Source organism: Salarias fasciatus, chromosome 6 (genome assembly GCF_902148845.1).
Source record: "Salarias fasciatus chromosome 6, fSalaFa1.1, whole genome shotgun sequence".
NCBI classification, from domain to species: Eukaryota; Metazoa; Chordata; class Actinopteri; order Blenniiformes; family Blenniidae; genus Salarias; species Salarias fasciatus.
Window position 1 is genome coordinate 12518469 of NC_043750.1, and position 132627 is coordinate 12651095.

General features: G+C 43.8%; 7 protein-coding genes and 1 long non-coding RNA gene across 18 annotated transcripts in view; 2 read left to right on the forward strand and 6 right to left on the reverse strand.

Annotated features, from left to right (window-relative positions):
- Positions 1-899: 899 nt before the first annotated feature.
- On the reverse strand, positions 900-9299 carry znf207b (zinc finger protein 207, b). Of its 2 annotated transcripts, XR_003931659.1 has the most exons (11): positions 9259-9299; positions 8317-8443; positions 8083-8221; positions 7600-7773; positions 6648-6723; positions 6310-6371; positions 5901-6040; positions 4610-4855; positions 4060-4216; positions 1945-3936; positions 900-1860 (listed from the first exon to the last, which is right to left on the reverse strand). XR_003931659.1 is itself a non-coding variant. In XM_030094045.1 (10 exons), exons 1-10 carry the CDS (start codon positions 9297-9299, stop codon positions 3785-3787), a joined length of 1314 nt encoding a protein of 437 aa, XP_029949905.1. In that variant the 3' UTR covers positions 900-3784. The 2 variants fall into 2 exon arrangements, 1 of the variants encoding a protein (XP_029949905.1); XM_030094045.1 differs by having other exon boundaries at positions 900-3936.
- A 1518-nt stretch (positions 9300-10817) lies between these two features.
- Positions 10818-28108, forward strand: LOC115389651 (uncharacterized). The gene is made up of 3 exons (XR_003931610.1): positions 10818-10897; positions 18097-18099; positions 28098-28108. It is a non-coding gene; the product is annotated as an uncharacterized LOC115389651 (long non-coding RNA).
- rhbdl3 (rhomboid, veinlet-like 3 (Drosophila)) lies at positions 13568-71416 on the reverse strand. Of its 3 annotated transcripts, XM_030093157.1 has the most exons (9): positions 71223-71363; positions 70812-70835; positions 40234-40392; positions 31359-31583; positions 25214-25362; positions 21142-21254; positions 15446-15546; positions 14610-14670; positions 13568-13983 (listed from the first exon to the last, which is right to left on the reverse strand). In XM_030093157.1, the coding sequence occupies exons 1-9, from the start codon at positions 71361-71363 to the stop codon at positions 13712-13714; spliced, it is 1245 nt and encodes a 414-aa protein (XP_029949017.1). In that variant the 3' UTR covers positions 13568-13711. The 3 variants fall into 3 exon arrangements, with proteins under 3 accessions (XP_029949017.1, XP_029949018.1, XP_029949019.1); XM_030093158.1 differs by lacking the exon at positions 70812-70835 and having other exon boundaries at positions 13712-13983; positions 71223-71416; XM_030093159.1 differs by lacking the exons at positions 70812-70835; positions 71223-71363 and adding an exon at positions 43718-43969 and having other exon boundaries at positions 13712-13983.
- Positions 71417-77463: 6047 nt separating this feature from the next.
- rhot1b (ras homolog family member T1) lies at positions 77464-88507 on the reverse strand. 2 transcript variants are annotated; one of them, XM_030093155.1, is made up of 20 exons: positions 88178-88507; positions 86769-86827; positions 86535-86616; positions 86363-86406; positions 86223-86276; positions 86040-86092; positions 85794-85902; positions 84640-84741; positions 84378-84476; positions 84121-84229; positions 83898-84018; positions 83586-83670; positions 83067-83212; positions 82854-82954; positions 82412-82542; positions 81624-81707; positions 80893-81015; positions 80617-80819; positions 79273-79395; positions 77466-78545 (listed from the first exon to the last, which is right to left on the reverse strand). In XM_030093155.1, exons 1-20 carry the CDS (start codon positions 88212-88214, stop codon positions 78428-78430), a joined length of 1983 nt encoding a protein of 660 aa, XP_029949015.1. In that variant the 5' UTR covers positions 88215-88507; the 3' UTR covers positions 77466-78427. The 2 variants fall into 2 exon arrangements, with proteins under 2 accessions (XP_029949016.1, XP_029949015.1); XM_030093156.1 differs by lacking the exon at positions 79273-79395 and having other exon boundaries at positions 77464-78545.
- A 2057-nt stretch (positions 88508-90564) lies between these two features.
- Positions 90565-94927, reverse strand: LOC115389648 (arf-GAP with dual PH domain-containing protein 2-like). The gene is made up of 11 exons (XM_030093160.1): positions 94737-94927; positions 93997-94127; positions 93742-93833; positions 93398-93483; positions 93188-93300; positions 92954-93100; positions 92767-92850; positions 92535-92597; positions 92349-92426; positions 91973-92201; positions 90565-90830 (listed from the first exon to the last, which is right to left on the reverse strand). Exons 1-11 carry the CDS (start codon positions 94822-94824, stop codon positions 90802-90804), a joined length of 1140 nt encoding a protein of 379 aa, XP_029949020.1. The 5' UTR covers positions 94825-94927; the 3' UTR covers positions 90565-90801.
- A 1015-nt stretch (positions 94928-95942) lies between these two features.
- tefm (transcription elongation factor, mitochondrial) lies at positions 95943-98633 on the forward strand. The gene is made up of 5 exons (XM_030093161.1): positions 95943-96102; positions 96702-97189; positions 97522-97671; positions 97831-98009; positions 98093-98633. The coding sequence occupies exons 1-5, from the start codon at positions 96060-96062 to the stop codon at positions 98361-98363; spliced, it is 1131 nt and encodes a 376-aa protein (XP_029949021.1). The 5' UTR covers positions 95943-96059; the 3' UTR covers positions 98364-98633.
- Positions 98634-98683: 50 nt separating this feature from the next.
- atad5b (ATPase family AAA domain containing 5b) lies at positions 98684-119885 on the reverse strand. Of its 2 annotated transcripts, none has more exons than XM_030093154.1 (14): positions 119463-119885; positions 118473-118787; positions 118286-118382; positions 118128-118207; positions 117894-118042; positions 101317-101476; positions 100954-101222; positions 100772-100865; positions 100638-100702; positions 100323-100485; positions 100138-100235; positions 99322-100055; positions 98938-99084; positions 98684-98847 (listed from the first exon to the last, which is right to left on the reverse strand). In XM_030093154.1, exons 1-14 carry the CDS (start codon positions 119785-119787, stop codon positions 98772-98774), a joined length of 2772 nt encoding a protein of 923 aa, XP_029949014.1. In that variant the 5' UTR covers positions 119788-119885; the 3' UTR covers positions 98684-98771. The 2 variants fall into 2 exon arrangements, with proteins under 2 accessions (XP_029949014.1, XP_029949013.1); XM_030093153.1 differs by having other exon boundaries at positions 118473-118790.
- A 2193-nt stretch (positions 119886-122078) lies between these two features.
- The window catches only part of suz12b (SUZ12 polycomb repressive complex 2 subunit b), a 22198-nt gene continuing 11649 nt past the window's right edge, over positions 122079-132627 (reverse strand). For 4 of the 6 annotated variants that reach the window (XM_030092976.1, XM_030092979.1, XM_030092977.1 and 1 more), the window contains 16 exons: positions 130985-131129; positions 129570-129616; positions 129420-129484; positions 129267-129335; positions 129092-129141; positions 128494-128579; positions 128152-128383; positions 127935-128040; positions 127747-127852; positions 127455-127632; positions 126833-126921; positions 126409-126552; positions 125075-125232; positions 124247-124445; positions 123338-123417; positions 122079-122952 (listed from right to left, as the gene is read on the reverse strand). In XM_030092976.1, the coding sequence (XP_029948836.1) occupies positions 122640-122952; positions 123338-123417; positions 124247-124445; positions 125075-125232; positions 126409-126552; positions 126833-126921; positions 127455-127632; positions 127747-127852; positions 127935-128040; positions 128152-128383; positions 128494-128579; positions 129092-129141; positions 129267-129335; positions 129420-129484; positions 129570-129616; positions 130985-131114 (2052 nt within the window). In that variant the 5' untranslated portion in view covers positions 131115-131129 and the 3' untranslated portion in view covers positions 122079-122639. Of the gene's footprint in view, positions 122953-123337; positions 123418-124246; positions 124446-125074; positions 125233-126408; positions 126553-126832; positions 126922-127454; positions 127633-127746; positions 127853-127934; positions 128041-128151; positions 128384-128493; positions 128580-129091; positions 129142-129266; positions 129336-129419; positions 129485-129569; positions 129617-130984; positions 131130-131360; positions 131376-132627 lie in introns of those variants that run through there. The other 2 variants (XM_030092975.1, XM_030092974.1) reach the window with 2 other exon arrangements.

Sequence of the window (132627 nt, forward strand, 5' to 3'; positions counted from 1 at the left end):
ATACAAATATGTATGAATATGAAATTTGTATAAATATGAAATGACTGCAGTCAGCACATACAATGTAAAGTATGCTGTCAAGCCCACTCCAGTATCCTTATTTTCTGTAAAATATGTATATTGTGACTTAGAACATGATTTTTCACTTAATTTAACTTTGCAATTACTGAGAAGTAAATTGTTCTATGACCCGTCTATAGTCTTAACACGATACAATAAATTTATGTTCATTCTATTCCTTTTTAACATATTTTAGAGGATGTTCAAATTGCTATTCGTAATACAACCACTAGATGGCGCCTAGTCAAAAGACCAGAGACAGAACAGACGTCGCTTTTATCCCAAATTTAATAAAAAGGAAACAAAAAACAAAGTGACACTGAAATAAAACAAGCAAATTTGATTTTTCAAAATCATTTTATTTTTCAAAGCAGTATTCCGAACAGTTTCTTACAGTGCAGCAAGTAAATAAAACAGACTTAATTCAAAGTAGTGGGATTAAAAAGTGTCAGGAAATTTAAACTGGACACATTAAAACAATCAGCTGTGAGGGTACATGTGAACATTTCAGAGTAAGAGCTGGATCACCCACGTAGGAGGGAAAAAAAGGTTCTCATGTGTTTTTCTTAAATTATTTCCTCACTGCAGTGCAAGAGAGGAAAAGTCCCAGACCTCCCTGAACTTTGAACTTGATATGAAAAGTGCCTTTCTGGTATCAGATGTCCAAACAAACAACTGATCGGTCCAATTATCAACATCAGGAGAATCCACTTCAGTTTTACTGCAAACAGAATCCTGAAACTGGGGCAAATAAAGCCAAACTGCTGTAAACATCCCACGGTAAAAACCAGTGAGTGAACATCAAGCCCTTCATGGCCCCTTCGGAACTTCACTGGATATTTTTAAACTCCTGCTTTGGAATTTTTTGAGATAGGAAGGTGGTCAGTTTTTGGGCTTTTTTTTTTTTTTGTTAGAGCCTTGTGGCTCTATGCACTGCATAGATAAGAAACTCAGACTCTTCCTCCTCACCACCATAGCAACTATTTCCCCCCTCTCATTTCACAGCCACTGTTAACAAAAAAAGAATTAAAAAAACAAAAAAAAAAACCTGTCAATTCCTCTGTAACCCTGTCACTCGCAAAAGGTGCCAACAAACAAGCTCACCACCTGGCCATGTTTTGAAAAATGTTTTTGAAAGCCATTTCTTTAAGACTTCAAATACTTAAACATATGAATGTTTTTTTTTGGTATCAAGTCTATATAAATAGATCTTTCAGGACTGCAGATAGGAGGGGAGATTTTTTTCCTATTTTGGGGAATTACAGAGGAAAGATCAGAATCTTCATTACATTTACATCAGTAAAGCTGCATTAAAAGAGTAAAAAACAGTGAATTTCTATTTAATACATGAGGACAGAGTGGGATCCCCCCCCCCAAACAATTTTTTTCTTGCACATTTCATATTATAGTTCCATGACTTTTTTTTTTTTTTAAGAGCCTGATGGAATAAAGGGAGATTATAAAGATTGTGATTCCTAAGAATCTTAAGCGAGCGTGACTCAATTCAGAACAACAGAACTGATTTCGAACTTAAAATAAAATCCCTCTTGCATGTTTGGAGTGAAACTCCGGCCTAGACTATCAGTCTACAGGGGTCACAGATCGGTGAGGTTGGTTTCCGCTCTCTTAAGACACCACAGTGAGAACTCGGGGTGAGCCGACCCTTTAACATCAAGAGCGTCTGAAACGAGCCGGAAGCTCGCCGCCGACTACTTACCACCAGAGCCCGTCTCACAGCAGAGCGGACAAGAGCAAAGTGAGTCAAAGCGTACATGAGAATGGCCAAATCTCTGTGACCTTCTGGTGAAGGAATAAAGAAATATCACTGAATGCACAGTCACTCCGGTGTCTGGAACACTTCTGGAATAAACAGCAGGTACTTACTGGCTTTAACTGACCTGTCCTGGCAGCTGACTGGGTCTAAAGGCTGAAAAGCTGATATGGATGCGCTACAGACAACAGAAACAAATACAGAGCAGTAAGTGATATGGCCAGAAGGAGAATCACTGAGCCACACTCAACACCTGCCAGGACTTTTCACTTTGAGGTTTGGCGTGTGTGAGATTTAGATATGTTCTCACGCAGTTCCAGCATGAATAGTCAGGTTGGTCTTTCAGAGATTATATAAAAAAAAAAAAAATCTCCAACAAAGACAAACAGCAGATGAGACCGACTGATGGAAATGAAACAAACATTTAGAATAGAAACAATGGAACAAACACAAAACCTCCCAGCAATACAAAGCCAGCTCTGCAGTAAAGACCAATCAGCCAGAGCGGCTTCTACTGACAACATGGCAGGAATGAAGGTAAAATACAAAACCGTTTCAATGCTGGAGCAGCTTTTCTTTGGTTTATATAATACATGCTTTAGCAAGACCATGTGTCCAAAGCAATGATGGAAACTGACTGAAGGTTAACACTGAGCAGCAGACCGAGTCAAGACCAAACCAGAGAAGTCTGTGTGATCATGAGAAAAAATACAAGCTTGTACAGCAAATCATTTTAACTGTGGTTTGTAGCCGTGCTCTAAAATCAAGTAATCATGGAGCTCTACAGGATCTGACTTTAATCCAGAGCTGCAGTATTGTTGGGTTCGTTTTGTCTTCTCTTGTAGGAACATGACTTTAAACATGACAGAGACCAACGTTAGAGCGACCATGCATGTCAGTGAACTGCTCTGCTCAAGAAACAAGGTTAATGACCAATCAGGAGTGACTTCAGTTCTCCTTCACACCGATAAGGTACCATTAAGTGTCACTTCATTTGCAGTCATTTCCATCATATCGGGGAACATGCAGCGTTTGGAACCAGAAGTTGGCCAACATCTTAGTTTTGAGGGACACTCTTAGCTGATGGAAGGCTTTTTCTTTAAAGTCCAGTTTTCTTATCGAGACAATGGAAGGTGGACTCTACACACAAAAACAGATGATGGCAAACTTGGTGTTGAATACCTGTCGTCTAACAGAGCCCTAAGATGCATTAAAAAAAAAAAAAAAATACAACACCAGTACCAACCTTCATGACTCACCTCCATGTACGTCAGGACAAACCAGCATTGGATTTCAAGATGGATTTTATTACAACATATTGATAAAACATTACAAAGGATGGATACAAGTAGACTTCTGACCAGGAGATATTAAAAAAAAAAAAACAAACCTGAAAAAAGGATAAAGCTAGAGACTGATGAGTCATGGATTTATAACACTACAGGATGGGAGTCAAATTCATCGCTGAGACCCTCACCAACCAACGTTGGGGACGAAATGTCCAACAGCACCTAAACATGCTGTGAGGGCCTCAATCGGGCTACCCGAAGAAATTAACAAAATAAAGATTTCAGCAAATGCTTACAAGAGAAACTTGCCTTTTTAAGGGGTTGGTACGATCATGTAACTCCAGCAGCTTCAAAAGAAATATGAATCATTTTAACACACATCACCTCTATGAACCTGAGTGAAACCTATGGGGGGGAAAAAAAAATATATATTCTCACATGTGGTCAAATTACAACATAACTGTTTGCAACCTCTGTGGTGAATGACTGCTTCCAATGAAGAAGTTACATTAAATGTCCATGTGTTCAAACAGATAAGGAGCGTCTTCACCACCACTGGTATGACTGCGCTTTGCTTGCAGCTAAGTTTTGAAAAAGCACAAGGGTGAGAGAAAGGTGTTAACCTCAAACCTAATGTGGTGGCTGCTGCTGCTGCTTTGCTGCTTCAGTAGCGTCCAGCTGGAGACATGACGGGCGGCCTCATACCCAGGGGGGGGCCTCCCTGGTAGGGGGGCACCATGGGAGGACCCTGCGCGTATGGAGGCATCCCTGCGGGCATGTAGCCGGGCAGGGCCTGAGGGGGGCCCCCGTACTGCCCTGCAGGAGGAACACACGCTTTTACACAGCAATTCAGGAAAACTCTGCAGAGGTGAACTCCAGGTTTTTGATATTAGAGGTGCACTGAGCCTCTGGTTCTCTTCAGCGGACTCTCGGACGTACCATGCATGGGATGCCTCATGCCAGGCTGCTGTGGAGGCATGCCTTGCTGTGGGGGCATGATGCCGCCCACGGCTGCCACCGGGGGAGCAGCCGCCAGGGCCTGACCCGGCCTGGGTATGAGGCGCTGGTAGCGCGGCAGCTGGGCCTTCATCTCTTCCTGTTGGCAGGGACAACACACAAAAAAAACAACCATTCAGACTGAGGAAACACGGTTCGGCCCCTTTCAGGTATCACAACAGCACCCCCAGGAATATTGAGGAATCGGGTACCGACGTTTTCGTGGCCTGATTTCAGACTGAGGATATTCAAGTTCAGAATAATCCTTCAACATAACCACAAAAAAGAAACTACGTTTACTTTCAATCCAAAAACATTTACTATGAATTTGTCAAATATCTTAAGAGTTCAGTAACAAGATGTAAAATATTCATGCAGAGTCACAGCAGGGAACATTTTACCAGGCCGTCATCTATCACTAAACGTACGATTACGTAGATACCAGTCATTACTTACTGTGAAAAGGTCAAAACGGAAAGCTCAAGCAACTTACCAGTGAGATATCCTCATCAGGGTGGATCAACTTACTAGTTGCACTCGTGGTGGTGAGGGTGGCAGGCTTACTGGTCACTGTGGCCGGGGGTTTGGCCACAGTGCTGCTAGAGGGATTAGAAGAGGTGGAAGAGGAAGAGGAGACAGAGGGCTGGGTGTAGGCAGGGAAAGTTGCTTTGGGAGGGTCAGAAGAGGCGACAGTGTTGTGGGAATTTGAAGCTGCAGCTCCGGGAACACTGTGCTGGGCCTGTGTGAAGACAAAACACAGGTTATCCACCAGTACAAACAGCTTTATCACGTCGCTTTTAATCATGCAACAACTTGCACAAACTGGTCATGGAACGAAACGGCAACTACTCAATTCCTGTGAGAAATCTTCAAATTCGGCATTTTACAAAACTGCATATGAATAAAAGACAATTTTCACTTCCACCTTCCTATATATCAGGAACGGAGAGCTCTTCATTTGGGAGGAAATGTTTCCACCTTCTGAGCCGACTCTTAGTGATGCTGCAGGTTTACTGCGAACGCTGCTCATTGTGTTGTACTAAGACTCGTCAGTCTAATCGCTGAGAGGCTCAAAACAAGCAGTGCATCCTGCCGCCGCGTACAAAGGCATCCCCAAAGCACAATGAGTCGCCGTCCGACAAGTCATGCGCCAAAGTTCATAAGGAGCAAAGACTCCATATGAAATCCATGTAGTTCTCTCTTCGAGCCTCAGTCAGTGTTCACTAAACCAGCGCATGCACAGTCAAAAAGCTCACAGACAAAACAATCTGATGGTGTCCTTCAACCTTATGCTTAGCGTTGTTTTCTTCCCCCCCCCAATGCACGAGCGTGGCTTTACGAGGCAAATGCTGTTAGTGCACAGCCGACTTTACAACTCCACAATTTACAGGCAGAGTTAACGGATTTGCGACATGCAGCTGCCACATTCCAGCTCTGAGCCCTGTCTGTGAGCGTACTTGAGGCATGTTAGGAAAGGGAGGCTGGGAGGAGGAGGCAGACTGGTGGTCTGCAGGTGGAGAGGAAACAGCTGCGGTGCTGCTGGGAACACCAGAGCCCATCTGCAGCGTGGTGGAAAGGAGATCACAGCATTGGCATGTAAAACATGCACAGAAACTATGCTCGTTTCATCATGGTTTACAAAAAAAAAAAAAAAACTTTTCCAGGGATTAGATATGAGTCAAAAATCTAAAGATATGGAAATAAATTCATATATAATAACCAAATACTGTGGTTATTTAAAATCTCTCATCTGAATCACAGGTCTTGAGGAGCATGAGGCACACCTGTGCTGCGCTGGGGAAGAGAGGTTTGGCGACGGCGGGCTGGGCTGCTGGTATCACCGGTCGACTGGGAATTGGTCCTGCTGCAGGAACCGGGGCCATGTGGGGCATCCCGGGCCTCGGAGCCATGTGAGGTGGAATTCCTGAAGGAGAAACCAAACCCAGATGATTAGTGCAGCATTGAAAAAAAAAAAAAAGACTACAAAACAGCCACTTTCTCTTCGTCATCAATAAACACTTTTCAACTACATCAAATATCAAAGACAGACGACGCTACTCAGGCTACAGTCATTCACACAATTCAGGATCTTCTCAAATTTATCAAAATCAAAACTACTTCACAGAATAAAAACCGACTACAAACCAACTCTATCGACTCTGAGACTCCTCCTGAATTATAACCACAACATACCTGGAGGAATGCCGGGCATGCCTGGCATCATGGGAGGCATCATCCCACCCATTGGCATCATACTGCGAGAAAAACAAGAAACGAAAGAAAAGATTTTATACAACTAGGAAATTACAACTGCCCCACTCCAGAAACAAACTCACTTATATTTTTATTATTATCTCATGTTAACCACTCCTCTTTTGGAGCATGAGATTAATTCATTAATGATCAATCAAATGATTCGGGAAGGTTTCTGAAAAAAAAATAAAATCTGTTGATCAATCTCAAATGTAGGAAGACACAAATCTTCCAACACTTGTGAAGTGAAAACAAAAACACTTGATCAATGCACTTACCCTGGTGGCATTCCATGCATTGCAGGAGGCATGCCGTGCATCATGGGAGGGACGCCAGGCATCATGGGAGGCATTCCTGCAACGTGAAATTAAAAAGACATGCTGTGTTAACCGAACCAACCAGTGACTCAGGAAGTTACACACCTGGACAAGATGGACAAAAATAAAAACAAGATAATTAATCACACCCGCACACACCCAGCACACAGGCCATCCCACAGACAGCTTCCTGAAAACACTTCTCCGTGTATGAAGCTGCTTCCACGTCACACAAACTCAAAATGCACAAAAAAAAAAAAAAAACAACCCTGAACTATCAAGACGCCACAAAAAAGTTTAACAATATCTACTGTCCTGCAAATGAAATAAAATCAATGAAACAATTAGAAACCACCAAATTTAATAGTGCTAATGCCAACGCTGAGCATTGGGTCTGCATAAAAATAAACTGTTACCCAATCGTGACATCAGGAAATCTTAAGATTCCCTTCGCCCTATGGTTTGGTCCGTTTCTGGGTTTTTAACACAAACACTGACCTGGTGTATGTTTGTCTGGACTTTCAGATCCTGGCTGATTTATCAGGTGATGAGCAAACACAATGCCAAACTGACAACTACTGCAGCGGAGCCTGGTTCGATTGAGGAGTTTGAAAACTTCCACATCTCCATCACAAACCAGATATTTTCAGTAAGCAAATGCAACTCTCTCTATAAACCCTCTGCCCTATAAAACAAACCACATGTAACTTCTGTCTTCTGTTACGGTGGGAAAAAAAACCTTTGAAGTTATCTGTGATTTTTCACGTCTTTTTCTTGCACGTTAAACTGTCCAGATTGAAAAATTCCATCTTGCATCATCAGTCACTGAACCGTAATAGTACAGTTGTGTGAAAATATTTTCAAAGCTTTGATCAGCAAACGAGGAACTCCAGCTGTTTACATGTGTCTTTACCTTGATATGCTCCAGGAGCCATGGCGTGAGCAGCAGCCACAGCAGGCATTCCAGGTTGGGCCATTGGAGCAGCTTGTGGCTGAACTGCAGAGACCTGCGGAACCGACGGCCCTGCTTCATCATCGTCATCCTCATCGGAGTCATCTTGGTTGTTTCCCCTCTTCTTTTGGCTTTCTGGAAACAGAATCAGAACAGCAGTCCTTTAACATAACACACTCCCTATAGGTTGTATAAAAAAACAGTAGTGAGCTACTGTAGGAAAAAGCCTACGAAAATGTTTTAGGAACATGATTGAACAGGATGAAGAGGAAAGTTCGCACTGCATTTTTAGCATCACTCAACACACAGTAACTAATAACTTCAAGTCATCTTCAAAATTCAAATACTACAAATTACAGTCCAAAAATCCAAAATGTACAAGACTAGACCCTCAAGGATGAATTAGACTTTTGGAACTTTTAAAGACAAAACATTAGAAGTAACCTTGTGATTTCTGTTCTAATGTTCTTCTTCTTTCCTGCATATCTTTCTCTGGGATTCCCTCCATGCCGTAGATTTCCAGCTCGATGTCTGTTCTTCCAGGAATTGCATTTGGTACACTGTCAATTGTCTCTTTATGCACCTGAAACACATTAAACACACAATGTAATGACAGGCAAAGTGTTTTCATCATGCCGCTGCTACCTTAAAATACACAACTGGGATAAGTGTCATTACCTGCATACAGTGGATAGCCAGGCCAGGTCCAGTGTACAACTTCTTGTGGCAGATATGGCATTTAAAATGCTTTGCCTTCTGATGCTGAATGAGGATCTTCTCATCGTCAAAGTCTCTGTTGCAGTACCTTGAGGAGGCAGTTAAGGACAACAAAAGTCCTAGCGTTCTGGTTCAGAATTTTTTAGTGAGTATTGCATCTCTCACAGAAAACTTAAAAGTATATTAACCTTCAGAGACTAAAATATCCAGGTGTAGCTTTCCAACCTACTCGGGATGATGTAACCAAAGCAAGAGAGACTTTACATAATCCCGTAAATCTAGAGTGGACTTTGACAGTGAGTCAACATCACTCAGGAATTAGGCTAAGGTCTGAACTCTCTGAACATGTTTGAAACACTGTGATCATAATATACCAGGGCTGGGAGATTCTTAACTTCAATTCCTTAATTTTAAACTTTTTAAGAACCAATTAAAAACCTTTTCAGGGCGGTTAAAAGGCTGGCTGATAAACTGTGGTACTCACGGTGGACAGGACAACACAAAAATGCAGATTCAAATTATGAACATCTTGATTTCCAGAAATAACCATGAAGCTCAGTTTGATCGGTGACAAATACAACCCAAGAGGATGCTACGGGATTAGCTAACATCGGACATATCACTTAGCCATGGTTTAGCGGCGCCGCAGCTTCCAACGCGGTAAATGAACCGAGTACATACATGAAAAACCAACAATGAAAGTCCTAACTAGTATCTAAATGTAGACGGGTTACGTATCGGATGTCTTAAACTCATCACCCAAGGCCGCTTGAAAGCCTGTCGCGACCAAAACGTTCAGCTCGCTTTCGTTTAGAGGATGCTAAATGCTAGCTCGGGCCTCGCTTTATAAAGTTAGCATGTTGACTCCGTTTCGTCGTCCCGGCAAAAGAAAATAAAGGATACCAGCACCATGGCTTCATCTGCTTCTTCTTTTTTCGCCCCATTGCAAAGAAATACTGAAGGAATGGTTTTTACCTCACGAAATAACGAGTCTTATTATCTGCTTGTCAACAGCATGCTGTTTGTTCCGCAACAAGGCCGAAAATGGCGCCTCCAAGGCGGAAGTGCTTTTGTACGCTTTCCCCGCCCCTTTTTTTAGTTGTACATTTTTTCAATTAACTTTATTTATAACAGCAACATAACAATTCTTCTTCTTCTTCTTCTTCCTCCTCCTCTTTTTTCTTCTTCTTCTTCTTCTTCTTCCCATTGTCGTCGTTATTAATAATAATAATAATAATAATAATAATAATAATAATAATAATAATAATAATAATAATAATAATAGACAGCTCACAGACTGTTACAATGATCAAACCTGCTGAAAATAAATGCATAAACTACTTTGTCTGAATCTTGCTCAGTCAGAGTTATTTCTTTCTTCAGTATTCTTTTATGGCAATATTATTCAAAAAGTAGTATGCTGACTTCATTATTGTCTCAATAGGGTTATTAAGTTCAGATTCAGTGCACCCAGATTTCTAGCTTGATTTGTTTTCTTGATTGAAAATGACTGTGTTGTACCAGGTGCTACATAATTAAAGCTGAGTTGAATTTAATTAACAAGGGGTCAAGATGGACACTGACCTTTATCTTTTCCTCTTTGGGGTCAAAAACAATTACTTCTGTTTTTTTTTAATGATTTCTGACATTTCCATTCATTAATTTCATTTATGCTCTCACCTATGCTCTTATACAGAATACGAGCAATCAGAGAAGCTCTGATATTTAAAAAGGTGTCCTTACCAGGTTAAATCCATTGAAGTATACCTTAGAGATGATCACTAATGAAGCTGTCAGAGGCAACCTTAGTAGTCATAGCTTTATATACTTAGAAAACTATACTTCTCTGGTTCCACTTCAGTGCTATAAAAGGTAAAAAGGGTGCAGAGACCTGCTGAGATTAATGAGATTAATCACTATAAACCAATCTTAGCAAACAATAGGAACAAAGCAAATAAAAAAAATAAATAAATAAATAAAAAAAACACCTTCTCACGCTTCTCCTCTCTAGGGGGAGTTGGAGCTTACAGGCCAGTCCCGGCAGGGGGAGAGATCCAATCCTGTTCAGGCTGCCTCTCCTTGGCAGCTATGTTGAATTTGGCGCTATATAAATAAAGCTGAACTGAATTGAATTAGATGTTTGTTAAATTGTACATTGTCCAATATTTGTTTAGATCAGGGGTGGGCAACTCATTTTCTCTAAAGGCCACATGAAAAAATAGAATTTGGCTCAATTAAAATGATGTCCTGATATTTACACAGTTTTTATTATGATGAGGTGCTGCTGCTCTGCAAAACCTTTGATCAGTCTTTTCTAGTCTTTGTCTGCAAATTATGAGAACTTTGCTCTAAATTTTGGGTTAATTAAGTCAATGAAAACAATATTTCTTCATTAATCAACTCTTTCACATCACTGTGAAACACTGATTCTGAGCAGCAGCTGCTTGGTCTGTTAGCCAACTAATAACGCAATAATGGTCAATAATGGAAAAATATGACCATTTTAGATGTAATAAAATCAATAATAACAGTAATTTTATTTGTTTCCTGATTTCCCAGTGACATCCGAGAGCCTCATTACATGTTTTTTTTTTTTTTTTTTTTTTTTTTTTTTTGTGAGGCGATTCTAAAAACATGCTTGGACCTCTGTACTTTCAAGACTTGCAGTTTGTAATTTTGTCCACTTGATGGAGACGCTGTTGCAGAAATGGGACAGTGCTTCTTGTCTGGAGAAGAACTGGTTGAGGAAGAAGATAAAATTCTTCCCTGAAGAGAGGGAGGTAGATATAGTACATGCTGCTGGAAGGTTATGCTTCTCAGGGTTTAAGCATGAGACGTTCAGTCATCATAAATGAAGACTGCCCACTGTTCTTGTGCTATGAAAATACCAGCAATCACCAAATTATCCCTGTGATCAACCTGTTCCATGACAGTACTGTGCTCTTTGACACAAACACATACATCCGGGTGATATCTTTCATTACTTTTCAGAACAGAATTAAAAAAAAATCATTGAACTGTTCAACAAGAAATCATGTATTATGTTGGGAAATGTTTCTGAAAACTAAAGACAAGTCACACAGCTTCCCTTGGTTGCATGATACTTCTTCAAAGCCACTATTCTCCGTATGGCTGTACTGGCGAGACAAAGAAGATATTCAGTGACAGCTTTAAGGGCCCCTCTGAATGAATTACAGCTGAGTCTTGTACGCTCACTCGTTTCATTGATCACTCTGACATCTGCCTTTTTTCCCCACAAAGACTCTGACCCATTCTGTCCAGTCTGAGGCCCTGAACTTTACAGAAACCCTGGGTTCAAGGCTGCGTGGTTTGTGCAGTTTTCTCCTTCGCACAGTGGAGGAGCTCTCCAATTCTCCTCTCTGGATTTTGAACACTGTGCATGTGTGCGTGTGTGTGTGTGTGTGTGTGTGTGTGTGTGTGTGTGTGATCATGTAGTAATGGGTGACTCAATGCTCGGCCTCAGAGAATGTTTTTGGAGCTTTTGTTGAAATGCTTGAGAACAGGACCACACAGCAGCACGGGTTTCCCCTGTTATGAAGCTGCAGGACAAATTCAGGATTTGAAGTGTGAAGACGACCTCTGGAGAAAAAAAAAAGTGTTGATTATTTAGAAGGCACAAATGCAGGCATTTCTGTATAAAATTGTTTAATGTACCCCGGTATGTACATATCAAATCTACAAAATATGCACAATGTTAAAATATTATCATCCATTTACTCTTACTCAGATTTGCGTCGTAGCCCTTTATATATACAATCCCAGGCCATCAATAATCAGTATTTAAATAGGATACACACAGGATATAGCTAACATATCACAATGCAGACTTACCAAACATTTTACACAAAATACCAAAATCACAATGTTAAAAAAAAAAAGCAACGGTAAATGCATGTTAAAATATTAATCTGTTTAATTACATAATAATTTCTGTGCGAAGCAGTTACCAGTGTAACATGAGGTTAAGATACAGTACAGGTTAAGACTGACAGCTCTGGGCTGGGGTCGCTTCCTGCACCCTTTCAATCAATTAGGAAATGAAGTTGTGAAAGGAACTAATGAGAGAGCATTGATTTACTTCTCTGACCAATAACCTCCTGAACTGAGAGTGAAACGACCCCGGCCCGGCTGTGGCCGAGGTCGGGCAGGTTCGCTCCTCTGCGTTTGGATTTATTCAGAGCGGCCCGGTAGTCTGCATCCGTGAATGTTTTCATCTGTCTAATGCAACATCTGTAATAAATAAACTTTTAAAAACCACTTTGCACTTCTTTTAATCTTTCAAAAGTCCTCACGAAACACAACGGGGAGAAAAAAGACAAGAATGCAACACCTTCTGGTGTCCGAGGAGAAAACTTCTGTCCCAGTTCACTGTTTTCTATCACACAAACTTAAAAATCACTTGGCTCACATGAAAGCAGTCGTTGTGGGGGACGCGTTTCCCCCCTGGTGCTTGTAGCAATGTTTTGGCATCATTTTTGAAAGCTTAAAGGCTGAATGGCACTTCTGCTTCATTTTTTTTTTCCTGCATACACAACTCTAGATTGTTTTTTTTCACACCTCTTGCATACACCCACACGCAAAAGACACAATTCTGAGGTTCAAATAGGTCTTAACACGAATTAATTCTTTTCTCAGGACATGACAAAAGCCGAAGGCAGCACCGAACAGCGGTCCACACTTTCTTTTAAAAAGTAATATCACAATAACTTCTCAAGCGGGGGCTGCTTTCTCTGTTTCACAAAACACAAGACAGGATTGACTAGCTCGCTGTCAGTTTTTTTCTCAGAACCTGTAATACTCATGATCTCCTGGTAATGATGACAAAACACCACCGAACGAAGCCACGATTCACACGTCACCGCCTTCTTCCTGCTCTGATCTGAAAATGTTCTGTATCGAAGGGTTTCACTGGAGAAGAGGCAACTGTGCAGTAATACTTTCATTAGGCTGATGTCTCCATAAAGTAGGCACCATTGGATTGAGAGGGAGGAGGGGAAAGCCGCGTGTAGAAGGCTGCTGCTGCTGCTGCTGCTTGGAGCATTCATCTGTAGACAAAAGCAACAGTTCCACAAACACCCAGCGAGGGCGGACACAGAGAGCAGTTACAAGTTAGCTGGTACGGTGAGCACAAACAACGGTAAGGCCGATCCAAAACACACAGCAGGTCAGTCGGACACACGGACAGAGCCGCAGCTTTTCCAGGATCCTGGGTGTAGGAGGAAGGTAGCTGTCACTTGACTCCCATCGCACACAGATGACTGACGTGACTCCTCCAGCCAAGCGCTCAGGCGTCTCCCGTTGGAAAAGGAAAGGATGAACTTGATCCTCGAACGCCTCAAGGCGGCGGCGGGAGTCGCACGTCGAGTAGACTGTAGGCGAAGACATTCCAGAAGACGGCGCAGAGCACAAATAAAGTGTAGACGCAGAAAAAGATCCAGAACAGCGACTGCTCCTGAAGCCGCTGCTCGTAGTTCTGTAGGACCACCACGCCCAGCGTCAGGCCGACCACCACCCCCCCCAGGTGAGCCACAAAGCTGGGGTTGGGGCAGGGAGGAGCGGCCGGGGGGTAGAACCGCAGCCACACCGCTCGACCGAACTCCACGCTCACTGAGGGCAGAGAGAAAGGCGAAGACAGACATGGACATACTCAGACGGAGGCAAGAGAAACCTGCTGCGTCGTGTACAGTCCAGGTTCACAGTGAACAGGACGCGTTAAACGCAGGGAAATCATTTCCCAGGCGGGATTGATAAAAGCATGCTTTCTTTATCTGTTATGTTAACACAGCAGCTGCTCTCAGTCCACAGCTCCAGCTGAAGATGTGTTGCGATGAAATAGTTTTCACAAACTTTTGAGCAAGAAACTACTTTTTTTCATCAATTAAAATGATGAGCCAAGAAGCAAATTAATTTAGGTTTTGTTTGAGCACGGAGAAGAATGTATCAGCAGCAATTAAAACTACAGTAAACCACTCAAAAGTTTTGCCTTTTTTTTTGTCAGGATGTCACTTTTAGACATTTTCTTGTAGTGGAATGAAATTCTCATCAACATAATGAGCGTTCACATTAATATGCTGAAACTGAAGTGACAGAAAACTGAATATACTGTAGGCAACTTTAATTTTTTTTATTCATCAGGAACATTTACCATGTGATGCTTTTCTGGAAGTGAATCGGAACAAAAGTAAAACTCTTCAGTATAATAACGTCAGGAATGGTACGATGGAGGGACTTACTGCACACCAGAGCCATGGCCATCCGGAATAACTTGAACTGACATTTCATTCCCGACCAATTCTGCAAGAAGAAGCAGAGACAGTGTGGAGCAATCATCGCAAAACACATTTGTGAGACACAGAAATCTGTGCTACAAGGTCAAGTCCTCCTTCACACACCGACATCAAACTTTGGCCTTTGCCTCAATGCACATCAATTCAGAGAGCCTGGGCGGTACTCTGACCCCCAGTCTGTGCTCTCTGTGTTAGATAATAACATTTCAGCAAAGAGGAAGGCGACTCTTCCATCTTGACCTCGGGGACGCTGTGGAATAATGGGCTGAGCGCTCAGAGAGAAACACACTGAACGCTACAGCGTTTCACCTCACGCGACATCTGCCAAACGTGCATTTGATGACCCGCGGAGGAAGGAGGGGCCGGCGAGGCGGTTAGACAAACCAGATTAGGCGTCAGGGCCCAGATGTCAAAGGACTGCGGAGTACAATGACACATGAAGGGATGTTTTTCTCGCTCACACACACACACACACACACACACACACACACACACACACACACACACACACACACACACACTCCACTGATCTTGGAAGGAAAAGGCAGAAACTGCTGTTGAGGAATGTTTGGCATCTGTAGATAGAGAGGCACCTGCCGGGGCCCAGAACAGGCTGCTTTGATGATGCAGCAACGGCCTTCAGTGACAGGAAATCTGAGAGATGTGATAACCATCAACACACACACACACACACACACACACACACACACACACACACACACACACACACACACACACACACACACACACACACACACACACACACACATGCAGAAACTTACCATCACTACATTCGCCAGATGCGCTGAGACCAGGGCGTACACTCCCCCGGACGAGCCGACCACCGGAGCCGTCATGTCGGTGACAGACACCGCCAGAGACCCTGTGGAAACGGTCAAGAGCCACATGTCAGCTACTCGCTTTGGTGCAATCAGAAGCAAACGAGGACATCCGTTTGTTATCCGATACCCCGACAGCAGGGAAGTTCATTTCAGCAACAGTCTGCAGGACTTTACTGCATCAATGCAAGGACAGCAAACATGAAAACTATAGATAGGTTTTTATGTTCCAACTGGTCAATGTGATAAATAAAGAAATCTTCCTGACCACTTTCAGCATAAAATAATGTTTACAAAGACAATACATCACAAGTTTTGCATCGTGGACAAAGAAAAAATAAAAGTATTGTAAAATGTATTAATGCAACAGTCAGCATTCAGCAGAGTCTTTACAGCTGCAATGAAACTGTACTAAACTGTTATTTTCTCAAAGGGAAACTGGTGACTCCGAACACAGATTATAGCTCATACTACAAGAAAATACTAGAGGTGAAATACAAACTAAATAAAACCTCAGATGCTGAATTACAGAAATAAATCTGTGTTGTGAAACAGTCATTCACTGGTTAAATTCCTCTCATTTATCGATAATCTACTACTTTAGCTTAGAAAACAAAAACCTTTGAATTTCTTGCATAAAACGTTATATCTGTATGTGCATTTTTTTTTTTTTTTTTTGCAGAGAAACACACAGTCTATTGATAAATCATCGTAGCTCCCTGTGAAATCAAAAATGAAAAATCAAAAGAGGGTTTTTTTCCCCCCCACATTAACATTTCAATCCGACTCTTAAGGGTGTGTTTGACATTCGCTATCCTGAGTTCTGGATTAAATCTCAAGGGGAAGACAAAGTATGACAGTAAACTGTTCCATCATCGCATCTGCTAATTGGTGTAAAACCAGTAATTATGTAGTTTTTTTCACTGAAAACATCTGCCTGCAGTAGAAAATCACACTTCAGACAGAGAATTGTGATGTTGACCAAGAAAACAGTGCTACAACCAGTAAGTAATTATGGTTTTGTATTCATAGGAGACATTAGTCACAAGAGAGTAAGATTTGAGATGGCCAGAATAAATAAATATACAGTATATTTGTGCAAAGTGTCATTAATGTTAACCAATACTAAAAAGTACAATTGCATTTCTGTTTGTTTAGACTATATAACAAATTAAAAGTTTAATTCTGTCACTCGACACAAAGGCTTTTATACATTTTCTGGCAGAAGCCGTGATTAATTCAAACTGGGTTTGCTGCTGTCTTTGTGTACAATTGTACAATTTAAAGACTTCTATGGACAGAGAAGTGCTGTACCAGCTCATATTGTGTGTTTTTTTTAATAAAGAAACAAGAACTTTCTTTAGGACACTGGTACCAATTCACTGGATGTACTAAAGAGCCAAACAAGCATTGAACGGTTTAAATATGAGACATTCAGATCCTTTAGTTCTCACTGCAGTCTGTTTAGAAGCCAGAAGAAAAGAAAAAGAAGACAAACTTCAGCCTGTAAAACCAGCCAAACACTCACTCCTTCTATCTTTTCTTTCCGCTCTCCTTTAGTTATACTTGCTGCATCCACTCTTTGTTTTGCAGTATATCTCTTCCTCCCTTTCCTTCCCGGCAGTGAACTGTGTACATTATTGATGCTAAGTGTGTGAGACTCGCCAGCCCACACCACAAAAGAGACAGTAAGGACCGGCTGATGAATGGTCTCGCACTTCCCTGCTATGTTCACCCACTCTCTCCGCATACAGCGAGAAAAATAAACCTTGTTTGCAGAACACCAACCTATGCATGCATACAGTACGAAAACATTTCCATATCTGACTCTTAAAATATACAGAATCTGGGAACAAGCTGATCCGCTTCTTCCAATTTCTTTGAGAAACTGTCAAGATGAGGTTACAGTCTGGCCAAAATGTGTAGCTTGTGCAAAATATGGCTATTAAATCAAATGTTAAATCTAAACAATTCAGTATTAAAGCAGTTGTGTGAGGAGGTTGAAGCTTTCTGACTCCATCAACCAGCAATGAACAGCAAATAACCCCAAACAGCAACGTGAAGAAACAAAGCAAGTAGACGCCAGATAAATTAACAGCTCGATGTCAGCAGAGACATATGTAAATATATGCTCTGGCATTGGCGTAATCATCTAAACAGGACATCCAAACACAACACAGCATTAGCATCAGCCTCAGCTTTTTACAAAAGCAGAACTTCCTCAATCAGCTGACAGAATCAGGCCACTGCAGAGTCAGAAGCATCGGGGGAATCCAGCGGCTTCTGTGGTAGAAATGAAAGGTGTGTGAGCTTGTGTGTATACAAATCTATAAATTACTGCATGTTATTATCAGTGTTGTGCGTCTACATAGAGTGGTGTAAAAACAAATAGACAGCTGATTAAAAAAAAAAGTAGGACTAAGAGTTGAGATGAATGTAATGATGAAGAAAACACAAAAAAAGCCACAAACAAGCTGTAGTTGTCATCACTGTTGCACGAAAATTCTGAAGAGATTTGTTTACTGATCTTTAAACATGTGGAAGGTTTTAAATCAGCTATGAAAGTATTTCAAAACACCACAAATTGCTCTGAGTGAGTTTAAAAAGCAGCCTCCAGTTGTTTGCTTTCAAAGTGACACGTGACTGAAATGAAAGGACATTTCCAAAGCCGGAGTTGACATTTAGCAACAAATACCATTTCGTTTGGGTTTTTTCTTTTTTTCCCACTTGGTGTGTGAACCACATGGATGACAGAACACACAGACGGTGTAATAACAGCATCCGACCCACCAGGTCGTTAAACATCATATTCCTCACTCACAAAACACACACACACACACACACACACACACACACACACACACACACACACACACACACACACACACACACACACACACACACACACACACAAAGTTAGACGTGTTACTGTGATCTAAACTCAACCTTTACTACTATTCAAACACTAACTGGACTGAAAACCATATCTCCACTGAAGAGACTCATTTGCTTATAATGTGAGAGTGTTAACAGTTTTCTCTGTGACATTATGGGTTCACTTGCACTGTGCCATATAGCACTTCAACAGAATCAAGCAAGGATCATTATGCTAAAAAAGAGAAACAACACTTCCATTGCCCCTCATTACAATAAAATGTCTCTGTTCTCCAAAGCATAAACACACTGAGTGAAACACCTGGCGTGGGACGCCGCCACCTCCCTCTGAGGTGAGCAGGAGCGTCTGCGACCTGTCCCTGTAATTACCTTGCTGGAATAACATTACTTCGGCAGCGCGGTCGCGTGCGCACACAAACGGGCACAGAGGCAAGGACACCCCCGCGGACCCCCCGGGGGGCCTGACGCTTTTAGAGCCCAAACTGGCAGCTCATTTTTCCTCCGAGCTGTGGGGGAGAAAACGGGGCATGAGGGGTAATAACTGCTCATCAGTGCTCATTATGGACTAAACCAACAGCCCTGCTGCATGTGGAGCGGACACTGTTGTAGTGTGCGTGTGTGTGTGTGTGTGTGTTGTTGACCCCCCCCCCCATGTCTCTCCATTGCGTACTTTATTCTCTGTTATTTGTGTTTTTGCTTCGTTCTGCTGCTGCACCTGCCCAGCAGCCTTTGTGCTGCCGCATTGTGTCTGCCGTCCACATGAAGGCACTTTGTGTGTTTACATGCCACTCCGTTGTTTCCATTAAGTTGTCAGGCTGTGTGTCGGCCCAAGAGGGTCAGAGACCTTTCTCTGAGCCATTACATGACATCTGAACTGTGCCTTGACCCCACGGTGTGCCAGCTGAGGCCCGTCTCTCTGCGGCTTCTTATGTTTCTCCACAATGACGGGGTCTTTATGCGAACAAATATAAAGTGGCTCTTTTGCCAAAATGATCACTTCCATTATCCAGCACTAACAAGGATTGCATAAAGATTAAGATACACTGTTTGCAGCCCTTCAACATCCTTATAAAAAGTTTGTTTTGTGGATTTCATTGAACCCGACTAATCCCACTCGATAGGTCTGTTAACATTCAACTCGCCTTATTTGGATTATTTATACAAAAGCCTAAATAGAGTTTTCTCTCTTTTCTAAAGTGACTCCTTTAAATGGTAATATGAGCATCGTCACAGATGGACTTCTCAGGTTGAGAAGATTCTTGAAACTAAATTTCAGTTTAGTTTTAAACACACGATCCGCTACGCTCCACATTGAGTAAATACACTGATGCATTATCGTGACGGAGCATCTAACCCCTCACTGATCCATCTCTCATTGTTATACACAAACACACAAACACAGAGTCAGGAGGATTAGCTTCTTACAAGGTGAAATTAGGATTTTCTATAAAACAGATGAAATGTGTGTTGTGGTGCATTTCTGTTACTTTGGCCAGTTTAAGTAACTATAACTACAGAATACGAAATACTTCATAAACAATCAAGAACCAAACTCTGTGATGTATGACATGTTCTGCTGTCAAAACTTCGAATAAAACAAACAACCGAACCCTTTCAGACACAACAAATTCAAACGTCTGCCCAACGCAGCCAGAGCACGCTCCTCCTCTTCCGCCGGTGATCGATATCTAATTAAAACAGCAAACGTGTGTGTGTGTGTGTGTGTTCTTCTGTGTGCATACGTAAGTGTGTGATTCATGGAGTGTTTCAGTGTGAGGTTAATGCCGCCGGCCGGCGCAGCTGGGATCCCCGGGGTGTTTGTCACTGACCCCTGAGAGCAAACACATGCATACTCACGTGCACGCACACACACAGATAATATATTTTCATCAATATTCAAGGAAAAAAAAGTCCCTGGCTGGAATTTATCCCTTCCTGTCAGTGAAAAAAACCTAATTTACTGCCACAAGGCATCATGTTTACAAAAACACTCTCCCATCTCCAAAAGTAGACCGATATTTCCACTCCAGTTATCTTGCTGTGTTTTCCCCCTGAGCAGTGAAAGGGAAAATAAAACACAGAGGCTGATCAATTTGTTACTGTTTACCAATTCAGAGGAAAAAAAAAAAAAAAAAAAAAAACTTGCACAAACATCGTTGGTCTGGGCTGAATAGGACTGCAGCCTGAGAAGAAAAGACACCAGCGCCCGGGGTTGTTAAAGGAGCTCGGGGGGAGCGCTGACATTTTACCCAGAGCTGGCTCTGCTGCTGCTTCCTCATCTGCACTTCCTCCTCTCCATTTCCATTTTTTTTTTCTCTTTTATTCCGGTCCCCCACTTCGGACCCTCTCAGCCTTATTAACACTTAAGAATTCATCTCTCATCTCGCTCCACATCCCTGCCTCGTGCCCTCCTCGTCATATTTCATTACGCTTTGCGTGCGCGTCTTTTTTGAGATTGCTGTCTTTGCTCTGGCCTTTTGTAAGTCAAGATGAGGGATGCGGGGGGCTTTGATGGGGCAGCGACAACACCCCCCCCACACACACACACACATCCCGCCACTTCTGGTAGGAAGGCTGACAGAAGGCCATCTGTCTTGAACGCGTCGCACTCAAACACGTATGGGTCTGTCACTGACCACTGGTGGAGAGTGATCGGCTGCTAAATGCATAAAAATACACAGCAAGCAGATGGAATCACTGTGGCAAAACCCAACAGAGAGAGAGGAGGGGGGGTTTCTGCCTACCTGCCAACACGCCACACACGTAGACGAGGCCAATCCTCAGCGCACCGTGCACCATTTCCAGAGGGACTCCCACCAGCAGCTGCATGGCCATGTTCAGGCTCAGGTGTTCAATCCTGTAATTAAATTCACACACACACACACACAAACACTGTCAACAGCAGAGCATTGGAACCATCCAAACTATAATAACATGGAATCATATGAATCAAGGAACTAAACTGGAATGTTAGGAATGTAAAAAAAAGTGGTGATACAGACTATCATTACCAATAAAACCATTTTGTAATAGTTGTTTGAAGCAAACTGATGTGTTGATGTGGTGAATATAAGTACATTGTTGTTTTCTTTGAGGCGTGTGAGTGAGAATCTTTATTATGAAGACACAGATTCAAAGAGATGAAATCTATTCAGTGGAACTGCAAGTTACTTTACACACAGAAGAATAAAGATTATAATTTTTATTCAATTAGTTTTTACATAAAATTGAAAATCACACTGTTCCCCACTAGGAAAAAGATCCAAATAAATGTCATGAAAACAAGAAAGAAAAACAACATGAAGGCCAAATGTTTTCTTTTCATCCTCTGGGACTGGGTCTGATGATTAACAGGAAACACACTCGGCCCTGGCATCAAGCAATAACAAGGGAGAGACTGAGAATAAAACGAGAATAAAATTCTGGGTTTATGTTTACTGTGGCGATTTCTTTCATCATCAGAAAAGAGGGATTAAAAACCAGGTATTGGTAATAATAGAGAGCGTGCACAGATATGAGCAGCAGTAAAGGAATGGAGGAAAAGATCCGTGTAATGATTCAACTACAAACAAAAGCTTTGAGATTATTTTTGAAAAAGCAGCAAAACACTCAGATGAGCTGAGTGAGACTCAAAGTGCACAATGACAACTATTTATCACATGTCTCCAGGCCCATATTAGTGTGTTTGCTTGTGCACACACACACACACACACACACACTTCGTCGGGGCACACTGTCATCACAACCTTCAACAGAAACCCATCAACACGTCAGCGCACTCAGACGACGTATCCTCACACAGACAGAGACACACAGTGTGTGTCCAGAGAAAGTCACACATGGAGCCACAGACAGAAACGCATTAGAGTTACAAAGAAACACATTATAAAACGACTGATGCCAGAGAGAAAAGATGAGAAAAGAGCCGTGGAAGCACTCTAATCTGTTCAAAGCCTGCGCTTCAGTGAGACACTACAAACAGAGGAGTGCTTCCACAGTCGACACACACTCCGCCTGTGCCCTTCACGACGACTGCAGAAGGTCCTTCAAACCAAACCTCAGTCAGCAGCTCAGCCACATTCAGGTGTCACAGCAGAATCCGAAACGAGACCGCCGAGAGCCATTTGTCTTTTCAACCCCTTTAACTCTCTTTCCCACCGTCTCCATCATTATCTTTCCTTTTTTCCTCTCCTTTGGTTGAGTTTGAATCATTTCCAGACCACAGAGACTCAGAGAAACAAGAGAATTCTTCAACAGTTCCCTTTTTCCTCCAACATGGACAGAAAACAAAACAAAACAAAAGGGAGGCCGATAATCAAGTCGCCACCTCAGCTACACCGGCCGCATAGAGAATCATTCCAGTGATCAGAGAGACAATGGGGTGTATTGATTGGCCGGGAGAAGCCCGTCCAAACGCACAAGGACGGCTCCGCTCCAGATAACAGCGGCCATCTATTCCTACACTGCTAATGAGGCTGTGAGGAATGGACCAGGACCTGGACACCCATGTGAGGTCCTCCTGTGAATATAGTATTTCACGGCGCTTCACAAAAACAATGTTGAATCTTTCTACGCTACACTGACTTACATCCAGGGGTTAAAGACTGTGACGGACTGGGGACCTGTCCAGGGTCTATCCAGCATTCGAGCATAGTCAGCTGGGATTAGACCCCACAACCCTAAAATATCTCAGTCACGATTTCATCAATGTAATCTTCCAGAAGTTTTCCCGGCTGCTGCAGACAAGGGTTTCTGTGTGTCTATGCGTGACAAGAGTGAAAGGAGAGATAAACCATGAGCACAGTGCTCTGTGCTGGAATGTTTTGGGGCCAATATTTACAATCTGTTTCAGTGTTGGGAGTTGGAGGGATCAGTGTTGCTGAGCTGTTTATGGGATTACATGGTTTGTAGATGTGAGTGAGACACAGGGTGTGTGTGTGTGTGTCTCTGTGTGTGTGTCAGTCAGAGAGATACATTCAGCCGTTCATTTCTATGATGCATTTACAATTGATCTACATTTATTGAAAAAGATATTTACTGTTAAAGAAGGAATAAATCAATAATTGAACCGCATTATACTACTTTGTTATTCAGAACATGCATTTCATTCAATGTTGTGTCTTAAACAGAAAACGTGCCAACCACTAAACAGTTAGGTCAGGAGACAGTTTAATCAGTGAAACAAGACCCAATACAGCTACAGAAATGCAATAACTTACAATGAATTACAAACAAAATAACGTGAAAGAGTAGTCTCCATTTGTCAATTCCAGAGCCCCAAAGCAAGCAGGAATAAATTCACCATGATAGGGATGATCCATTAAAAAGCATAATTACTGTATCTCACATTCACATAACCGATTCTCACAGAAGTAAAATATTTTAATCCACCAACTTTAAGGGCCACAGATGGAACTTTTGCTGTGAAATGTTCAACTAAAGTTCTTTTTTTGATAAAACTCTGAAAGAATTTTAAGTGAATTTTTCTTGCATGGGATGCAGAAAAAACAGCAGTCATTAGAGGTTTTAACAGTCCGTGCAGTTCACAGCTCAGATCAATCTGTTTGCTATTCTGAACCAGGTTGGTTTATTCCACCATCATGAAATTCATTTGCACCATCTTCGCTGAACTCTCACCAATTTTTTTAATGGCAAGCAGCCAAAACTAGCAACAGTGAAAAAATCCATCATGAATAAGAATTTCTGTAACTGCTGTTTAATAAGTTAAGACATATTAAAACATCGCATGAGCATCAACAGGATGAATATATTGAGAAAAATCTCTGCAAGATTTCTAAAATATTTCAGATCTTTTGTCAGGGAGGAATCATTAAATCATTATCGGAACATCAGACACACATTTATACATGAAGGTTTAAACAGCTACAATTTGTTTTTAAGAAGAAATTCTCAGACTGTGCAGAAATGATTCATTGTTTTGCTTTATGGTGCAAATACAAACAGAAACAGAGCCATCATCCCTCTTTACTGACCAGGAAATTAGCTTTTTGCTGATTATCTAAATTACCTTGGATAACCTCTCATTGGATTTATCACCTTTATCACAGATTCCTGAGCCACTTTCAGTGTGACGAACTCAAACCCCACTGTGTGTTTTCCTGTGATTGAAGCCTGTTGTATCAGCCTGACGTCTTCTATCCATCATAGTTTGAACGTATCATTTCACTACACACTGTCGGCCCTGTCTCCATCAGGACCTAGAATTTCCACATCCTCCCAAGTAAATCACCATTTTATTGCTTTTCTTTATTGCCTGAGACTAAATTTACTCAAAAGGGTTATTAAACGTGGACGATCTGCAGCAGACTGATAATGAAAGAGTCTCTCGTCAGCGGCGAGGAGGAGAGGAGGAGAGAGGACATGCAGGCTGTATCATCGTACTTTGTTTACAATTATTTGCATAATGTATAATTCGGGTAGACTGCTGTCAGAGCAATAAAATTTAATTGAACTGAATCCTCAGTTGAGTTTCTGTGTGGAGTTTGCATGTTCTACATGCAGATGGTTACTCTCACAGTTTGAGCTCAATCAGTGATTCCGAGTTACTCTGAGTGTCAGTGTTTTAAAGTCTGATAAAAAAAAACAAACAAACATAAAAATCTATCCGATTTCCAAATATCACGAAGTCACGCATCTACTATTTATCGACTGGTGTGGACAAACTGTTGCAGATAAATTAATTCCTGAATCTTAAAATGTGGATGTTTAAAATTCTGTTTACAAGTTCAGTTCTGTCATGGAAAAAGTGAACAAAGTGCTTATGACCTGAAATCTGCAGAGAAGGTTTAAACTTACCCAGTGTGCATGAAAATGTAGCTGAGATACCTCCAGGCCTGGGCCCTCAGCTGGGGGTGGTACGGCAGGGGGCTCTTCAGGAAGTGTGGGCTGGACACCTGGAGGACCAGGCGGTCCAGCTGGAACCCGTAATACATGAACACAGCTACCTGACAGAGAAAGAGAGCAATCAGCTGATTTAAAGAGAGAGATCTGAGCATATAACAAACACAAATAATGCAATAAACACATACAAATGTTGTGATTAGATTTGAGTTTGGTACAAAGACAATCCGTTCACAAATAAGGTTAGATCCAGATTAGTTCAATGAAGGCTTTACGAATTTTACGAATGCACTCAAGTAAATGCAATAAAATTAAGGGTTAGATTCGAGTTAAAGATTCTGGAACTCTCAGATGGAAGACATCATTTTGTGGTCTTATGCTATATATGACAGGGGTTTGGTGTCACACTCATGCTTTAACAGACAGCCTGATGGGATCTCCACAGTGTGACTGCAAAACAGTCGGTAACAGGTTCAATTCAGGAGCACAGTCACACCTCATCCCATACCAAACATTTTCCCTTCACATAACACAAAACAAAACAATGGCTCAATGTGTGGCTGTAGCTACAATCCTTGTGATTCTCACAATGCTTTCATTTTTTCTCTATCACAAACGGTTTTCTCTTGAGATGCATTTGTTTGAGGAGGGTGTAGAATTTCCTCCCATCTGCTCCAATGCGTTTTGGAGTGAGATTTTTTTTTTTTTTTTGCTAAAACCCGAAAGTTCACACATTTTTACAAACACTTTCCTGCTCTATGGAAGATCCTAAAGGGATGAAAATTTCATGATAATTCCGTGAAATATGCTCAATTTTCCCATTACAAAGCCAGCCGACTAATATGAGTTGTCTCAATATAACCAACTTTTTCAATTCATTTCATTTTATTACTGAAAATGTTTACATGGAAGCCTTGAAAAAACAGTCTTTTCATTACTTTGACATCTTCTGTGTATGTTATTATAAAGTCAGTCCACTCAGCATTTACCAAATATGTTTATCTTTCATCCAGAAGAAAATGTCTTTTTTCCATTTAAAACAAATACAATACAATTGAAATTTACACGCAGGTGCACTACTTGATTTTATTTTGCTTCATTCTAATGCAGTAAACCAATTTTACCCTCTACATGTGAGTCTCAATGAAGTTAAGAAGCCGCTGTTTGCATGGAGCCCTTTCCTAGATTATACTGCACCTTGTTGATAATCTGGTATAAATGCTAATTGAATTTGTTTGTCTTCACTCATGAGGCAAATGTGGATTTTGTTTACATCTCAAAAAATGTCCCACATCGCATTGAAAAGCAGCCAGCACATGTAGGTATACTTGTTAAAGCTATTATAAATGTATTGTATTTAAATGAAGCTATGGTTGCCTAGCAACAGCGTTCTCCAATTGATGACATCGCAATGATGTCAAAAGGGGTCAGAGATCAAAGGCAGTGTCCTCCTAATAACTCAATATCATTTCACACTCAGTTCACTGAACCGTGAGACACGAGAGAGGAGACAGAGCAGAGAGTTTAGACAGCGTTTAGGCAGAGTTTAACCAGAGTTTAGGCAGCGTTTATACAGAGTTTAGGCAGAGTTTAGGCAGAGTTTAAACAGAGTTCAGACAGAGTTTGGACAGAGTTTAGACAGAGTTTAAACAGAGTTTAACAGAGTTTGGACAGAGTTTGGACAGAGTTTAAACAGAGTTCAGACAGAGTTTAAACAGAGTTCAGACAGAGTTTAAACAGAGTTTAGACAGAGTTTGGACAGAGTTTAAACAGAGTTTAGACAGAGTTTAAACAGAGTTTAGACAGAGTTTGGACAGAGTTTAGACAGCGTTTAGACAGAGAGAAGACAGAAGACAGAGTGATGACAGAGAGCAGACAGAGAAAAAGCACAGCAAGTCATAGCTTCAACACGACAGAACATTGTATTGACGTGATGGAGAGCGCAATGAAACCCTCTGTTCACGAGCCGCGTGAAGCACTGCGTTACTATCGTAACTTGAGCATGGAGGAGACTATGCGATGCAACAAACTCCAACATCGCCTTGATGCTTTGGAGGCGGAAAAGAAAAAACTCGAGGAGCAGAATGAGAGGCTGGTCAAACAGGTCAGTACCTTGGAAGAGGCGAGGGAGGGGTCGACCAACCAGGTAAGCAGTTTGGTGAATGAAAAAAAGCGACTGACCAACTTGGTCAAAACTTTACAGTCCAAACAACGACAACTGGACTCTGACCTCCAGCAGAAAGACCGACTGCTGAGACAGACACTGGAGGAGGTGCAGTCCTTAGAGAAAAGTCTCCAGGAACAGAAGGACAGCTCTGAGGACACCAAGGCCAACATGGCAAAAACGATGGTCTGTCAACAGGAGGAGAACAGCAAACTGGTCAAACAGGTAAGCACTTTGGTGAAGGAGAGGAAAGTTCTGACCAACCAGGTTAGAACTTTGAAAAAGGAAATGCAGGGGCTGACTAACCAGGTGAGCATTTTGGTGGAGGAAAAGCAGGGGCTGAACAGCCAGGTCAACAGTCTGCTGAAGAAGGAGGTTCTGACCAACCAGGTAAGCAGTTTTGTGGAGGAAAAACGGGGGCTGACCAGCTTGGTCAAAACTCTAGAGTACAAACAACAGAAACTGGACTCTGACCTCCAGGAGAAAGAGCGACTGCTGAGACAGACGCTGGAGGAGGTGCAGTCCTTAGAGAAAAGTCTCCAGGAACAGAAGGACAGCTCTGAGGAGACCAAGGCCAACATGGCAAAAACGATGGTCTGTCAACAGGAGGAGAACAGCAAACTGGTCAAACAGGTAAGCACTTTGGTGAAGGAGAGGAAAGTTCTGACCAACCAGGTCAGAACTTTGAAAAAGGAAATGCAGGGGCTGACTAACCAGGTGAGCATTTTGGTGGAGGAAAAGCAGGGGCTGAACAGCCAGGTCAACAGTTTGCTGAAGGAGAAGGAGGTTCTGACCAACCAGGTCAGCAGTTTTGTGGAGGAAAAACGGGGGTTGACCAGCTTGGTCAAAACTCTAGAGTACAAACAACAGAAACTGGACTCTGACCTCCAGGAGAAAGAGCGACTCCTGAGACAGACGCTGGAGGAGGTGCAGTCCTTACAGAAAAGTCTCCAGGAACAGAAGCACAGCTCTGAGGAGACCAAGGCCAACATGGCAAAAACGATGGTCTGTCAACAGGAGGAGAACAGCAAGCTCTGTAAAAAACATGGGGTCACAGTGAGTAAGCTCAGGCGGGAAATCACAAGCCTGAAGAAAATTAACCAAGAAACCGTCCAGTGGTGGGAAAAATGCTGGGCAGACCGAGAGAAGAAGGTAACAGCTGAAATCTCGGCTCTGAAAAAATCAGCAGAAGACTCCACGCTGGAATGGGCGAAGAACTGGGCAGCACGAGATGCAGAGGTGGCTGAAAAAATGTCACGTCTCAATCAGGAACACCAGGACGAAGTGAGACGTCTCCAAAACAAGAGAGAAGAAGAATTCAATCGTCTCAATTCTGAGAAGACGGTCCTGCTGGATCAAAACCTGGACTTTCATTCCAAGCTGACAGAGATGGAGTCTCAGATGCGTGCCATGAACGCTGACTGGACCAAAAAATATAATAATCTAGAAGAGCAGCTCCGTCATGAGATCAAGGCAAAGGAGGAAGCCATTCATCACACAAAGGAGCTGCTGACCCAAACTGAAGAGGCAGAAAAGACCTGGATCTCCAAAGAGCGAGAATGGACAGAAAGCAAGGCCAGAACAAAACTGGACACGCAGGTTCTCATCGACCAGGTTGTCAAGCTGCACAGCCTTGCCTCCATGAGCGACAGGGAAAAGGCCAAGGTGCAAAAAGAAAAGCAGAAAGCGCAAAAAAAAGCCGCCAAGTCCCAAGAGAAGGAGACAAGAGAGAGGGCGGAGAGAAAGAAGTGAAGACGTTGAGACAAAGAAGACAGCCCGGACATGGAGCAGCACCTTCCAGTTCTTCAGCTGTTTGGTGACCTCTCTAAAAAGTTTTCAAATAGTCAGTCATGGGGGAAACAACCAAAAAAAGCAAGGTTTTGGAGGGGTGGGGTGGGGTGGAGAGAAACAACCAAAAAAAGCAAGTTATTGGGGGGGTGGGGGGCGAAAAATGAATGAATAAAATAAATAAACAACTCTGGCAACAAAATATTTTACAGATATACTTTGTGTGTGCATGTGTGCACGCGTGTGTGTGTGTGTGTGTGTGTGTGTGTGTGTGTGTGTGTGTGCGTGCGTGCGTGTGTGCGTGTGTGCGTTATCTCAGTTCAGGGGTGTATTTCACAAAGCTGGTTTTCAGTCTGGTCCACCTGAAATGAGGGAAACTCTTGACTTTCCATTTCACAGTGGGCGGTAACTCAACCCAGAGAATATATACACACATACATTTAATCCATCCAAGACTCATCAAATTGTTTAATTTCATTGTGTAACGCATCAGAAATATTCTGATTCATTGACTCTGGAGAACACACGCACTCGTACGCGCACACACACACACACACACTCCAGTTCAAAGTCATCGGTGTAACAGGTTCAATCGTTCCAGGATTTTATATAGAGATACATTTTGATCTTCAACAGCCCCAATTTGTTATTCTATGCAACATTGGGCACGTTTACATGGACCACGTATAAGCGGATTGTACGTGGAGCGGATTGTAAAATGTGTCATGTAAACGACCGAGTGGATCCGCTTCACTCGGAGCGGATTGTAATTTGGAGCCGATTGTATGAGGTGGTCTACGCCGATCGACAATCCGCTCCGTGTCCCTTATAAACGAGTCTGACAGCGGAGCGGATTGTACTGGGGGAGTGTTTGTTCTGCGCATGCATGTAGTGACGTGTGATGTGCCAGTAAACGGGAAGCAGCACAGTCAAAAAACCAGCAGAGAACGCCACGGTGGTTGAAAAACACTTTTTTAGTAAAAAACCCCGACAGAAAAAACATTGGAGAGGCGAGATGGAACCAAATCGCGCAATAGCGAGTTGTATAAAGAGCTCTATAGCAGAATACAAGCGATCGCCGGCTGGTGTTATGGATTAACTGGTTCCCGTGTTAACGAATGACGGCGGAGGTCTGTGTAAACACATTTTGATTACAGCAGTTGTTAAAGTAAGACTCACAAATGACTTTAAACGTATACACTCACTGTAACTGTCGATAACCGACGTTCGCAAGAACGACTACATTTTTCAATCATGTATTGGTCACAAGTTAACACGGGCACCAGTTAATTCGAAACATCGACACGCGGAGCAGAGGCAGAGCTCACAACGAGACGTGCCGCTCGGTGCAGCGGTGCTGCAGCCAGGGGAGCAGCCGCTCCTCCAGCAGCGTATCATGGACTTTTGGGACATTATTTGAGCAGATATTAGCAGATAAAAACTCTCTGCTCGGCGCTGAGGACTGCTGCTGCGGAGCTAAAGACCTGCAAGTTCCTCGTGAGACTTTGTGCGCATGTCACAGGACGCTGTATAATCCGCTTCACCCAGGGTCCTTGTAAACGAGGATTCATCGTGGATCACTTCATGAATACACTCCGTTTAATACGATTGTTTACAATCCGATTGAAAAAAACACCCATGTAAACTGGGCCAGTGTTTCCAAAGGTGTGGGTTTGGCCTAGAACGGGGGACACCAAAGTTTCAAGCAGGAAAGTTTGTGAGGTCAGGAGGTTTATGAATTTTCGTCTTGTGGTGTCTGCTGGGAGGGGCAATTCCTCACATTAGAATTCCTCTCCGGGTTTGGTGACATGGGGAGGTGTGGTGCACTGACGGTGGTGGTTAAAAAGGCGGAAGTGGTCTGTCAGGTGGTGCTTCCTGGAATGACAGCTGTCACTCGTGTGTAGATAAAGATCCTGCTCCCTGGTCCGACTCCTTTTTACGCGACCTCGACATTGGTGACCCTGAGTTTAGACATGTCTGAGAAGTCAAGCGATAGCGCAGGAGCACAAGGTAAAGCCACATTTCTGGCTCATTCTTCACATATTACACATTAAAATGGTTGGTTTGGTTTATTTATTTGCCGATTTTACCAATGTGGCCCTGAAACTTAAATGAGCTTGAACCCCCCGGATTAGACAAACAGTTTACCTCAGCAATGGTGATCGCCAGGATGAACCAGGGAGGGGGGCAGTAGGTGTAGCTGTCAAAGTACCACTTGCGGTCAACCTCGCGGGGCAGCGTCTCGTAGGCGACGTGGCGAACCAGCCGCTGGGGCAATCCCAGGCCCACTTCATCTCTGAGACTGCAGCCTTTTATCTGCCTGCCCCCCTGAAGGATGGCCCTCCGGAAACTGTTGGAGCGCTTGTTACTCATCTGTAGAAAAGAGAGAGGAGGATAGAGAGATGAGCACTGAAAGAGGAGGGGATGACGACAAATCAGAGGTTTTGGCCATTTTACTTATATACAGCCACAGTTCCGTTAGAAATCCTACGCCCCAGGATACAGACACGTAACAAACTGAAGAGAGACACAAAAGCCAGAGGCTGTGCAAATATTACTGATGAGTGCTTTGTGTTTGTCTGTTTCAGAGGCTTTGCATCACTTTCATCGATTTATGGTCATTTAAAATGTCTTCATGGAAAATATATGGCCATATTTTGTAACTAATACTGTATATTGTGGTTTTGTGGAAAAGTTGTGATTCATTTCCACGGTGTTCATTCAATTTCCACAATCTGAGTCCGATGTTTCTCATTTTGTCTCTTTGCTGTTGTGTGAGCTATATCAATTATCTACGTCCATTCCATTTAGTTTCAGCCATTGTGAAAAACATTTTCTTCCCCCCTACATATAATTACGTACATATACAGGGCTTTTGTATCTTTGTGGAACTATTGTGTTCAATTGAGTGTGCACGCATTTACATATCAGTGCATGTGGCAGACATGTCCTATATACAGGACTGTCTCAGAAAATTAGAATATTGTGATAAAGTTCTTTATTTTCTGAAATGCAATTAAAAAAACAAAAATGTCATACATTCTGGATTCATTACAAATCAACTGAGATATTTCAAGCCTTTTATTATTTTAATATTGCTGATTATGGCTTACAGCTTAAGAAAACTAAAAAATCCTATCTCAAAATATTAGAATATCATGAAAAAGTATACTAGTAGGCTATTTAACTAATCACTTGAATCGTCTAAATAACTCAAAACACCTGCAAGTGTTTCCTGAGCCTTGAAAAACACTCAGCTTGGTTCAGTAAACTAAATCACAAGTATGGGGAAGACTGCTGATCTGACTGCTGTCCAGAGGACCATCATTGACACCCTCCATCAGGAGGGTAAGACACAAAAAAACATTTCTCAAAGAGCAGGCTGTTCACAGAGTGCAGTTTCAAAGCACATTCACAAAAAGTCTGTTGGAAGGGAGAAATGTGGCAGGAAACGCTGCACAACCAAGAGACATGACCGCAGGCTTAACAGCATTGTGAAGAAGAGCCGCTTCCAGAATTTGGGGGAGCTTCAAAGACAGTGGACTGAAGCTGGAGTCCAGGTATCAAAAGCCACTGTTCACAGATGTGTCCGGGAAATGGGCTACAATAGCCGTATTCCCAGGGTCAAGCCACTTCTGAACTCAAGACAACGGAAAAAGCGTCTGACTTGGGCTATGGAAAAGAAGCACTGGACAGTTGAAGAGTGGTCCAAAGTCCTCTTTTGAGACCAAAGCAAGTTTTGTATTTCATTTGAAAGTCAAGGCGCCAGAGTCTGGAGAAAGGCTGGAGAGGAGCAAAATCCAAGTTGTTTGAAATCCAGTGTGAAGTTCCCACAGTCAGCGATGGTTTGGGGAGCCATGTCAGCTGCTGGTGTTGGTCCACTGTGTCTCATCCAGTCCAGAGTAAATGCAGCTGTGTACCAAGAGATTTTAGAGCACTACATGCTTCCTTCTGCTGAAAAGCTCTATGGAGATGATGATTTCATTTTCCAGCATGATCTGGCACCTGCCCACAGTGCCAAAACCACCAGTAACTGGTGTACTGACCATGGCATTACTGTCCTCGATTGGCCTGCCAATTCCCCTGACCTGAACCCCATTGAGAATTTGTGGGGTATTGTCAAGAAGAAGCTGAAAGACACCAGACCCAACAATGCAAATGAGCTAAAGGCTGCTATTGAAGCATCCTGGGCATCCATAACACCTCAGCAATGCCACAGGCTGATTGCCTCCATGCCACGCTGCATTGATGCAGTAATTCGTGCAAAAGGATTCCCAACCAAGTACTGAGTGCATTAATGGACATTTTCAAATGTTTGATTTTGTTTTGCTGTTATAATTTTGTTTTTTTACTTGGTCTGAGGAAATATTCTAATATTCTGAGATAGGATTTTGAGTTTTCTTAAGCTGTAAGCCATAATCAGCAATATTAAAATAATAAAAGGCTTGAAATATCTCTGTAATGAATCCAGAATGTATGACATTTTTGTTTTTTTAATTGCATTTCAGAAAATAAAGAACTTTATCACAATATTCTAATTTTCTGAGACAGTCCTGTATGTCTGTGTTTCTGTGTGCATTCATTTATATTTTAATTGATTTTCTCAGTTACTTGTGAAGCACTTAGTATGACATTAAATTTATGCACAAGGTGTGATAAGTTGTTTAAATTGTTGTTCCGTACTAGAAACTCAAGCGGATTTGTCTCTAAACTTTACTGCCTTTTATTGCATTATTCCTATAGACCTCTGGCTTTGGAGGACAGATGTTTCAGATTTAAACAGTGGTGGGCCGTCAGGGCCTGCAAAGCCTTCTCTGCTGGCCTAAAAATTATCTGAATTACAGACTGATGTAAATTATATTTTGTCCATAAATAATTAATAAATGATTCCAAACGGTATGCTCCAGTTCCTTTCATAGTTTTCCCGTGGTTGCGCTGTTTCCAGACATGTTTTTTTCATATTAAATCATTTAACCAATCAGATTTCAGGCATCATCTGTTGCTAGGGTCAAAGAAATCTGCTCGAGGCCTTCACAGTCCGTTCCTGATGGCGCAGTGAAGTAAAGTGAAGCGTCAAACAGACAGTTGCTTCAACCAATCAGACAGTTGCTTCAACCAATCAGACAGTTGCTTCAACCAATCAGACAGTTGCTTCAACCAATCAGATTCGAGTTGGCGACTCAGCGCCTTCTAGCTAGCGTACACTAACAACAGCATATCCAGGCCTTCTGATTTACATTCACCAAGAGATACAGTAGGGGGCGGTATGCACCTAAGTTGTTGGTCGCCTACCTCAATTATTCCAAAGAAGAAGAAGAAGAAGACCTGAAGAGAAATAAAACTTACGCCAGAAATACCACAGGGCAAGCTGGACTTTCAGCCCTGGCTTTATGGAACTGAAACGCACGGATAATCTATATGACAGAGCAATTGAACTCTTTTTGAGGAAGGAAAGGAGGATGTATTTTGTTTTCAAATAATCGGGATTTTGGTGAGTAAAATGTTCCTCTTTTCCTAAATAATAGCCTATTGCTGTTTTATTAAGTTGTTGATGCTCATTGTATGTGCACAGATGTAGTAGGAGACTTGTGCACTTCAGCAAAGGCATTTATTCTGGCTGCACAAGTATCTATCTGCTGTGTAACAACTCTTTATGTGCATATCTGCATAATAAGATTTTCTTTTTGGAGACAAAATAGTTATTGAGAGGTGGATTGATTCAGGCGGATCTGTTCTGAAGGCCTTAGTGTGAAATGCACGGTCCGCCACTGGATTTAAACCCCACTCTGGACTGGGATAAAGCGTGGATCACGCATGGCTTTTCATATGGGTCTTATTTCAGCGTTAGTTTCAATATTCTGATAAAATCCTTTCCCTTCAAAATACTTAATTTAGCTCTATGTATTCATGGACTTCTCAATGTAGTCTAACACACAGAAAAACACATACTCCTAGTACAGCACAACAACAGGCACTCCCACTTCACCATGGCAGCAGAATGCCTGTACTACTACCTAGCAACCACACGTGTTCTTCTCTTCGTTCTCCTTTGTCTCTAAGTTGTTTCCCAAAAGGCCAACCTACGGGCAGTTCATCATTCAAAGCCAATCAGTCGGTAAGATAATCACAAACCTGACAAAGTGTCTTTAAAGGGTGTGCTTGTACATCGTACGTTTGATCTGGTTAAAATTTTTGTTCATAGTTTGAAATGTGAAATCCACACCCAGCTAATGTTCTTGTACAAATCCAACCAGCAGCAAGCGCGATACAAACAAATAAAGAAAATGTTTAACTAAATTTCTGGACACTATGATTTGATCAACAGCATACTCTTACTATTCCATTATGGGTAACTGACAACCTTACGACACCTATCACCATTTTTTTTACAGTCCATGAGCCATTTGCTTAAAAAAATCAATAAATTATTGTTTCACTGATGATCTGATAAGAAAAGTAATCTTGTGTATATTTATGTCACGTTAAGTGAACAACAACAACAAAATCGATCTCAATTTTATGAAGCTAATTGAGAAATATATAACATTATAACTCATTCAAACTAATTGTTAGAATTCCTGTAGGAGTGTAGAAGCATTTTCCTCACAAACATCCTCTGCTGAACATCTGCTTCACAAACTCACACATCCACGCAAAACATGACAGGAATTCCCTGACTGAGCTTCACATTCAAATTATCCATATTATTCAAAAGATGGAGGGGATAAAGGGATTTGAATCTCAGACGCAGAATCTATAGTTATGAAACAAGTCCTTGACATTTAGATACAGAAATCATGCGAGCGCACAGATTTATTCCTCATTCCTCTACTTGAAAATATGTCATCATGCATAGAAATCACAAATTATTCAAACCTGCAAAAAAAAAAAAACCTGACAAAAGTAACCAAAGCTGTATCTCTTATAGTGGCATATTTCTTCGTTTCTTTCAGGCTGTTTCCTCTCGAGGGGCAACAGCTCGGTAACAGCACAAGCACCCCGTCAGACAAGTGAGAAAAATATGTGGGAGTCTCAGCTGCTGGAGTGGGAAGAAAGTTATTTTTATGACCAGGAAATTATGAACCAATTAAGCTCCATCAAGAATGCAGATTCATGAATCAGAGCTTTAAAGCATACATATGAAACAGCAGGAAATCTGAATCGATCATTGACACCCAATTAAAAAAAATTACTTTTTAAATTTACTAAAAATGATGAAATGGAAAAAAAAAAAAAACTTAGTAAGGGACTGTATTTATTTGAATTATTTTATCATCTCATTTTATCGAGAGGCTGATGCTGAACTCTCTTGATGGGGAAACAGACTTCATGCTTTACAGCTGCTGCATTAGTCCTGCTTTCGGCCTAAATCACTGCTGTTTGCCGTCTTTTATTACTGCCCTCGCCGTGCATTTTACAAGAGACTCCATGACAATATGAAGACAGTCCATCTTCCTTCCCACAGCACCCTTTCCTCACCCTCATTGTCTCTCTCTCTTTCTCTTTCTCTCTCTCTCTCTTCCCCTCCACTGTTTTCGTCTCTTTCTCCGTCCGCTCTGTTTATGTGACCCTCCATAACTCAGTCCTGCTCCTGCGGAAAGCCAAGATGTGCCACTTAGCAGATGTTACTTAACAGAAAGACGGACGAGCGCTGTAGGATGTAGCATTACAGAGGGTGGGATAATACATTTAATGCAATGCAGCGAAATAGAAAAACACACCAGAAAAGTGGATAAATAACCCTCCAGCAGCGCTGGAGCAGACAGATTTAAACTGCACCCAACTGTTGCTTATGTAATGGGCTTGACGTTGATGTTACATTGTGCATGAGCACAGACTGGACAAATAAAGCACACTTAACAGTTTATTGCTGAACTGCGATCATCATGAAAACAAAGGTACTTATTACAAAAAAGAAGAAGATATTTTATAGAACAAGATATATAAAAATCCCTGACCAGCTTAAAAATCGTTCTTCTGAGACTGTTTGATGAAACTTCCACCGTCTCTTTAGGGATCACAGTTTGAAGGTAAACTTTTTTTTTTTTTAAAAAAAGGTCCATTAATTCAGTTTTTCAGCCAAGCAAAGGGACCAGGTTACCATGGTCACTTCTCGCCTGCATAGCAAGGCGAGTGCGCACACACACACACACACACACACACACACACACACACACACACACACACACACACACACACACACACACACACACACACACACACAGACCCTCCCTCGGGCGGCAGACCTCCATAAACACAGCCGATTCTTCCTGTGAAGTGACTGCGATTCCTCTGCTCTTTGTACGACACAAAGAAAGGAATGACGCTGTGCCCGTTTACCCGCAGCCAAGAGGAGAGGGGTGGGGGGTGGGGGGGCAAATGGATGCTCAGCCAGCAAGGGACAACTTCTCGGTTTGATCTATGGAGGCTCCAACGAGGGAAGACGAACACGAGACAGACGAAATAAGGACGAGACAGGAAGTGTTAAGGAGGAAAGCAGGAGACAAGAAAAGGTGGAAAAAGATTCAAGACTGATTTTTGGAATGTAGCTATGATGGAGCAGTCAGAAAATCCTCAGGCTTAGTCCATCAGGTTTGTATCAGATGTGTTTAAGGTTAACTGGTTGTAGTTGTGTGTCTCTCTGGGTTTGACCTGTGATGGACTGGCGACGTGTCGAAGCTCCACTGACTTTAATCACAGTCAGCTGCGATCCGATCGACCCCTTTGACCCTAATGTGGATAAATAATGTACAGAACCACGGCGTGCGCGGTCGAGGCTTCACCTCCGTGCACAGTGGGACAGTGACCCAACAAGTGTCCAAAGTACAAACATTGATTTGTCTTGAAATTAAAGATAGATGGCTCGGTCCATTCCTGGGTTGTGCGTCAGTGTTTCCCTGGTGTCTGAAGCAACAAGCCCGTCGCCAAAGCAACCATTTGTGTTGTATCAACTCTGGACGATGTGTTTGTGTGATGTTGAATTGTGGTCCAACTTATTAGAAAGGGGTGTTGGTTCTTTACTGATCACCAAGTCAAAAAATGCTTTCTTCATGTAAAGTTACTCATCATATTGAAAACGCAGACTGCATCCAGTGACATACAACAACATATAAGAATACATGTAAAGTTTTAAAGTTGAAAAGTCTTGTCCTTGGAGGAGTCTGTTGAGTTAAGCAGCTACTCCGGAGAATCCGAAAAAGTGATGGATGATAGAAACTGACTGTCTGGGCCTTGGCTGACCTCCATGAAGATGTTATCAGACGAGGAAGGAGAGAGAAATGCTTCGAGTCTCATATAATTTAACGTTGGGTTGGACATCAGTGTGAAATGTCCTAAAGACTCTGACTGAACCACAAAACTGGCTCAGCAGGTCATTTTTAGTGTGAAAATAACGAAAACGTCCGATATTCAGACCAATATGATATCATCTGTTCTCTGGACTGTGAGGACACTCATCCTGCTTTATAAACAAGATGGAAAAAAAGAATGTCCTGGCAGTGGCAAATAACTTGATATCAATGCTGTGAACAGCAATGAATTTTCGTTCAACGTTGACCAACATTTGTAAATAGTGAAAGAAAACAGAGAGGAAGAAGAGGTGAAAGAGGAGGCCGGGCAGTGATTTGAACGCCGACTGTGACAGAGCAATGAGAAGGCAATTACTGACAATCCTGCTGATGGAAGACCTGCAGCGCCAAGGAGAGGTGGCGCAACAAATACAACCCTCACGGTCTGTCCGAGCCTCTTCCTCCATTCTCCTCCCATTTCCACCAACTCTACGAGTGAAGACAATTATTATTATGACATTAATAACTTTCAGGGAGCTCATTACTTATTGTGGTTGTAAATAAAACACATTTACATTAAGAGAGAAAATTAAAAAAACCGCAAGTTACTTTTTCTTTAATAACTAGGAAAGCAACTGAAATCAAAAACAAATTTCTAGTATGTTGGATCATTGTGTGGAACAATGAAGGTTTCATTTAAATGCATCAAATTATCATAATCGTGAATAGTTACTTCTTTCTTTGTCTTCTGCGTTTAGCTTTTGTTGTTGCTTCCTCTGTGATTGTATAAAACATTGGGGGGTTCGACACAACAGCAACAAAGGGGGGGAAAAATGTGAATGTACACACCCCATTCCTCTCTGTCCCACTTCCAGAGGCTCACCGTGGCCGACGTCTGAGAACCGACTGGAAACCAACCGCATCATGAAAAAAACTTCTTTTGACATTTTTCCAGGCGTCCTCCAGGCCTCATTCCTCACCCACTGTATCAGACAATAAGCAGCTCTGAGGAGCAAGCGAGACGGCAGGAGACGGACATATTCACCCACACAGACAACAATGAATTCCCCACAGTCCGTACAGACACACACACACACACACACACACACACACACACCCAGCCACCCAGTAGTTATTGTTCACCGCGGAGCTGTTCCTACTCCGAGACCACCTCACACTGTTCTGGGTCAGCAGTTCAGTCTCCCATGAGGAGCAGCAGCCAGATACCAGGAAACAGAAAATAAGAAGGTTGCAAGAAGGCGAGCGCAGCTGGAGGTTCGTGAGTGAGACCTTGGACAGTCAGCAGCGGGCTGCAGCTTTGGAGGTGAAATGTAAAGTGGGACAAGGTGAGTGTTCAGCAAGGAATTTATCACCGGGATGAGTGTTTTCTCCTCATCCTGGGAGAAAATCCCCTCCAAGAGTGAGTTACGTGACGAAAAGAAACAAGTCCAGATAAAGCGAGGAGAGCAAGACGCCTCGAGACGGGGATTCAAATATTGTTTTGCAAATCAAAAAATAAAAGTCGCTTCTTAATTTCAGAGTCAGCGATAAGGTCATTCAAAAATAAATGGTTTAAGCCTCAAATAAGGAAGAATATGTACTACCATGAGCGAAGTCGAGTTAGTTAACACAGACTGGTCAAACATCAAAAAGAAAACGTGTGAAGAAAGAGTGTGAAACAGTGCTTCACACTGATGCATATAAGTATATAAAACAAGCATTTTCCAAGAGCTTACCAAGTTCACAAAGTCCTGGTAGCAGATCTTTCCATCAGCGTTTCCGTCGGCAAGCGCCAACAGGACCTCCAGTTTGTGAGGGTCGAGCTCCGAGCCATGAGTCGCCAACAGGTCCCTGAACCGCTCCGTGCTGATGAAGCCCGAATTGTCAGGATCGTACTGCAAATCAACAAGATTGAATAACATTTCCATGAGTTATCTCTGAATGCAGCACTAACGCAGGTTAAAAGAAAAAAAAAAGCAGAGCAGACGTGAGTAATCCACTTCTGTTGCACTCATGGCAAACAAAAGATGACACACAAAACACTGTATGCATAAATGAAGCACTGGTTACAAATCAACACAGCAAAAGATCCAGGGTACAGTTTTCTGTGCAGTAAAATACTAAAAGTTCCATATAAGCAGTAGCTTGAATATCTTATAAAAGAGCTCTAAATGCTCTAAGAAGGTCAAACTGTTGAGATGTGGTGCTTTTTTTTACAGTGTGGGACTTTGCTTTAAACGGTGACTTGAGTGCCACATTTCATTGAAAGCTGCATTCAAATGCAAGCGGGGAAAAACAGATCATCCAATAAAACTGTACATATATCTGAAAAGATGGAAATTCAAAAGACCTTGAAAAGTGATTACTTAAGCACTCGAATTGGAAAATAGCTACTCTTTTTCTCCACTCTCGTTAACCCTGATATGATGGTTCAACACACTCTTTTCTTCCTTTAGTACCTTCTGAGGTCACGATCTAAAGCAAAGTTGCCTCTTGAAATATTCAAACAAAAAAAATATACACATTATGCTTGAAGTAAATCAATGGGATGAGAGCTACTAAAAGAAATACTGTTGGCAGTTTGGCTGAAAGCTGCTGGTAATAATTTAAACAATGATGAAACACACGGATGGATTAAACGTTTGATTTGAGCATCCGGCTGTTCTGTAGACATAAGACAGCAGCTGCTGTGTCTCCGTCTCAGTGTGTCTGCATGTGTGACTGTTTCACTTTCTATCAGTGTATGTGCAAAATGCGCTCGGGAGCATTCATGCATAAAGATGTGACATTCAGACAATATTAGTCGCCTGCCAGACTCCAGCAGCCCCGAACCAGGAATAGTTTCAGCGCACAGACACGTGCAGTTTGCCATATGCTGGCATCAGCAGAGGCTGAGTGCAGCCGGACTGGCAGCGGGTGTTCTGCACTTGACCAAGTGACAGAGATTTTTTGTGGGTTTTTTTGGCTCTTGATGTGTTATTGTTTTCCTGCCTGTTCCCAAAGGTGATAAGGCATTTATATATATATATATATATATATATATATATATACACACACACACACACACATATATATATATATATATATATATATATATATATATATATATATATATATATATATATATATATTAGGGGTGGGACTCGATTAAAAAAAATAATCTAATTAATTAGGGCCTTTGTAATTAATTAATCTCAATTAATCGCATATCGATATTTGACCCGAGATCAGTGAGGACCTTTCTTTTTCTAATGGATTTTGGTATAGTGAATCAATATAGTGATACATAAGCTTAAGCAACAAAACACTGTTCATTTTTTCAGCAAGGAAGGAGGAATTTAACCAAGACAAATAAACCAATACACATTGATTAGTGAAACTTTTGTTGGGCTGGGCGAGGGTCCTTGAAGTAGTCGGAGTGACGTTCTCTTCAACTCTAGCTGTATGCGAGGCTTGCGTGTTGGCCGCTGCTGCGACATGCTTAGCATTCAGTTGATATAGCAGGCTCGATGTGCTGCGATGGTATGCAAATTCTTTGCTGCACAATGTGCATACAGCTTTGGTTTTATCCACGCTGCCATCCGCTGGCTTTTTAAATCTAAATTTTCTGTGCACGAGACCAAGTAGTGCGCTGTCGTCGGGAGCACTCCCCAGTAAGGAAAGTCACTATTGGCTGTCCTAAAAGTCGCCAGAAGTCGTGAGATGAGGCGGTTACCTAATTTGCAATTTGCATGTAATTGTAATGGACGCTGTAAGAAAGAGGAATAACGTCATGGGAGAAGCAAAATGTGAGTTAAAAAAAACACCCTAAATATGTTTAGAACTACAAATGAATTTTCTTCTGTTTATTGGTTTGTCAGCAAGTGAGCAGTGGCGTATTTGCGCACACGGGATTCATTTGAAGTGTGGAGGAGTGGTGTGGGTCTGCTCTCTGCTCTGCCTGCAGCAGGGAGCACTGCGTGAGACTGGCCGCCTGTGAGTGCTTTGGGACGGGGGAGGGGCTCACGCAGCACCTCATTGAGGACAGCAGCTGCAGAGCGAGACGTCCTGTCACGTCTCCAGAGCTCCAGAAAAAGTCGCTAAATTTGTCGCTAGTCGCTTTTGACAAAAAAAGTCGGCAGGAGGCTTTGGAAAGTCGCCAGATTTAACGAGAAAGTCACCAAGTCGGGAGCTGTTTCCTTGTTGTGTCACAGCGAAATATGTCCGGGTGAAACTCGTCCGGTGACAAACGTTCCGCGACAATTTGCGATAATTTTTTTATCGCGTTAAAATTTCTGTAATTAATTAATCGTAACTAACGCGTTAAAGTCACAGCCTTAATATATATATATATATATATGTATAAAATTCACTGCTAGGGTTACAACTGCTAAAACTGGGTGCCATCTTGGTAATCAGCACCATGAATACCCACATTTAGCCTGGAGATTGATTTCACACACTTCCTGTGGCAGCTGTTAATTAAATGCAGACACTTATTAGCAGAATTGGCTCATTTTCCTGGTTTCCCAGAGAGCGATGACAGAGATGTCGCTAAAATTATCCCTCTCTGTAGTAAGCCGTTTTTTGTACAATATTAAGCCTATTAACAGTTTAGAATATTAATTAAGAGGCATAACATGACTTGTCAGGTGTTTGCAGAGCAGAATATGATACATATAGAGCGAAGCAGAGCAGATGAATATGGGTCTGTCCCGTTGTAGAAGGACTCTTGACTCCATCAACGCCTTTAGATCTGGTCAATATGTGACAATTCACATCCCTGCACAAATATAGGAGGAATATGTGAAAAATGTGGATTACGTCCAATTCTGGACAATATTTATTGTAATGTAAAGAGTTAAAAAAAAAGAAAAAGAAACCGACTCATTTGTGACAACTGGTGTGTGTGCATGTTTGCCATCTGACACATGACGGCCAGCAGAAGATCAGGAGGAGGAGGAAGAGGGAGGTGTTGTCAGTGCATTCCCATTAAGCTGCAGCTCAATCGCGGGGTCTTTTAACAATACGTATCAGCGCAGGAAAGACCGAAAACAACTGAAGCCTTGATGAGACGCAAAAGTGCTGAGTTCAGTTTGAAAACAACAATGTTTCTTTCACTTGCACAACAAACCAAAGCAGCCTCCTCAGTCTCTTCTTCCCCACAAACTCTGGATGCATAAAATGCAAACGTCACTTCAGACAAAAAAAAAAAATAAATAAATAAAAAGAGGAACCAACCTTTTCTTGCAGCAGATGTGCCAATTTCTGTCGTGGACATTTTGTCATGATGAAGCAGCATCAGCTGAAGCCAGTCTCACCACTCAGTGTGAGAGCGGCACAATGTGCTCAGTGTGTGTGTGTGTCCCTGTCATATTGTTTGTCCCAGACTGTGCAGGGTTATTTCCAACCAGGACTAAAGGATTACAGTCCAATCCAAGACCCTCACCCACACACCTCCCCCATCTTTCCCTCTCCACTCCCCCTTCTGCGAAAACCCCAATCAGCCTCCTGTCATCCTCCTCAATCCACCCCACACAGAAACCCCCACCCGGCAGTCACGCAGCTCTCCGGCACTCTCTCCTCTTCACTTTCTCTCCGGAAGGCAAACACAGAGGTTCGCTCAGAAGAAAAATAAACAGCTCAATAAATTTGCCTGTTATCTCTCCTCACGTCACTCACAGATGCAGGCAGCCATACATTACTTCCCTCACACACATGCAGGACCCCCCCCCACCCCCCACCCCCACCGCGTAACTCTACAGTCTTCATAGCTGAGTGAACAGTGAAGTCAACGGGCAGGCGGCTGGGGTGGAGCTGCACAGGGAGGGACACACACACAGATACACACACACATTCAACAATGGGCCTCTGACAGCAATTTCATGCAAGGTTTACTCAGTCCCTTCACTCCAATTAGTGATCATTTCCCCTTTGATGCAGGTCCATGCGAAGAGGGAACATTATACGACACAAGATCAACCCTGCAGCCAGTCCTGCTTCGGCTTCAGTGCAAACTGGAAACTACGGTCACACCGAACTCTCTGCAAAGTCATATCTCAGTTTTATATCGGATGAAGAGAGGATTATTCTCTGGAATAAGCATTAGCTGGCTGTTCCTCGCTGGAAAGTTCGGATGAAGCCCCAACACTCAGACTACATTTCATTGTATTCTGATAAAAGTTTTGCATAAGAGCCATTTGAACAGCTTTTCTTAGTTTTTGAATTGTTTGGATCATCCATGTATCATCTAAATTCTATATTTTGTAATGGATTCATTGGGTAAATGGATAAGTCAGAAATGACTACAGGTCCTACTACAATTGTGATTTTTATTTAGCTGTGACGTCGATAATGATGAGAGAAATGCTCCGAAATATGAAATCCTATTAAACGTCTGCATGTGAGACATTAACACGACTATGAACATGAAGGAGCATGAAGCTCAGATACATCTTTAATGCTAAAAACTATCGTGTTGCAGGAGGCGAAGGCTCAGTTTGCAAGCAACAAAGCAACACACACACTCTCTCACACACATTCACAATATCCCAAAACATACCAAACATTCACAACCAATGAGCTTTCACATTAAAGGGGTCTCAGTGAGGGGGAGAGGAGCAGCAGCAGAGGGTGATGGGGGATGAGTGTGTGTGTGTGTGTGTGTGTGTGTGTGTGTGTGTGTGTGTGTGTGTGTGTGCGCGTGTGTGTATGTGGGTGAGTGTTGGGGGAAGCGGATTGGACACAATGCAAGGCTTTTTGTCTTCAGCCTCATTTTCATGAAGCTGAATATTAAAGAAGGAGAGACTGGGCTGTTTGTCAGGGTCAGAGAATTCAAGTTTCTAGGAGAAATGAAGAAGCCTGGAAAACAGAATAACCCCGTTATTAATGATGAAAAATAAAATGAACGTATGATCAAATCTAGTCCAAAGTCATATAAGTTAGAATGAAATCAACCATCAACGAAAAGGTGAACTTTCGGTTTGATTACGTAACATTCATCACAAGTTGTAAAAAAAATCACTTGAATTATAAACTAATAAAAAAAAAAAACTAAGCTTCACAAGAGCTAATTTCAAACAATCAAATCAACTTAACTTCTGACTGTCTGACCTGTCTGACCTTTTTGACCTTTGTCTTTTAACCAAGACTGACACAGGTCATCATGCAACAGCGCTGAGCGGCTGATGAGCTGGAACGGGAAGCACAGGGCGGGAGGGTGACGGAGGCATGGGGGGTTAAGCACAGGGATGTCCTGGCTAATTGACAGAGGCAGTAAGTAGCAGTGTGATGTTCTTGGCAAACTGTAAATTCATAATGAAAAATTGTATCTAAGTTCTGCAGAAAGAAGATCCTTAGTGCTACAACAAACCAGTGTGAAATGTGTGAAGCATCAGCAGAAAGTACGCCACGAAAACAGATAACAACATCATCAAGCTGCCAGACGGGCTGCACAGTGTGAACTCTGCTGGAATCAGCTGCTGCTGGACCATGTAATCACAAAGTGCTGACCTGAAATTGGTACGGAGACGTGTGGTCTGAGTCAACTCAACAGTCAGTCTCCTGTCAGCGCTCGACTCCTCGCCGTCTCCTCCGTGATGCTGCAGAGCGGCCGCCAAAGCAAACTGACATGGCGAGAATTTGAAGCCCTGATCCCTGTAAAGTCATCTCATTTCACACTGGAGAATAATTCAGTAACAGGCATGAAGCATCCTCTAAAGCAGCGTGACACGCGTGACCCGCCTCTTGGGGATGCAATGACACGCCGAGACCTTTTCCCCATTGTTCATGTCTATTTCTGGTATCTGTTACACAGTGACGGGATTCATTAAAGTTGTACAAGTTTGTTAAAAGAGTGGAAGTTTGTTTGTGGAAGTGGAGGAGGAGCAACAATCTCACTGCACACATCCACACAGCCGCTGCCTGAGGAGTTAAATTTAGACTTTTAATGTCACACTACTCGATGATAAGATCCTCCAGCTGAGGCGGTATAGTCGGCGTGACCACTGCTAATCAGCAAGGCAACACGCCCGCTGAGGGTGCAGCAACGTGTGCACGGATGTGTGAATGAGTGTGAGTGTGAGGATGCATATGGTGTAGGAGGTTGTAAGAGGCAAGAGACGAAAATAGAACTGTCTTCGTGAAGCGAAGAGCTTCAGCTTTTCAGGAAATGTTTGATCTTTAAGAGTCAGAAGAGAGGAAACTTCATCTGGATCAGTGTAATTTTTGGGTTATAAATACAGCAAAACTTTAAGTTCAAGTTAAATAACTAGTATCTCTTCAGGTTTGAACTGAGATGCTATTTTAAGACTTATACAATCCAAATTATAGAAAACAGCTTCTCTGCTCACTGCACTGTAACACAAGCTAAACATGCTGTGAAGCTATTAAGTTATTATATAAATATACTGTGGAATATTAAGCATCTCATTAACTAATCTCTTCTATCGCAACAACCAAATTAATGAAGACTCAAAGACGGTAACCACTTACTAGACTTTCAGTATAATCAGTGTAAATTACATCCTGAGCAATTAAAATCCTTTAATTTAAAGGGGTACAAATATGAGATGATTGTGTATTCAAGTACAAATAAAAGCGCGTCCATGGCACAAATACAACCAGGACAGACTAATTAACTATTGCAGACATTTTAACAGCCATTTTAATGAGCCAGCAGGATATTTTCTGTCCTAATGACTTTCCATTTTCTCTTTAGCCGTAATGGTTTCTGAGCTGAGCTACAGGCAGCTGGTCCACTACCTGAAAAGATACAAAGAGCGTCCTAATAAGCAGTGAACCGTAACGACTTTCAATGTAGATAATTAGAAAAGTATCACCGTATGAGCTACAGAAGGGATCACATTCACTGATTTGTACATGAAAAAATTAAAAGCATGCAAGCCCACTACAAGAGAAACAAAAACCACCAGAAAGGCACTTTAGTGTCAAAGAAAAACACTGGCAGGCAATTAGGAGCATACTGGTTCAGCAATTAATCAGTCACAACTGATTACTGAGGATCTTTGATGCCGTTTCACAAGAGCACAATCACAAACAGCCTACACTTGACTATATAAGCAGAATAAATGTCTGCATTATATTACTGAACAGTTCTGATGAAACATTAATGTGCCTTCTTATGAGAATACGCTGCATAAAAGAAATGATGCTCAAACTGATGCTCACTGTGCTGCAGAGAGAGAGAATATTCCGGGGTCGATTCCCTGCAGACGTTTCTTTGTGGGGTTTGCATGATCTCTCTCACTGTGTGTGTGTAGCTTGTAGGTGACTGGTTTCCTCCAAAGAGCTAGAGCCATTAAAACACGCCTTGTAACATAAAGTAAGACTTCACATTTCAGCTTCAGCTTTATCGCGGTCTATTCTGGATTCTGGAAAGTTGCAATATGTTGTGGTGAAAGCGTCACTATCTCCAGCAGGGTGATGACGTCTCAATTTAGCAAACTGCTTTCTCTCATTTCATTTCACACCCCAGCGCTTTTAAATCAGAGCATGCTTGCATGCACAACACCTGGATTCTGACAGAGGAGCCAAGAAATCAGGCTGATACTCGATAAACATCCCTATTTACAACCCATTCAAATATCTCCTGTGAAAGAAAAACAGCTGATACCTTTTCTTCTGTCCGAATTCATGACAAGCTCAAAATATTTTGCTCTTTTTTTCTTGAATTATTAAGTGCAGAGTTGTGCATAACTAGAATTTTTCCATCGGCCTGTCGTTGTATGTCTGAGGAATGTGTTCCCCTCAACAGGTGCCAGCAGAAACTAAGCTGATATCATAATAAGGGTTTTTCACACCCATCTTTAAGCAGCGGCAGACTTTAGTCAACATGTGGTACAAGCCTGGACACATTGCTCATCCATCATAGTGCTAATGTAATAATCCACACACACCTACAGTTACCACATAACAAGCATGTCTTTGGATTTCAGGAAGGAGAGCTGAAGAGTAGCCAAAAGAAAACGAATGCAGACACAAGATGAACATGGTAAGTTCACTCAGAAAAGCATATAAATACATATCATTCACTGGATCAGCTATAGCTTCATAAGAATTCTCCCTAAAAGTGACTTTTGTCTGCTATCAACAGAATTTGATTTGTAAATTCACATTACATACACACAAAAGACGGCGCAGCAGGCAGTGCAGCCGCGAAACGACTCTCCCAGAGCCAACAACAGCCCTTTCAGAGCGGCTGACTATTATGACTGGCAGGATTAAATGTGCTAAGCTGCAGTCAGACCACAATCTGGTGGAATAAACTCACATGATATAGCAGGTGGGAACAACAAACAGTAAAGGAGGGCTAACATAGCAGGAGGTTCAGAAGCTGCGGTCAACAAAGTTTAATATGCATTCACTCCGTTTTTATTTGTGCTACAGATGGAAAAATGTTTCAAGGTAATCATCCTCGAGCTGATTGAACAACAAAGCTGATCTGTGGCTTTAACACAACTAATTATCAAAGATTTTTCATACTGAACTGTATCCAGTAAAAAACATTCCAATATACGGTACATTCAGTGCAAACGGTGGCCTTTTTAATGAGGCACAACCCTATCTATTCAATCCAGATCATACATTCTACTTCCACAAAGACAAAAAACACCTCAACACCACAGCAAAACACATCCTCAAAACATTAAATATCCCCCTCCCTGATGATCTCAAACCAAGCTGAGCACAGTCTTTATCTGTGAAGACGGAACTAATGACAGATCTTTAGAACCGGATAGAGTTTCTAAGTGTGAAATGTGTAAAAAGGCTTTTAAGCAAACGTGTGAATTCCCGTCTCAATCTTCCTATTCTTATGAGATCATGGATGTTCATGAAGGAAAGCATGCACACACACAATTACTCATCCTGAAAAGCTTCGTCCACGCCCCCCCCCCCCCCCCATCCTTCCTGACTATTCCCCTGACTTGAGGCAATTAACAGCGGTAATAAAAAGCCCGCCTCGTTAAAGCTTGTTAGTCTTCTTGCTAATTACACTGAAGCACCGGGGAGGACAGGCGAGACCGGGGGCGCCTCGTTCTCTGACCACCGCACAATGGGGAAGCACTTATTCACACTCACCTTCTCCAGTTAATCACGCCGTGGAGAGGATGCCCTTGGTGCTGGGGTGGGGTTGGGGGGTGGGATTTCCCGTGTGATAGCGTTCACGTCTGGTTTCCTCTCCCCTCACATATGCTTCCATTCTTAACTCACATTATACGACACGGCTGAAAGGACACATTATCGGTGTGGCTGGCCGCCGCAGCTCAGAGATGCTCCGTGGCACCGGGGCTTATCGTCGGGGCCAGATTACTTGGTGTCGTTTAGGAGGACTAGTTCAGGTTGAGCGGAGCTGACAGCCTGTCGGCGGGCGGCGGCGCGGAGACGGAGGGGTGAAAAGTCAAACACTTAGAATGACAGCTGACAGAGAAGCCCCAGTCAAAACCCGCAGGGCCATCTGAAAGTATTTACATGGATGGAAAACCTATGTGTGTTTAGGAAAGAGGATGTCGGTCCTGAAAAACTTCCTCACAGCATCCTTTAAAACTGAAATCCTTCAACTTGGGTTCAATTTTGCATCCAGCCAGAATGAATAAAACTGAACTGTAACATTTTTACCATGTTCCATTTTTCACAGTGGATTAATCGGCAACTTTTCCATATCATAAACATCATTTAATGACTCTGCTATCTGTTTTAAAATCCTGTTATTCCAACAAACAGAGATCAACATCATCAAATACATGGAACGTTTTCTCAGATGTTTTTGCCCTGTGTGCTCATTCTGAACCCTCTAATGAATCAACAGTTCAAAAGTAAAATAACATTATACAAAAGAAAGGAGTGGGAGTCAGCAGTAATGTTTTCATCTGAAAGATCTGTTTGTGTGGCTGAGATATCTGCTGAGGTTAACTAGATAACCCCCCGCCTGTTATCTCCTGACAGAGCCGCCTCCCAGCGTCGGGTGAAGAAACAGCTTGAAGCTCAGTTGATTACATACCTTCACTGATAGAGTTGACTGGGGTGTCGCTGAATGTTGCTTCAGCTTTATAAACTAATCCCCCCCCCCAAAAGGAAGCATCCAAGCATCCAGGCTACATTTGACCTCAGTCAGCTGTTTATAGATATCAGTTCACTTTGCATCTTTAGTAAACTTGAAATTATTCTAAATAGGTCTTAACTGCAGCATATGTCAATATAAACTGTTCCTCAACACATTCATCGAACATATGGCATCAGTATGTGGCTTTTGGCAACTACGGGTCTGAAAGTTTGCACATATAAAAAAGAAATGAAACTCAAAGTTACACATAATGCGTGACAGTAAGCACTGATCAGTTTGTTTGAGGGAAGCACAAAATAAAACACACGCTATATACTAAGGAAGTTTAGTTTGGTTATAAAATAAATAATCCCAACCTTTTAAAAAGATAATTACGATCTAAAGCAAACTGAAAGTGAAGCCTACACTTTAAAAATTGAATCTTTAAATATCCATTCTGTCATCTTTTCTGTGTTGAGCTAAGCTACAGGAATTTCTAGTTGTGAGGCGACAGCGCGAACCACTGCACCCCCCATGCCACCGTTTCCAAAGTAACAGTGATGTGTAGATTTAAAGTCTGAAGATGCTCAAAAGCAGGTGTAAAACACCGGAGTGGTCTGTGCAGCCTGCGAGGCAGACGTGAGTGATCTCAGAGGTCCATCTGCTCTCGACCACATCCCGACCTGAACGCTCCCGGCGCTGGCAGGCACCGACACTCGCCACGTCAGCAGCCAGTCGGTAGCTTCATTGTTCTCTGACAGAGAAAACTCAGTTACCGAACAAAAGCGCGGCTGTTGAGAGCAGAAAGCTGAAACGCTGTGAAAACATCCAATGATACAAACTAAGGAAAGGGACTGTTAGTCTAATCATGCTGTCTATAGATTTATATACCAGCTTTGTGTTGGATCTGAGAGCTCAACACTTCAGTGATCACGGATTAAAAAAAAAAAAAATCAGATCAAGGTGACAGTTAAGTCTTGCTGTCACTCAAACGATCCTCTTTTCAATTTCATTTATCAGCAAAGTGCTGGAGAAGAACTTGGCGTGCGTTCAGCTGGAAACACACTTCCACCTGAGATGAACACGGATAGGCAAAGCCAGTTCCCCCCTGCTGCCAGTTCGACCCCCGACCGGCGTCACCTGACAGCTGAGTGACGCGACGACGACGAGGAGCGAGGGAAGCGGCGAGCCGCCACAGCTTCACGCCATTAATTACTCAGACATCTCCTCCCCTGTCGTGGAGGATCCTGCGTGAAAAAGGTCAGCCGTCTGGCTCGCATTAAAGACCGGCTCGCCATGCGTGTCACGGCCCCGTCCGGCCCGGCCGGCGCTCTGCCCACGTCACGCTTCACCGACATGACTAATGCCTCAACAGGACTCCTAATGGCCCAACCCCAAAACGCCACAGCAGAGCCTGTTAATGCAGCAACGAACCACTCCTGATCTCAGAGGCCGAGGCCGAGGAAGAGGCTCGAAACAAGGAGCGTAAAACGAATCTCTTCCAAATGGATCGGGAATCGAATCGTGGCGGTTTAGATAGTGATCATCATAGACAGTTAATCAGATAGGGCAGAAAACCCCACACACACACTCCCTGATTCAGCAGCAGTTAAAGCCGTTACCTCCAATTAGGAGCAGCTAATTGACTATTTCCCTACACTGATGGGGTGTTTCTTTTTTTCACCCTACTGAGTCTTTTCTTTTTGCTGCTGTCTGCATGCTGGTACCTTAATATCAGCTGTTTAGTTTTTGCTTCTTTTCATCGGCGTGAATCTTTTCCATGTTTATAAGTAAACATTAACAAACAGGTTATAATGCCAGATATTCAGTTGAGAAACAGCAACGACAGCAACATATGTACAGATCCAGACAGACAAATCCAGCAAATTGCCTAATTTATTGATTTGCACAACACTGCCGCCTAAATAAGAGGTGAGATCAACAAGCTAAGCGAGGACCTCGCTTGTCCCATCACAGCTCTCCATTATCGCTCACTTTCATTAATGCTTTCTCACCCACTCGGCTTTCTGTCCCTCGTTACACGTTTGAATACGAGCGGCGTTTTCCCCTGGGACACTTCGGTGAAAGACTGAAAGGAGCAAGAGTTGAACAGGCCGCTTACTTGCACTTGTTATTTCCCTCGCTCAGTGTGTGAAAAGAAGATTATTGTGGGACAGAGAGTAGGTCTGATCCACCCTGCTTTCAAGTTTCACTGATGTATAAAAGTGAAAAGATAAAAAAAGCAGCATCCTAGTAGCTTTAGTGAATCAAAGAAAAAAATATATAATTATCCAAATGCCAAAAAAACATCTTTATTATTTACACAAATTCTTTGACAGAACATTTCGTGCCAGTAAATCTTAAAACCACCACAGTTGCAGCACACAGCTGAGGGTGTGGGATGAAAAATCTGTCCAGTCTTCTCCATCAATGCTGAACAGCCTTTCTTTGGTCTGGACTCTTGATTTGAGCCTCTGCCACCCCAGATGCTCACTGACAATCAGGAGTAATGTTGCTGTATGTTTATGTCCAGATTCTACAGACGACTCCCGGGTAGAAGGGTTGAACGGCAGAGAAGACTGTGCTGATTGCTAAACATCTTTTATTGGAGGCAGCTTGATGCTGCGGGGCTGCATCTCCCTGGAGAGGATATTGTTAGATTTCAAAAAATTATAGTAAAAAATGCATCTGAAGTGAGATGAGGAATCTCAGAGAGTTGTTGATTTAAGTCAAAATGTAAACATGAAGTTGAATGAAGCTGTAAATGAGGCAGCTGTTATTTTCTAAAATCGAAATAATTAGGTTTTTTCGAATAGTATTTTTTCAGCCTTTATATTTCCATGGTGTAGCTCTAATAAGCTGTTTTTTTTTCATCTCCTTCCTGCACCAAGGCTCAAGTTTCTACCTGAATTCATCAAACCGTCCTTCAAGTGATACCAAATCAGAGTCTGAATATTGGCCACCCAAAAATTGAAATTTCAAGAAGCGCAGTAGCTTTCCTTCCAGTCCCATGTTCACTCGGATTAGTCTTATCAACTCTCACAGTGAAGACTGACTTCCAGTCCCCGCTGGCCACAGAATCTCCTCTCTCCTCTTTTTCTGCCTTTCCTCCTCTTATTTTCCTCATCTGGCCTTTTCTCTCCTCTTGTCTTCCGACTTCTTTCATTTCCCCTTCTCTCCTCTCTCCACTGCTCTCCTGTCCTCTGTAATGGGAAATGCGCGTCGTCTCCCACAGGTAATTGCTTTTTCTCTCAAGCAGTCTAATGTACTCACCCGGCTCTCCTTCGTTCGAGTTTTTCTTCATCCACTTCACAGCGAAACAGACAACTGTGACCACACACGGCACGCATTTATGCAACAAAATAAATCGACACAATGTTCGATTTCTTTTTGTATTTATCTTCTCAAGTCCTGATAATGTCACAAACTACAGAAGGGACATAAGGTCTGCGGTCTGGAGAGAACTTAGCTTTATGAGAACAAACAGTAAAGAGGTTCAGTTTAAAGCACCATCATCGTGATTTTAATCTGCAAACAGGCATGACTAAAGTCAAGCACCTTTTTGAAGTACAGTGTGTTTGAGGTTCAGAAAGTTGTTGTTGAGGCCAAGAAAACGGTTTAAGCCCTTGAGATGCTCCACCAGAGTCTTGACTGACATGCTGCGGGTCGGTTTGTTGGATGAATGAAAATCCAAATCCTTCTGTCCAATTAAAAAAAACCCTCCTTGTTCCTTCATTAACATTCAAAACTTGCAGTTTCCATTGAAGTCAGCCTCATCTTCCCAAACGATCAAAAATCATTTTCTCCTTCCTGGCGGAACAACCGACCAACAAAGAAAAGTTCCTCCACCTGCCAAATACAGTGTGCCAGAGATAAATAAGTGCACACTCTGCTCCTGCAATCATTAATACGTTTTGCAAATATCAACATGTCAACATATACATGCGTTAATTTATTGTACCGACTTTATCGAGCTTAGAGTTTCTGGGGGCATCGTCCAGATGACTGTAGCCATAACTCAGGGTAAGTCTTGAACATGTTGCTGGCGAATCAACAGGGCAATGAGCAATCACAGAAAGGCCATGCATGCACAGGAAGCACATTCATTTGTCCCCACAGTAAGCCTTATTTGGATAAATCGGCATGTCCTCACATAAAAATAGTTCTTGTCTGAGAGATTTCATAAACATATGTCAAGGTGTTTAGTTTTACCAATGAAATAGTTACAAATATTGTTTTAAAAGTAGCTGAATGCGAAAATATTTTCATGCTTATAATCACTAGTAAAAAGAAACACATAATATAAGAATGACTTTCAGTTCAATTTAGAAATGAATGTGTTTGTGCAGGTTCCCTAAATTGTTTATTGAAGTGTGTTTCAGACCGTGTGTTTCCTGGTGGCAGCAGGAGTGTGTGTCGGGGCTGATCAGAGCAGCGTCGGGTCACCTGTCTCGCTTGACAGATAAGAAAGCCTCGTTCATCTTACGCGCGCATGCGGCCCCACGCAAACCCCGCCGTCTGAGGCCGTCACAAATTAGCATGGGCCGTCGCTGTTCCCTTGCCAACTGGCCTGTAACCAGGCAACGCTGGTCGGAGTGAAGATGTCTTCTGTGGCGAGCGCGCCGCACACACACACACGGTTTTGATGCGTGGATATGTGTCAGACACGGAGGTATTACTTCAAATCCCCAGACATCTGATCCCCTTATGTGTTGAACTGAAACACAGAGATGGTGCATGAGCATGCAGACAGGCAGTGACACACGCGCACGCACACACACACACACACACACACACACACACACACACACACACACACACAACCACTGAGAGACCAAATATCCCTGCAGGTACACCTGATCCAAACCAAATTCACCCTTCAGGGTACAATTGATCTGATGCAAAAAAACATCCACTTAAGATAATAAAAATAGACGTCAGAGTCATCATTCCAGTCCATCTGTGCATGACAGGCAGTCTCACCGAGATGATGACCGTCCTCTCAAAGCTAAAGATTACATTAAAAGTCAAGGATTTCAGTAGATGAGCTTTCTTCTTCATCTTAAGTGTATTCCTTTCATTTCTTTGTGTAGGATCCTTTGCCTTTGAATAGAATCTGTACTGCTGGTAACACCATGCAAAATGTGCTCGGTGTGTCTGAGCAATCCTGATGTAATATTAGTTTCTGCTGAAGGTGTGAAATGTGCGACCTCACTTTTCTATACCAGCAGCCTCCCCACGGCTGTAAATAATACCGTCACCCTCTTAGCTTGACGAACTCGGGCTGGATTCAATTAAAAAAAAAAAAAAATCACTTAGCCATAAAGAAATTATCTTAAAAAGAAGACCTCAATGTAACCATAAAGCACCTTGGAGCAACTTAATCCAAATTAAATGTGTCAAAGTAACGCAGTGTCAATACGTCCGATCGCCCCGCATCGTGTTCTGAATCTGTTCCATCGACATTTCGGCTAATTTCCACCACATCACAGCAGCTCGCTCCACAGACAGCTGAGATCTATTACCGAGCGCCGCACGAGAGGGCTGCACACCCACTCCCCGTCCCTGAACATTCATTAACACACACACACACACACACTCGGGTGCTCTGTTATTACCCAGAGCCTGTTTCCCCTCCACAAGTTTGGTCCCCAAAGTTTGAAACCACATTCCTCTCAAGGCTTGAAGCTATTCCAGAGCGAGACGCTCGGGTCTCTGGGAGACGAGACGCAGTCTTAACAGCATCAGGGCTCCTCTCTGACAGAGGCTGCAGTATAAACCACGGGAAGACGTATCGCGCAGGTTCACAATCTTATTACCTCCAAGTCCTGCGCTTCTACTTGTCGGCTGAAGCTTGTTTTATGGAAGCGAAGACGACTGTTGCCTCAACTCTGAGTCAACAGACATTTCATCTGATTCTGCTGGGTTTTTTTTTATAGGAAAAGTTGACAATTTACCAGGCGAGGATTGGAGACAAATAGAGATTAGAGCAGTCCTGAAAGCCTGAATGAGCTGTTATTGTGTGCCTTCCTTGTGAATGTATGACCTCCAAATTTTAGCTTGTTGAACGCAGATTGAGTTGACGATACACAAATCATCTGGGATCGGCTCTCGCACCGCGCGACCAACAGGCTGGATGGAGGCAGACCGACCTCGACGGCCTTTCTCTGTGGTGTTTGCATGATCTCCATGTGCACATGTGGGGCTGATGATTAATTTGTGATATATGACTGATTTGACTATGATTTGGTCAGATTTGGACATCAAGCGCTCAGCAGCAGCGTTAGGAAATCTCTCAGGCGAGCGGCGGCAGGAGGATTTGTAGGAAAGAGTCCACTTTAAATAAATGCAAACAAGAGACAGCAGACAAACAAGACATTTCAGAAACTGGATGGAAGATTTTTTTTTTTCTTTTTCTTTTTAAAGATGTGCTTTCAGTTCTGGGCGTCAGTGTGGGCCCGGTTTGATTCTGTCTGACATAAGGCGATATGCAGCAGGACAGACTGGTTGACAGTTTAAAAGAAGGGCGAGAGGCAGACTAAATGGAGGAGAGAGCTGCACGGCCCCTGGGGCGTCTCTAAAAGCAGAGGGGATTGCAGCAGACTGCTGAATGGCCCTCAGCAGGCTCTCTAGCATGTGTTCAAATAAACACTTTACCCCCTGTCGCTGCAAGTGAAACTATTCACACTGAGGGAAAAGCATGTATGGAAACACAATAAAACACACTGAGAAAAAAATTAAAAGAAACACCCAACGGGACACAAACAGGACTCAGATCCAAGATACACACGGAAGGAAAGTTTGTACAACAGCGGCTTTACAGCAAACAGACAGGAGCTCATTTGACAGAAATCCAAATACGCGTCAGACACACATCGTCTCAAAGTCATGACAGAGTATCGGTGTCACTCAGGCACAAGGGCACAGGCAGGTCAGCGCCCAGACAAAGATGGAGACGGGCGACCTTTTCCCCCCAAGCCCTCCCCTTTACAACGGGGTGAGAGCCCCTCGTTACCCACCAGGCCCAAGCCTCCATCAAACATCCCGTCGCCGCTCCGCACATCAGCCGCTCCTCACAGGGTGAGAAAGGGAAACAAAAAGAGAGGAGAAACATTTGTTTAATGAGGCATCCCCAGGCCGGCTTTCTCTCCCATTCAGTCCCTTTTTTCTGCTCCAGGCCTGCCCTCAGGTCAACCACCCCCCCCACAGCAGCATCGAATCCCCGCGCCGCCGATGGCAGCGCTGCCATTCACCACTGAGATTTATGATCTGTAATAGCTGGCAAATGGACCCGAGGTTGGGCCGCCCCGAGGGGAGGCCCCAGACTTAGTTTCTTTAAATCTCTAAAAAGAAAAGGAAAAGAAAAAAGGGGAGCGCTGCACGAGGCTGGGGGTGGAGGCGGGGGGAGCTTATTGGGATCTCACAAATTTTCAAGGTTGCCATCTGGGCCGGGTGGGACCTTTCAAACTGTCTGTCAATCTTCAACCAGAGCCTCCGCTCCATACAGGAGGATCACACCGCCGAGGCAAAGCACGTATTACACAAGAGCAGGGAGCAGAAGCCCTCTGCCACCACTGACATTTCACTCCCTGCACTGTTTTTGCCAGAAATTTTGCCAGCAGACGCTTATATTAATCTGCTGCAGCCAGGCGGTCGGCGAGTCAGCTGTCTCCTGATCCCGGTGGTTAACGAGGGCACCCTTCCACTTCATAATCCTATTGCCGTAATCCTAAAAGAACAGCAAGCAGGAGCTGACCCCACTCTCTCCACGGCCAACTCCCCTTCCCTTTCAAGGCGAAAGAAGACGGGACGTCCCTTCAAACTGCATTACGGGAGCTGACCGGGAAAGGAAAACCTCCAGAAAAGGAGGTGCTGCAAAAAGAAAGAGTGAAGGAGATATATATCATTTATACACCGAGCACAAGCTCACCAACATGTCTTTAAGGGAAACCGCCTGTAATTAACACTAAACCAAGTGTCTATTTGCCTGCTGCCGATTTACAGGGGTCATAAAAAGTCACTGCAATTTGCACTGTCGGCTCGTTTTTTTAATTTTTTTTTTGCTGGTCAAAAATAGATAAAGGTAAAAGACACATTGATCAAAGGCTAAGGTACCAGAGACATGTGTGCATTTACATACAAATAAACTATTTTGTGGATACATTTATTGGAAACCTTTGAGTTTTTCCCATTCATTAAGGTCCATTACCAGCTGAAAATGCAGCATCTCTGATGAAATGAGGTAGCATTAGCAGCAGTGGTGTGCGCAGCCGACTCCTCTGGTTTTAAGAGCAACATCTGGTCCCATTGAGACGACATTTCTCTCTGAAAATCATCCAGGACAACAACACGGTCTCAAAGTAGAGGAATCCGAGCGTTACACTGGCTAAAATTTTACAACATGTTTAGTGAAAAACAAAATGAAAATTGCAGAAGAACACGAAAGTCTACCAGACCCCAACCAGGTCTCCTCACTCTGTATTTACTGACAGCCTTCTGTTGGACTGTAATTGTACTCATGGTCCAGTCTAAATTGTATGACGTGTCGCCACTATCAAATTCAAAATGAGCTGATATCATTCATGAAAAAGTCAAATGCTTCACTTTAAACATCTCATACATTGCCTATGATCATTTCCATATATATTCTGTTTTTTAAATCATGTTTTTTTAATTTGCACTTTACACAATGTCCAAAACTTTTTTGGATCCTGATTGTACGCCCCCCAAAAAGTTTGGTTATTCTCAACTCCGCCATGAAGGTGATGTACAAATTGAGATCTTTATTTCACCTGAAATGCAGCTGTAAGTTCTAATAGCCCTGGCAGCTGCTCTCCCTGAATGAGATGAGCCTTATCATAACGGCAGCTCCAGAGGCAGACCCTGACAGCCCCGCATCTCCACCTGAGGCTGAGCTAAACCGAGTGACAAAGATAAGAATAACCCCGTCTGCACCTGGAAATGTGAGAAACTTTCAATTAAATGCAGGAGGAGGCCTGCGAGCGTGATAGACGCGGCCGTCCGAGGGCTCTCCCTGGCCCTGCTCTCACGCCGAGCGGCGACACGGAGCGGCGCTTGATCCCGGTCCAAGTGAGCAGCTGGGGCTAAGAGGTGAGGCGGCGGCTAAAGTGAGCAGGAACGCGCTAAGATGCAATGATTACAGCCACATTCAGAGGTGACACAGCCACGTACAAACACAAATCCTCAGTTGGGCTGAATTAGAATTAGAGGCAGATTTACAGGCTGAGAACCGTCAGTATCAACAGTCTGAGCTCATTTTCCCTCTGAAGCATTGTCCCAGCCGGCATGTCTTTTTAATGGTTACTGATGGTTTTCCCACACAGTGCAGCAGCAGCAAGAGGGCATTCAACGCCTAGTGGGGAGTTTCTTCAGAAACCATCAGATTGCTGCAATAAATAAGGTTTTCAGTGGCTCACAGCACTAAACATTGATAACAGATCGCTGAGGCGCTGGGCAGGGTTATGAGCTCAAAGAGCGCTCGTATTGACAAGAGGAAGAACATTTCAGCGCCTCTCATTCCTACCTGGACTGGTTCAGAAAAATAAAGGCGGAACACAATGTGTCATTAGCTGAATACAGGAAACACTGCAGGAATGAGATGAAAGCTTTAACCAGAAAAGGTTTGTCTGTAAAACTGTTTCAATCTCTGTAAAAAAAAAAAAAAACATTAGTTGTCATTTCAGCTTCTAAAAATGAGTTAACAGACGTTTTAGCAAATCTTTCCACACAATCCTGAAGTCATAAAAACGCTGGAGGAAGCTGCAGCGATTGTTTCAGTGGCCAGATCCGCCCATGCACCGACCTTTACGCTCGCATGTGACCAACCCAAATGAAACAGTGTTCTAATAATACTGCACTTTAAATAAGAGTCACATTTAATCAGCGAAAGCAGCTTTAACAAGGCTGCAATCCATGACTGAATTCCAGGACTTAAACATAATTTCTCCACTAAATCTGACATATAAAATGTAGCAATATCATTTATTCTAACTCCCACACAGCCGTGTTTAGTTTTCAGTTCTTCCCTGAGAAGCATGATCAGTTTTTCGATCAGTGAAACAAAAATAATGTTTATAAAGGTCTGGAATTGGAGCTAAAATTTCTCCAGAGCCCAAACTTTAAAGTGCCCTTAACTCAGTTTCATTATCAGTGGGACCAGCTCCATCTGTGACCTAATTTTATTCCACACTTTTGGCAGGGGCCTTCATCAAACCTTCATATATGAGACATCTGGCTGCATTTTATATAGTGAATAATTTCACATTTTAAATGAGCTGTGTGTTCTCTCTCAGCAGCACGTTCGATTCAGCAGCCAGCAATAATGCAGAAGCAGCTGGAATTGGACAAACATCACAGCAGAGAAATGAAGAAGTCAAAAAATATTTTCAGTTCCAGTCTACTTTTTGTGTTGCGGGGCGAGAGCTTGTCCTTGTCGCAGTCAGCCGTTTCAGCACTTTGGCCTGGCCGGCAGGTTTTGGCAGCGATGCCCTGTAAGACGACACAGAGGGGAAAGGACTGGAACGGAGATCTGTGTGAAAGCTAAGCACTGCCGCTCACCTTGGGCATTTGCTGAGGCTGGACCGGGAACGGCTGCCAAGTCACATCAAAACACTCAGGGCAGCGGAGTATTGGTGAATGCGAAGCTTTTCTGCTGCTCTTTTTTTAAAGTCAGATTAACAATGGTGAAAAACAGTTGATGTATTGAAGTATTGCAGCTGCATGCGTCAGACCTTCTTCACACCAGAACAATCTGCTGTAAAATGTTCCTGTTGATTGTAACGGAGTGACTGGATGTGGTTTTGCAGCACTGAGTTATGCTGAAATCTGCACTGTTTTACTGCTAGCTGAGAACTGCACAGCAAGGCCTCTAAATATGCAAAACACTCTTTTCATTAAATAAAGAATGCTATGAATTACTTTTCAAAATGAAAACAAAAATGTGGGATGCGTTCAATTATATTAGTGCAGAAACTTCAGAAAAAATGAAGAGCTTTTAAATCATTTCTCATCCCAACACGTAGATTTACGGATTAAAAGAAAATACATGCAAACATAGATTATTCGTAAAATAATGAGGCACATATCTGATGTGTCCTATCATTTTTGGGGGGAATTTAGATCTTGTTTGACATATATACTTTCTAAATTCTACAGTTATTAGCTTACATTATGTGCATATTTTCATTTTTATTTAACTCTGTGAAGGAAATGCGCGCAATTTCCACACGCTGTAACAACACCTGGGGCTTCCACTCTCTGCGCCTGATAAAATAATATCTAATCTTATGTCTGCCGTTTTCAGCTGAAACATTAACATCCTGCCGTCTTTTACAAGTTGTGATCCTCAAACACAAAGTCTGAAGGGAAGACGCCTGCATGTTTTATTCATCTGAGCGATCCTGCAGAGCGCGTCAGATCGAGGAACCTGATGCACGGTGAGTGAAGAGAATTACTGTTATAATAAAGGCTTCTGTGATTACTGCAGGTCATGAGAGGCACAAAACTTTCTACTACTGATCTGCTTTTTCAAGGAAGTGTTAAAAGAAGCAATGCTGCTGCGGTGATTGCTTACGATCAGATTTGGGAAAATTGTGAAATATAGTATGCCTACCAAAACAGTAGCTACTGAAATGATAGAAGATGGCTGCATGTGACCTGTTTGAACAACAGGTTTTATGGCAAAACAAACGGTAAAGGGTTCAAAATAAACAGAGGAGTTTATGAGAAGCTGTAAGCTCTGAAATGCATGTAACTATCTAAAGGTTAAAGGTGGGTGTACCAGCAAAAAAAAAAACCGCTATTACAAGTGAATTATGCATGCCGAGCATCCTTTAGTCTTTCCCAAAGTCTGCGATGAGCACAAACTCTCTGGGGAGACATGAAGAACAGGGAATAAACGAGGAGAAGCCGCTGAAGCAGTTTGTTAAAACAGCGCTTCACGGACGGCCGAGCGCGTCGTCAGACAGAGATTTGAAAGCCGGCGTGTGATTTTTGGGTTCAAACCACAGGAAAATGTAGCTGGCGTCAGGTATCCGGCACGCCGGCATAAACATCTGTGTGGGTAGTTGTCAGGTTTCATATGTGGCGGTCTTCAACACGCCATCTGTCTCAATAATAATAAGACTAAACTGCTCCTCTGCAGGGAGAACAGAGGGGAATGAAAGAGCGAGACTGGCTCCACCGAACGCTCCGTGTGGAACATTCCTTAATGGGAAGTGCTTGACTGAAGAGGCAGGAATCAGTTAGCGCACACGCACTCGCAAACGCTGCAAACACAGGGTTATATTGTACCTGTGTCAGCAATGCACCTGCAGGACTCCACCGTGGACCAGCACATTTCAGGACACATTCCTGTGTCCTGAAATGTGTGTGTATCTGTGTGTGTGTGTGTGTGTGTGTGTGTGTAAATGTCAGCAGAGGCATCCTCACATGAGGAAGCTTTTTTTTTTTTTTTTTTTTTTTTTTTTTTTCCCATTTCGAGTTCTGTAAAGTCCCTAAAACATCAAAGCTGTCACAGGAGTGGAAAAGAAGAGGTCTGTCACACTTTCACACACACATGCACAAAGACACACACACACACACACACACACACACACCTGCAGTCATTGGTGTGATGGATCACGAGCAGCTGTCAACAGCTCTGTAACTACAACCTGTGGGAAGATTATAGTCTCTGCAACACGGAATGAATGGAGCTGCACTGTCTTTGATCCCCAGAGGACGAGGGTGAGGACGAGGATGACAATCCCAAACACAGAGCTGGACTCTATTAAATTATTTTTCTTCACATCGGAAAGCTGAAGGGTGACGGCTGTTCAAATAACAATAAGAAAAGGTGAACGTACCGCCAAGGTGTGTGTCATATGAGTACACAACATGATACTTGTCTGTCTGTTGTGACTCTCCTCATGATCTATCTGCTTTGGCCAGATGGGAAGCTGCAGCGTTTGTCAGATGACATTGATGGTCATGTTGACGCCGCCCTGGACAGGTTTTCAGTCCATCAACAGAGCGAGAGCAAAAACAATCACCCAGTGATGCATTAAATATCTGAAGGTCACACATGAGCCTGATACACACATCCTCTGAACCAGTAGCGTTGCCTTCCCACAAATACTACAAAAAACGGATGTCAACATACTCTTCAGTGATTTACAGACATTTTGTGGAATACGCATCTGCAATAAAACACATATTGGTCATGAAAAAGGAAACCCAGACATTCATCCTCCAAACTTTCCAGACTGACACGAAGTTCCACTTTTAGCTTCTCTTTCCACAAGAATGTCACTGCAGCTGCTGGCACACTACAGTTACTTTTATATGTAAAACAATAAGCAGTATTATGCAAATAGGCCTAGTCATTCCTGTCTAATCGTTTTTGATGTTATAGCAATAATACTCAGATGTACAGTTACTACTTTCACCCGTTATTTCAATATTGACATTGTTTTCATTGAAAATGGTCAGTAAGAGAGGTCTAAAAACTAAAAAAGTCACACTCACAAGATTTTTGAATGTTCAGTGAAAGCAAATGGTATTGCTCAATCACAGGCTTCAAAACCAGAAAAACTACAGTATAAGGTGAGTCAATTTGCTATAGTATTATGATAAACTAAAGTAACAAAACTTGAACATGAATTTCAGTTTTGTAGCACAATAACGACACACATTACCAAGAGGCTGAATAAAACATACAAATACTTTTATAGGAGACCTTTCAGCAGACTAAATGCTCACTTCTCCTTCTTTTTTGTTTACACTGATTCTGTCGTCCTCTCCTAAAACGCAGAGATTTACGACACTTAAACCAACTGTCGCATGAAAATCAGCTCTGTGCGAACAACACAGCTGTTTACTTTATGTCTATAAAGACATCAGAATGGCAGTCCGACTTTCTGAGATTATTTAATGGCTGGAATTACTGCTTATTCGGCTGTCAATATTTTCATGTGTCCATGGCAACAAAAGAGCAGACAGTGATGTCTGATGATGAGAAACATTCAAACATCTGTAACATCTCCTGTGGCTGACCTATAACGACACAGGTACACAGATATCTGCTTTCCATGTAAAGAAACTTGCTTTTCACTGACATTTACACTCTTGTAACTCATTTCTGTGTGTAGAATTCACTGCCTTTCACATAAACAATGGTTATGACGCCTCTTGACTTGTTTTAGTAACAGAACAATGGCATGTCAATCAGCCTGTTTACACAAAGTGACTGAAACACCATCTTCCAGAAAAAAGTAGGTTATAACCAGCAGCGCAGCGGCACAGACACTCATTGAGCTCATAATAACAGCTTTCACTGCAAGACACTCATCATTTCTCCATCCATCCATCCATCCATCCATCCATCCATCCATCCATCATTGCCTAATTTGATGTTTACCCCGAGAGCCCTTCAGCTTTTGTGTCCTTGTTATAAAATTGATAACCCAGCATGCAGCGGTGGCCAGGAACTGTGAGCGGAGCTAATGAAAAGAGATCCGATGAAAGCACCGATGAGCCGACCGAGACTCGTCACGTCTGCAGTGTCATCCGCTCAGCGCCGCACGGAGAGTCAGACGCCACAACAAAACCGTCAGAGGCTGCCGGGATTTTAAGCGAGAGAGGGCGATGAAAGAGAAGAGAGAAAAAGCACACAAATCAGGTTTAATTTGTGAAAAAGCCCCGTCATCATTCGCTCTGACGTCATTCCTAAAAAGCGAGCGAGCGCGGCCGGCCCGACGCCGCCGGCCTCCAGCGACCTCTGCTAATGGATTTACATGTTCAGCGTCAGCGTGAAGAGACATGTTACTTTCACGCACACCGTCAAAAAAAAAAAAGAGAACGGCGGGCGCCACATTACTGAGCTATTCAACTATCAAAATAGACACTTCGATTTCATGCCACTGCGACGATGGCTGCCGCACACTGGAGCCAATTATGGATAAACTGGCACATCTTCTTTCTCCCCTTTACAGATCGACAAGCATGGCAGCTATTTTTACCTCTGCATAAAGCAGAGACGGCTTTCACACTCCGCCAACTGGAACCGTGCCTTTCATTAAGGAAATCTATTTAGAGCCGAGCAGAGAGGCAGACGAGTGGGGGAAAGATGAGCTGTGATTAAATCTTTCAATGAAAATGTTTGAGGTTCTGTCTGTCATGTTATCTCAACACTGCCCGGGCGCTTCTCGGCAGACTGAGGCGGAGTGCAATTTTTCTCGCCTGAGACCACTTTCACGATCTTAAATCGAGACAACACAGTTCAATATCAACCGCAGACTCTGTTTGCTGCCGAGTTATCTCCAGGACTCAGCTGGTGTCAATCACTGGCGGCGCGTTGGATGTGCAGGCCAGCAAACTGTGACCCTGCCATCTGTGTATGTGTCAGAGGCAATTAGGATGACAAGCACATCAGTATAGCGAGTTTAATGCGAAGGGAAGACGAAGTGATGCACGGGAGAAACCAGAGCAACAAGAGGACGACTGATGCAAAGCTTTAAGTTTATGAAACCTGTCTCACAGCTCGATTTTTGTGATTCTTTTCCATTTTATGAACATTCAGCTCGAACAAACTGGCATTGTCTTGATGTGCAGTGATGAGTAAGACTCAACAGTCTGACCAATAAAATGAAAAACGAAGTGTTTTATATGACGCGATAGATGACAAAGCAGGATTTTCCAATTCACACAGACAATGCGAGGTTTTCTGAAGAAGGGCTGAGATGTTTTGGTGAATCGCTGCCCTTCATCAGGGACTGAAGCTGTGAGACAATCACTCCTAAAGTTCTGAATATGTTTCGACTTTAAACAACTGAGAATGTGCTCAACAACTTAAAAAAAAGGCCAAAAACGAGGTAAACAGGAAGATTTAAAAGTTAAATTATAATTTCTCTCTTTTTTATGCATTTCCTGAAGCCTTCTCCTTCTAAGCATTATGACTGTCAAACTATGAACCCAAAACTCTCGTTCTGGACTCAAGAAAAACACCTGATCGCATAATCAATCACCCCCATCTGAAGCTCTGACTGCTGTCTGTGGTCTCATTATCCAACCCTCCATCTGTTTGTAACGCAGATAAAACTGACAGGGCGTGGCAAGACATCGCATCCCAGCATGCACTGCTAAACACATCTGAGGCCTCCCAGTTGGCGAGTGCATCAAACACCAGTTACCTGGTACAAAATTCACATCAGACGCTGAAACCATTCTGCCAAAGACAGTAACTCTGAATAACTACTTTCTTTTTGGTGATGCTTTAGATCATGAATCCTGTATCACCATATAAAAAAAACAGCCTTTAGCTCATAATACTACACACTCCTCAAGTGTCTGTGGTGGAACAACATTCCCAAAAGACCTATAAAATATTTATTTGTGTGGTTTCAGGGGAGTTGTTTTGAGATTACACACCCATTAGAGGCTGTTTATACGCCAGCGAGAAATTAAAACAGAAACACTTCCATGGAAAACATGCAGCCATGTGAAACTGTTTAATCACTAAGCTCCTGCGGGCGCGTGCCTGGGGGATTTCGACGTGGCGTTGGGAGGAGGCTGCGAACACAAAGGCAGCTGTGGACATTTACAGTTCACACTAACACACACACGCACACACAAACACAAAGCCAAGGCGCTTCAAATGACAGATCACAAAAACTGACACAAAAAAAATCCTCCTGCAAGGCTGCAGCGAAAGGCTGCAGTAAATTATTTAAAAAAAGAAGAGCATGTGTGAATAAGATAGAAATCTGGTTTATCGTATTATCTCTAAGAAAGCTTCACAAGCTTTGAGATGAGCAAAGTTTTCAGTTCGTTCACCTGGGGACTGAGCGGACGCTGGGAAATCCCCCAGTCCTCTCCCATCAGCACTTCATGTCTCTGCTGCAGTTCTAGCAATTTATAAACAAAATCAATCCATCATCCAAACAGCTACAAGAGGAAGAACAGATTAAGGCCATTTCTTTACAAGGAAAGCACAATAACGGTCACTAATCAACACTCCACTGGTGTTAAAACAAACACACTTTAACACAACTAAACTGTTTTACCCAAATGTTGGATTGGCTGACGGTGCATCTGTAATTTTGAATTCCTCTTCATCGTGATCTTTGCCTTTCTTCCTCTCAGGTGTGGACAGAAACTTTTAAAGCAATCATATAATTTAGTGGGATCAGTATCCAGTGCTCCAGGAGCTGTTTGGTTTGTTTTGGGGTGTGACCTAAACATGCTTAGCAGGGTTTATCTGATAAATCCTGCACATAAACTCCACTGCGTCCTCAAATCCCCAGAAATCCTCAAACCAAAAAAAACAAAAAACGAAGGCAAATTTTTTTTTTTATTTGTACAAATCATCACTCTCAATAGAGTGGAGAATCCAAGAATGACCCCATTTCCTCTTTTCAATAATCCACATATTGTTTGCAGTGAGACTACAATCGCTGCAGTGTGTGTGTGTGTGTGTGTGGATGTGTGTGTAGAGGACAAATACAGGCTGGGACACTTTGATTATGAGGAAGAGGGCAGTGCGGCTGCCGTCCTGCTAACAGCGCCGTCTCTGCTTCATTAGACGTCTCCTTGGCCCTCCTGTTTGTTTGGTGCGATGGGGAACACGGATCAAAGCGCGGTGAGGTTTGCTCTCTGACTTCCTGCACACACACCGGAGGACGGCGCTCACACGGCAACAAAACCCTCTCCTGGGGACGGAGGGGAAAAGCAAACGGAGCAACGCAGCAGTTTGATTTTCGCTGCCGACGGTCAAAAACCCAGGAGTGACATGTGGATATGATGGCACAGGTTTAGCAAAGAGCAGCTGGTTTGAGGAAGCGAGAGGATGGCCATACGCCACTCCACCCCCTCCTCACAGAGGAAGAGTGAAAGAAGACCCTAAACAGCCTCGATGGGGTGGACAGAGCAGTGTGTGTGATTAACATTGGGGAAAAACCAAACATATTATAAGAAAGAACCTTTTGGAAGGTGTTTCCTTAACCCTATATCACAGAACAAAAAGAGAATTTGATATTAGTTAAACCAATGAATTAAACAGCAGGAGCCTCAGCTGTTCTCAAAGATAATTAAGTGACGGCAGTGATCGGCTTTCTCTTCACAGTTCGATGCACTCTTTATTCTGTAAAACTAAAAACATTAATCTGGTTTAACTTGGATACTGTCAGGTATCAACTATCTACCATTAAAGGAAATTCCAACAACTGTGACTGACTTTTACAGCAGTGTTTGTGCTCTCTTGCAATTTTTGGAGGGAGAATTCCCACCTCCAGGCGCTGCTGAATAAAACAACACTTTATTGCCCTGAGAGCTACACAGATGCCAATCTTTGGGGCTATTTCAGGAATTTAGGAAATCCAGACCAAAAACAAAAAAAGCCCCACCACCAGAGAGAGAACATGCAAACTCACGTGGTGATTTCATGTCCTGGCTATGAACTGAGCTCCACACTGAACAGACACTCAGACAGACGGGGATGTGCGTCTTTGCATGAGACAAATAAGAGCCTGGCCTGGACCTTGCCCTTTGTCTTTCAGCAGCATTTATCTTTTGTCCCGCATGCAGGAACACAGGTTGTCAGGGAGGAAGAAAACCCTGCTTTTCCTGCTCGTCAGCGGCCCTTCATTTCTCTTGTTGCTTCACAGAAGCGGCGGGTCTCCGGGGTCAGACCCTTGACAAATGGAGCAGCGACGCTGCCATTTGGACAAACCCTCGTTTTTTTGTTGGTTTTTTTTTGTTTTTTTTAGACCAACGCCCACTTGAGGAAACTCAAAGCTGTGCAGCGCGCATAAAGACAGCCGCCTGAGAGGCCCTTTTAATGCTCGACTATAGAATATACTTCACTACGAACACAGGGAGCCAAACACACACACACACACACACACACACACACACACACACACATCGTAATCCCATGGGACCTCCATCTCCCCCCCTGATAGAGTGAGCCTGACACGAGCCTCAGACTCAACCTCGACATTCCCAGCTGACCCTTATACACACACACACACACACACACACACACTTCTCCACAAGAGAAAGTAGGGGGCCCACGCCGGCCAGGCAGGTGTTGCAGCAGCCACATACGGTTGTAGTAATTGTGCACAGTGGTGTGTGTGTGTGTGTGTGTGTGTGTGTGTGTGTGTGTGTGTGTGTGCGTTCAGAAGCACGTTTGCCGTCTGTCAGCCCGAGCTGCTTGCTGTCTGTATTCTCCTGTGGGTTTCGCCTGCTCGTGTGTGCGCATATACACACCAACACGTGTTACTTAGAAAATCAACTGACCCGCAGATCAACGCGTCCAGGATTATGTTTCATCCTCAGAACAATATTTGGGTAATTGTCAGTGAGCAGCACACTTGGAGCCAGCAGCCCCCCCCCCCCCCCCCAACCCACACACATACACACACACACACGCCTCTGATGTCCCAACCTGACTTAAACTGCCGCTTGGCCGGAGCCGGCGCGGTTACATGCGATCCCATGATTGTTACCCAGCAGGCAAAGGATTTAAAGCTGCACTGGGGAAGATTTGGAGCTAAAAATACACGTGTCTAAACAGCCTAAATCACAAACTGGGGCTGAAAGAGAGAAAACCTGCTGTCTTCTTCACACCTCCGGCTGGGAGCGAATCGCTTCACCTCATTTAGCCCAGGGAGATTTCTGCTGCTACACTTGTTCATCCGCATATAGAAACTAATTAAAACGTGGCTGTGATTTGTAAACTACAGACAGCAATGAGTAAATAGATGAAAAGTGTCTGCATTCACCGGCAGAAGATCTTTAGGATGCTCTAAGCAGCTTAGTTTGGCAAGCGAGAGCAAACGCATTAAGTCGGCTTACATTATGATACATCATTCCAAGCAACAGACATTTTTTTCCTCATATCTCTTGCTGCCAGTTTGCAAGATGTTCCAGTGCAGTTTTAAGTCACTTTTAGTGATAAATTCACTTGTTAGAGTAGAATTACAATGCTAAGGTCACGATCCACAATCTGTTTGTATTTTTATCTAAAAAAAAACAACTTTAAAGTGTTTTCCTGCTGTTCCAACTTCGCAGTATTGCAACGCAGCTCTTCCAAAACGTTTTATGTTTCATGACCTTAAGGCAAACCCTGCAATGTTGCAGACGGTGGATATAGCTTCAGTTTGAAGTCATTCAGTTCACACAGACAAACACCGCTGAAGAAAACACGGCGCCACAATGAGGGAAACATGCAGGTTAAAGGGGGTTGGAGCCACAGCAGCTCTGAATACATACCTTGTCAAAGAGAGACTTCCATTGCTACAGAAAGGGAAGAAAAGAAGAAGAGTGGAGTGAAGAAGTGAGAGTGAGGAGAAAAAAAAAGGTGCCAGAGAGGTGAGGAGCACCTGTTTGACACTTAAATCTCAGCCCATCTGCCTTCTCTGTGTGCATTTCCCATAACTGGAACTCTTTATCTCATACTATTATGATCTGATCATTGCAGCCAATGAGCTGCAGAAAAACACAACAGGGAGCCTGCAGGGTGGATCATTATGAAGCATGAGCTGAACCTTAAAAACAAGTAGAAAAGCCCAAAGTGGGAACAACAACGATTTCAATTCCATTTCTGTGAAGCTCGTGAGAATTAAACAAATGACCTGAGAGTGGAGGTCTGCAGCCAGACTGTCTTGCTGTGTTTTGACTTACATCCTCTGGAGGGACGGGAAGGACGTCGGTGCTCTCCAGAACCTCGATCTCCTCGCCCTCCGCGTTGGCCGCCACGGCCGGGGAGATGTTCACCGGTGCCTCCCGGGTTCCGCCCGTCATCCTCGGGCTGCCCTTCTCCATGCACCCCCGGAGCGTCTCTTGCAGCTGGATCCTCAGGAGTCACTCACTCCACATGCTGCAGCTCGCGACCCCCCCCATCCCGCTCCCGGTCCGTGTGAATTCAAGGTGCGCGTCCTCCTCCTCCGGCCGCAGACAGCAGGCGAGCCGCGCGTTGTTATCCGCATGTGTCGGTGCGTGTAGTTTAGAGTAAAGTCTCCATGTGCACGTCACAGCATCTCCCTCCACATCTCCCGTCGGCGGCGACAGCTGGAGAGTTGTGTTCGACACCGGAACAGGCGGAGGTCCAAGTTTCTGAAGGCGGAGACGCACATCGGAGCCGCTTCACTTCGGAAAGACGCGGCGCGGCATCAGCGGCGCGAGCGGGAGCGCGAGCGCAGATCCATCTGAAAGACAGAGTTACATCACCGGTTAGTGGCAACAGCATGAACCCCGAGGTGGAGATGACGCACAAAGTCTCACATGGCTCTTTCTGCGTGAATAACTCGACTTAAAGCAGTGTGTGTGTGTGAGTGAGTGTGTGTGTGGCGCACGGACAGCGGGAGAGGGAAGTTCGGGTTTGTGCCAGGGTTTTAAGGGGGGCTTGTTTTTTTCTGGTGCGTCATGATACCTGGCACGCAGTTTAGTGGAGCTTGACAGCCCGGAGCGCGGAGTCAGGGCCGTCTGGTGTCTCCGCTGCGCGCCGGCAGGGCGGGAAGGAGGAGGAGGAGGAGGAGGAGGAGGGGGAGGAAGGGGGGAATCACACCGACCGCCTCCGCTGGGATGGTTGGTTCAGCTCCAGGAGAAGCCGCGACTCTGCTCCATCTGCATACGTCCTCTCTGGCAAAGAGGAAGCGAGAGATGGGGAGACAGAGAGAGAGAGAGAGAGAGAGAGAGAGAGAGAGAGAGAGAGAGAGAGAGAGAGAGAGAGAGAGAGAGAGAGAGAGAGAGGGAGGGGGCGGAGAGAAGGGAGGGGAATATTTGGCCGGCGGTGAGGAGGGATCTCCAACTATTCCCGTTCAGGGTTTTCGAGGAACTCCAGCAGCGGGGAGGTTTCAGGTAGACCTGTGAATAACGTTGATTTGACAGCAATATCAGGTCTTCATTTAGACTTGCTTTACGCACTAAGCGTCTGGCCGCGACCTGTCCAATTAGCGCACATACTGGCCGATCCATGTCAAATTAACAAAATGCACAAGATGATTGATTTGCACTATTACATGCTGGTTTGTATAGACAAAATGCGCAGGGCGATCGCCAGATCTTCGCGCACAAAACGGAACCACAAACTATTCAGTCAATATTTATTAAATATTATTATTAAATAATTATGAAATAATAAAACTGTTAGTCATCTTTTCATCGCATCTTTCTCCGTTACAGGGCATTGATATGAGTTGCTGGAATATGAATTTTTTTGAGTCATATTTTACATTCAAGCTTACACTTGACATGGTCAACTGGCCCATGGGCCACAATATATCACACAGGTCTTGTTATTTTTTAATCTAATTTCTGATGTAAGTCCTCTGTAAGTAAAGTATCACATTTAGGCAGAGGCGGAGCATGGGGGGGTGGGGTGGGGGGGGGGGGGGGGAGCATTCTGGGGTCCTTATGATAGTAATTTTACCATTCAAACAATACCTCATCCTACCATCAAACAACACACTGATGCTCACTTTTATTGAGCCAAGCAAACCTATATGCCTCAGAAAGCAGAATAAAGTCACTAACCAGTTCACAAACTTGTTCTGAAGAACACATACACATATGCACGTGCGCGCGCACACACACACACACACACACACACACACACACACACACACACACACACATACATATGCAGCCTGACAGGTGTCAATCTCAGAGCGTCCGCTGTCCATGGTGCTGAAAGCGCAGATTAAAAACTCACGGGCTAAATCTGTTCCATCTTTGATACAGCTTAAATATAAAATGAACACAGCTGGTCTAAAATTACACAATCTATTCAGATAGATATAGACACAGCTATCTATATCGTTTGGAATTCAAGTATATTAGAAAAAAAAATAGACTCGGTGATCTCTTATAGTTGAGAGCAACACAAGGCACATTCAAATAGGCAGGTGTTTAAGACCACAGCATTCTGATAAAGATAATATTTTTGAAGGTTTCACTGACTCACCAGTGGTTCCGATGTTAGGTTTTGGGTAGTACCGCTAGCGGCTAGCATAGTGTTTAGCATACTGTTTAACTTCCCTCCAAAGAGTTCAGATCAAGAGCAAAAGAAAAAAACTCGTTCATGCCGCTCAGCCAATCAGTGCTGGCTTACAGCTGTGATGCATTCACGGACAGTCGTAAAGTAAGAATTGGCAAATTGGAGCCCACAATCATATGGTATACCTTCTGGCACACACTGCACATTTTATTATAATAATTTATTTACGAGTAAATGTGAACACATCACATGAAATGGGGCCCTATGACCCTGTGGGCCCTGGGGCGACCGCCCCCTTGCCCCCACTCTGGCTCTGCTACAGCATTTAGGTTTATTCATGTTTTTTTTTTTTTTTTTTTTCAAAATAGCCAAAGAAATAAAATCAACATATCCCTGCAGTGGAAGCACTCAGTTACAAACATGGCACCCTGACCGTAAAGCTGACCTGTTTGTTCACATTGATCAGATCGAGATTGGCAGCCATGCTCTTGAAAACGTCAGTCTGCTGCAGCAACATCTGCCCATTTTACCCCCAGAGGGAGGAGGAAGCAACATCAGTCATGCATCTGGAACCATAAACACAACTATGTCTGAATGACTTGATAGCTGTTACTTTACAACAACCTGAGGAAACCATGACAATTTGACCAAGGGCAAATGGGACGCTACAGCAACTCATCACCGCCACCCAATGCACAAAAGTGCCTTAAATCTGCCGAACTGCACCTTTAGAGGCAGGAGGGAGGGGCGGAGGGGTGTAAATTACTTGGTTATTTTAGGGATATAAACTGTCCCCTGCAGGTCTGCTGCCACAGTCACCCCCTTTGATGGAGTCCCAGCTCAGACAAACACACACCAATTACCCCAAGAGACATCAAACAGGCCTAATAGCTGGTTGAAAGCCACGGGAGGAGAAACTATGTGACGGCGATGCGGTCTGCAGTGTGGAGGCTGATCACTGCCAGAGAAACTCCTGGAGGTCTGACGTGGCCATGGAAACAGTGTGTCCAGCTAATGTATTTAATCCCGGGGTCTTTTCACAACTTCTGCGCCGAAGTGTGAGGAATAAACTCGGAATTCAAACCGTGTGCGAGTGGCTGGAGGTCAGCGGACCAACGCATTAAGATTCAGTATATTCTGGTCGTCTGTGAACTGGAAGGAAGCTGGAAGAAATTTGTGAAGTCAGTGAAGCATCGGCCATATTTCATCTCCACACAATATCATTAAAACAAGCAAAGTTAATAGATATCGACGCTCTGCGGCGACTGAACTGCTGATTTGTTGCACGAAAACGATGGTTAGGAATGGCTGATAAATCATTGTGTAACATTTTTCAAAGGTAACAATCAAATAGGACAAAAAATGTGTCAAATCAATCAGCCTTTAAATGAACCGTGTCACCGTCTTTCATGAACAACAGGACACAACCACTTCATGTCAGCGGGGAGAAAATGATTGAGCTGCAGCCTCCAGAAACATTTCTCTTCAAAAGCAATCAGCTGGTTTGCTCTCACATGTTGTGTCATTATCAGAAGAGACAGATCCTAAGAGAGTGTTAACAAAAAAAAAGGAGAAAGGATCTGCAAGAAAAGCCTTTGCCACACGGTAGAGCTCATCGAACATCTGGGGAGTTTATCCATCTGCTGACAGTCTGAAGCGGTTCGCAGCTGCTCTCAAAGTCAGTCTGATGTACCTCAGCAGCCCCGAACTGATGAAACTCTTTCAGCAATCTTCTTTCGTTCCACTGGCAAATGTTTTCATGAGCACAATCCACTTACCCTGCTCTGCTGCTCATCCCAGAGATGCATGTTCCTTACAAACATGAAATATTGAGGTATTTCAATATTTGATCAACTAAATGAAAAACTTGTCATATATTTCAGTGGTAGTTCATCTTGTTGGACATGTAGGGTTCAAAGGTTATTAGCATATCAAAAATCTGTTACCTGAGCCTGCAAAACAATGAGACATTGTGTTTTAAATGCAGAAGTTGAGATAAGCAAAGGAAGGAAGAAGCATTTGATGTTTCCAGGTCTGCAAATGACTCATTTGTGCAAGTTTCTCAAGTTTTGCCAGACTGGAAGTCAAAATCACAATCAATTGACAATCAAGAAAATAAAGTTGTCCCAGTTATACACTCCTTATCAATATGACTTCTTCGTGTTTCCAGCAGAACATGTTAAGTTCAGCTGGAACAGTGGAGATTAGAAACCACTTAAGGTTTCTAATAGTGCTGCTCAAAAACACTCTGGAAACCGTTGTATTAAAAGTGTGAGACAAAACCAAAATTAGCACCAAATCAGAAGATCAATACCTAAAGCTTTGTTGCTGAGAGAAAACCAAGACCATCAGATGCAGAGCTCAGCTCAGCAAACCAGCAGAAAACAGCAACAAGCTCCTCGTCATGTTTTCCTTTCAGGAAGGAGCCATGGCCAAACACCTGATGGATGCTGTAAACATCCAACATTTCACAGGAAATCAGTTTGCTTTTTTTTTTTTTTTCACTCAGAATCCAAGATTGAGAGCTGTAGCCGTGACAGACGGGTGTGTGTGAAATGACAGTGTGTCAAGCTAACAATAAAACATGTTTTGCTCCTCTGGAGTGAAACACCTGCACCGAATCGCAACAATCGGCACAAAGATGAAGCTGCAGCTCTTTCCCAGGAGATCGGCCTTCACTGGTTTGCATATTTTTGAAAGAAGAATTCAAGCAAAAGCAACTTAATGATGCCCAACAACTTCCAAAAACTAATGAAAACCCAGAATGTGGTGGAATTAATTCAGTCCTATTAAACACTCAGAAGATCTGAATGGTGGAAAAGTTTAAACATACCTGGAATCACAGCAAGTTGTCAGAATGTGCCGGAAGACGCTGGGTAAAAAGACAAATTATTTAACATGGAAACAATATGATTTGTGTGTCATCGTGTACATTGAAAGATATAAAACCCTTTTTTAAAATATCTTCATAAAGGTGCTGTATGTCCAGAAGCAATTTTTTTAAATGAGTTTAACTCTGAGGTAAAATACGGATCATTTTGAGTCTCTGTTGCTCTGAAAATCTAAAATGGATTCAGGTTATTAACATAATATAATTTTATGACTCATTCTGAAATGAACATGTGGTTAAGATTCTAAATCCAGATAATTTAGTCTGCAGCTTTCCTCCTGAGGTCATTGTCAATATTCAGCTCAGCAGTGATTCATTGCACACGTAAAGAAGAGCATCGTATGGAACTATTTTTCTTTAGGAAAACCGACAAATAAGATGAACTGAAGATGTATTGACTTCACTAACTTTGCAAACATCAGAATCAGCACCTCAAATATTCACATCAATGCTCAAAACAGTTGAATTATGATAATAATGAAAGTGATCTGCTTGACGAGCAGTTTAGAAATCATTTTAGAAATGCTTCACTTGTTTTAAGCAGCTTTGCTCTGGTGGAGGAAGACGGACGCGTTGAGAAAGAAAATTAGATTGAGTGAAAAAGACGCATTCTGCAATCAAAACATCTGATTATTTAGCATTTGAGACAGAATTTTAGCATAATTCTAAAAGTCATTATCATTTCTTTTAAAGCTTTAGCTTGTGAAACGTGAAATGATCTCTCAGTTTTCCTGCTTCATGGTAGGTACTCTTCTCTAACAACAAGCTTCAGTCTGACACGATGAGAAATCACACTAGACGTCAAGCAATGCTGCCCTCTTGTGGTTTTGTTTGGTTTTTGTCCCTCATATCTGGACTTCATACTAAAGACAACATCAACATCTTGTCAAAACAGACAAAACTCAATGGTTTGTGATCAAATGATGTTTCAGCACACTTTAAAGAGTCAAGTCCACCACTACATGCAGTCGATATAATAATTTATTGTAAACGTCTGGAAAGGCAGGACTGAGTGAACACATGAACTGAAGTCAGTGGTTTGAAAGTTAACGACCGTCGTGGCGTCTTCACATCTTTTTCTGACTGTCGGAGCAGAAAACAAATCACAAATGAGGCAACCGTTCAACGCCCCTGTGTTCAGCAAATGAAGTGAAATAATACCTAAATTCTTCAGTTCTAATGGAACCTACCATGCAGCATGGCAAAGAGAATCCTTTTTTTTTTTCTCCAAACAGAAGCATGCAAACGTAAGATCTAGTGTCGGTTTATATTCTAGCACACACTCCAACCTGGACATGAAGAGTAAAGTGTAAAACACGGGAAGACAGGGAGAGGAGCACAGCCTCAGATTCACGTCTGCATCAACAAACCCAGAGAGCAACGTCAATACTGTCAAAACTACAAACAAATATTAGTATTTGGCCATGAAGTCAAACCGGTTTTCTCAGAAAGTGAATATTTGTGCAGCTTTGAGTGTCGACTGTCAACCTAAAATACCTGCGTCGTATATCGAATCAAGAACAAAATGAATATACAGTTATTTACATATTTAACAGAGTCGATTCAGTTGCATACATGACACACAACACACTCTTTAACACTTTCACCACGGAGTTCTTCGCATCAGTCTGAAAGCAGCTACACATGAAACTCACTACAACTCGCCAGCAGCTCACCTTGGATCTTTTATATAAATAGAAATATAAATATAGTATCTTTACTTTGCAAACACTAGCAGATGAAACATAGAGCAAATCAGTAATTTGGTACAAAATAAATATTTTTCTCTTCTGCCTGAAGAAGAGAAACAAAGTGAAGTGAAAAACAGACAAGCTTGTGTAATTTTGCCCCTGGGAAAAAAAAGCACTTTTTTAACACCATTAAACTGCAAAACAATGAAAATAACTCTCCCAAAAATGTCATGTGCCGAATGCTAACGGGGAAAAGTGAGGTTCAGACGGATGGGATGGCTCTGCTGGGCTGAACCCGGCTGAACGAGGATCACCGGGTTTTCAGGAGCGCTCTGTACATGGCGAAGCCCAGCACGACGAACACCGTGGCGCCGACGCTCGCCCTCAGCCAGAAGGTCGAGCTCTTCAGGTCTGCTTGGCTCACATGTCTGAGGAACAGAGACAAGAGTGAGAGATGTAAACAAGAAGAGGAGTGAGATGAAAAATCAAAAGGATGAAGAAAAGTGCTGCAACTAGAACATGAGCCTGATGATACAACCTCTCAGTTCAACTTTCCTTCATCTGATGAAAGAAAACTGGACTGATGCTCTACAACCTGGCATCTTAAACCAGAAACCAAAGTGATGAAATGAAGGACGTTCGGAAACATTACAAATTAAACATGACAGGGAGCCGAAACACAGGGAGCTGAAAAAGCAAAGGTCACTGAAAAAGATGAGTTGCAGGATAAAGGAATGTATGAAAAGGGGAAAAAGAAGAGATATGAGTTATATGAACTTGGTTGGATGAGCCATGCGGGAGAAGGCCAGATCAGGGAAACTGAATGACAACAGAGTGAAATGAAATACAGAGTTAAAACAGAAGAGTCACAAGCAGAGTGAAGAATATTAAAATGAAGGGGAAAAAAAACATCAAAGGACTCAGAAATTGAACAAGGAGGGAAGCAGACGTGAGGAGAAAGCGAATCACATGAAAGGAAGAGGTAAACAAGGACTGGAAAGATGCCACCTGAAGACATAAACCCCCCCCAAAAAACATATTTAGACTTCTCTATCTGCAGTTCTCATCTGTAGCGAGGCACGCTGAGCTGAACGGTGAAATGAAAGAGAAGAAATGGATGAGAATGACAAGAACAGGAGAAGTATTTTTGGAGACCTTCTGAGCACCACGGCGTAGAGTTTGGCCCTGACCGTCTGCAGCAGCTCAGAGTTGAGGAAATTCTGACACAAGCAGAAGGTGCAGCGGTTACAGGTGCACATGCAGCGCAGCCGGGCGTGGCTGAGGAGAGAGAGAGAGCACGATAACACACACACACACACACACACACACCCAGCAGGGTTTACACACACACAAACAAGACGGGGAGACAGGAAGAAAAACTCAGTACAAGGAGAACGGCGCCGTTTACAGAATCCAATGAGAGACACTGCTTTGTCAACACTGCTGCAGTGATTGTTGGAATTTGTTGCACCACAGTTAGAATTTTACAGTGTTTTTCCTTTGATCTTTTCGGGGATAAACTCAGTGAACAGTTCTGCGCCGTGAACACCGGTGTTTAGTGTCGACAGTCTGACTTCAACAGCGTCGAGCTCCGTTGAAACGCGGACCCCCTGCTGAGCCGCAACATCAATCCCTCCCAGGGGTGCAAACTCCTGCACACTAAAAGCAACATGTTCGGCGTGTGGGGGGGGGATTCGGAGTGCGTTAATGCGTGCAGACTGGAGCGCAGGATGTCAGATGAGTCAGTCACAAGGAGAGGGAAAAGGGAAAATACCCCTAGGCAGCGAAAGGTACAGCTTTTTATTTAAACCATCATGTCGAATGATAAAACATATGTTTGAAAATGGAAACTTCAATGCTTTGGTTAATAAAATGATAAACCTCTTTTAATTCACTTTTCTGACCTTATGTAATAATAGAAAATACTGCTGCAGGACAAGTAATTTATTTTTTGATGGATTTTTGAGACTGATCTATGATGCGATCTCCTAAAACGTTTTTCACAATGCACATGGTCAAATATTTTCTTACTGGAATTGCCAGGCCAGACGTGTGGTTGTCTAATTATTCACCAAGAACTCCAAATGTTTCAAATGGATTCCTGCATTTGAGTCCGAATTTACAAAAACATCTCTGGGGTAGAGGGAGATGTAGTTAAAACTTCACATTAAAAATAAATAATCCAACTTTACGGCACACAATCAGTGGGGAAGCTACTTCACGGCCTCGGGCGTTTTATTCCAGAGCCGTAGCTGAGGATTCAGAAGGACCAGTCGGCCGGCGCAATTTAGAAAAGACCCAGAGGACAAACAAACAAAGCTATAAGTCATGTTGCTGAGCAACGAACTCTCTGCAGGCAGTATATGGCGAGTTACGTGTTGAGAGGGCAATCACAAGAGTTACAATTTAAATATAAAGCATTTTGAAAAAAAGGAAAATTCTATTCTTAAATGTGACACTTTCACTGAACGAATGTTCCGAGTGTGTGTGCGTACGTACGGGTACATGGCCATGGTGGTGAGTTTGGTGTAGATGTCTCGGCTGGGCGCCGCCGCCGTGTTGCAGGTGAAGGACTGCGGCGGCGGCATCTTGTGCCTCCTGCAGAACTCCAGAGGGCTGCAGCCGTACGACTGCTTGACCTCGGGCAGGTCCGACTTGGCGGCGATCATCATGCACGGGACCTTGCTGTCCATGAAGTATTGCTGAGGGAGGAGGGAAGAGCGGCTAAGCGAGGGATCGTGGGTAAAGATTCGCGTGACGGACGTCGCGGTTTACCTTGAAGACTTTGGCGCAGTATTCAAAGGAGTACGGGTTGCTCACGTCGTAAACCAGGCAGACGATGTCGCAGGCCAGATCAGCGTCCGACAGGTAGTCGTAGTCGGGGAAAACCTCATGAAGCTGGAGAAGAATGGAAACCTTTCAATATACTTTTATTTCTCCGTTAAAAATACAGAGTTTCCCATTCAAAGTGCTGCTGAGGAGTAGTATTGTAATTGTAATAAATTGCATCATATATCATTGCATATATAGACATTAATGAGCATTTAAAGGGCATTTGAAAAGCCCACACATGTTTCCACGTATAATCCAGCGCCGTTACATTTGTGGAGCCAGTGCAGAATAATGCTTGGCTGACAGAAGCATCTGAGCCGGATAAGAAGCTTAAACTGACCGGCAGGTGAGCCGCATTGCGTCAGGCCTCACAAACCGGTGTGGCTGCTAAACGTGAACATAGATTTCACTCATTCAGTTTGAAAATTACTCCGATTACTGTTTGAATCACTCACAGGTCAGATCTTTGATTGATATTTTTAGTCCGATCCTGTTTTAACCGACAGGATTTGACGTACATAAAACCCATGGCCATACTTTTAAGATATTTAATAAAATAAAGGATCACTCACTCAACACTTTTTCTTTAATTATTTCTGCAGGTACAAAATCCTAATAATAAATAATAAAAAGGTAGAGACTCATATAGTAATGGTGAAATCTGCGATACTCACGAGAAGGTATTTCTCCTGGCCGTACACATAGGTAGTACTGATGGCGTAGTACGATCTGTGCTCCTCGTTAATTGTCTTTTGGTGCTGAAGGTGGAAAAAACATGGCATGAGATAAATGGTGATAAATACTCATAAAAGACTTCCTGCTCTCAAACATCGCCAACAGCCAGATGTGAGTTCGATCAGCGCTTCATGCTGACTTTAGCATCTTTAACGGTTCACGGTAGTAAAACCTAAATCTCTGGCTCCATTGAGCTTTCTGCAAATTTTTGCTGAGATCAGAGCTTTAATTCAGTTCAATTACATTTGTATAGAGTCGATTTGGCCACAGTCAGCTCATGGGATGAAAGTCAAGTCAAAAACTGAGAACGGTGCACAAAATCGGTATTATTTCTATACAAGCAGGAGGAGCGTCGGTGAAGAAAAGCTCCTAAGAAACAGTAAATACTTAATTAAAGACATTCAATGATGAAGCCATGTGGAACGGCTGGCTTCAGATTTATTCTCTAGCAGAGAAAAATTATCCAAATCATGTCAAATCAGTAAGTACTATCTTAAGGTGTCAAGAGAATTCATGATTCCTGAGAATAATGGTGCGATGCCCCCGGTCGACTTTGTGTGGCGAGTCCACAACATTCTAACATAAACCTTCTTCTGTTCACTTTCACTGAATTAATTGGTGAAAAATAACAATTACACAGCAACATTTTGCCTAAAACTTTGGCCCTGGACTGTTCAAAGTCTGCTCCACGAGTGTCGATAACTGTAGTCGTGTTCAGTCAGCTCACCGTGAGGTTTTTACCCAGAAAGGCTTGCAGGAAGCCGCTCTTGCCGCTGCCAATGTCTCCAAATACATTACATCGAAAGACACCCCGCTGGGTCTGCTTCTTCTGCAGGTCAATCTTCTTATCTCTGGTTACTACACACAAACATGCGGGTATCAAAGGGTCAGAGCAGACGACAACAACGACAACAACAACAACAACAACACCCGGGGTGAATCACTCAAACTGCACAACATCAAGAAAACTGATCAATGAAGCAAATCCCTCCAAACAAGTGGACGAAGGTCTCAGAAAGAAAGCTTCAAAGTCCAAGTAAGCACTGTGGTGATGATAGAATCAACGAGGATCTTCCTCTCATTATTTAAATTAACAAATGAAATATGGTGGAAGGGTGAAATGTTTGAGTGAATGGATGATTGTCAGCATAAAACATCTTTAAACTCACCTGTAATTCCCGCTGCTTGAGACTCCTGCTCTGCTATTATCGAGTAACCAAGGTAGCCTAAATACTCCAGACATCGCTGCACGTCCAGATAAGTTGTTAATCTGGAAAAAACAGAAGTCAAATATTGATACTTTATCTTGTATTTTAGACTCATTTATGAGCTGCTTATACAGCACTTCTTTAATTCTACACTTTAGTTAAAGGGCGACTTACGTCCACTGTGAGAGATAGCCCTGGTACGTGATCCAGCCCTGGTCGTTAGTGCAAACCGTGTTATTGACATCTGGACCCCAGGGCATGTATGGAAACACATCAAACAGGTCCTTCAGCTCCTCTGGCGACAAGGCACAGTCACGGTCCTGACAGACACAGAGTTCAGCTGGCATCAGGCACAAAGAGAAACCGCTGCGCACCAAAAACACGAACTTCTGCCAGGAATTCCTCAAATAACTTCACTTGTTTTCCGTCATTTACAACCAGAGGAAACGAACGTGATGTCCACATTCACAGCAGAACACCGCCCCGCTGTCACATTCACTCTGACGTTCACTGAAACCCTGCTGCTAATTCTCCCAGCAATCCCTCCTGGGGGGGGGTCAAAGGTTCAATCACAGTTCAACAGGTGGTGACTGGAGGCTTTGGACGTGTGTGCAGGATTTCTGGAGAGCTCTGTTACAGTCGGCGTTACGTCAGGGCGGCGATCCAATGACGTTAGGAAACACGGGATTATACCTTGTCATGTTTGTCAAAGACGCTCTGCAGGAAGAGGTAGGCGTTGTGGTTGAGCTCAGTCGTGCAGTCAGGAGGGATTTTCAACCTGGAGAGAGTGACGAGCAGCGATGTTAAAAACTGCACCAAGACGCGAGTCGGGAGTGAGGGAGGAGCCGAAGTTTTGGGTTCACTTTCAGGAATTTAGTCAATTTGGCTCAAAACTTCGATCAAGCTGTGCATGTAAAATCCTCACAGTTACAAAGATGTGTGATATTAGTGTGATTACGCCACAAACCAGTAAATTCACAGTATATTAGAATAAATGAAACTCACGGGGGGAATAAATAGTCCTGATTTAGTTCCAGATCGTCGTCGTACCCAAACCTCCTCAGCACTGTCCAGGTGGTCTCGTGACGCCCGCGCTGAATGAACAGCGTGTGCAGGAAGAGGAAGCCTGCACGGCAAAGACATGATTATTACACATAACTCCTTTAAAGTCTAAGTTTATTATGTGCTGCTTATGAATATCACTAAAAGCACAAAAACTCGTTCTTACCTTTCAAAGTGAGGCCGTTGTTGGACACTCCATCGATCAGGTTCTTCCTCACCACGTTTTTGACGTCCTCCAGCGCCTGAGGCTCCAGCGGCGTGTTGAAGCACGTCCGCTGAGAGAAATCACACAGGAAACAGAGCAGCACCAAGGTCACTACTCGGCTGAAGGTCAACGCATGCTCCATTCATATGAACCCAGCGTGTCAGAGGTCAACAGTCTGAAATACAAAGCTGCTTTTTTTTTTTTTTTTTTTTTTCCACCTGGAAGAAGTTGAGTTCGTTGTCATTCAGGATTCCGTCATTGTCCAAATCTGACACTTTAAAGATTCGAGTCAGAGCGTTCACACAGTGAGACTTCATCTGGAAATCAGTGAGACACAATTCAAAGTAAAATTAACAGATAACTTCAACCATCCGCTTTATGTTCTTATAAACCCAGGAGTGGAAGCTTACTGTCTACATTCTAAATTCTGGATGACTAAAACAGAAGAGAAAAACTGCACACAGTTTGTTTTGTTCTCACATCTTTTTTCTCCGGGCAGTAGAGCGGGCCCGTGGGGTGGAGGACGGCCTTCTGTGCATAGTAGAACAGTTCGGAGATGTTCTTTAAGTTCTTTGCTGAACACTATAAACAAGTAGAAAGGGAAAGAGGAAACACACGAGTGCTGTGTGATCAGTCATATTGAGCAGCTCTTCAGCACGATGCATAAACTATAAGATATAGAAATGTCAGAAACTCAGCAGCCATGAGAAAAGAGCCCCGGCTCGGCAGGAGCTCTACTACGCTGTTCACCTGCCGGTGTGTGTTGTACGGAGGTGTGTGTGAGGCGCTGTAAGTCGTAGCCAGACACGGTATTAACACCCAGGATCCGTCTCAGCGGCGTGTCTGATCTAATTAACCCGTCTGAAAAAGACTCGAGTGACGTAACCACAGGTGACGGTCAGGGCCGCGGAAAAGTAACGCGTGCAGCAGAAACAGACATCGGATGGGCAGGAACTCTGTTTTGGTTTTGTAGTTCCATTCTTTTATAGTTCCATTTCGCCTCCAGAGCGGCACACTTAAAAAGCAGAAATTTACCACAGAGGTTCCTCATTGCTACTATAAAAACCAAAATTTAACTCCAGAACAAAAAGGATGGTCGTTTTCAGGAAGTAACTAAAGGGAAGCGAGAGAGGAAAAAAAATGACAAGTTGAAAATAGGTTGATGTAAATAAACGGGACAAAATCAACACACATCTTTGGATTGTCAATGTCTCAATTTTCAAAAGCAAAAATCAGAAAACACAATGAGCTTTGGGACATTTTGAGATTCTATATACCGTAATGAGGGAGAAACAGACAAACTATTGAATACAATTTTGTGATATGTCCTCAATCAAATCAAACCTAAAATAAAATCTGACTTAAAGTGTTGGAGAGTTAAAGTGAAAATAAAAACACTATTTCTATTTGATCCTGAAAACCTGACTGAAAATGACACTAAAACTGAGACCATACTGTTTCTAAAATACAGAAGACAAGTAGCACAATCACAATCTTAAATTTGACTTTATGAGCCACATGGGAACAGATTTATTGATAATACTTTGCTCCACTTCACTGAAATCAACTGTAACGCTTGTGTGTTGGGAAACGGCAGCAAAGGTGAAGATGAATGAAACGAACCGCCGTCTCACCTCAACACACGTCTCGATCTCGCTGTACTGGTTCATGATGGGCAGGATGGTCTCCATGCTGCTGTGCTCCACCAGGTCAGACTTGTTTCCCACCAGGATGAGAGGAACCCTGAGGAGACCGCCGCAGTCCACATGTGAGACCGCACATCTTCCATCCAGCAGGAAAACTTTAACCTTTTTATGACTTCACTGACTGGATTTTCTGCTGTACAAAAATTTTGCAAACATAAACTTTTTGGTTCCCACCTGCTGTCCTTGTCCGTGTTCTCAGTTATGAGGGGGATCCAGTGACTGGTCACCTGCAGAAAAACAAAGATAAAGGCAACACATTTTCTATATTTTGGTCAAGAGTGTTTTGTGGAGACGAAAATGATATTTGATGCTGTTCACCACATGAAGAGAATAAATATGGCCGAAGAGGTCACCCACCTTTTCAATGGACTTCTTGTTGTTGACAGAGTAAACAATGCAAATCACATTGGCCTAAAAATGACCGAAGGAGATGCAAATTAGACTTTCACCCCACCTGAAACACTCGTGACTGATCGCGAGATAATTTATTTACTGACCTTGGAAATCTCCTGAAACAACTGTTCGTCCGTCTGCTCGGCCTCTGAGGAGGAAACATAAACTACAGATAAGGATGGAGCTGAAACTCAGACTGGCTAAAACAGTACAGTGAAGCCAAACACGAGCAAATTCCTCATTGAAGTAGAAAGCTATTAAGTTGCTCATTTGTACCGGAATAGTCGACGATGTGTGTGGGAACTCTCTCCGGCGTGACGTCTGCAGGGATGGTGATCTCCTCAGCTCGGTAGGGAACCTGGGACACAGGCGAGAGAGACAGGGACTCAAAGAGTTAATCAGCAGAGAAGCAATACAGGAAAAATGAACGATGTCAAAAAGGAATTAAAAAAATAATCAACAACTGTGAATGGATATCAATTTCAGATACTGATTGAGTGTGCAACGCACCACATTGGGGAATTCCTCGCTGACCAGCGACATGATGAGAGACGTCTTCCCAACCTTGGCTGTGGAGAGACGGAGACGCAGCTCAGTGACTTTTACTGTGGAATCACAGCAGCGCCTGACGCACTGTCTCATTACAACTACAGTGACGACCATCAGGCATTAATTCAACATGAAATAATTACTGTTGACCTCAAAACTTGACTTTGAGGACACATATTTTACAGCAAGGGCAGAAACTAAAATAAAAATGCATCCAGTTTTCACTCAAGCCAAAGAACTACAAGGTTTAAACCAGTATATCAGATAAGTTGATTTCTGATCAAACTCAATCAACTGATTTCTACCCAAGTTTGATGTTGTGCTTGGTTTTAACTGATAACTCTAATGCACTGTTTGACTAGTCAAGAGTAGTTTCCTGTATTTGGTGGAAGAACCAGCGAGGAATTTTTATTCTTTTGCTTTTATTGCAAAACACCGGGGTCAACTGAGGTCAACTGAGTATTTGGAAATATTGTCTCTGTCCAGAGGTCAGAGGTCAGGAGGGGCGGCAGGAGAAATCCTGCTGCAAAAAAAATATGCAGAACAGCCATAACACACGCAAAAACATATATTGATGTCTCAAACAACTGAATACCACTGTTTTGCAATTTATCTCTAAACTTGAAACATATGAACTAAAAATAACGACATTTTTTAAAAATGTGTCCATGATTGAAAAATGCTGAGGATTATTAAATAGACTTTGCTCTTGGTCATCATAATGATTGAGCTAAAATAATTTAAAAGTGACTTCTGTTTTCATTTTTCACCCCCCCAAAAAAACCCATCAAAATATCTAAAAATTTCATTGCTTTAATTGAAATGCATTACAGCAATGCTAGATATAGATAGATGGAAAAGGAAATGTAAATTTGTACCCCAAAACAACCACAATGCTTAATGTTCTCAACTGCAAGTAAATTACAATTCCTTAAAAAGAACTCATTTAAAATCCCAGTCATTTATAGTTCAATTTCAATTGTTGGATTGAATCATCAGTATGAAGTATTTAAATGTGTTGAAACTTCATCTCAGACAGCTAATTTCTTATTAATGACACTGTGATGAGAACAATTAAATAAAAATCAGAATGTTCTCTGATGGAAGGCTTTAAAAAATGCTGACAGAAAGTTCTGGCTGTAATTTCAAAGTGCAGGTGCACTGAAAACATAATTATTGCATAATGGGATTGCGCGTGTTTGTAAAGAATTCGTCTGTGTTTTGCACATAAGGCGCGCATAAACACTGTGACTGTTATGTAAAATGCGGTTTTGGTTGTGCATCGCCCTCATCCCTGCTGCCAGCGGAGCATCTCCTGCTCGGCCGGAGGCTCGGCGCGGCTCTGCTCTGCGGACTCTCCGGACACTCACGCTCCCCCACCAGCAGGATCCGCACGTCCTTGCGCATCGTCTCCAGCGTCGTCAACCGAGTCGGTGACCCGCTCTGCCTGCAACATCTATGCTCCCGTCCGGATGAAGGACCCGGTCAGGCAGGCAGCTCGATGGCGTCCCAGCGCTCCTCGGCCCGGCTCGGCTCCGCCTTTGGTCGATCGGCTACGTCCGCATTTCAGCTCCGGTTCGGTTCGACTCGGTTCGGTTCGGCCCGGCGGCTCCCGGCAGAACGATCCCCGCTGCAGAAGCGTGCAAACCGGCAGATACGTGCACGGACACGGTGTTTCAGACTAATCTGACGGCCGCCTGACAGAGGAGACCGTGGAGCTGGATAAGCCTTTCTCACACTAACTTGACTGTGACAGCAGCAGTCACGCGTGCTGCGCTAAGCCCCGCCCCCTTCCAGCAGGTCACTGACTGGAGCTCCATCAGCTGAGGAGCAGGGGAATAAAAATTGAGTTTTAGGAGAAGATGTTTGAATAAAGTTAGACATGTTTGTTATGTATCTGCACCTCTTTAACTAAAACCAAGAGAAACATACAGAGAAACATATAGTCCTGTCTGTAGCAGAGCCAGAGTGGGGGCAAGGGGGCGGTCGCCACCGGGCCCACAAGGTCATAGGGCCCCGTTTCATGTGATGTGTTCACATTTAGTCGTAAATGAATTATTATAATAAAATGTGCAGTGTGTGCGAGAAGGTATACATGTTGGGCTCCAATTTGCCAATTCTTACTTTACGACTGTCCATGAATGCATCAGAGCTGCCAGCGCTGATTGGCTGTGCGGCATGAACGAGTTTTTTCTTTTGCTCTTGATCTGAACTCTTTGGAGGGAAGTTAAACAGTATGCTAAACACTATGCTAGCCGCTAGCGGTACTACCCAAAACCTAACATCGGAGCCACTGGTGAGTCAGTGAAACCTTCAAAAATATTATCTTTATCAGAATGCTGTGGTCTTAAACACCTCGGTTCTATTTGAATGTGCCGTGTGTTGCTTTCAACTACAAGAGACCGCCGAGTCTATTATTTTTTCTAATATACCTGAATTCCAAAAGATATAGATAGCTGTGTCTATATCTATCTGAATAGATTGTGTAATTTTAGACCAGCTGTGTTCATTTTATTTTTAAACTGTATCAAAAATGATACAGATTTAGCCAGTGACTTTTTATTTGAGCTTTCAGCACCATGGACAGCGGACGCTCTGAGTGACAGCTGTCAGGCTGCGTTTGTGTGTGTGTGTGTGTGTGTGTGTGTGTGTGTGTGTGTGTGTGTGTGTGTGTGTGTGTGTGTGTGCATACGTGTATTTGTTCTTCAGAACGAGTTTGTGAACTGGTTTGTGACTTTATTCTGCTTTCTGAGGCATATAGGTTTGCTTGGCTCAATAAAAGTGAGCATTAGTGTGTTGTTTGATGGTAGGATGAGGTATTGTTTGAATGGTAAAACTACCGTCATAAGGGCCCCAGAACGCTCCACCCCCTCTGTACTGAGACCCACGCTCTGCCTCTGAGTCCTTTTCTTTGTGATAAATATTCTGAGATGTTTTTATACATAGACCCTGACCAACGATGGGTTTTACAAAGTGATTTATGGAAAGAAATCCTACACAGAGAAAATATCCTTTTTGACACATTTGGAAAGGTTTAAAATAAAATACATCAAGAAAACAGTTGCAGAAATGTGAATTAGAATTTTAAAAAAAATTTCAACTACAGAGGTAAATTATACATCATACTGAGGTCTTGTGTCTCAATCCAGTGTAGATCTGAGGAAGAATTAAATGAGGATACAACAGAAAATATAGTTTGAACTATTAAATATCTGTTAAATCATATTTTTTTCTTTACTTTTTGGAAACATGTCCTGAATGAAAGTGAGAAAATGAGTTTTAATAGTTGCTGAAATGTTTTAAAGGACAAAAATGGTGTAAATCAAATAAAAATGTTTTTTATGTGTGTATATATATATATATATATATATATATATATATATATATATATATATATATGTATATATATATATATATATATATATATATATATATATATATATATATATATATATATATATATATATATATTATTGGATTTTCTAACTTCTCTCAAATTCAAAGTATGAGCCCAAACAAATAATGTGGACTTGCAAATCGGCAATCTGGATCTCCACAACATCAATGAAACTTGACAGAACAGGGATTAATTCCCCAAATACATCAAATACTTCCCAGGCTTGTAAATATACAGTACTCAAAGGAGTCTGAACGTCAAAAAGTGTCAAATGAAAACATCATACCTTCCAAACAGTAGTTGTAAAATGAAAAAAAAACTTTATTTTAATAAATACACAATTTTTGTTGAGTTGATGAATATTACAGAGTCCTCATAGACGCTGTTTCTGAGGTGCACAGGTCCTCTAAAGAAGCATCATCTCAGCTGCAGCAACGTTTCCAAACTGTCACCGGGTGGACTGTGCAAACTGTTGAAATAACCACCGGTGTGTGTGTCCAGCTGTCAGTCTGAGCTTCAGGTTCTGCTTCAGGGCGGTCTTCATCTATCGAAGGGAGACTTCAGTCGTTTCAGAGCCGGGAGGTAAAACTGATCCAGTTATTTTCCTCTCCTCAGGTTGGCTTCGTCTGAATGTAAGAGAGATGAAGAGGTGAGAATGTTGGAGTCAATACTGGAGCAGCACATGAAAAGATCAGCTTCTTCCTGTTTCAGTTTTCAACACACTGCAGTGATTCTACATTTAGTTGGAAGTCAGTTTATAGCTTATAGCATTCATAAACCTTTCAGTGCTTGTTTTGTCATATGAACCTTCTCAGGTTTTCAGGAAGTCCTCTCAGCCATTCTGAAAGTGTGAACAGTGAGGGACACTTTGATCACCGGCTCTGTAGATCTGACAGCAGAATGATGGCATATCGACAAGAAACCTTCTACATCCACCTTTTTAACCAGAATTCTACTTAGTTCACATTTCTTCTCCATTCATGTGAGATATTTTAATTTTAATTGTTCAGATTTTAATGTTTTTTACAGACACTGTTTCATTATGTCTCATTTTCTTCTTTTCATGCTGTCGTATAATCATTTCTAGTTTTTATTTCTTTATCTAATTGTATTACTGCTGTGTTTAATTCTTTCTTTGTGCAATTATTGTGTTACTTTCTCGTCTTCTGACTGTTTACTTTAAATTTACTCAGTGTGTGTCATTATTTAAATAATGCAAAAAAAAAAAAAACTATAAAAAAGATCAGTTAATAACTGATTGCTTCCCACATTTCAAAGCTTTTCTGTAGCATTTTGTTTTTGCCTCTTTGACTCTTGATATTGTTTAAATCTCCTGTGTTTGAAATAAAGACATAAAGATGATTAAACAAAGAATGCTCTTCCACAGCTACACTCAGAGTGTAAATAATGATCATATTCATTTGTGGTGCAGCTCTCATGAACAAAATGCAGCTCAAAGTGCTTTTACATAAACAGGACTTTTCAAAAAGCATGAGGAGAAATCAATTCAAGTATAAATAACTGACTGGATTTGACAGCACATTCAAACATAAATAAAGACATTAAGGTGGTGTGATCATTAAAAGCATTTCTAAAGCTGTTTCTACAAAGAAAACTCTTCTCTTTTACGAGCTGCAGTTTATTCCAAGCTGAAGGACCATAAAAACAAAATGCAGCATCACCATATCTTTTATATTCTATAATTAAAATGTTGGTGAAGGAGCACCAACAGTATTTGTTGCTGCCCGGCGTAAGCGAGGAGTCTTACTTGCGTAGTCCTCTGGGGTCATAGGTTGAGCGATGACTTTCCTGAAGGCTTCCAGCCATTCCCTCTGATCCTGGTCCTGTTCACACCGGAAGACGAACTGCCTGTCTGGCGTCTGCAGCGCGATCTCGCAGTGCCACCGGCCGCCCCTCACGCTGCGGCCGCTGCTCTGCGAGGCGGAGTAACCGTGGCTCTCCGTGCCGATGAAGACGGCGCCCAGCTCCGTGGCGTCCTGACCGGCACAGCAACACTGTGAACTCTCATCGCTCAACATCAAACTGATGTTTGCATCCATTATTGTTTTTTAAATCAATGATTACATCTATTTCTTATCAAATTTTAACTCATTTTCGATATAATGTCACCGTCTGCGCTTTACCAGAGGGGATTTGAAATACAGGAGCTTCCTCTTCACTGCACACAGCGTGAACCACCTCTTCTTGAACGGCTCTCGTTGCTGAAAATACACACAGAAACACACACACACACCAGATGAACAGTGAGGTGGATTATGGGTAAAACAAAACAATCGGGTTGATTCAGTTATTAAATGCAGGTGGCAGACCGTGGGCCCAGTTTTCTCCATGAAGCCCTCCTTCAGACAAGGTGTTGTTAATTTGGGTATTAACTGTGCAGGGAGACACAAATGACAACGTGAAGTGAATTTCACTGGTGCTTTTACACTTTACACAGCAGGAAACAAAACACTTTTTGATTGTTTGTTTATAAATATATTAACGGTACAGAGGATGGATGAGCGTATGGACGGGTGTAAACTCAGTGGAACTGGGTCTCACATCGCTGGGTCGCAGGCTGGGATGTTTCTTTATGAGATAAGCCAGGCGTGTTGCCCGAATAGCATTGAAAAACGACACGATCACCTAGAAAAAAACAAAACAAAAGAAATCAGGAAGTCAAGAAGACGAAAAAAGAAGCCTCCTTTAATTAACCTCCATGTTTGATTAATATTGTCGTCAGTCTCACCTGACCGTCCTCATGATAAACAAACAGGTTCCTCATGCGTTCGTCCTCCATGTAGGAGATCTGCAGACCGTGAGCGTGGCTCATCTTCTCCGGCTGAAAGGCTGCGTTCAGGTCTTTCATGCTGATGACAGCTTTGGGGACCTTGGACTTGATTTGAAAAAGAGAAATGATTTCTAAGAAAAGATATCTGAACGCAGCACATCGGAGTGCGCTGATAATGGACTTGGTGCTTACATCCTCTTTAATGAAGTATCTGAGGGTTAAATCAGTGTGTGACAGCAGAAAAACCCTCTTCAGGAACTGCTTGTTGTCTCTGCCCTTCTTCCACAGCGTCGACTCGAACTGATCTGGGTTTCATTCATCAAGGACACGAAAAGCAACAACAGTAAATGAAATTTACATTCGAAAGCTGATTTCTTGTGAACGTAACGGCAGGATGCTCACCTGAACTGTAAGCTTGAGGAAAGCTGTTTTCCCCCGTGAATTCTCTCCTCTCATACTTGGCACGGATCCACTGATCTTTCAAAACACTAAAACCAAATCAAATTTTATTTTAAATTACAAAGAGATAAAACAGTGTTTGACAGTCATTCAAACAGAGCTGGGCCTGCCTCTGATGCAGACAGTACCGCTCCACTTCTCTATAACCGCTCCTGAGCTGTTCCTCTTTCCTGTTGGCCACCATGAACTCTCCACTCTCATTCACCGAAGAGACCATTTATCTGTCGAGTCTTCATTTCCCACTTCTGCTTCGCCGCCGAGGATTATGAACAACAAGTGAAACTCACACACAGTCTTTCTGCTGCGGTCGGTAGAAAAATGGAGGGACGCACTTCTCGTAGATGGCTTTAGAGACAGAATTGCCCCTCTCCCGCATGAACTGAAACCACAGGGACAAGAAGAAAAAACACTCTCTAAGCTCTGTCTGAAATCTGGTGCATGAGCATTTTCTTACTATTTGCCAAGTCTCAAACTGAACAAAGCTCATTTCTACAAATCGAATTTCAAAATAAACTGACGCTGCTGAGGAGGAAATTCATTACCTCCACCAGTGAATCCTCCCAGTGATCCAGACGGATGGATTTCACTTTGCTGACGGCGGATAAGTTGCGATGCAGCCCAGAACAGTTGAGGCAGATAAACACACCCAGAGTGTAGGAGGCCCAGTCAGGATCTGCAGCCAAAAACAAACACACTTCTTCTTTAAATCAAATACACACTCCGTCTATTATCCGCATTAGTCATATATCAAAGAAGGACATGAAACTAAGTGGTTTTGATACATTGGAGTAGTGGTTAGCACCCTGGTGTCATTGTGGGAATATCCACAGGTCAAGTCTGATTCAGACTTTAGAGCCTTTTCTGCAGTTTGCTTGAATTTTCTTTCTATAGTCAGTTCATGGTGTACCTTGCTTCAAGAAACAATCTTGAACTGGATAAAGTGGGCAAGAAAATGGACAGTTCAATATTTTATTTGTCTTCAAATCAAGTTTTCGGTCTTCACGTACACAATGCATCACATTATATTACCTGATCGTGTTGTTGCCAAAGAGATGCTGTGAGTTATAAGAGGAACAAATTTCAAAACGTGACAATAAAAGCTCTGCAGTCATGTGACTCAGTGCCGCAGGGATCAGCTTAAAGTGAGGAAAAATGTAACGTACACAGGCTCTGACTAATCAGGAGTTATGATCGCAGCTGAAGTATTTCAGTAAAGGAAATGAACAGTGAGTTAACGTCATACAGTGAAAACGTGTGAAAAAAAACAGATGAGTGTACTCACCAGGGGATCCACAGTCAGCACACAGATTATTACCAGGCTGTCGCACCAAGTCGAGCAGGATCTTATTATTTCTCTCCAGAGCAGCCATAAGTAAAAGTAGTGTACTTCTGTCTGACTGACAGTCAAAGGCAGTGAAAACAAGGACTAGGTTTCAGCTCCATCTTGACTCCGCGCGTCGCATAGCTCAGAGCTTTTCTTCTCACTGGCCAGCGGGCCTGTATTTCCTCTTAGCAGGGCAGCATCATGAAGTATATTGTTCTGCACACAAACACACGAGTCCAGAAATAACAGAAAGGAAGTGAAACAGACGTCACCGTCTAAAAGAGTGATTGACTTACTGCATCAAACTCACAGCTTCAGCTTACAGTAGGCCTACAGTGCTGTGACTTTAGTCTGGTCATGTTCTTTTCTTACAGTATGTTTTGAAAGTAAGAGCAGAAGTAAAGCCCATTTTATCATAAAAACGGTTCTGAACATTTACACAAGTGCTTTAGCTTACTTTTAAAGGTGACATATTGCAGCACTGTTTTTCTACTCAAAGAAAGAAAGATGTGTACATCGTACACAGCTTTTTCAGTGAATTACTCAATGTTCTCAGCTCCAGCTTTTTTTTTTTCTTTTTTTTTTTTTTTTTCTTTTGTAATCTTTGTACAGCAAAGGACCCATTTTCTGTACTGCTCATATCCTGTTGAGGGTCACGGGGCACCGGAGCCCCAGCTATCGATGAGTGAGGACAGGATACAACTGGAGAGAGCTCCAGTCCATCACAAGGCAAACATAGAGAGACAGACAACCACACACTCACATTCACACCAAGGAGCAATTTAGGTTCACTAATAAACCTCAAGTGTTTTTGGACTGTGCAGGAAACCCACGGACAAATGGGGAGAACATGCAAACTCCACACAAAAAGGCCCAGTTAAAATTTACCCATGGTCCTCTTATGAGACAAGAGCCCATAAAACAATGAAATTACTATTATTAACACCATTATGGGTAAAATAATTTAAAAAAAAAAACAGACTTTCAATAATACTAAAAATCAATAGATTCTGTGAATTCTGACATGAGGAAATCGATAGGAGATCGAGAACAGGCTGAAACAGAGGACTGTTTGAAAGTGTAGTACATTCACTTACCAGCTGGAGGCGGTGACGCACCAATACAGTGTAAAACCTGCAGGAAATGAGGGGGATGGAAGAAGAAGCACCCCGGAAGCAGATGACAGTGTGCGGTTCATCTGACAACAATCAAAGGACAAAGTTATTATTTTTGCACGATGTTGTAAATAAAACCATCGTTTAATTTTCTCAGGAAGCGACTATGTGGGTCGCCAGACGGTTCCTGTCATCGGTCATTCAAAGAGGTAAATGTTTGTGAGAAAAACTAAATGTCCCGCTCTGTTTTAATGGATTAAATTGGATAATTCTTTCTCATTTATATAATGTTCTTGTGGTTTTAGGCATATTTTCTTTAAATGTAACATGTTCTGGACCACGTTGTTTGATTGCATGTTTGGACCAGACATGTTTGAACTGAGTGTGCTGGAGATCACGTGTTGGGTACTGTGTGTAAACGTGTCTATGTTGAAGTTGCCAAAGACTACAGAGAGACCTACACCGGGGTTTTTTTTTTTATTTTTCACTCTAATTGGCGTTTCATTATTACACGTGACTAACATGTTGTCTCTTCTGTAGTTTATTCTTTCTCTTGATCAGTGACAGTGGAGCTGGAAGCTCGTGTTCTGAGCCTCCTGTTCCCATCATGTCTGCAGAGAGTGGATTTAAGCCTGTTAACTTGTTTCTCTGGCTCTCTCTCTCTTATCCTATTGTCTCCTCCATCCCTTAACTGTGCAGGTGTATTTCCTGTTTAAGATGTTTCTCCTTTCCACTGTCACCTGTGCTTGCTCATGTGGAATTGTTGGGTTTTAATTTCTTGGATTCCTTATTGTGTCTCCCCGAACAGCTCAGTATGTGGGACAACCCAGCTCCTTCCTCCGGCCTCAGCACGGCTCGCTCCTGGAGCTGGAGCTGCGTTACGTCCAGTGCACCTGCTGCTGGAGGAGCCGGGTGCCCATCGCCGGCTTTGAGACCCTGAACGCCACCATCTCCTCCTCGTCGGAGCCATGCCAGGAGGACCACAGCAGACCCCTGGACGCCTGCTACACCCCCGAGCAGCGAGCGGCCATCCTGCAGCTCCTCAACAACGCCACGGCCACAGAGCTGGCCTGTGTGAAGCTGCTCAGGGGCCGCAAGTCACTCAACATCGTGGAGTACAGGACTAAAAACGGACCCTTCAAAACCCTGGAGAGTGTGGTGAACGTACCGCTGCTGAAGCACAAGAGCGCAGTCGTAGTCTTCAACTCCATCCTCAATCCAGTGAAGAAGGAGAGGAAAGTGAGGATACAGCTGGTCAAGTTCATCAAGCCAGACGTTGACAAGTCCTGGTTGGAGGTAAAAGACGATGCCCGTGTCTGGTCCTCAAAACATCTCCCATATTCTGAATAAGAAATACAAAATGTCACATCTTAGAGGAAACAGTAAAACTGAAATGGCAAAAGTGACCAAGATAGTAAGTAAGGTTACAGTCTGTCTCATCTAGCTCATTACTGATTATAGAGAACCACAGATTTTTACAAAACTCTCCTCTCCTACTGGATATCTGATCCTCATCTGAGTTCATGCCTGCAGATTTATCTCTAACTTTTTCCCAGGTGAATGTATCAAGAAAGCGAGGCAGTGCTCTGATCTGATCTCTTATGTGTTTTTTCTTATTCTAAATCCAGGATGCCAATACAGTAGTGTCGATAGTTTGTGGGACTAATAAGGTGGCTTGGGCCCATGTGGACCGTGGAATGACGGTGTTGGACTGGCAACACCTGGACTGTCCCAATTTCCTGAGAGGAAACTACATGGCTTCTGCTTATTTGACTGATGTGAGTGAATATATGATAATCCTCGTGTTATAATTGAAAATGTGCTCATTTACTAGTTTAATGATTCTTAAACACTCTTCTGCAATATTCTGTCAGTGTCACATTTCTTCCATTCACACTAAGTTTGGCCATTTCATAATTTCAGTATTCTGTCCACAGGTCTCTTCAGTCGTGGCTCTCCTCCCCTCAGCAGACTTTTATATCATTGAGAAATCCTCCATCTCGGTCCAGAACACTTCTCTGTTCCCCATCATGGCTCATATGAGGTCTGTGGAGGCCATGCTGTTCGCGCTGCTGGAGCCCAGAAACTCCCCGCCAGAGTCCAACATTCCTCCCAAGTGAGAAAACAAGACCTGAAAATATCAGAACGGCTTCGAAACGCACAGTACGACACCAGCTTTTCTTTTTGATTCCCTCACAGGGTTCTCAACATGATGCGCACCGCCGTGGGGCGCCACTTTGGGCTGATGGTGGGCGAGTCCCGCACCAGCGGGGCGCAGGTGGTGCGGCAGCTGATGACGGAGTCGGTGACGCAGAAGCTTCCGCGGATCAACTTCCCCCAGGACATGCTGGTGAAGTACCAGAACTCCTTCCAGCTGGGCAGCAGGAGGGGCGGCGGCGGCGGAGAGGAGCTGTGCGACGCTCTGCTCCAGGCTGTAGCTTTCTTTGAGCTTCTCAGTGAGTCTTCCTGATAGCCGCTAACCTGGACTGATCTCATGGAAGCGAAGCACTACAGCGAATGGGAGCGACAAGTCGGGAGTTTTCTGAACTCTAATGATCTGGTTTGGCAGGAATAAATATATTTAAAGTATTGAGAATTATTTTTGGTGCTGAACCTGAGGAGTCTTGTAGTGCTGTAGTCACATAAAGGAATAGCTGTCACTTTTTTTTTTTTGCTGGAAGGTCCAAAATACACTGAACTCACCTCAACAGTTTCACTATCTTTTCTTAAAATACTCTCAAAAACAGCTAGTTTTACAAAAATAGATCTTTATTTACATGTTATGGTTGCACTTAAATGTAAATAAAACATGATTCATCTCAGTGCCTGGAATTCATGAGAGTCATAATAAAAACAGATGGTATGGGGAGGTGGGGGATCAGAACTCTTCTGCCAGGAGCCGCACGGTTGACTTTGAGATTCCCAGACGCTTCCTGCTCAGATAGTTGAAACACCTAATGTAGGGGATAAAACGATTACAGTTTTTAAATGAATATGATCCTTATATATCATGTGATGCTTGTAGATATCTAGACGGGACAAACCCCTCCGGCTCCTCGGTGTGTTTTCCTGCTGCGTGAGAGCGGCAGATGAAGCGCAGGAGCGGCATGTAGTCGACGCCGACCGCTTCTCTGTTCCCCTGCAGGCTGAAGTATTTACTGCTGAGAACCGTCCTGCTCAGCTCCAACCTTCTGGGAGATGTAAAGAGAAGAGAAGGATGATGTGCATGCAGGATGTACACATCAAGGCGTTTGTAACGATCATTACTGTGGTATATAATGAAATGTTTTTCTTGAAAACCTAAAACTACAGATAGAAATTTTAATGACATTTAAGACCTTAGTTTCTGAAAAATCAATGTAATGGCCACTAAAGCGTGTAATGGCTCAGTGTCGACCGGGCTGGTTGTAATGAGGGACCAGACTCACCTGGCTGCACAGAGGGGCTGAACACTAAAGCTGAGGTTGGTTTTTCCAGAAGAGCTTTTAACCGCCAGTCTCTCCATCAACGTCTTCCACCTCTGGTCATCCAGCTGCTGTCTGTAGCTCTGGGCTTCGGTTCTCGCCGCACACACTCTCCTCCAGCACCTGCGGCATCCCAGACCTTCCACAGCAGCCTGGATATCCGGCAGCAGCGTCTCCCGGCTCCAGCTGCCGCCGTGCTCCTCGCTCGGCTCGTCCAGCAAACCGTCCTTTAGCTCGGATCCGGTCCAGACGAACGTCTCAGACGCAGAGAGCCTCCCCACCGCTGGCAGCGAGGAATTCAGGCAGGACATCAGGTCGAAGAAGTCAGCCAGGGCGTCCACACACTCGGCTACAGTCTGAGCTGCTCTCTGCTCGGTGTTGAATCTTGCTGATGCTCTTGGGGGTTCGTGGGTCGGGTTGGGTGACGACGAGGCGTCAAACGCTGAAATGTTTTTCCTTCGGCTCAGCTTTGAGATATTCTTTACACGCTGGACCGACACGTTCGGACTGGTCTTCTGTTTCCTCTGTTGGATTTTCACATCATCAAGAGGGAGTGACGGCTCCATCTGCAGCCCGCAAAGCATCACAGTGTCAAGCAAAAGCTCCAGGTTGGTGTACAGAAGAGGCAGGCCTCTCCTCCAGCTCTCAGCGAGGAGTGTCAGCAGCTCCTCTAGCTCCGTTTCAGGCCAGGATGGACACTGAAGATGGAAAACAATCAAGTGATCAGCTGCATTTACAACAGCGTGTAAACATGAGCAGATGAAAGATAGAAATACTCACCTTCAGATGTTTCAGTAGGAACTGCGGGGTTGCCGATTGGAGACCCAACATAGAAGCAGAGCAGCCTGAATGAAGCTGCGACTCTGATCCGCCGCCGCCTTCACACACATTTACATCTCGATGAAGAAAACCCCTTCAGACGCACCGCTGCCTTCATTTACCAGGTATCAGCTGAAAACACTCACTCTGAGCTGTCCCTGCTCTCCCGCCCTGCAGCCAGAGCTGCAGCTGCAGCAGGCAGCGTCTCACGTCTCCACTGCAGAGTCTGAGGAGGCAGCCGACGTCCTCCACGTCCACCCGCAGCTTCTCGGCCAGACACACCAGCTGCAGGTAGCGGCAGGCGCTCGCCTTTGGACAAATATGAATACACGGATCAGTTTGGTTTCTCCTCAGTTGCTTCCTGAAGCGAAGCTCTTAATAACCAGGATCGGTCATATTGAACTTCATGTTCGGTGAATGTTTATGCCACGTTACAAATAATAAGATACAGTGTGACTTACTGCAGATGGCGGTTTGTAAATGATTTCCTCCAGGCGACAGCCGAACCTCCTGCTGAACGAGGGATCTGAGGAGGACAGATCACACTGATCTCAGCTTGTCTTCAAATGTCCTCTCGATCCGGGGACGTGTTTACCATTTGTGGTCAGGACAACGGGTCTTTTGGTGGTCGTCATGAAAGCCTTGATGGCGGCAAAGAATCCAACGTCATCATCAAATACGACGTCGACCTGCGGAGGCAGGAAGACGGTTTCAAACAGATCCACTGAGAGCAAACACAGATCTGCAGTTCCAGATCCACTAAGCTGAGGCGTTTACCTCTTCAAACAGGATCAGCGACGTGGCCGCCTGTTTCTTCTGTGGCGATGTCTGATCCGGGCCGAGTGACGAGTTGTCCGGTGTCCTGCGGTCTGCTTCTTCAGGCGGCGGCAGGCCACCAGGGCGGTCGCCGTTTGCTTTGGCCTTCGTCTTAAAGTAATGCGCCAAGGTGGCCGTGGCTGGTTTGGCTCTGACTTTGCCAGCAGAGCATCTCCAGCTCCGTGTGGCCCTCTGTCTGGAGACAGAGGGGACAGTTTGAGCAGTTTTTCCTGTTGAAAGAAAAAAAATCTGTGAGCCACTTCACTAACGTCGAACTACAGCAACTTCAGAAGCTACGATGAAGAGTGATTCTTCATCTCCTACCAGGTAAAGGCTCGGATTGAGGACCGCCGCCTGTGTTGACGTAAGCCGGTTTCAGAAGATCTTTCCCTGAAGCCTCCACCAGGTGGGACTGGGTCGCCTCCTTCAGCTGAGACAGAACGCGGCGGCCACTGCGCTGCGAGGAGCAGTTCACCTCGAACACCTGCCATTAGAAATCAGAAAAGATAAAAACCCGAAGGACTGATTTCACTCAGTCAGAGTCTGATTAAATTCACACACGGTGAGAAACGCAAACTACTAACTGCAGTGAAGTGATTTAACATTCAGGACTAGAGGTCGACCGATATGGGTTTTTTGGGGGCCGATACCGATGCCGATGTTTTCCAAATTTGGGCAGCCGATGCCGATATGCATAGCCGATTTTTCCAATTTGATATTTAGGCTGATTTTTTTTAATAAAAATATATATATTTATCACATTTTTGTGAAATGCAGCAATTTCTGGGCAACTAAAAGAAATCTATTACAACAAGTCGTGTCCAGTCCTCTGAACAGCTTTCAAAACAATGAAATATGTTGTCTGAGTAAACACACAATGTAACAAGCAGTAGTAAAAATTCACACTCTTCTTAAAGTGTCAAAAAAGAAATTTAAACTTTAATGTAATTTGAACAAAAGCAGTCAGAAACAAGGCTGTAAAAAAAAAAAAGCCATACATACAAATAAAAACATAACTCCGGTCATGCATTATGTGGAGGAATTTGCGGGTGGCTAATACATGCTTCCAAGAACATTTAGTCCACATGCTGTGAATTCAGATTCAAACTCTTCAGAAAATCTCCATGGCTGCTTCTTATGTTGCATCCTTGATGACGTGTTAAAGAAAGCAGATTAAGACACAGAGATCACACATGAGTAATGTTGAATTAGATTCATTTTTATTTTCTAAAAATCACATATTTTCAATTCAGAATATGCTACTTTTTGTAAATGGATGTTACCTGTAGCTGATATGAACTTCTGTAGTTTAAATATGAGAAATTCAAATGTGGCCATACGTATATGGTCACTCATCTGACACGACTGAACTTTATGAAGGTATTTATATCACTGAAAGGAGCCATCTGATTGGTCACTCTGTCATGACAGATGACGTTTTTCTTATCATTGATAACATCAGCAGGATGTTAGAACTCTACATGTCAAAAAGCCGCTTCCCTTTATGAAAAATGTGAACCTGATATCAGGTCTTTCTGACTTTCTTTCTACCGCAGATTAGAAACTGACTGATAAAGATGAACAGGGCTGCTGCAACTCATTTAGGGGTCCTAAGTATGACTACTTTGTGGGACCAAGCAGGAACCCGGTGTCAGTTTGATTATTTAACGTCACTGTTGCTGTTGTTCTGGCTCTGAGAAGACTAACAAGTCCCATGAACTCATATTAATTACACCAAGAATAAGAAAAAGCTAATAACTATTGTAAACCCAAAAAACATTCTGTAGTGTTCCGGTGTTATTTCCTGGATAAATCGTAAAATAAGCTTATTTACTGGTCACTACTGAAATCAGTTTCAGAATTGCGAATAAAAATACAGTTTCATCATTCTGTATTTCATTCTTTATGAAGAAAAAAAAATAAATGTATCATGCAATTATTAAAAAGATATTTGAATGAAAGGGGGCAGAAAGAAGTAAAAAGAAACATATGATGTCCACCCCTCATCAAAACAAATCAATCACGCAATCAATAACATTTTCGGTCTAGTTACGCAGTTCATGTCAAAGCACAAGACAATTTACTAAATATTTTACAATGTTTTCTGTTCCACAGCAGTGTCATATTTTAGCAGTCATGAAGCTTGTACACTTTTCTTGAAACTATAAATAGAACTTTTGGGTTGTTCCACAAGTTGACTCCCTGGAATGTGATTCATCTTTCTCTTTATCTTTATCTTTCGTTATAACAGTAACAAGTCACTGTTATTAAGAGAATCTTTGACCTTTCTTACAAGCATTTTTCAGACCCTTTGTAAAATTCGTCCTCATGGAGAGAAAATGACTGTCAACAACCCACTGAAGACAATGTTGGTCACATAAATTGATGAATGTTGTCATGAACGTACTATAGACACTATTTAAAATATTATTTCTTATTTTTTGTTATTTTATCCACAGTAGTATTTGCATTTTTATCTTTATTCAACTAAAACTGGAAATATTAAATGTGTGGAGACTTTCCTGTGGTTTCATTCGCACTGAAACACAGGAAGCTGCTGGTAGTTTGGGCCCCAAGTAGAAAAATCCACCCCCCCACCCCCAACCCCCAAACGCCACCCCTGAGGCCCTACATGCAGTGCATGATGTGTGTGGTGGAAGATAAATGTCATGAGTGCTCAAAGAGCAAATTTTCTGTAGACCAGAGCTCTCCTGAAGACGGTGTGGGTGTGCAAACACTGCTCTGGGGGAAGGTGGACTTTAGATACATTGCTGAGAATATCTCCAGTTGGTTCTGCCTTGCAGAGAGCATGAGAGCATGCATTTCAAGTCACTGTCTTGTGGAGCTACCAGAAGATGGTGAAATTGTTATTTTTAATAGGTCTTGCTTCATATATGTGCCAACGCAGTGACACTCCTGTAAATACTTGGTTTGGTTTGAGGCCACGCTACATGGCTGTGGGTTACTGACGGTCTTTTGCTCTGCAACAGGAAGTAAAAACCTCCCACATGTTGAAGCTGTTCAAATCTATATGCCCAGAGCTTGTTGTGTTTTCAGGTTTTTTCCTCTTATAAACAGTTACATGGAAAGATCGAGTGGAAGACTGAATTTTATTTATTATACCAAGAAGACCAAACACTGAACATAAAGTGAACATAAATGTAACAATAAATTGCCATAAAGCACTTGGACCAGTATTTTATTTGTCTTGCAATGAATTGGATTGAAGCAACAGTATTAATAACAAGTTTTCGTGCAACTTGTGAGATTCTATTGACATAAAAAGTGTTTGATCTTTGAGATTGTCGAGGAATTTATGGCATAATTAGAGGACATATATTAGTTATCATAGCTTCTGGAGATCACACACACACACACACACACACACACACACACACACACACACACACACACACACACACACACACACACACACACACACACACACACACACACACACACACACACACACACACACACACACACACACACACAACACAAAAAAACAACAGAAACCCAGAACATTGAGCTGTTCTCCTCTGAACCTGGTGTATTCTGACATTCCGTGACGTTCCGATTCTCAAACAAATGCATCTGGATAGAGACCCGTTTGAGATTGAGAAAAGATGATTTAGCAATGTGAGAATCACAAGGAAAATGCCGTTTTATTGTTGTTTAAATGGAAAGTCTCTCACGCTCTTAGCTGCCAATTTCCCACTCCAGACATTCCCATCTAATCCCATTATAAACTACAAAAAAATGGCAAAAATTCTGATCAAACTTAAAAGCTTGCAGTTTAATTTTGGTAGAAGATATTGAAATAAGGTTTTCACATCTGAACAGAGGACAAATACGGCAATATTTTAAAAGTTTAATGACATCTCTACGGGGAACCATGGCGAGGCATGGTGGACTTGTTTGGGGATGCATTTTTTCGTTTTTTTTCAATCAGCTCTCTTCCATTTGCATGGGTAAAAAGTTGCTGTTGCCATGGTAACCAGCCATGGTAACCGATACCATGACATCATCAGTCCTGGCTGAGAATGTACATGGCTTTCATCTTTCAACTTTGAAGCCAGTGGGGAATGCCTTATCAATGAGCTGTCTACTCATTCCTGACGTGGAATCGAACAGTTCAGACACGCAAGAGATTCTCAGTTCTACAGAGCGAAAGAGCGGCTTGAGGAATTCATTGAATTTATTCATTCGTTCAAACACTGACAGTGAGGCAGAGATGACGCAACAGCAGAGAGACATGGCCAAAGAAGCAGCCTATTGGAAGAAGAAATTTGAAGACGTGAACGAGGAGCTGGAGGACGAAATCAGGGCCAAGACAAAGGTCCAGGAACGGCTCAAACAGGCAGAGCAGGCCCTGACGGCTAATGGGGCCGAATGGATGGACGACAGGAAGAACGTGTGTGCAGGCATTCAGGGTCTTCTGAGGAATATTGAAAGACTGGATAAGATCGTGTCCGCGGTTGGCAAAGTGAACCCAAAGATCAGAAAGGCAGAGGCAAAGAGGAAAAAAGCAGAGGAGAGGATTGGAAAAGAAAAGAAGAAAGGTACAACAGAAGAGAAGAAATGTGAACAGGCAGAGAACTACCTGGCCCTCTGTACCACAACAGTGGCCAGCGTTGAAATGAAAGTGGAAAGCCTCATACGTGCCCTGGAGGAGTCCCCCGGTAAAGATCGGAAAAAGGATAATCAGGAGACTTACAGAGTCACAGCCGACGCGACAGATACGGAGCCTATGAAAAGCCGCATCAAAACTTTGGAAGATGAACAAGAAAAGTTGAACTCTCAGCTCAAGGAAAATGGCGTCAAACTGAAAGACCAGGAGCAGCAGATTCAAACCTTGGAAAACAATCTGAAGTCACAAACCAATGAAACGGAGAGGCTGCAGAGGAAGCTGCTGGAAGTCCAGAGGTGTGAGCCAGAGGAGAGCCAGGATGAGTTGGCCGACTGTGAGACGAACACTTCCTTCCTGGAAGAAGAGGTGTATCGTCTCAGAGTTGACTTACAAATGGAAAAGACAGTGTCAGAAATTCTGACAGTGCAAGTTCAAGAAAGGATGGACGAGCTTACAGCCATTATTAACAACCTGGAGAGTCTGAAGGCCACAAAGCTGCAGGAGGCAGAAGAAGAGATATCTGCCCTGCTGTCTGAGTACCAGGAGAGAGTCAACCAGCTCAGTTCAGAGGTCGTCACCCTGAAACAGGAAGCCTCCTCATCTCAGCAAGCCCTTGAAAATTCCATCAAGGAGCGGGAGGTGGAGAGAGAGCAGGCGACCGCGGCAATGAGAGGTCAGGACGAGGAGAACCGGAACAGGTTCAGGCTCCTCACTGACAAGATCTCCACCCTGACTGAAAACAACGTTGACTCTGTGGCAAAGCTCGAAAGGTTAAGGACCGAAATGACCCAAAAGGAGGCTGAGTGGACAGAAAGATGTCACGTCCTAGAAAGAGTGCTCTGGGATGAGACTCTGGCCAAAGAGGAAATGCTGAAACGGTGCAGAAAGGTAGAAGAGGGCTTCTTCACTCAGGAGGAGAAATGGATGGAGATGAGCAAAGATGAACAAGAAAAGTTGAACTCTCGGCTCAAGGAAAACGGCGTCAAACTGAAAGACCAGGAGCAGCAGATTCAAACCTTGGAAAAAAATCTGAAGTCACAAACCGATGAAACGGAGAGGCTGCAGAGGAAGCTGCTGGAAGTCCAGAGGTGTGAGCCAGAGGAGAGCCAGGATGAGTTGGTCGACTGTGAGACGAACACTTCCTTCCTGGAAGAAGAGGTGTATCGTCTCAGAGTTGACTTAGAAATGGAAAAAACAGTGTCAGAAATTCTGACAGTGAAAGCTCAAGAAAGGATGGACGAGCTTACAGACATTATTAACAACCTGGAGAGTCTGAAGGTCTCGAAGCTGCAGGAGGCAGAAGAAGAGATATCTGCCCTGCTGTCTGAGTACCAGGAGAGAGTCAACCAGCTCAGTTCAGAGGTCGTCACCCTGAAACAGGAAGCCTCCTCATCTCAGCAAGCCCTTGAAAATTCCATCAAGGAGCGGGAGGTGGAGAGAGAGCAGGCGGCCGCGGCAATGAGAGGTCAGGACGAGGAGAACCGGAACAGGTTCAGGCTCCTCACTGACAAGATCTCCACCCTGACTGAAAACAACGTTGACTCTGTGGCAAAGCTCGAAAGGTTGAGGACCGAAATGACCCAAAAGGAGGCCGAGTGGACAGAAACATGTCACGTCCTAGAAAGAGTGCTCTGGGATGAGGCTCTGGCCAAAGAGGAACTGCTGAAACAGTACAGAATGTTAGAAGAGGGCTTCTTCACTGAGGAGGAGAAATGGATGGAGATGAGCAAAGATGAACAAGAAAAGTTGAACTCTCAGCTCAAGGAAAACGGCGTCAAACTGAAAGACCAGGAGCAGCAGATTCAAACCTTGGAAAAAAATCTGAAGTCACAAACCGATGAAACGGAGAGGCTGCAGAGGAAGCTGCTGGAAGTCCAGAGGTGTGAGCCAGAGGAGAGCCAGGATGAGTTGGTCGACTGTGAGACGAACACTTCCTTCCTGGAAGAAGAGGTGTATCGTCTCAGAGTTGACTTAGAAATGGAAAAAACAGTGTCAGAAATTCTGACAGTGAAAGCTCAAGAAAGGATGGACGAGCTTACAGACATTATTAACAACCTGGAGAGTCTGAAGGTCTCGAAGCTGCAGGAGGCAGAAGAAGAGATATCTGCCCTGCTGTCTGAGTACCAGGAGAGAGTCAACCAGCTCAGTTCAGAGGTCGTCACCCTGAAACAGGAAGCCTCCTCATCTCAGCAAGCCCTTGAAAATTCCATCAAGGAGCGGGAGGTGGAGAGAGAGCAGGCGGCCGCGGCAATGAGAGGTCAGGACGAGGAGAACCGGAACAGGTTCAGGCTCCTCACTGACAAGATCTCCACCCTGACTGAAAACAACGTTGACTCTGTGGCAAAGCTCGAAAGGTTAAGGACCGAAATGACCCAAAAGGAGGCTGAGTGGACAGAAAGATGTCACGTCCTAGAAAGAGTGCTCTGGGATGAGACTCTGGCCAAAGAGGAAATGCTGAAACGGTGCAGAAAGGTAGAAGAGGGCTTCTTCACTCAGGAGGAGAAATGGATGGAGGCGTTAAACAACAGCACTGTAGAAATCCAGCATTTTCTCCAGAGGATCAGTGAACTGGACCGGCTGGCCTCCATGACGGACAGACAGAAGGCCAACATGAAAAAAGCGGAGAAAAAAGCCAGAAAAGAGGCGGCCAAAAAAGAGGAGGAAGACAGGAAGAAGAGGAGTGAGGAGGAATCTAGGAAGAGGAAGAGAATACAACCTAAAACCTGAAGCCACCGTGGCAGGGCGGACAGACAGCTCCACCGGGGGAATTTAAAACCAAGAAATAGTTAAAGGAGCTCCACATGCTGCCGTTCAAAAAATGAAGAAGGTCACAGAAACAGGGGGTAAGAAACACAAGAAAGAGTAAGATGCACAATTGCCCCCCTGCCCCCCTTTGAAAAAAAGAAAGAAGGTAAGGGGGGGGGGGGGGGGGGGGGGGGTAATAAACAGGGGGTAAGAAACCAGAGGGAGAAGGCCAGACACAGGGGTTTCAAGAACTTTAGAATGAAAACTGACAAATAAATCGCAAGAGGAGGCCTTGAGAGCACACACTACGGGAGAGAGGGAAAAAAAATAAACTTGAGCTTAATAAAATGAAAGATAAAACTAATAAATCCCGGAGGAAGTTTTACTTTGTGCCTGCCAGCTGTTGCCGACAGGAATCTCTGTGTGTGTGTATGTGCGTGTCTGTGTGTGTGTGAGATCAGCCATCACAGAGAGTCAGAGTCAGGGAGTCAGAGTTTGGGGATCTGGACCACCGTCTGGTGATCTGGACTGCCATCAGGGAACTGGACTGCCGATCCGCGTCAGTCCCGAAGCTGCTCGGCCTGGTGGAACCACAGCAGTTCGCGTTTCTCCACGAAGGTCCAGATCCGCTCCTGTCCGTCCCTCAAGCCTCATATTGTCCACATTGACCTGTCTGGGGTGGAGCCTGTCTTCCACTGGTGCAGGGCAGACAGACACCCCCCTCACCCAGCTGGGATGGGCTCTATGACTCTGAACAGGATGTGAAACAAAGTGAAGGAATTAAAAATGAATTTGCTGATTGGTGCATTTAATAATTTTAGAAGAAACAATTTATGAGCATTACTCCACAAAATGATTTGACGGTGAAATTAAATTCTGAGTTATTATTAATTACATATATTATATATTGAAACAACAAGGGATTACAAGTTAAATCAACTCAACTTAATAACCGATGTTAAGACAACTAGAGCATTGCATTAAAATCAGCTTGATGAACTTAATTTCCTGAGTTGAAACAAAGATGTTCTTCAGGTTGAGTTAACTTGCATTTTCAAGACAGCAGGGGAACGAAAGTTACGTAGGTAACTACAGTTCTATGAATCCCGGATGACCGCCAGAGGCGGTGCATAAAGCACTGAATGATCATCCTTTCGCATACGCAGGTCGAGAATTAATGACAACAAAGTCACACGTGACCTCCCGGTGGCTGACGTGAGTCTATATAGCCACGTCACACCGGAAGCTCAGTCCCTTCCACTTCTCGCAAGCAGAAGATTCCGAGGGACCGAACGCTCTGGCGGTCATCCGGGATTCATAGAACCGTAGTTACCTACGTAACTTTCGTTCTATTTCATCCCTACTGACCGCCAGAGGCGGTGCATAAAGCACTGGATGACATATACCAGCGAAGTCACGAGGAATCGCCGAACAACAATGACCACCAACCCCACTCACCTCACAGCGTTGATGAGTGCTGTCGGAGGATCCCGTCAAGGGGGTGGGATGTTGCCACATTCACCCTGTAGAACCGTGCGAACGTTGACGCTGATGTCCATGAAGCCGCTTCACAAATAACGTCCAAAGGAACGCCGGTCATCGCGGCCCAGGAGGTGGTCAGACCCCTGGTCGAATGGCACCGCACCCCGTCCGGTGGTGAACGACCCTGGGAGAGATATGCCTGTTTGATAGTATCCACCACCCAGTGGGCCAGTCGCTGTTTTGACAGGGCCTGGCCCATGCGAGGCCCGGCGTGGCAGATAAACAGGCGTTCAGACTGACGGACACCCGTCGTAGCCCGTATGTACACTTCAAGTGCCCGAACTGGACACAGCGGTTCGTTTGAAGTCGGAGACCCGAAACGCGCCAGTCGGAGGGGGTGCGTAACAGTTGTAGAACCAAGCACTTTGGGGATGAAAGAGGCGTCAGGCCAGAGTGTCACCCCAGAGCCATCGGCATTCCACCTGCAGCCCGCATCGCCAACCGACAGCGCCTGCAGTTCCCCCACTCGTCTACCCGAGGCCATCGCTAAGAGGAACGCAGTTTTCAGCGACAGCCATTTCAACCCTGCCTGATCCAGGGGCTCGAATGGAGGGGCCCGCAGGGACTCGAGCACCAAAGACAGGTCCCACGTCGGCACCCTTTGTTGACTGAGGGGGCGGAGACGACGCGCACCCTTTAAAAAAGATGAGACCGTCCTGTCACTGCCCACAGAACGGCCATCAAAACCCTGGTGCCAGCAGGAAATCGCAGCCGTATACACCTTAAGTGTAGATGGCGAGCGACCCAGGTTGAACAGCTCCTGCAAGAAGTCCAATATGGATGGCACCGGGCATTGAACCGCAGTCAGACCTCTTTCCTGACACCACCTGTCGAAGAACCTCCACCTGCTGGCGTACAGCTGTCGTGTGGAAGGAGCCCGGGCATTGGCGATGGTGTGGCCTATGTCCCCACTGAACTCGGAGAACGAGACGTCCGGCCCTCCAGCAGCCACACCCATAGCTGGAGGCGGTCTGGACTGGGGTGCAGGATCCTCCCCCCGAACTGGGATAGAAGATCCCTCCTGGATGGCAGGCGCCTCGGCGAGCTGCAGCAGAGCCTGCGCAGCAGAGGAAACCAGGTCCTCGCCGGCCAAAAAGGGGCTATCAGGATCAGTTGATGCCCCTCTCGAGAGACCCTGAGTATTGTAGGAAATATCAGGGGAAAAGGTGGGAAGGCGTATAGCAGCGTTTGGGGCCAGTCGTGTGCCAGCGCATCCAGGCCCAGAGAACCCGCGTCGTCCGTTATACTGAACCAGCGGGGACAGTGGGTGGACTCCCTGGACGCGAACAGGTCTACCTCCGCCCTGCCTAAGGTCTGCCAGACCCGGTCCACGACCTCTGGGTGAAGGCGCCACTCCCCTGGTAGCGGTGACTGCCGGGACAGGAAATCTGCTGATGTGTTCAACACTCCCGGAATGTGCAGTGCTCTCAGGCTGGCCAGATGTGGAGCCGCCCAAGTCAGGATTTGAGTGGCCAGCCTTGTCAAAGCCACGGACCGAGTGCCCCCCTGGTGGTTGATGTGAAAAACCACGCTGGTGTTGTCGGTCCTGACCAGCACATGTCGGCCTCGTAGATGCGGGAGAAACTGCTGCAGCGCCAAAAGCACAGCCCTCAAATCGAGGACATTGATGTGCTGCCCTTGTTGCCATGGCAACCATTTCCCCTGCACCATGCGCCCCTGCCATGTTGCTCCCCAACCCCGGAGAGATGCATCCGTATGAACGATCTCCCGACGGCTCGGTAGGGAACCCATAGGAACCCCTTGTGTGATGAAGCGCCTCTCCCGCCACTGCGAGAGAGACGTCAGGCACTGCGTCGACACGCGTAGGTGCCTGCGCCTGTGGCTGTGTCGCTCGGGGCTCAGGTGTAGACTGTTCAGCCACATCTGAAGTGGACGAAGAGATAGAAGACCCAGGGGAACCACCGCAGACGCCGCCACCAACTTGCCGAGAAGGTGGAGGTAGAGAACATACGGCGGGGCTCTGCCGCGCCGGAAGTGTGGGAGCATGTCCAAAATGTCCTGAACCCGCCGAGGTGAGGGGCATGCCATCATGGTCCGAGAATTCAGGACCATCCCCAGAAAAGTGGTCACCTGTGTGGGGACCAGGTTGCTCTTGGCCGTGTTGACATGCAAGCCGAGAGCGGCAGTGTGCTCGAGCACCGCCTGCGTGTCCCGAATGGCGTCCTCACGAGACGGGGCACAGATCAGCCAATCGTCCAGGTAGGGCAAGATCGTCAAGCCCCGAGTCTGCAGGGGGGACAGAGCTGCAGCCACACATCTGGAAAACACCCGAGGAGACAGGGAAAGCCCGAACGGGAGGACCCTGAACTGATAGTGCCTCCCTTGAAACGCAAACCGAAGGAACCGCCAGTGTGACGGCGCAACAGGGACATGAAAGTAAGCGTCCCTCAAATCGATCACTGTGAACCAGTCCCCCGGCGATATTGTGTGGAGAACCTGAGGGATGTGCAGCATCTTGAATGGAATAACTTTTAAAAAGTTGTTTAGACCCCGAAGATCCAGAACGGGGTGCCAGTCGCCTGTCTTCTTCGGTACGAGGAAATACCTTGAATAAAATCCCCCCGGGTCCCGCAGGGGATCGACAGGAACCACAGCACCTTTGGCCAGCAAGGTGTGAATTTCCTCGGACAGTGCTCGTGCCCTGGCCCGGTCGTGGATTACAGTCATTATGGCCATGCACGGGAGGCCGGCGGCGGAACTGAATGCGATAACCCCGGGACAGTGTGGCCAGCACCCAAGCATCTGGAGCGTGGGTAGCCCAGTGTCTGAGTTGACCCGGGGTAAAAAAACCTACCGCCGGCCGTGGAGTCTCATCTGCGTGCCCCCTGCCCTCTGGAGGGCTTGGGGGGGCGCTGGTGTGGCTGCCCCATCCGTGATGAGCGGGGGGGGCAGAGATCCAGGCTGTGGCCTCCGGTCCGGAACCGTTCTGCAATCTTGGCAGCGAGTTTCCGGAAGAGGGTGCGATGGCCCAGCAGAGTACCTCCGTGAAGATGATGAGGCAGACCCTGGACCCACCCGAGGAGGGGGACGTCTCTGGAGACCCACCAATTGCTGCCGAGTACGGTTTGCCTGCGCGGTGCGCTCCAGGGCCTTCAGTGCCGTGGACCCAAATAATTCCCCAGGAACCACTGGCACGCTCCGCAGCGTCCCCCTACTGGACTCTGAAAGTGGTGACTGTGCCAACCAAACCTGGCGTCGAGACTGTACGAGCGTAGACATTAGGCGACCAAGCTCCCTTGACATTAGGGCGAAAGCTTGTAGGGACACGTCCATTAGGCCCTGCGTAGATTGGTCGACAGAAACCTCCTCCAATGTCGACGACAGACCCAGCAGGAGGTGGGAGAGGGAGTTACCAATGCGGCCCATGCGTGCACCGGTGTCATAGGCTTTACAGAGTAGATCGTCCGTGATCCTACACTGCGGTCGCGGGCACCTGGCGTTCGTTCGTAGCGTCTCCTCCGGATGCACAATGAGGGACGCGATAGCCGATTCCACAGCCAGCATGCGTCCCAGGCCAAACTTATCGGCATCCTGCATCGCTGCTAAGGCCCGCCCATCCGTGGTGGGCCTGGAAAATGCCTTGTTATCCGTCCAACACGCATGCAGCTCCTTAACGTATTCCTCTGATGGCGGGACCGCAAAGGACTCAGCTGCCGTCTGGCGTCGGAAGAACGCGCTGGAGCGGACTTGGTTTGACGTGGGGACATCCAACTGCAGGCGGGTGAGAGCCGTCCGAATAGCCACGGCCACAGACACATCTCCAGTGCCCCGGGAGCCCGCAGAGGTGTGGGACCCGGACTCAGAAACTCGGGAGCTCAGCTCATCGAAATCACTCCTAAATTGAGTGTCCGACGCCGCCACCGAGATCACGTCCTCGTGCGATACCAAATCATGGTCCTGCTGAACCGTCGCATGGCGTCCTGTGTCGGCCTGAAGGTCCTGGAGCATCGCCTTCATCTGCGCCAATTCCGATGACAGGTTTTCCACTCTACCAGACAACCCGTCCCCGGGGTCCTCCTTCCTGCGCCTCTTCCTCGGACGCGCTAGTGCCTCCGAAGAAGAGTGCGTCCGCGTCCGTGACTGTCCAGCAGGCAACACCATAGACGTGGGATCCCCCTCCGGGCGACCCTCAAACTCAGCCAACCGCGCAACCTTCACGGAATGCGGCATAATGAAGCAACTCGGGCAGTCTGTGCCCTGGAGGGCCTCCCGTAGGTGGTCCACACCCAGGCAGGGGGGACACAAATCATGGCCATCCTCAGGTTGGAGTGCTGCCAAGCAGAGTCTGCAACACAGCTGCTCCAACATGGCGTCAAAAAGAAAAACCTTCAGCTGTCCTACCCACTAAGAAACTCAGTGTTCAGAAAAGCAACTACAGAGTCAGGTCGAGCAGAGAACGCCACTAGTGACTCCTGGATGTCCGAGCACGGGGTCACAAACCGGGTCGAGCAGAGAACGCCACGTGCGATTTGCGACAGGCTCACAATGAGGGAAAACAATCCTGCAGTTGGTTTTTCTCCTTGTTTTCTTTTGTTTTTTTTTGTGTTTTTAATTCAATTATTATTATCAACTTCCTTCCTTCAAACAACTGAAGAGACAGTATATGAATCACACTCAGACAGAAAACACGAGCTGACAGACAGCCGTATTCAATAACAACGGGGCGAAGTAACGCCTCCTAATCAACAAATTAACAATTAAGCTGCACAGGCAATAAATCAGAGCAGCGCGCACCACACGGTGGGCTGTTACAACAGAAAACAACCGTCTAAAAGACATGGCGATAAACGATACCCAGTTTACGGGAAAGAAGAAAAAGAGGAGATGGAGTGCTGCTTGTGCAGCCCTTAAGGCCCGTCCATGCTTCACATGTCCGCGTGGGTGCGCGTTGCGCGTTGGTCCGCGTGACGTGAAAATCGTCATGAATTCCTGTCCGCTAGGGTCCGCGCGGACCGGTCCGCGGACGTCCGCGCAACAGCCAGAATTTGAGACCGCGTTGCGCATTGCGCGCAGGTCGCGGAAGTGTACGCATGCGCCAGAGCGCCATAGAAAACAAAACATGACGGTAAAAGTGAAAGTAGACGGAGCTCCAGCCTGATGGCTCCACTTTAAGACACGGAAAGAGTGAAAAACTCGTGGAAAGAGAGAGAGACTATCTGGAGGGAGGAGAAGGTCCGCAGACAGAAGTGAAAAAGTAACTAATCGCTCCGGCGCCGCCCCGCGATTCAGAAACAGAAAAAAAAAAGGCTAAATAAACTTTAATACTTAAAGATAATGTACTGACAATGTATGTGCTTAATTTTCTCTAAATAATCCGTAATAAAGGAGCAGATAAACAGTCTGTAGTGCCGGAAAAGCTTGTCGATGCTGTGTGGATCACCGCGCCTGCACGAGACGCGCACAGCTGAGCTCAAAATGTAGCATGGGAGAAAGCGCGTCCGCATCGGTGGTGCGCGGACCTTCCAAAGCGGACGCGGAAACGCGTACATGTGAAGCATGGACGGGCCTTTAGAGGGCGAGCAAGCTCTGACTTACCCAGTCGCAGGGCTATCAGTCACAAACAGCACATCAATCGTAAGTGGAGTTAAGCTCAAAATGCTCACCACCAGACCCAACCAACCTGCGCGCGAGAAGGTTTAAAGGGACTGAGCTTCCGGTGTGACGTGGCTATATAGACTCACGTCAGCCACCGGGAGGTCACGTTTGACTTTGTTGTCATTAATTCTCGACCTGCGTATGCGAAAGGATGATCATTCAGTGCTTTATGCACCGCCTCTGGCGGTCAGTAGGGATGAAATAGAACTTTCATTTCCAAGTTGAATCAGCTTGAAATGTCTCACAGTGTGTGTGCATGTGTGTTTGGACTGTGTTTTGTGTGCCTTGCGCATATTGGCTGCAGCAGCTTGCAACCTTGAACAGAATAAGTGGTATAAAAGAGGAACAAAACCAAATTCTTTGTTTCTATTCTTGTTTTTAATTCTTTTGATTTACTAATTGTGTTCTGACCTCTTTTTCCAGAATGTAGCCGAACTCCACGTGGTCACTGATCAGGTGAGCCAGACCCGTGTTCGACGCAGCATTAGCAGCGTTAAGGCCTCAGTATACTTCCCCGTCGCTCCTACGTCGTTCCTACGACGTAGACGTCGTAGCCCTACGACGGGCTACGTCGGGCTACGTCGGGGCTTGACGTGCGCCTCCCGAAAATTGTGACTTCGCGTCGTTTCGACGCGTGGTGACGTGAACGTCGAGGGCTGTGATTGGTCCGCTTTCGCGTTGTTTATAGAATAAAGTAGAACTCACCCGGAAAACTTTTCTGGCCCGAACAGTGCTTCGGGAGAAATATAGATCCAAAATTGAGCGGCGCACATCCCTATACTGTTAGCAGTGTTAGCACTGTTAGCAGACGGGGCTATGTGTATAGCCGCTCCGAAAACGGCTTTAATCGTCCAAAAGCTCATTAGTTTCACCAATATTTCATCACGGTCCGCTCATGCCTCTCCTCCACGACAGCTCGGTGTCGCCAGATATGTCATATATGCAGATATATGTTCGGTAAATGCACGCGTGTCTAGATACGTACGTCTAGAAATCTATGTCTATAGATCTATGTCTAGGTAAAGCCGGAGCTACGGAAGCCGCATTGTTGTTGTGACTGCCAGCGGCTTGGCAGAGGAGGGCGTTCCCTTGACGCAGGAGCAAGATATGTTCAGTAGCGGCGTAGGGTTGTCGGCGTAGGAACGCCGTGGCGGCGACGGGGGAGCATACTGAGGCCTTTAGCCCCGCGGCACGACGCGCTCCCCGGCCAAACTTTTTTTCTGCAGTAAACACTGATAAGCTGCAGACTGGAGAGCCAGAGAGCCACAAAAACGTTGAAATGTTCAACAAATCCATTCTTCACTGCAGATGCAACAGATGCAGGTTTTTCCCACAGCTCGGAATCCACCGGGCACGCTCCGCTCTGACGTAACTGAATGCAGCAGCGTGCCACAGGGGTCCTTTCTTGAGCGGCAGCTTTAGCTGCCCGCACATGTGCCTGATCAAAAATTGCGTCATTTTATACAACGGATCAAAAATCGGCTTTTTAAAAGAAAATACGGCCGATGGCCGATGGAGAAAAATGTCCAAATATCGGCCTAATATATCGGCCGGCCGATAAATCGGTCGACCTCTATTCAGGACTCACTTCACCGACAGATGTTTAACAGATCAACTGGAATATCAGAGGCTGCACACTGCATTTTAAAATCCCCACATTTTCTGAATGAAATTTTAAAAATATGAAGATTAGAAGTTAATATAATTAAAGCATTTTATATATAGGAGAACAATCTTTTTACCCTTGAATGGAAATATAAGTTTCTCTGAGTGTAGAAGGTAGTTTCCACAATATTCCTGAAATTCAAATATAATCCATTCAATAAAAATGTAAATGTGAGCTGAATAAACATGATTCTACATGTGGTTTTTCTCTTTTGCCACAAACTGCCTGAAGACTTTGCAGAAAACCAGTGAAAATAATCATATTCATGACAGTCTCTGTTGAATAGAGCTGCATCTTGGAGCGACTGGATGATAAAAACGTGCCTTGGTGAGGAATTTACAAAGACTGAATGTTTTAAAAGTTAGAAGTTGGATAAAAACCGACACTGATGGAAAAACAGCATTATTGCGATCAGGGAGTTTAGAAAATGGTCTGTGGATTCATGACTGGAAGGACACTCATGTAACTGAACAAAGTTTGAGAATTAATCATATAAAAAAAACACAAAAAGTAGGAAATGTGTCAGATAGATTATTTACTTTGTGGTAACAATTCTTCCTGGAAATGAAGCTAATCCACTGGACAGCCTGTTTATTTGCAGGATGTTTATAAAGCAGGTGAAGTTTTAGAATAAAAATACTGGAATTTCAGTAGAGAGCATGGAAAAGGGAAGAATTTTTATTTCCACCCCCATGTTCCCACCTTGAAGCCAAACTCCTGAGCGCAGGCGTACACCGAGGCGGTCTTCCCCACGCCGGGGGGTCCGGTGATCAGCACGGCGTTCCACAGAGGTTCCTCTTGGTCGACCTCTGACCCAGCCTCGCCCTGGAAGTCTCCACAGTCCCAGGAGTCTACAGGAAGAAAATCATGATGAAACCCTTCATGATGTGTGAGAATGAACGGACATTTCACTCAGACTTAAAGAACAGTTCATACCGAGGCTCTTTTCTTCCTTCTTTCTCTCAGTTTTTCTCCTTTTGTCTGGATTAGTTCGAAGCTTCCACCTTTTTAGCCAACTGAAACCAAGAGAAGGAAACGCTTACACTTCAATATAGAACTCAAACATTAATGTGATGGAACTTTATGAAAATCACCTGTGTAATTTAGTCAGTGGGGCAGAATTACCAACGATATCTCTGGAATGCTGAGGGCTGAATTTCTCTGTCCAGAGTCTATCCTCAATACAGAACACTAGACAAAACAAAACAAAACAAAAAAACAAAGATAAATTATATTTTTTCTATCAAAAGCCTGCAGCCAGTGACACTTGAGAAGCCCCACCTTGTTGAAAGCTGTCAGAGGTTTGGGGAGTCTGCCTGTCGGGCTCGGTGTGATTTGTCTGAGCAGACTCCGGATCACAGTTGGACACGAGGCCTGCTGAGATCTGGCTTTGCACCTTCAGCCTGCGAGAGCGACTCAGCCTGCCGCTCCGGGGCTGCTGCTGCTGCCTCACAGGAGGGACGGCGCTGCTGCGGACGTCCTCCGCTGACAGGTGACGGTGACCCGAACCATCAGCCAGACTCTGACGCTTCGGGACCCTCGGAGAGACTTCGCTCAACCGTTTCCTCTTCTCTCTGACGTGCTGCTGAGAGATGTCTTCTGGTTCAGAGAGGAAAAGAGGGCAAAAAACAGTCATCAGGAAAATTATGTCCTTAAAGGGGGAACAACAGAGAGTAAAGCCAAGACAAAAGTTTTTGGAACACTGCTTGTATTTCCCATATTGGTAAAGTTATGTATCATGGTTGGAATTTAACATTTTTAACAATAAAACATTCAAAATGGAGTCAGTCAAATAGTTCTTCTAGGCTTTCCTAAGAGAAAAACTCCATGTGTACAGTTTTCAAATTTTGATTTATAATGAAAATTTAGAAATAAAGTATGTCAGTCTGAGAAATAATTGTGTGTTTTTTGTACTGAAGTGACCTCCAGCGCATCATGTCAGTGTAATAATAGATCTCAAGTTTATATCTGTGGAACCATTTAACACAACACAATTCACCTTGCTTTACAGAGCTGATTAAGGGAAAACACCAGAAGAAGAAGATTAAATAAAGTAAAAGCTTAATTACGATAACAATAATTAATAAAACAAGTGAAATCTAGAGAGGCTGTGAATAAATCAGAGCTGCATTTTAGGCCCAAGACTCTCAGGAGAATGATGGTTGAAGTGATGCAACATTAAACCTTACTGGATGAGTGGGTGGTCTTAAACTATAATATTAATATGGTAGTGTGTGTTATGCTGCAGTGTGTCTGAAGTGTGTGTCTCACCGCGCTGCAGCCTGTCGCTTCCTCTCCTCTGCCCGGAGCCTGGAGACGCTGCGCTGGCCGTCCGGGTTTCTGACAGCCAGCTGTGCAGGCAAACATCTGCACAGTCTGGACTCCGGGGAGGAGGGGCTGCTGGATTATCAGCCTCCTTCACCTCACGGCTTGGTTTCATGCGGCCGTGCAGTGACCTGCGGAGGAAGATTGGAGCGATGCTTGAGCATTTCCTCCTCTGCCTGTCCCGTACCGCCGCCGCCGCTGCTGCTGCTGAAGCTTCACCGTCCGAGCTGGTCTCTGATAAAACGATCACCTCGCTGCTTGGAGGATTCATGTTTTAACGCTACATTTGTTTGACGTCTTCACCCAGTTTGAGTTGAGACGGTAAACTAAGAAAACCTGGAGGCATTTCGGGTTTGGCGCTTCACTCTCAGACATGATGTACACGTCAATTGTGCGACGATAATTTCCAGCAAGACCACATTGAGAAATAGATTGCAAATGTTTACATATTGCCTGAGATAATAAAATAATCATTATAGAATATCTGTGTATTAAAAAACTGTCATTCTTTAACATTTTTATCTGGATTTATGCTAATTTGGAGATTAAGTGAGCGCGCATGTTGATGACGTCATCTGACAGCGAAACGTGATCATTTGTTTACAGAGAGACAGATTATTCAAGAAACAGATTATTTTATGTAACTGCATTTTATCTCCCGATCTATGTACGACTAGCGATCATTCCTTGAAAATAAACCATCAGTTCATTCAGCTGTTTAGATCATTTACTTTAGAATACATATTTTATTTCTTAAAGCGCTTCTTTATGTTAAAGGCACAGAAAAATGTCCGGAGCCCAGATCACTCCATTAAGAGGAAAATAGTTTATTTTTGTGTTTATTTGTACCCGTACAAATATGTAAGTTTTCCACTGACTCCGTACGAGTCAAGGATGTATGAGATTGAAGGGAAAATGTCTTGAATCTAGAATACTTTGTTAGACCATCATAGCCCCTCCAGATCCTGTTGAAGGCTGCATGGAAGAAAGATTTGGACTTCAGTTGTAAACAGCGGTGGATCATATGTAAGAACAAAATAACTTAACAGAACTGTTCTTTGTTTAGCCCACTTACAGATCTTACTCCGTCTTGCAGAACTGGACAGGACAGGAGAGAACAGCGTGTCAGCTGAATATTATATATTTAGCACATTTTGCTCACCTGAAGTCAAATAAATATTGCACAGTGCACTTAAAAAAATAGGAGATCAGAAGGTTTACATAAGCAGGGACCACAGTGGTGTAACTGTTAAATCATATTGATAAAGTTTATAAAGTAAAAATCAGTGAGTGTCTTTGCTTCATTATTCCAAAAGTAACATCAGCTTTTTCATGACACTGAGAAGCTCAAGTTATAGCTGCTGGTGACTCTCGTCTGTGACTAAACTATCGAACTGCTGCAGCTCTGGAGGCCGTCATTAGACAAATCTAATCCACAAAGTCTAAGTAGAACTAATAAAAAGCCGTTGTATCAACACCTCCAGGTTACATTTCAATATGCAAACCAAGAAAATAGGAGCAAAGGACAAAAACTACTCAAAACATAACAGCCACAATTATAAGGTCAAATGTATTTTATTTCTTTAAATATAAAAATCCCCTTAGCCAGAGTGTATAGTTCACAATGTGAGTAGGTGTTTTGGACAATAACGGTGACTATGTCTCCCTTTTTCCCCACAAATAAAGAAACCCTTCATATTTAAGGGCGGAGGGGAAAAAATAGATTGTGAATTTGGTTGTTCACAAAGGAAGTCTGAGGAATAATGACAGGTGATGGTCACCAGTTTATGTGCACACTACAAATTGCAACTACTGCTTTCTTTTTAATAAAGTTATTATGGAATGAACAAAAGAAAAAGAAACTACAGAAATATGAAGAAAAAAAAAATTACTGAACTAAGAGACTGATGAAAATATTCCCCCTTTGGCATAAACTGCAACTAACAGAACAAACGGTGGATTTGGACCTGAAAACGCAACCATCCTATAAAACAGCGTATTGCTTTGAGAGAAGAACTGCAATCCATTAATGACTAGATCCGGAACGGGGCGCAACTAAACATCGGATGTGATTATACATATACACACGTTTTAGTCAGCTCAAACAGCTCAGACCATGAAGTGGAAACAAACTCCAGGTGCTGGCATACGAAAACGATCGACTTTGATGCTTTTGCACGATACTCGACATGACGCGGGGAGCAAAGTGTTGCTGGTCGTTACAGAAAAAACAATCAGAAAGGTTGATTTCCCTGGTTTTCCTTGAGATATTGTATATGCAGGCCGAAAGGCTTCGGGGTGATGAAGTAGGAGTTTTAGCCTGGACCGAAATCTTGTCCAGGATCCAAACTTACAAAATACCACTACGGTCACACCAGAACGACCTGCTATGCATTCTGGGTAAAACACAAGCTTTACAAACTTCATATACTCTCGACATTAAAGTCAAATGAATACCTTTTGACTAATGTTCTTGCAACTATGACCGTTCAAATCAAACCCGCCAGAGTTCCTCCGCTCGTCAGAGCGGAGAAGCTGCATCTAATATTTGGTGCAGCATGATTCTTTTTTTTTTCTTTTCTTTTTTTAAATGACAATTTCATGGTAAGCTCTCTAAATACAAAACACCAAGTGCTAAAATAATCAGCTAAAAGGATAACTTTTCAACAAGGTTATTGTGTTTGTGTACGAATCGTACAGTTTTAACTGTCGTCCGGTCACAGCCGCCGATCACACCAACACAGCAGAGGCAGTCGCGCCAGTCAGTTTTTGTTCACTCGAGCGCCGAGTGACAGATACTTCAGTGGCTCCTACAAAATGCATATTGAGTAGGCTCAACTTACATGATCCAGTCCTCAAAAAAAAAAAAAAAAAAATCCTGGTTTGTGGAGGTGTGGGTTTAATTCACTTTTATATTGTTCATATTTGGTTCAGTTCTCAAGTTCCGCGAACTCGCTCGACGTGTATTCTGGTCAGTGTCGTGTCGGACGCCGGGCTGATCGCTTCTCCCACCTACCTAAGCACCAAAGGGTTGATAATGTTCATTTAAGAAGAAATAGAACCGAAACAATAAAACAAAAAACAAAATAAAAACAATCAGCGTGCAGTCCTTGCAGCCCGCCATCAGTCCGTCAGCGCACTTTTTGTCCTCTTGCCCTGCTTGCCCCCGCTGGAGGGGGCGGCGCCGCCGTTGCAGGCCCCCGCCGACGCCAGGGCCGGGTCCGGCTGCTCCTCGTCCGGCTCCGGCAGCTCCTGCTGGATCTGCCGGAGCTGGGCCATGGCGCGGTCGATGGTGGCCGTGCTCACCAGGTTGAAGTCGTGCATGCTGACCAGATGCAGGAGGAAGTTGCGGCAGAGGTTGCGCCGGATGATGTGAGCGCCGCGGTTCTCCACGAAAAGCATGATGGCCTGATTCATCTGGTTGTCTGCTATGAAGCTGGAGGAGGGGGGGAAGAGAGATGTCGGCTTTATTGTGGTTTCATCAGAAAGGAATAAGGACAACAGTGGCTCCCAAACTTTTCCTCCTCAGCCTGCGATCCACATCTGTGATCTCTTATTAGCCACAACATTACAGCGTCACGTCAAACGCTGGTGGACACAAACCATTCTCAACACACAGAAGCCAAACTATGAGCATTTTTCCAGGTCGGCTCTACATTCCAGAAAGTCTCATATTATGGCTCTCTCTGACATTCAAATCTCATTTTGAAGACCTGAAAAGCTGGGGTTTCAGAAATCATCCAGGTGTCTCTTTCAGAGAGTCCAAGACACCAGGATGCAAAGATTCAGGAGGATTAGTGTTTCTGATGAATCCCACATACCCGTGCTTCATGACGTGCAGGTTCCAGAGCTTCATCACCTCCTTCTCTCCCTCGTTAACGTCCGTGAACTCATCCAGTTGCTGCAAGGACCAAACAAATGTAATTAATTGCGGGTCCCTGTGCACATGTCAAATGCATTTTTATAGAAATGTGCAAAACTGTCAAATTATCACAAAACAAATTATCACAAATTTTGAGGTGATTAATGATTTTTGCAGTGCACAGAGAAGTGAACAGAGATGAGAGATTGAATACTGAAGTGAAAGTAACTGATTAAAAAGTTGTACACTGATGTATGAGCAAGCATCAACTGTGTTGAATCTAAGAAAGAGATCTTTTAAGTTATTAGGGAAAAACAAAGTCGTTCTCTTGGACAATGCAACAACAAAATTTTTATCCCACCTCTTGCTATCTACAGTATTTTGGGCCCTTTCTTTTCTCACTCAACCACTGTTGATACTTGCTTGATTACATCAATTTGAGAACCCCCTGAAAACAAGATTTTACTCAAGGGGTTTATTCTATTTCAGCAAAAAAGAAAAAAAAAAACCCAAAACATTGCAGCTGCAAGTACTGGTGTTTTAGTCCTGACTAAGGTACTGCTACAACTTTCCCCCTTTCGCCGTTAATTTATGTGTTCATGCATTTATCAATTAACAGTCACAAAGCTAAAAACCACACCTAACATCTGTGACAGCTCATGGAACAAGTCTCTAAGACACTTGCAACACCGCTCAAAATGTGTCCAACGTTAAATTCTCAGACCAACGGCACATTCCAATCAAGGCTAACAGGATTACTCATCCAATTAAACAGTCCTGCCGAGTGGTGTCTTTTTAATTAACAACATTTAAAGCGGGAGGTTTTCTGTCTGTGCGTGAGGTGAATTAAAGCGACGCGTCCTCTCACCGTGGCGGTCTTCTCTCGGAGCCACTCGGGGTCCCTCTCGTCCTCGCTGTCCAGGTCCATCTCCTGCGGCCGCAGCGGCATGCAGCTGTCGCTGTGGAAGTAGAGGCGGTTGTGTCCGCTGACGTAGGTCCTCTGCTGCTCCAGCTCTCCGTCCTCAGACTCCAGAAACTCAGACAGACTCGGTTTGGTCCTCTTGGGCCTTTTCGGAGAAAATGAAAGCTCATCGTTACAGGCCGAACTTTCGGTTATCAATTGACGACTTGTTAGATGTTACAGATGCATCCTGTCTGGAATTACACAGCAAACAAATAAGTTTGTTGAAGCTCACAGGCTGAAAGAGTATCATGTTTCCATAACTGATCGTGGCAGCAGTGAAGTGAATATTGATCACGGATATATTTTCAACCGAAATCTCGACTCCGGTTTCTCCTCTGTGGCAGTCGTCTTCTTTTCTTCACTTAGTTTGATCAAATGTCTCGCGCCCGTGGAGCAAAACGCAGCGTGAATTTAGAAGGCTATCTGAACATTTCTAACACACAGCAGCCACTGCTATTTTCAATATGCACAGAATTTCCCATATTCACAAGTTAAATCTATAAATTGGGACAAATCGGGAGCAGGAGACGCTTTGTGAAGGAAAAGGGTTCAAAAAAGTGTTATGCAGTGTTGTGTAGTCCTGAGTGATGAAAAGCAAAGGTGCCTAATCTTTAAGATTTATCCACTTTAGACATACAGTATAAATGAATTAAAATTACACAGAGAAGCATTTCAACCCATCTTCGAACTGAGTGCGTCAAAATGTTGAAAAATCCAGAGAGGACTGTTCACCTGCAGACCAGTATGTGAGTGACGGCCGTCCTCTTGACCGGGCCGTTGCGGCTGAACGCGAAGCCCGGCTGGCTGTGGATGTCCTGAGGGTTCCCGACGTACGAGCCATCGTAGCACTCGTTGATGGACACGTCTATCCTGGCTCCTTTAGGGTGAGGCTGCAGGTAAAACAAAGAAACATTCTCAAAGTCTGAAAGAACCCGAGTCACTGCTCTCAGGAAACTTAGTGCAAAGTGTCACGATGACGATCCATCGCACAGGATGAGAGAGTCACTGCTCTGAGGAGACTCGTTTTTCCGTTTCCCTTTCTCGTTTGCTCCTTTGAACCCCGAATCTCGTCTGGAGCTTAAAGATTCAACACGTCTGTTTCTTGCAGGTCATCCCTAAAGGCCTGAAAGCGACACCGTCTCTGAGCTCAATATGAGGAACAAGCCCCAGAGTGGACTCCTGTTTGTTGGCAGATTTGAAGCAGAAAGAAAAAAAACTTGAATTATACTGTGTGGAAGAGATATAATCAGGTTTTTGTGCTGAACATTGTTACAATTAAAAAATAATGCACCAATAAAAAGCATCTTTACTTTGTTTTATACGGTGAAATACCGTCGGATTTTGAAACATTCAATCAGGACGTTTACTCGGTACTCAGCAGCCTCTTTGAAATCTCTTTTTCTGACTGATCATCGAAAGCATCTGATCCTCTGCCATTCACCTCGTTTATTATTAGAAATCTTCAATCTGGTGTAAACACTAAGCCAACGTCTGCTTAAGGAGGTCCCGGTGTCAGAGGTGGGGAGATGAAGGCTGGGCTGCTGAACGGCGCCCTGTGGGTGGCGAGCGGCTCTGTGTGAGAGCGGAATGAGCAGCGGCAATTATATTTCTGAACATCTGCACAGCGGGAACTTCAAATACAGCCTTCCCACAAAGCCTTCAACCAGGCCGAACCACAACCCCGCCACGCCGCCCCGATAATTAAGTCTCAAACACGGCTTTCAGCTTCACAACCTGCTTGTTAAAACATACTTTTGTCTTCTTTTTTTTTTTTGCCTGTTAAAGCGACACCAAGTCCACAGCAGCGTTTCCCTGCCAAAAAGAGCCGCACAGTCTGTGCAACCACCAACATTTAGCCTCAATCCAGAAAAAAAAGGTCCATATAATAAAACACAAAAACAACAACACAACAGATAAAAGTAACACATCTTAGTTAAATGCACACAAGAGTGAAAGATGGTAAAATCATCTGATCAGGCCTGTAGAGCGAATAACACCCTTATAAAACTATAGCTAACACACAGAAGACGACACTCGGACGGTGGAGAACGCCCCCAGTCTCTTACCACATAGTTGAAGATGAAGCGGGAGTGGGAGAGCTTGAGGTGTTTGAGCAGGCTGTAGAGTTTGCTGCAGTTCAGAGTGCACCAGGGGCAGTGCAGGTCGTCTCTGGCCTCCGTCTGCTGCCGCGTGTTGTTGTTATACAGGAACTGGAGGAAATCACAGCAGAGAATCACCGGGAAGCAACGCAATCAGGGGGCCAAACCAATACTGAAGGGAATAAATGACTTAACGGGATAACATAACCACAAATTTAGTGTCACAGTTTGATGCCTGACAGTCAGACAAGGTGTCAATTAAAGATACTGCTTAAAATGTGTATTTTTAAAAACTATAAACTATTTAAAAATGACTATTTTTGCTTTACAGAAACAGATTCGTGATTGAGTGACTTTCTCATGATCAGATCATCTCCTTACTGTTGTGTACCTGATAAAATATCCGTAGCTTCTGCCGCGGCTCGCATGGCGCCTGCTCTTTCCTCGTCTGAATGTCTGTGCTGACCGACTCTTTCACTGCTGTCAGGAACAGACGGAAGTGTTCATTCTTAGAGAGTCAGCAAATGACAACCTGAGTGGATTTTAAACATTTTAACACGTCTGGACCAACACAAAAACATTTACTGACACAAATTCCTCATTTCACTCCAGCAGCAGCACAAATTGACTTCTCCACAAAAAGAATTTTAAGCGCGACATGTGCGCATGCACTTTTTGGGACTGAAGTGCACGTCTGAAAGGGAGTCAACAGTCATGAGTCATACGGTGCCTTTTTTTTTGCCAGATTCAGTTCCCACACCGACGTCACAATGGGAGCAAAATCCACGGACACAATCTGTTCATCAAGCCTATCTCTGCTCCATCTAAAACACTTTCACATCAGGTGTTCCCCCCCCAAAATCCCCTCCTCTGCTTCCCCATCTGTTCTCTGAATCCTGCTTATACATGTAATCCAACATATAAACCACAGAAACGCTGCTGTTTCTACATCACGCTGGTGAACAAAGCAGCGTATTTCAACACCAGCTGCCCTGCTTTGTCTCCGGACTCACTCATGAGGGCAGTTCGATGGTTGCTGGTCCTGGTCTCCATGTGGCTGCAGCTGTCCGAGTTGCGTGTGGCGAGAGGTTTGGCCACAGGAGCCGTGGACTTTCCACTTGCATCGCCTGTCCAACGCAGCGTGAACTGCAGCGTGGGTCCCTGAGAAAACGTCTCAAACGGTGGCAGTCTCTGCAGGGACACCACACGCCGATCAGAGCCATGATTCAAACACGCAACCAGGTTAGATTTGGTCATTTCTCAGGTTCTTATCAGCAGCATGACATTTTTCTGCATCCCGCCTACCTTTCCATCTAGAATGGTTTCCCACGTGGCTCGCTTCTTGCTGACTGGGCTGTCCTCCATGCCTTGCATTGACACCTCATACTCCCCGTCCAACAGCTGCAGTCTCCTAAAAGCAACCGGCCGGGTTATTTTGTGCGGAGCAGTTCAAAATAATGATAAATTCGCAAATGCTGATGCAAAAAATTTACCTATTCTTATCAAAGACAGTCATCTGTGCAACGTATGTCTCTGTGGTCTCTCCTTCCTCCCTGTGGGACGAACTTCTCTTTTTTCTCGTAGGAGTCTCTGTTACATCTTTGCACAAAAACACAAATTTCAAAGCACAAGAGTGAGAAACTTCACGTCTGAGTTTTACATGACATGCAGAGATTTCTAAAAATCTAATTTCTGAGTGTTTTTTCCTACCAATGTTCTCATTGGCCTCGCCGTTGACCAGGCCATTAGTTTCCCTTCTCCCTGTTCGCGACACCCTGAACAGAAGCGAGTACGACTTCACCATGTGGCTGTTGCTGGGCTCAAACTCGTTGCTGGAGACGAGTAAGGAAGGGTAGGAGCCAGGCTTGGTTTGGTTACTGTCAGGATTCAAAGGCACCTGCTTTTTACCTGTAGGCACTTGCTTTATGGGACAACTGACATCCTGGGAAATAATAAACACACACACACACACACCAAAGGAAAAAAAAATCAATGAAAAGTACTAATAGGTGGCAACTGGCAAGGGACTGTTTCAACAATAATTTACTTTACCTTGCGTTTTTTATGGCAGACTTTGACAAGTAGCACCTCTAAAGACACGGAATTTTGTTCATTTTCTGAATTTTGAGATGGCTTTTCTGCAAGGAAATAAAGTTTGTCAACTCAACACACATAAAAACATGACTCATTATCAATCATTTTCCACCAGAGCAGGGAATATTTGATTTGCTATTGTCAATGAAGACATGATCGTAGGTACTTTGTGTGTTTTTTACTTGTTTCTAAGCAGGAAAAAACACAGTTCTTAAACATATACATCAAAAAGTAGAGTCTGAATCCAAGAAATCTTTTCAATTTAAAACCCTGATGGGTTTCTGGACTCACAGTGTGATGGAATTAATCCAATCAGGTGATATTTTGCACATCAATTTGATCTCTCAATCAGAAAAATAATCAATACAAGAGGATTAAATAAAGCGACCATGTGAGCACAGCTGGCATTTTGCTTCTAGTTAAAGCACTTTCTTTAATACAAAGTGAAAGGAGCTGTTTTCTGTTGTGGATTAGCACAACACAGTCAGTGCTTCACTATAAAGTAAATCAAATATTCTCTGCAAACTTCTCACTGAAATGAAGAATCTGTGCTTACCGTCCTTATGGAAGAACCCAGTGAAAGTTAACTGTAAATGTGAAGACAAGCTGTAATGCAAAAAAAATGAAATGAGCAAGTCTGTTAATCTCCACATTAGAGCAGACAAAGCTGGATTAAAAATAAGGGTACACCATCAGGAATAAAAGCAAAGGCGGCGACTCTTCTATGTTACCTCGGAGAATCCTGCTCTCCTTTCATTTTTTCCACCGTCTGCAACATATCGTCCACTTTGAACGCTTTCCTGGAAACGAGGGTTGAAGGTCAGAAAATGGTTTCATGGTACGAAGGTACCAATTTCTGAAACAGCGTCAGTCAAACTGCATACCTTTTGGCGTTTGTTCTACCATTTCTGTGAGACATGAAAGTGAGCGTCCTGTGCAAAAATATTGGCTAAAACAGAAAAGAAAACATATTAGTCACTAATCTTAAGTGAGCTGACACGTAAATGACAAGACATTGAAAGTCTTTCACTTACTGCAATCAAGTTCCTTGTGCGCAGAAATCTGTATATCTGAGTTGGTTCTGGACGCAAAGCAGAGTGAAAACTTAGACATGATCTCACAATACATGCACAAAATCTCACCAATAATACCAGAATTTACTTTATGAAAATTGTTGAATGTTAGGTGAAATTATATTGAGCAGAAATAAATGGGCTGAAATTGCATCACACATATGAGCACATCACAGCAACATTTTCAGGCTATTATTATTTTTAATGAACTTTCTGCAAACGAACTGTCTTTAACTAATAAAAATCTTAACTTTAAACTTCTTGTCAGTCGGTAATAACACGACTTTTCCTTGGTTTGACTGAACTCTGCTGCCATCACAGAGATCGAGATGTGTCGATCATGAATATGGTACTTAAAACGTTACTATGATGTAGTACTAGTTTATAAACATTCTTTTTTTTTTTTTTATCTTACAGACTTTCACCAGTGACAATCTAGTTAAAATCTTCAATGTGAGTCTCAATGAAATGAGGGTGTTCTGGAATTTTGTTTACATCAGGGCTGTTCAATTAAATTTACTCCATACAGCGCAGTGAATTCCCAATGGTGTCAGGCCAGTGAAATGCAAACACGAAAACTTTCATTTCACTTCAAAGAAAACTTCTACTTGATTTTTTTTTTTTTTTAATGAAGGAAAATACGTTACATCTAAAAACTTGATCTAAAACCATAACAAAAGTTGTAATGCACCATTTCAGTTTGCCAACCGCCATTAAACCCTAAAGAAGAAGAAGAAGAAGATAACAAAAGTTTTTTTTTTTTTTTTTTTTTTTTTGCTTTTGCTTTCTTGGCTTCAAATAACATCCCACAGATTATGCCACCTCACTGACAATGAAGCTTTTGGTACAAACATGGTGACTATTTGTTGTTGAGTTGAGTTAGAGAGTTATATTTCCTCAATATCCTTTACGAATATACTGAAAATGCAAACTTATCCTGTCTTTTTTGTCAGGTTTGCAGAATATGTTTTTTTCCCCATGTGGGTTACTTTAGGTCTATGTTATGAAACAAATAGCTGCAGTTTTGTACTTATCCCTCCATCATTCTGTTTTTAATCTGGTTACATGTAGATCTGGGTCTTGTATTGACATTTTTTTTAACACGTACAAATAAGGCATCTTGACAGTGCAGTGGTATGACAGACAAAACATCCACAAACTGATTAAAATAATCATAAATCATATTGTTCAGGCTATTTTCAATATTATTGGAGAAGTAACACGCAATTAGTAATCACACGCGAAAGATCAGAAATCAAGACATTGGTGGCAAAATAAGAAGCAAAAAGATTAAAGCAGTATGCTCACAGAAAGTGTGGAGGAGTTTGTAAACACAGAAAGGTTTGAGGGTAAAGTAACGAGCGGAGGAGTCTCACTTTCAAAGGCCTGCAGGAACAGCTCATGGTCGGCCTGAATCTGCTCCATCTTCGGCTTCTTTACAGAGTTCATCATTGCTGGGGAGGCTGGGTACACGGCGCCGTTAGCTTTGCAACTCGCCCCACTCATAATATGACCTGAGTTCTACGTGTGAGACAAATGTTGGGGGAACAAATGGTCACAGGAGAAGTGCTGGCAGTCCAACAAGTTAGCTTAGCCGGCAGTGGGAATACTCGCGTTAGCCAGCGAGCTACCTAGCTCAACTAAAAGCACAACGCTACCACTTGCTTTCTATTACAAGATAATAACAAGTTGCTCGTTAAAACTGCTGTTAATAAAGCTCCAGCAGTCGGAGACGGATCCGATTGCACCCACCCTGGCTGATGGCATTAATTAGTTGGCCTCGCTGCCTGTAGCACAGCCTGGCAGACTCAACAGAAGCCCATGAAGAGGAGGCGACGAGACGGCCGCTAGTTAGCTAGGCGCTGCTAGCATGGCTCACTTGGAAACAAACCTCCGCGCACCCGAAGTCCCCCCGCATTCACCCGTCACAAATATCTCCTGATACCGCAGCCGGTTTGAGTATTTTTGGCCCAATTATTGATTATCAATGTGTGATTTATTGTCGATGTGGTTTCCTTCAATTTGTACTGAACAACAGAGCAGTGGGCAGTTGTCGGCCAATAGGAGAGCGGCTCAGAAAATCCGGCGCTCTGATTGGCTGCTGGCTTCCGGAGATGACATGCTACCCGCTCTCGCTTTCTGCGATTTTGCGGGAAATCAGCATTCATATCAAGACGGTCCTACAGCCACAGGTTTCCCTCACCGGAGGATTTACAGCTGGACAAACTGTCCTGAATGCCGCAGACAACCTGTTGTGTCTATCTCAACACATTTCACTGTGCGAGTGACAGAAAATTTGTTAAAGACAATCAACAATAAATCTCAATGTTTTGTGATGAATTAATCCAAAAAAGAGATAAACATTGATGAGGGAACCCTCTGGAAGCTGTAAGCACTGTTATTCATGTTGAGAAAAAACAAACAAGTAACAAAATAAAAAATAAAACAGGAATTAAAAAAATCATAAAACCCATCCATCATCACAGGAAAGCTGTGAAAAAAACATGGAAACAATGTCTTCAAGATTATATACAAACTTCACACAAGTTAAATAAAAGTGGCTCGGCTGGGTGGAGTTATTATATAGGTTTGCTGCACTAGAAAAAATGATAGTTGTTTAAAAGATGTGCTGTTTTGTTTTTTCCCAGTCTGGAAAAACCCAAAAAGGAAAATATGCTAAAGCATACACCAAGCACCCACTGTGTGTGTGTGTGTGTGTGTGTGTGTGTGTGTGTGTGTGTGTGTGTGTGTGTGTGTGTGTGAGCGTTCTTGTATTTCTATCCTTGTCGGGGCCAAATGTCCCCACAAGGATAGCAAAACGTGGAACGACGTGCCTTGTGGGGACCTTTTTCCGGTCCTAAGTAGGAGAAACAGTGTTTTCTTGACCATGTTGTTGTTACTGAAAAAAGTAAAAGTGCAAAAACATTTCTTTAGGGTTAGGCTTTGTTGTGGTGTGGGTTAGGGTTAGGGTAAGGGTCAGGGTTAGGGGCTAGACATGAATGGGAGTCAATGGACGGTC

Excerpts from the sequence above, each read along its gene's own strand:
- LOC115389648 (XM_030093160.1), bottom strand. The coding sequence starts at position 94,824 with ATGGCTGCTCTGGAGAGAAATAATAAGATCCTGCTCGACTTGGTGCGA. Across the intron at positions 94,128-94,736 it reads TGCTGACTGTGGATCCCCTG|ATCCTGACTGGGCCTCCTAC; the intron begins GTGAGTACACTC and ends TTTTGGCTGCAG. Across the intron at positions 92,598-92,766 it reads CCAGCCTGCGACCCAGCGAT|TTAATACCCAAATTAACAAC; the intron begins GTGAGACCCAGT and ends CTCCCTGCACAG.
- rhbdl3 (XM_030093157.1), bottom strand. The coding sequence starts at position 71,363 with ATGGAGAAGGGCAGCCCGAGGATGACGGGCGGAACCCGGGAGGCACCG. Across the intron at positions 40,393-70,811 it reads GGAAGTCTCTCTTTGACAAG|TACGATCCTGACAATTCGGG; the intron begins GTATGTATTCAG and ends GTTGATTTGCAG. Across the intron at positions 31,584-40,233 it reads ACCAGGACTTTGTGAACTTG|ATGAGTAACAAGCGCTCCAA; the intron begins GTAAGCTCTTGG and ends TCTTTTCTACAG.
- tefm (XM_030093161.1), top strand. The coding sequence starts at position 96,060 with ATGTGGGTCGCCAGACGGTTCCTGTCATCGGTCATTCAAAGAG. Across the intron at positions 97,190-97,521 it reads TTGACAAGTCCTGGTTGGAG|GATGCCAATACAGTAGTGTC; the intron begins GTAAAAGACGAT and ends TTCTAAATCCAG. Across the intron at positions 97,672-97,830 it reads CTTCTGCTTATTTGACTGAT|GTCTCTTCAGTCGTGGCTCT; the intron begins GTGAGTGAATAT and ends TTCTGTCCACAG.
- atad5b (XM_030093153.1), bottom strand. The coding sequence starts at position 119,787 with ATGAATCCTCCAAGCAGCGAGGTGATCGTTTTATCAGAGACCAGCTCG. Across the intron at positions 118,043-118,127 it reads GAAGGAAGAAAAGAGCCTCG|ACTCCTGGGACTGTGGAGAC; the intron begins GTATGAACTGTT and ends TTCTTCCTGTAG. Across the intron at positions 100,236-100,322 it reads GAGAGCAGGGACAGCTCAGA|GCGGCGGCGGATCAGAGTCG; the intron begins GTGAGTGTTTTC and ends ATGTGTGTGAAG.
- znf207b (XM_030094045.1), bottom strand. The coding sequence starts at position 9,299 with ATGGGGCGAAAAAAGAAGAAGCAGATGAAGCCATGGTGCTG. Across the intron at positions 8,222-8,316 it reads TGGCTATCCACTGTATGCAG|GTGCATAAAGAGACAATTGA; the intron begins GTAATGACACTT and ends AATGTGTTTCAG. Across the intron at positions 6,724-7,599 it reads GGCTCCTGGAGCATATCAAG|GAATGCCTCCCATGATGCCT; the intron begins GTAAAGACACAT and ends TTCACGTTGCAG.
- rhot1b (XM_030093155.1), bottom strand. The coding sequence starts at position 88,214 with ATGCGCAAGGACGTGCGGATCCTGCTGGTGGGGGAGC. Across the intron at positions 84,230-84,377 it reads ACGAACTCAACTTCTTCCAG|CGGACGTGCTTCAACACGCC; the intron begins GTGGAAAAAAAA and ends GATTTCTCTCAG. Across the intron at positions 83,671-83,897 it reads CAGGACTATTTATTCCCCCC|GTTGAAAATCCCTCCTGACT; the intron begins GTGAGTTTCATT and ends CACTCTCTCCAG.